This window comes from Schistocerca nitens, chromosome 8 (assembly GCF_023898315.1).
Source record: "Schistocerca nitens isolate TAMUIC-IGC-003100 chromosome 8, iqSchNite1.1, whole genome shotgun sequence".
NCBI lineage: Eukaryota > Metazoa > Arthropoda > Insecta > Orthoptera > Acrididae > Schistocerca > Schistocerca nitens.
In genome coordinates, this window is record NC_064621.1 from 501,860,161 (window position 1) to 501,982,056 (window position 121,896).

At 43.7% G+C, this 121,896-nt stretch overlaps 1 protein-coding gene across 1 annotated transcript; it reads left to right on the plus strand.

The window, feature by feature from the left end:
• The first annotated feature begins 495 nt into the window (after window positions 1–495).
• LOC126198871 (cholinesterase 1-like) lies at window positions 496–121,625 on the plus strand. The gene is made up of 10 exons (XM_049935472.1): window positions 496–599; window positions 9,292–9,426; window positions 23,407–23,689; window positions 34,693–34,878; window positions 63,562–63,782; window positions 78,433–78,598; window positions 82,686–82,864; window positions 106,291–106,414; window positions 115,765–115,897; window positions 121,417–121,625. The coding sequence occupies exons 1-10, from the start codon at window positions 516–518 to the stop codon at window positions 121,562–121,564; spliced, it is 1,659 nt and encodes a 552-aa protein (XP_049791429.1). The 5' UTR covers window positions 496–515; the 3' UTR covers window positions 121,565–121,625.
• Window positions 121,626–121,896: the final 271 nt, after the last annotated feature.

Below are 121,896 nucleotides of genomic sequence, written 5' to 3' on the forward strand. Positions count from 1 at the left end.
CTTCGATGTGGTTAAAAGATCATAGCTGAAAGAGTAAGTGCTGTCCCAAAGATCTAGTTACAGATGTTTTTTGGGGATTGGAACAATCATGGGCATAACTGTATAATATCTAATGGGGACTACTTTGAAGGCGCTAAAATTAATGTAAACGAATAAATAAAATTATTTCCAAAAAATGAAAATTCGCAATACTTTTTGCACACACTCCGTACTTAACTGTCCCCCTAATGTTACATCCGATGAACTACTGCGGATAATGGTATCTGTGTTGTTTTACGCGCAGTGGCGAAGGCCTGAACATCTTGCCGAGTTGTCCGGTGTTGGAGACAACGAATACACATTACTTTTATGTCGTCAGGGAGGAGATAATCGGTTTCTATGACCCACGTGTAATGCGTATGAAGTGCAGATACTTATCGAGTTTGTGCTATCGGAAAGCAGGTGAAAGATAATTCGGCCGTCGTTTGAGTGTATAAGCTCACTGCCTGTCCAACCGTTACCATTCAGAGACAAACATGCATTCTGTCGCGCTACTGCTGATTGCCGTAACATTCTCCACAAGAGTGGCAGCCGGCCCACGCCGTCCCACTGTTCAAGAGGTACGATAATCAACGTGTCCCTTAGATATCTAGTTTATGATAGCTCAGATGGCAAGGCGACTGCGTATAATCATCTTTGAACCGTCTTGGCATTTGCTTCATATACTATTCCACACAAGCCTGCGCCTTCAATATGACAATACCGCACTGCTGTCAGATAGATGGCCCAACTCCCCGAATGGACGCCTCCTTTCACACAAAAACAAAGCTGTTTCACTCTCTAATACATGTACTCGTTTATCATGTGGACACAAGAATGAATTTACCGTATTTTCCGATTTAAATATCCACAAATATAATATTAACAAGTGTCGAAAATTTCGAAACACGAAAATGGAACATTGTGAAATTGCTGAAATTGAGCCGTGCTCTGGCTCGCGTTGGTGCTGTTATAGGTTTCCGTCCTCTGTCGGAGGTCAGACTGTATCGTTTAGTTGACATGGTTGCGGTTGTTTGTGTTCTTCTTGTATTGACTGGCGCCACTTGGTTTCGCAAGTGTTGCCTGTCCGCTAGTGGCAGCAGTGGCGTTATCGATATGTAGTAACTGTGGCCCTATCTTTGGGGTGACGTCGTTGTTCTTCCGTCTCGTATGAATGGGCAGTTCGGTTGGGAACGCAGGAGGAGCCAGGTCCACGCAGAACATACACACGCCGGGACTGCTGGCGGCGCGCATCGACTGCCGGATCGAAGGGCTGTGGTCTCGAGGGTGCACGACCTTGTCGAAACTGGATCCTGCAAGTTTTAAGTTGAGTGCATTTCAGTTCGAGTAGACAAACCTCCACCATTGTGAAATCTCTCCATTCTCCAGTGACTTGAGTTCGTGTTGCTGCTCGTAGTGTCGCCGAGGCAAAGAGCAGCGAGTGGAGTGCTTGGGGAAGGCGGATCTGATTAGCTTTCCTGGGCTTCTAATTACTATTTACTACCTCCTGCTTGTTACGATTGTTAAGTTCAACCGGCGGTATTTTCCTGTCTAGTGGCCGCTAACGCCCCAAGTACCTGCCCTGGGGGGTTAGTGTATATAACGGCAGTGTATATTTCCTCGCCTTGCGGCCACTGTCCGGTGAGGCGTGTAAGTTTGACAGTTTTCTTGATTGTAGGTTGCCTGGCGATTCTCCTACCTTGGTGGTAGTGATTCCTTTTTTGTTCTGGGCGCTATAAGCACAGTATTCTGTGGGCGGTCCCCAGACCGCCGGTTCCGGCTTTGGCGTATTTTTACATCTTTGCATTTGGTTTATTGGACGTCAGGTAGCCCAACAAAGATTATCATTAGTCACTCGCCAGACTGCCACTAGTCTGAGTTACCATCTTGTGGTGTGAGCAACTCTAGGCTGCCTTTCTCATCGTTCGCGAAAGTGTTTTTGGCCTGACATACTCAGAGGCCGATTCCTGGAGCACCGTCTGTCTGTGTCTGACCCCTGTGTCTTTTTATTGTGTTATTATTTTATTATTGTAGTACCAAGTTACCATCATTTGTCTCACCTGTTTGGTGATCAGTTGCTTGTCCTTTGAATTAACCTTTGTTATTATATTTGCTGTTTTATTGTACATTGTTAAATATTTTTAATAATTGCCATTCTTGGCGTTTAAGGCCTTCAGCAGTGAAATTTTTCTTAATTTATTGCCATTAAGGCCTTCAGCCGAGAGCATGGTTACTTGTTTGAAAATCCTAATTTGGTAATTCTACTTTAGCAGTGAGCTTTAAGATCTTTTGTGATTTGTCTTTTATATTTTAATAACTGTAATTGTAAGTTACAAAAAGTTTAAATAATTCTTAATTTATTCCCATTAAGGCCTTCAGCCTTGAAACAATTTGTAATTATTGCGCCGGCCGCGGTGGCCGAGCGGTTCTAGGCGCTTCAGTCCGGAACCGCGCGACTGCTCCGGTCGCAGGTTCGAATCCTGCCTCGGACATGGATGTGTGTGATGGCCTTAAGTTAGTTAGGTTTAAGTAGTTCTAAGTCCTAGGGGACTGATGACCACAGATGTTAAGTCTCATAGTGCTCAGAGCCATTTGAACCATTTTTAAATTATTGCCATTATTTTAATTGGTTGTTGATTTTAAATAAATTGGGTGTGATTAAAAGAAAATCCAACCAATAGTAACTGATTACGGCCCCGTCCACAATCGTAACCGAATCCTGCCTTCCTTGACTACGAGGTTTCAGAAATCATGTATCTTAAATGACAGGACGTGCCATATGCTCATACATAAAAGCAATGCTACGATTAATACATGTGTACAGGAACTATTCCCATTTAAATGGGCAATAATGGAATTTTAACAAACGACGAAAATTATGAGACACGAAAGCTAAACATTGTGCATCTGTCAAGTCCTAAAAGGACAAATTATCTCGGCGGGACAGTGACGCCGCCATCGCGACCTTGGGACCCGGGGGGCCCCTTTTTTTTTATCAGTTGCTGACCCTCATGAATCGAAACATGACTGCGTCGTTACAAACAAATTTTCCGCAGCAACAGATCTAAAAAATGTTGAAATAACTGTTGTCATGTTAAATCACCTCCCATTAGGAATGTGGAACGCACTCAAAGACTGTGACATGACTTTCAAAATGATGGCGTGCAGCAGTCAGTCGCCCTTTCCTTTCAGGCTTTATTAAGGCAAATCCACATTTCGGCTAGTAACTAGCCATTATAAATGCTGTATTTCAGAATTGTAATACGTGCCCTAGTGCGTCAACTCCTGATGTTTGGGCTCCTTTCAGAGTTCATTCAAGACTACTGAGTAGGACTACTGAGTAGGACTACTGACAGCTGCACTCCATCATTTTGCTGCCATGAACTATACACAAAGACGTCTGTAGCCCAGTAAGAAGTGATGATATGTCTGAAATGTTTTGTAATTAACGCTCTTCTGATGATCTGTTTCGGTAGATTCGTTCCAGGTGTTGCATATCCAGAAGCATAAAGAGTACGGAAAGCCGAAAAACATGCACAGTATGAGCACAACTTCCAACTGTTTTAAACATTTTGTGGTAGGACAAGGTTTCGTGTGGTTTGTTTGAAATTGTTTCGCTCTTGGTTTAATGCTGTTTTATCGTCATAACTTACTAATAACAAAACCAACAGGTAAAAATTAGCGTCATGTACTGGGTATATGAGAACAAGCGTATGAGAGTACTTGAATACTGATTTCACTTGTTATAAGATGTGCAATGTGTGGTGAAATGTTTCCTCTAGACGTCCAAAGATCGCTGATCTGTCTATAAAGTCGAGTTTCCTTACTGTTGTGTAACTTTAGGAACAGTATTAAAAATATAGTGTGAGAGTGCACAGATACAGGACAAATTGCATAGATTTAACTGTTAGTAAGAAGTTGTGTATTACGAACAGTAAATGTGTATTATTATTATTTAAATAACATTTTCAGGGATGCCACACAGATAAGTAGTGCCAGGATGTGCGAACAGTTTCCATTACTCTTTTGACTTATCTGCAGTTGAACTGTAATAATTTTGCAACTATTAATCTTTACATTAGTTTCAGTTTTTGGAATTCCTTCTACTGATAATCTGTAGAAAAATAAACGCATCGTTTATTGCAGAAGCGTAAAATCTGTCGCTTCCTACATGTAATGTAGAGTCCTGTGGGATAAATGGCTGGGAGATCCCGAAGTGCAGTTTCAACCACCTAAGTGGTTCCTTCCCGAAGTAAGGGAGTTGTCTGTGTAAATGTAGCTGATTACGTAGGTATATTTTCATACACGTACGTGAGCCTTTTAATCACATTTTCTATGAGCCAGTCGTCATTTCTCTTGCTAAAATCTTGCTCTCGCTTCAGTTTTTTTCCATTACGGCTTATCCAGACGCAGAATAGTTTAATTAAATAGTATGACAGATTGGAGAAAATTGTTGGAATTGCGCCTTCACGTAATTTTTGTCGAGTTCTTGGGTACTTTTGCTCGTTTACTTGCAAATCTTGAGAGAAGTATAAGCTGCTGTTAATATCCTCTCCTCAAAATGCTTTACACGGACCGAGGATCCCTTGAATATTATCCAGCTTTTCCTCGGAATTACTCCGCGTGTCTTCATACCTGTTGAGAACCGGATTACCGCGGTTTAACTCTTATCGCCTCGCTAACGGCAACTGTTCGCACATATTCTACAGTGTATTTGTATGGGATGTATAAAATGTTATTTAATTAATAGTAATACAGCATTTGCTATATGTAACACAAATTTTTACTAACAGTTACATTTATGCCGTTTACTCTGTCTCTTCACACACTGGCGCTATATTTTGACATCGTTTCTATAGTAATACTTTAGTAAGAAAACTTGCATTTACAGACAGATCAGAAATATATGGACGTCTAGGGAAAACATTTTGCGAGACATTACACGTCTTAAAACTGAAATCAAAATAATCACAACTCGTATTTTGCTGAATATAGGACTGCGTCGGTGGTAGGCCGTCTTCACAGCGTTGCCAGTTGTCATGACTTCGGCTTGTGTACAATCGGCTGTGATTTGCCTGAACTGCTTGGGGTAACCAAAATAAATCTTAAATCACCTCAGGCAAACAAAGATCTGTCGAAGTCGAGTTAGTTTCATAAGCACTACTCCGCAATTTTCAACTGCTGGATCTGACCTGTATAGATATTTGAGATTTCTTTCCTCTAAACACTGCTGCATTAAATCAAACGTGGTTTCGCTGCTATTTGTCTAGAGAGCTCTGTTGAACTGATTTAGTGTTCTACTGCTCAGTGACAATTTTGTTTTTTGCGGATTGCCTTCTTCCGTGCGCAAGGAATTCCGCCTATGCAGCTCAGACCATTAACACATTTGGAAATGCGGTTTATGACAAGGAGGAAGAAGCTCCTAACAGTGGGATTGACAGATATTAGCATTGCCAGAAAGTGGCTGATAAGGAGATACGAGAGGGTGGCGAATAGTTTCTATTCGAAGGCCGTGTAGTCCAGAATCGGTATTCCAGTCAAGCAGAATTGCCTTGAACATTGACGCAATCGTCCTACCGGCGCACCGGGTTGAAGGCACCCGTTTGCTAAAACACCGTGACATGCTGCGCGAAGAAATCTGTAACTGCCCGCTGCACATCTTCCTCGGACAGAGGTAGGCTGTCCTGCAAAGCCTTTTTTAAGGGACCAAAGGCGTGGTAATCGCATGGAGAGAGATCGGGATATAGGACGGGTGTTCGATTGTCTCCCACCAAATTGGATACATTTGGTAATAACGTCGTCATAGTTCACGTTTGCACATTTACCGCACGCACATGGAAAACACACGAATGGTCCCTGCTTATTCAGCAACATCGGAGTCGAGCTACGTTATGCATGTGCTGTAACAACGACCTCAAACGGGATGTTTATTACAATTTAGGCCATGTGACCATCATCAAAGGGTACAACTGTGTTTTAGCACATATCGTAACCTACAAATCTTAAGGCTTGTATACATTCGTTGTCGAATCCGTACAGCAGGCCTTTTAACGTTGTTAACATCTTTAATGTGAATCATGCCAAACCACTACTTCTGTACACTGTCTGTATGACAGCGCAGATACGACGACGATGTATATACAGGGTGTTTCAAAAATGACCGGTATATTTGAAACGGCAATAAAAACTAAACGAGCAGCGATAGAAATACACCGTTTGTTGCAATATGCTTGGGACAACAGTACATTTTCAGGCGGACAAACTTTCGAAATTACAGTAGTTACAATTTTCAACAACAGATGGCGCTGCAGGTGATGTGAAAGATATAGAAGACAACGCAGCCTGTGGGTGCGCCATTCTGTACGTCGTCTTTCTGCTGTAAGCGTGTGCTGTTCACAACGTGCAAGTGTGCTGTAGACAACATGGTTTATTCCTTAGAACAGAGGATTTTTCTGGTGTTGGAATTCCACCGCCTAGAACACAGTGTTGTTACAACAAGACGAAGTTTTCAACGGAGGTTTAATGTAACCAAAGGACCGAAAAGCGATACAATAAAGGATCTGTTTGAAAAATTTCAACGGACTGGGAACGTGACGGATGAACGTGCTGGAAAGGTAGGGCGACCGCGTACGGCGACCACAGAGGGCAATGCGCAGCTAGTGCAGCAGGTGATCCAACAGCGGCCTCGGGTTTCCGTTCGCCGTGTTGCAGCTGCGGTCCAAATGACGCCAACGTCCACGTATCATCTCATGCGCCAGAGTTTACACCTCTATCCATACAAAATTCAAACGCGGCAACCCCTCAGCGCCGCTACCATTGCTGCACGAGAGACATTCGCTAACGATATAGTGCACAGGATTGATGACGGCGATATGCATGTGGGCAGCATTTGGTTTACTGACGAAGCTTATTATTACCTGGACGGCTTCGTCAATAAACAGAACTGGCGCATATGGGGAACCGAAGCCCCATGTTGCAGTACCATTGTCCCTGCATCCTCAAAAAGTACTGGTCTGGGCCGCCATTTCTTCCAAAGGAATCATTGGCCCATTTTTCAGATCCGAAACGATTACTGCATCACGCTATCTGGACATTCTTCGTGAATTTGTGGCGGTACAAACTGCCTTAGACGACACTGCGAACACCTCGTGGTTTATGCAAGATGGTGCCCGGCCACATCGCACGGCCGACGTCTTTAATTTCCTGAATGAATATTTCGATGATCGTGTGATTGCTTTGGGCTATCCGAAACATACAGGAGGCGGCGTGGATTGGCCTCCCTATTCGCCAGACATGAACCCCTGTGACTTCTTTCTGTGGGGACACTTGAAAGACCAGGTGTTCCGCCAGAATCCAGAAACAATTGAACAGCTGAAGCAGTACATCTCATCTGCATGTGAAGCCATTCCGCCAGACACGTTGTGAAAGGTTTCGGGTAATTTCATTCAGAGACTACGCCATATTATTGCTACGCATGGTGGATATGTGGAAAATATCGTTCTATAGAGTTTCCCAGACCGCAGCGCCATCTGTTGTTGAAAATTGTAACTACTGTAATTTCGAAAGTTTGTCTGCCTGAAAATGTACTGTTGTCCCAAGCATATTGCAACAAACGGTGTATTTCTATCGCTACTCGTTTAGTTTTTATTGCCGTTTCAAATATACCGGTCTTTTTGAAACACCCTGTACATATCAGAAAAAAAAATGGCTCTGAGCGCTATGGGACTTAACATCTGAGGTCATCAGTCCCCTAGAACTTAGAACTACTTTAACCTAACTAACCTAAGGACATCACACACATCTATGCCCGAGGCAGGATACGAGCCTGCGACCGTAGCGATATCAGAATACCTTTAGATTCTGGTGTGTGCTCGATCACTGTTATACCACTCGATAATGGCCTAATGGCCATGCGGCCGAAATTGCGATAGTGCTAATAAATAACTTTAACATAAAAGGTGACTGTGATGTTATTTACGAAAGTTATTGTTCACTGTTTTGAGACTGTAGAAGATACGCTATCATAATCTTTGGAAGTATTCACTGTTTACTATCATGGGAATTATTTGAAACATAATACTGCCAAGACTCGGACCTGCGCTTTCCACCTGAAGAATAAACAGGCAAATAAATCCTTAAATCGTACTCGTACATAATCCTACTTCCAAATATTTTGGAGTAATTCTGAATCGCGTGCTAACATATTGTCTAAACACCAAACAGAAAATGGCAGCCAGAAATAACACAGTGCGAAAATTGACAGGTACATCATGGGGTGCTAATCCATGCACTGGGCGCTCCAGCGCGCTTGCTCTATGTTATTCCACTGCTGAATATGCATGTTCGGTATGGTACAAGTCCAGTCACGCCAAGAACGTAGATGCGGCTCTAAATGAGTCTTGCCGGATTATCGCGGATTGGTTAAGACCTATTCCTGTGGACAAACTCCATTGCCTCGCTGGCATAGCTCCTCCTGAAATCAGACGTGAGGTAGCTGCGAGATATGAGAAAAGTAAGGCCACAAGGAAGGAAGCCCATCCACTATATGGTCGTCAGTCCGCACATCCTAGGCTGAAATCAGGAAATAGTTTCCTGACAACTACTGAGGCTCTCATCGAGAATCCACATGCGGCAAGGATCTCGCGATGTCGGTATTTGGGAGAATGGATGGCGCCAAAGGAAGAACTTCCCCCAGGCCATTCGGAGAAGTGGTCAATATGGAGGTCTCTCAATAGATTACGATCAAACTCAAGGAGATGAAAGACGTAACTGCGGACTTGGGGTTTCTCTGTGGTCTCAGTTCTTTGCCAGTGTGGCGCTGAGCAGCCATTGCCTTCACTGTTCCTCATCACCAACCACCTGCACCATGCAGGACCTCACGAGAGCTGCACCAAACGCACTTGAAGTGTCCAATTTTTGGTCTTCTTTTGTGTAATATTAAGTCAACACTTATTTTTTATATTTCTGTTCTTCTGATACGATAAAGAAATAAAATGGTTCACTTCACTAGAATTTTGACGAAAGGCCTGGATTAAATCTCAAATTTGCTCGTGTTTATCACGTAATTGCACGCTTGATGATAATCAGACTTCCCGCAATGTAATGACCCAGAATTATAGCCACAAATGACTATCGTTGACAGTGTTCCATTATGCACGCATGCTGCTCTTGTGTGTGTGTGTGTGTGTGTGAAAAAAAGGAGTGGGTGAGAGACAGTACTGTGGGTGCAATAATCTCAGTTCATTACAGTGGTGACCGGAGAACATGTTACAGGGAGAAGACGTGTTCGTGACTACTGACAACGGAGTTCTGAGGGGCGTGGTTGCCACGTCATTGAATGGCGCTCTCTACAACCAGTTCCGGGGCATACCGTTCGCCACGCCACCTGTTGGTGATCTCCGATTCCGAGTGAGTGCTACACATCAGGAAGCTATAAACACTATGGTCACCCATTGTATTTTTGTACTTGGACTCCGTTCTGGAGCAAGTAGTTCTAAAACAAAGAAATACATATTTGTATGATACATTTAGATAGTAATTTTAAACATCCTTTCTATGATCAACTTCAGTTCCATATGAACAATATTACTTTATTATCCTATCATACGGACGAAACAGAACAAAAAAGAACTGTAGAGTAGACTGTAGGTTTGCTGTTACATAAAATAATAATTCTAAAAACAGTTTTAGAGCTATTGTAATGCAACCCACTTTGTAATATAATACCGTTATTTCACATTCAGTACATTTACCCCACTCCCCCCCCCTCCCCTCCCCTCCTCTCCGCCCACGGTTCCCACGTTCCACGTCTTTCAAGTTATCGGGAACTTCACCAACTCGAGGTTCTTTCCACTTCCATAGATAGTAAGACATTACTTCACAACTGGATATTTTGTCACGTTTGGTTTGGTCAATTGTTACCCAAAGTGTAGCCTGCTAAGCAAGGGTAACAGAGTTTATACTTTTCTATTAGCTATTAAGTTCCGTTTCGCCTAAATGTAATAGCTTATGAATGTTATAGAAAAGTCTGATTTTTTTCTAAAAATAACCTCTCATTTCAGAAACGAATTTTCTACTGAATTATCTCCAGTGTCATTATCGCTGCTGCAGTTTTTGTTCTCAGAGGCCATTCAGAACACCTAGGGCACGGAAGACATTTTGTTGGTAGCCTGTACTTCCAATAGAGTCTAACAAACTCAGCACGGAACCATGCATCGTTTCCATCGGATGTCATCTCTCTACACGTCTTTTTCCGATGTGTCCTTGTTTCTGTGCACTTTCTCTCTCCCTTTCTCTCTCTCTCTCTCTCTCTCTCTGTCCCACCCTCCCTCATTCTCCCCTTTCTGTCTCTCTCTTTGTGTTTCGCTGAGTGACAGCATCTAATCACAAATCTTTTTCGGTTTAAGCATCTACAACACCCTTCCCGACGTACAAGTCAAAGCAGAATATACAATATGCTTATTCTTGTCGTCTTCATGAAATAGTCCAACATCTTGTGTCATCATGACATGAATTACTATTGCCTTTTTAAACAAATTATGTGGAGTGTGCTATCGTAAGGCAGCGTGTATTTAATAAAACAAAAATACAACTATTCTTCAATTGTCGGGGCTAAATAGGCCACAAATTCTTCATTAGCAAATTTGCGTGGCACGCCAATTATAATACAAATTTGAGTGCCTGGTATAAGTATCGTTGGAACAAAATGAAACAGAACGCGATCCTCTGGAATGAACTGTGCATGAGGTAGCATGGTAAGTGAAGTTCACGAGATTAACCCGAAGCGTAACTACAGAGACAGAGACAGGACAAAGACAAGAGCTGTTGGTGCCACTAGAGCGAACACAAAAAAGGTCGTGTTTAGGTTACTCCTGTCCGTCTGAAAGCTTCTTCTGCCCACGAGGACGACGGCATTAGGTAAGGGCTGCCGAAGGTGGCACTGTAGCCTGAAGTTCCACGAAGGTGCTGTTAGGTGGGCAAGCCTCCCGGACTTCAATGGTAGTAACGATGCCATTACCACAAGGGGAACCTGTTTCTGAAGAAGAAGCAATGCGTATCGTTAATCAGTTTCCTTTTTTAATCAGATTACTTACATATTCAGTTGGTTTTGTATGATAGGTCACAGCCTACAACCAGTAATCTTCGTCACCAAATACATTTGTGCTGAATCATCAGATGCCAATCGTCATGAAGCCTGCCAGAATATTATTAGACTTGATGGTCTTTAGCAGTGCCTACCACTTTACAGGAGCAGTATCACAAATGGTCACTTTCTTGTCAGGGTTATTCTACATCCACGGATTACAAGCTCTACTGACAAACTACCTAAAATGAAAAAAAAATGCAGATCCCTCCAGAGGCTGTAATTTATAAGATGAGCGTGGTGGAGAAGATGAGAGACCATCACTATTATCTCTGGCCATAGGATAGGTGATGTCCAGAAGAAAACAGGATCGGCATGTCGTTGAATCCTTTTATATGAAACGAAGAACTATAAATCCGGTGCAATAATCCAAAGAATTTTCATGCAGAACCGCCACGTTCTAGTTGTATATTTGAACGCAAATACTGTCTAAATTACTTCTTTGGAAAAAATGGAAACGTAGCCTTCTACAACAATTAAAACAGCAAAATCCCAAATTGCAAAGTAGTCTCTCTCAGAAGACGTGACGGTTCGAACCTGTTTAGTGCCTGTTCTTGGTAGACCAACCGACACGACAGATGACAAAAATAACTAGCGATACGAGTTTCCGTTACCTGCTAAAGAATGTCTCTTTTCCAGGATTACAGGATGTATCGACAGGGTGACAATTATTGAACTATACGAAGAAAAATGTGAATTGGTTACAAACTAAGGCGTGCACACACTTTATTCAACATGTAAACGTCACTACAGATAAACGGATTTAGATTATGACATGTCAGATATGCCTGCCATCATTGGTGATGATGTGGCACAGACGAATAGCGAAATTCTGCATGACCCACTGAAGTGTCGGAACATCAATACTGTCGATGACCTCCTGAATGGCTGTTTTCAGCTCAGCAGTGGTTTTGGGGTTATTGCTCTTTAATATAGTTCCACAAAAGGGAGTCGCATTCCTTTACGTCATCTACCTCGTGACCATCAGTCCTGATGTTATGTTTCTCGCTGTTCTCATTTCTGCTACTTCTCATTACTTTCGTCTTTCTTCGATTTGCTCTCAATACATCTTCTGTACTCATTAGAATGTTCAGCTATTCAGCAGATCATGCAGTTCTTCTTCACTTTCACTCAGGGTAGTAATGTCATCAGCGAATCGTATCATTGATTTACTTTCACCTTGAATTTTAATCCCACTCCTGAACCTTTCTTTTATTTCCATCATTCCTTCTTCGATGTACAGATTCAGCAGTAGAGGCAACAGACTACATCCCCGTCTTAAAACCTTTTTAATCCAAGCATTTAGTTCCTGGTCGCCCACTCTTATTATTCCCTCTTGGCTCTTGTACATGGTGTATACTATTACCTCTCCTATAGCTTACCCCTATTTTTCTCAGAGTTTCGAACATATCGCACCATTTTACATTGTCGAACGCTTTTCCGGGTTGTATTTTCACCGAATGTTGTTTTGACTTTCCTACGGGTTGAGTCTGTCCTTCATTACATTTTGGATTTCATGCAGTCGTTTCGTCTTAGCTTCCCTGCACTTTCTATTTATTTCATTCCACAGCGACTTGTATGTCTATATTCGTAAATTTCCCTGAACATTTTCATACTTCCATCTCTCATCGATCAACTGAAGAGACAAAATACAATGATTTATGTCACCCTTCCTAAAGCATCCAGGCCAGATGTGGTGCAACGTCATACTGATAAGTGGGCTGACAATGTCGAATTCTTTGTAAATTTGACACGATTTAGTAATCATTGCAAACCCACGATAATTCATTTCGTTATATATATTATCCACAAAAAAAAACACAAAAAGCTTTAGGGACAGGTTGCATACACAAAAGCAAGAGAAAAGTGTCTAGTAAACAAGGGCTCTAAAATGTATACCTTAAGAAGTATGGTACTTGTTCATCTTCGGTACTATGAAACAGATCTCTTCTACTGCAAGAACTCTTCTTTTCCTATTTTGGGAGGAAGTAGTATGGACCAACCCAAGGAAAAAATGTCCAGTAAACATGGAATCTAAAATACATACCTTAAAAGCTATGAGCACCTGCCTGTCTTCGCTCGTGTGAAAGACATTTCTTCTACTGAAAGAGACTTTTAAACGCTTTTTTCTTGAATAACTCGGAAACCATGGCCTCCAGCGAAAACATATTCCAGTACAAAATTTAACTACATTAAATTTTCTACAAAAAAGTGTTGTTCATTTCTTCTGTGGGAATAGTTTGCACATAGCAAGCAAGACAAAATGAAAACCCCACGCGAGGTTCTTTAAGGCGTTGCGGATTCCATAAAACCCATAGATAAGGGCTGCTGAGTCTCCCCACATATGTAAGAATGAGGTCTTTCGTGACGGCACAGTCGTATAGAGCATTCTCGGACTTCTTCCCGCATGAATTCAAAGTAAAATCTCGAGCTTTCAACGATTACCTCCATCGTCTTCGTCAGGAGCAACTGACTGTCAAAACTGCTGGTATGGTGGCCTTATGTAGCACAAAGACGGCTTCTTATTGTTCGGTAATTACGTCATGCTGTCGCAGATTGTCTCAACTTAGGCATTGGTGGCACCTCCGCTCCTAATGGAGCGTAACAATGCGACAAATATCTCTGCCTCAGAGACGCGCCTTTTTTTTTGGGTCACCAGACTTCTGACTGGTTTGATACGGGCCGCCACGAATTCCTCTCCTGTGCTAACATCTTCATCTCAGAGTAGCAATTGCAACCTAAGTCCTCTATTATTTGCTGGATGTATTGCAGTCTCTGTCTTCCTCTACGGGTTTTGCATTCTACAGCTCTCTTTACATACTGTATTACCCTTTCAATATCCTCATACACTTTCTCTATCGCTTCATCTTCAGCTTGCGACGTCGGCATGTATACTTGAACTATCGTTGTCGATGTTGGTTTTCTGTTGATTCTAATAAGAACAACCCTATCACTGAACTGTTCACAGTAGATATAGCCAAACTGAAAGCGGGCCTCACATAACATAGCACGAATCATAATATGTTTCTGAAATCTGTATTTCAAATCAGTAACTTCCAAGGCTGTAAGAAGAGGATCTTCCGTGCTGCTCGTGATCGCCCAGTTAATTTGTTCTTACATTCGCTGTAGGGTATAGTGCAGAAAACAAAGCAATCTCTTCCTGATTTGATTTCCACCACTTAAAATATAAAATATTTTACCAGTGAATTCTGCAACTATTGAGCAGCCGAAATAATCTAATATGCCTACTGGTTTCTCAGCTGATTTTTCCTCTCACTATTGGTGTCCCTCTGAGACTTCGGCCCCGAATACAATACGGTTCGCAGGTTTAACATGTTCCGTGTGTTTCCGTGACAGTATAGGTTGTGCTTCAGATGATGGGCATGTTTGGCGTAAGCTTGTTCTTACGTCTTCCAAACATTAATACTAGGTCTTCCATATTTTCACTTTGCATCTAAAATCTGTTTGCAGACAATCTTCTGTTATATGAGAGTGCCAGACCAGAAAATCTGACTCAAGCTATAAGCTCCATTAACAAAGCTGTCCAAGCTGTTTGTGACTGGTTAAAGTGGGACTCTAGCTGTACTTTACTAAATCTCAAACAAGTGTCACAACGCATCAACGTGTCATCAGCTCAGATCTTACCTGCGTGTTGTTCTAAACAACATCAAAATCCTTCTCATTTCATTAAAGAACATAGCGAAACTATGTATGTCACTTATTTTTCAAAATTATAAAAGGCTTTCTTCAAAAACGAAATGTTCCAAGTGCTAATTTTGCCCAATTATGTCTTTGATTACTAGGACGTGTATAATGAGGTCCAAATAGTGAGTACTCTTGAAGTCTTGAGCTCGCCGTAAAACCGTGTGTAAGATAATTTCCGTAACACTACTGCATGACCATAGAGAACTCTTCTGATTGTATACACTCTGAAGGTGTGCAAACTTTATTAGCTTTATCGTCTTCTCTATAGTAGCTTCCCCAAATATGTATCCTCAAATATATTCTTCCTACTTCAAATCATTGGTAGAACACCAGATCCTCACACTGGAAATTAGTTTCAATCATATTTCATGCCAGAAGGGTTTCTGTCAAGTTCTGAACAGTAGAGTAACAGTCGCCATAACGCAAAGGAGGCTCCACATTTCTGTCTCAAAAATGAGATAATGCCTTACCTCTAGATATAGCGGCAGCTCCTCCGTCCGACAGGGTCCCTAAACTTCATGATACACTGTTTCAGTTTCTTTACTCAGTGTGTGTTTCAGCTCCTCGCCTTTCTCGTCTCTTTGTCATTTGTTTCTGTTCTCTTATTATTCCTGTCTTGTACAGTTTTGGTTGTATCATAATTCAAGATAGGAGCTAGGAAAGCATCGGTCGTAAGTTTTTAATCTGTTTATTGGAGATCGATTTCAGATAGTGTGTAGCTACGAGGGCAGTTCAATAAGTAATGCAACACATTTTTTTCTGAAACAGGGGTTGTTTTATTCAGCATTGAAATACACCAGGTTATTCCCCAATCTTTTAGCTACACAACACTATTTTTCAACGTAATCTCCATTCAATGCTACGGCCTTACGCCACCTTGAAATGAGGGCCTGTATGCCTGCACGGTACCATTCCACTGGTCGATGTCGGAGCCAACGTCGTACTGCATCAATAACTTCTTCATCATCCGCGTAGTGCGTCCCACGGATTGCGTCCTTCATTGGGCCAAACATATGGAAATCCGACGGTGCGAGATCGGGGCTGTAGGGTGCGTGAGGAAGAACAGTCCACTGAAGTTTTGTGAGCTCCTCTCGGGTGCGAAGACTTTTGTGAGGTCTTGCGTTGTCATGAAGAAGGAGAAGTTCGTTCTGATTTTTGTGCCTACGAACACGCTGAAGTCGTTTCTTCAATTTCTGAAGAGTAGCACAATACACTTCAGAGTTGATCGTTTGACCATGGGGAAGGACATCAAACAGAATAACCCCTTCAGCGTCCCAGAAGACTGTAACCATGACTTTACCGGCTGAGGGTATGGCTTTAAACTTTTTCCTGGTAGGGGAGTGGGTGTGGCGCCACTCCATTGATTGCCGTTTTGTTTCAGGTTCGAAGTGATGAACCCATGTTTCATCGCCTGTAACAATCTTTGACAAGAAATTGTCACCCTCAGCCACATGACGAGCAAGCAATTCCGCACAGATGGTTCTCCTTTGCTCTTTATGGTGTTCGGTTAGACAACGAGGGACCCAGCGGGAACAAACCTTTGAATATCCCAACTGGTGAACAATTGTGGCAGCACTACCAACAGAGATGTCAAGTTGAGCACTGAGTTGTTTGATGGTGATCCGTCGATCATTTCGAACGAGTGTGTTCGCACGCTCCGCCATTGCAGGACAGCTGTGCACGGCCGGCCCGCACGCGGGAGATCAGACAGTCTTGCTTGACCTTGCGGCGATGATGACACACGCTTTGCCCAACGACTCACCGTGCTTTTGTCCACTGCCAGATCACCGTAGACATTCTGCAAGCGCCTATGAATATCTGAGATGCCCTGGTTTTCCGCCAAAAGAAACTCGATCACTGCCCGTTGTTTGCAATGCACATCCGTTACAGACGCCATTTTAACAGCTCCGTGCAGGGCTGCCACCTGTCGGAAGTCAATGAAACTATACGAGACGAAGCGGGAATGTTTGAAAATATTCCACAAGAAATTTCCGGTTTTTTCAACCAAAATTGGCCGAGAAAAAAAATGTGTTGCATTACTTATTGAACTGCCCTCGTATCTTCAGTGCATTATATCCAAGTCATAATGACTCATCGAAATTCAACAGCACATAGTACCACTTCACATTACAGATAACAAATGTCATCTATCTCAGATCTCATTAATACGGTCGTCGAACATGCATTTTCTGGTGGAAACAAACATGAAGATATATTACAATTATTGTGCTATAGAGAATATAATTATAGAATAAGTCACTTATAAAGGGCGACCTTTAGATGTCTGCACAAAATGAAACAATGAACAGCTAATGCTGAAAGGAATCAAAAAATTACCTTTCATTTCTCAAGCGAACCAATAATTTGGAGCTATTCATACTCTATTGTAGTTTACGAAGAATCAACCGGACGACATGAAACTAAATAATTCCAATGGAAAATGATCATGCTTTAAGTTCAGTGTGATTATAATTAAGGTTATACGTTCAAACCGCTGTAGAAATAACACCACTGGTCAGAATGACGTCAAATTGCAACGGAAAATTAGACAGACCGACGATTGAAAAACTTTTTTCCTGAAAATACCTTATACTTATGATTTTTATGGTGGGAAATCCAAATATGATACTTAAAAAACTGTATCACTCACCATTTCTTCACATTTTACAGTTCAATTTATTAAATTAAGGGATTTTTTTAAAAAAATTTAACAGCTTTTATATAGTTAAAATAATTAAAAAAGGAGTTGTAATAAATATAAATGACGTTGGTAGCAATGCTGATAAACATTTGCAGGCAAAGAAGGTCGATTCTATTTTTGTGTTAACAGATTCCTGTTTCCTGTACATGTGCTGAGTACAATGTCTAATCGTGGTTGTAAAATGTCTGCTGGCATTTTTTTATATTTGTGGTGAATTTGTGACTAAAAACACTAAAGAAACGCCAAAGACTTTGTGAAAAAGTTTTATCTATCATACTTTGGATCTAAACTTGGTGATCAATATAAATCTTGGGCGCCACACAAGGTATGTTATGTGTGTGTTGAAGATCTGAGAAAATGGTCCAAAAATGAGAAAAAAAGCCTTCAGATTTCCTGTTCCTATGATATGAAGAGAGCCAATAAATCATTCTGATGATTTCTACTTTTACAGTGTTGATATTTCTGGTCATAATTCGAAAAACAAGAAGGTAATAAGCGCCATAACCTTCCGTCCGCCATCCGACCAGTAGGGCATGGTGTAGATCTTCCGGCTCCTGAACCACCAGACAATTTAAATTCTACTCAAAAGGAAGTATTTTCTGATGTACAGTCTGATTTACATGAACCAGATGAAGATGAATTCCTTTGTAAACCGGAAAGTCTAGAGCCCAAATTGTTTACTCAGACCGAGCTTAACGATTTGGTTAGAAACCTGGGATTAACGAAAGAAAAATCTGAATTGCATGGCTCTAGATTAAAAGAAAAGAACTTAGTGGCAGTTGGAACCAGTATATACATGTAGAGAAAGAGAGAGCAGCAATTATCCAAGTTTTTTCAACAAGAAGGTGATTTAGTGTACTGCTCAGACATTCCTCGTCTGATGAATGAGTTTGGTATTGAATACAAAAAGGAAGACTGGAGGCTGTTTATTGATTCATCCAAAGCTAGTTCAAAAGCTGTTTTATTACACAATGGTAACATCTATGCCTGTTGGAAACTCTGTACATATGAAAGAAAGATATGAAAACCTAGAAATAGGGCTAAATAAAATAGGCTATTCTGTTCATAATTGGATGATATGTGGCGATCTAAAAGTAACATCCATGCTCCTTGGCCAGCAAGGTGGCTTTACCAAATTTTCACGTTTCTTGTGTGAATAGGGCAGTAGGGCCAGGGATCAGCACTGGTGCAGAAAGAATGGGCCTGGGGGGAGTCTTTAAAACCTAGTGAGAAAATTCTACGCAAAAACCTCGTAGATCGAAAAAACGTACTCCTACCATCTCTACGTATAAAGTTAGGCCCAATGAAACAATTTGCAAAGACTTTTCCTAGAGATAAACCATGTTTCCACACTTTTCAGAGGCTAAAGTAAAAGAAGGCGTCTTTGTCGGACCTGACATTAGAAAATTGATGTTTGATGTTAACTTTGAATCCACAATGACCTTAAATGAGAAAGAAGCATGGGTATCATTCGAGCAAGTCGTTACAACGTTCTTAGGAGATGAAAAAGACCCAGAATATGTTTCTATGAAGTTTAAAACTTTAGGATGTTTAATGAGCCTGAAAGTTCACTTTTTGAACGGTCACCTTGATTACTTCTGGGACAATATGGGAGATGCTATTGAGGAGCAAGGAGAGCGTTTTCACCAGGACATTAAAGTGATGGATAAACGCTACCAAGGCCGCTGGAACACCAACATGACGGGGGACTATTGTTGGTCACTTCACAGAGAAGTTCAGCAAGCGGCTCATCGTAGAACAAGCTACACAAGAAGCTTCAAAGAAAACAGAGAAAGAAAATACAAACCAATTCCAGCTGAAAAGTGAAACCTCTATTAACAAATATCATTGTTTTAGGTAGCTTACTGTAAATACAAGCCATGCTTATGTTGTAACAAAGCGTTTCATCAATTTCCCCATTCACTGTACAGTATAGGATTTTTGTACTATATATAGTAAAAAGCATATTGCTCGGAAACTATGGGTGATACAAAAAAACTAAAGCTACATTTGGATTTAGCTCATAAAAATCTATAAAGATCAGCTACCAAAGTAGAAAAAGTTTTTCAATAAATTTTTCGTTGGCCTGTGTTATCGGAGAAGGGGGAAAATTGGAAATTTGTGGTAAGTTCTATGGGACGAAACTGTTGAGCTCATTGGTCCCTAAGCTCACATACCACTTAATCTAACTTAATCTAACTTAAGCTAAGGACAACAAACACACCCATGCCCGAGGGAGGACTCGAACCACCGACGGGGTGGAGCCACTAAACCATGACAAGGCGCCCTAGACCGCACGACTGGAGAAAAAGAAAAACGTTTGGCAGAAGAAAAATAAATAGTTACAAAATGTGGCAATAGATGGAGATGTAAGCATCATAATTTAATAGTGGTCGACTACAAATGAGAAATGAATCATTCAACAATGCCTAAAGTGTACTTTTGACGTTAAACAAACTGTACTACCCAGTGTGCATGGGTGTACAGGTGTGATACTGTTAATTGCGTAAGTCCATCCACCACGGGAAGGTCATATCACATTGGGTGGGAGAAATCGGTTTTTAACTGTCTCGAGGCCAAAAACCGCACAAAAAGCGTCGCCACTCAGATCGATTTTTAATTGTCCTAAGGCCAAAAACTGCATAAAATCATCAATGATATCGGTTTTTAATTGCCCTGATGCATCAATCAAAATTAAATCCGATTATTAATTTTCGTGTGACTGGCGCGAAACATGTTCAGTATGCTATCTGCTTTTTTCTGTAACAAGTTGAAATTGAGAAACAGCATGTTCCACAACTGATCAAAGTGTTTCCGGGATCACGTTCAGAATGTGTTGCGCAATGCGTACCTTCAATGCAGCTAGGTTTGCAATCGGAACACTGAACACATCTTTCAGTTAGAAGTCACACGGATTAAGATCAGGTGACTGGGACGGCAAGGCTGCAGAGAAATGGCAGCTGATAATTCTAGCATTTCCGAAATGGCTCTTCAGCAGATGCTTAACTGGGTTTGCGAAGGTGCGCCATATTGCATAAAAATGATCCCATCCACACATCCACGCTATTGGAGAGCTGGAATGACGTGGTTGCGCAAAAGACACTCATAGTGCTTATCAGTGGCGGTACTGGTAACAGGACTGGAAGCACCTGTCTGTTCGAAAAAAATAGATGGAAGTGGGCTTCGTATGTCCACAAACTCTTCCACGGCCAATCATTGTCCACTTCCATGTTAGTAGGAAAGTCTAAATCATACGTGTCTCTTGCTGACAGGTCAACAGGAAGCAACTCGTGCACACAGGTAATTTTGAATGGATAGCAAAGAAGGATGTTTCGTAGGATTTTACGCACCGTGCCCACGGGTATGTCCAATGTTCAGGCAATTCTCCATGCACTAAAACGTTTTCACACCACCACCCATCTCCTCCAGCATTGCTGTGGCCACTGCTTCCACTGACGTCGAATCAATTCGCTTCCTCCCTCTACCAGATTGCACACCAAAAGAACCCCTCTTTTCGAATTTCCGATCCATTTTCTCCAGACCCATGGCAGTCATCGGACCAACGCCTTTTTTCAAACTTTTCATTGTCCGGAACTTCTGCAGAGCGACGTGTGCACAGTCGTCATTCTAGTAATACAGCTTTACAAGCAGAGTGCCATCCTGAATTGAGACACCCATGGAGAACACCGCAGACGCGAAAGGAGGAAAAGCCGTGTACCCAGCGTGTTTATACCAACTTCAAGGGTCGTGCGCATGACAGGTGTTTTCACTTACGTATTCTGACATACAGCGCCATCTATTGACCAATTTTCACACTATTTCTTCCTTCTGTCATACGTTTCCCCCTTCTCCGATAATATTCCGTTGCAATTTGACGTCATTCTGACCAGTGGTGGTATTTCTACAGCGTTTTGAAAGTTTAATTATTAAAAAAAAGTTCAAATGTGTGTGAATTCCTAAGGGAGCAAACTGCTGAGGTCATAGGTCCCTAGACTTACACACTACTTAAACTAACTTAACCTAACTTATACTAAGAAAAAAACACACATCCGGGCCCAGTCCCTCTCGTCCAGCGTGAACGGCTCCATGTTTTTTCGATTTTTAGTGTCTACATTTTTTGCCCACCGTTTTTACTGTCTACTCTGTGCCACCTTTATGTACTATTTGTTGTCAAACTCAAGGCTGAAGAGCGGCATATTGTGCTGCTGACAGCCCGCCTTTGTATAAGGTGTTTAAAATCACAATAAAGGAAAAAAAAAGGCCCAGTCCTCTCCTCTCCCATCCCCGCCCACTGCCACGTCTTCACTGTTGTATCCCCCCTTACCGCCATCTCTACACCCTACATCTCCTTTCCCAAGGTGGCTTCCATCAACTCCCCCTCCCGGATGATGACCTCTCTCCCTCCATTTATCCCTCCAATCAACTCTGATCCTCACCCCCCTCCTTTCCTCCGTCCTTTCCTTGGGCTCCCTCTTCCTCCCCCCTTCCATCCTGTGTTTTCTCCCTGCCTAACCTCTCCCGACTTCTCCTTTCTCCCCGCTCACCCCCGAGTCCTTTTGTATTCCCCTCCTCTGCCTTCCCCACTCCCTGGCACATCTGCTCAGCACCCCCCACCCCTCTTATGGATCCTCATCTTCCATTGGCTCCTTTCCCCCCTCCCCCCTTCACTTTTCCTCTTCTTCCCCCTCCCCCCTTTTTTTCCCATCATCTGTCCAGTTTCCCCCCCACCCCCACCTGCTCTCGGCTGTGGTATGTCATATTTGTGCCAACTTTTTAGTGCAGTGTTTAAGTGAGTGTTCAGTGTTGTGCGTCTTTCCACAGTGTTGCGAACAAGAATCATGCTGTCGCTGGTTGTGCATTTTATATCTCTTGCAAACAGAAGCCAGACTGTCGCTGTGTTTTTTAATTGTCTGTCTATTATTTTTCTGCTTCCTGTGTATTTTATTAGCATCATCAACCCTGTGTTTTATGTTTTAAGTTCCAGAATTTTCTGCCATTTTACCTTTAAGTCACCGATTTTATCACCAACTGTTATTTTTTATTATCTTCATCTTTTTAAAACAAATTCTGTAGGCTGAAGAGCGGCGTAATAAGCTGCTGCCAGCCCGCCCCCTTCAGGGGGAATCGAAACTCAATAAAACAAAAAAAAAACATCCGGGGCCCGAGGTAGAACTCGAACCTCCGACGGGAGGGGCTGTGCAGTCCGTGACATGGCGCCTCAAACCCCGTAGCCACTCTGCGTGGCTAACTTTAAATGTAATCATCCTGTTTTTTATGAGGCTTATCGTTTGCAGCGCTACTAGTTGAAGGTCGCCCAGGAATGTGTTGTACATTTTCTTGCCTGCATCAGCTGTGTAGTGTCAGCATGAACCAGGCAGTCTTCCACGTAGTTGCTGGCCCAGACATCGAGAGGCGATTTACAAAAATCTTTCCACATAATCTGAAAACTTGGACAGTAATTATTGGTTAAACAATCGACCAAACGAATAAAATGAAAGTGAAAATCCTGCAGATTACGTGTAATTTCTGCAGGCGACTTCTCAATGTGTACTGAAAAATCACTTCTACTACCACGCGGTGTCTCTCACTTAAAGAAGTAAAGAAGAAAGACATTACGAACGCTGTGAATTGTGAGGCAGCAGGTGTTAACCCGCCAAGGTAAATAAGCAAATAAATGAATTCATAATAACACTGAACATTCTGAGGTCCCGACAATTTGTAGAAACAATAGTGTTATTTAAGAATATTGATTTTTAAATGTTCCTGAAAGTAAATTATGCGTGCCAGTGGTGGCTGATCTTGCGGACTCACCTGTTGATCCGTGTGCTCACGTGCGCAGGCTCCGCAGCCGGCACCTTCCTGGTCCGGGGTTCGAGACGCGCTGGCCTTCGCGGATGTGTGTGTCCAGCCCTCTTCTGACGGCCTACAGACAACTGTCGGCTCCGAAGACTGTCTGTACCTGAACGTGTTCGTGCCCGCTAATGGTAGTGGTCCTTTCCCCGTCATGGTCTACATCCACGGCGGCGCCTTCAGGGTAGGAAATCCCGCCGGCGGCACTCCGGACTACTTCGTTGAGAGGGGCGTTGTGCTGGTCTCAGTCGCCTACCGCCTCGGCGCCCTCGGTAAGTAAATTGATATCTTTTCGCTTTTAGTAGACGCAGTCTCGAATCTAATGTTGACTAAAGACATCTCAGACAAACTCAGAAGGTTCTGCTCTCTGCGATAATCAGACAGCTGATTTTAAGCTTTCGTGAAATCGTTTGCTGCCAAAATAGAGCATAACAGAGGGATTGTGTAATTATTCACTTCTCTACTTCGAAAAAGAGGTATGAGTCAGAATAGCCGACCACCACAAAACCCTACAATACAATAATAAGTGCACTACTGGCCATTAAAATTGCTACACCACGAAGAGGTGCTACAGACGCGAAATTTAACCGACAGGAAGCTGCTGTGATATGCAAATGATTAGCTTCTCAGAGCATTCACACAAGGTTGCCGCCATTGGCGACACCTACAACTTGCTGTCAAGAGGAAAGTTTCCAACCGATTTCTCATACACAAACAGCAGTTGACCGGCGTTGCCTGGTGAAATGTTGTTGTGATGCCTCGTGTAAGGAGGAGAAATGCGTACCATCACGTTTCCGACTTTGATAAAGGTCGGATTGTAGCCTATAGCGATTGCGGTTTATCGTATCGCGACATTGCTGCTCGCGTTGGTCGAGATCCAATGACTGTTAGCAGAATATGGAATCGGTGGGTTCAGGGAGGTAATACGGAACGCCGTGCTGGATCCCAACGGCCTCCTATCACTAGCAGTCGAGATGACAGGCATCTTATCCGCATGGCTTTAAGGGATCGCGCAGCCACGTCTCGATCCCTGAGTTAACAGATGCGGACGTTTGCAAGACAACAACCATCTGCACCAACAGTTCAAAAAAAAATGGTTCAAATGGCTCTGAGCACTATGGGACTCAACATCTTAGGTCATAAGTCCCCTAGAACCTAGAACTACTTAAACCTAACTAACCTAAGGACATCACACACACCCATGCCCGAGGCAGGATTCGAACCTGCGACCGTAGCAGTCCCGCGGTTCAGGACCAACAGTTCGACGACGTTTGCAGCAACATGGACTATCAGCTCGGAGACCATGGCTGCGGTTACCCTTGACGCTGCATCACAGACAGGAGCGCCTGCGATGGTGTACTCAACGACGAACCTGGGTGCACGAATGGCAAAACGTCATTGTTTCGGATCAATCGTGGTTCATCATGATGGTGGCATCCGTGTTTGGCGACATCGCGGTGAACGCACATTGGAAGCGTGTATTCGTCATCGCCATACTGGCGTATCACCCGGCGTGATGGTGTGGGGTGCCATTGGCTATACGTCTCGGTCACCTCTTGTTCGCATTGACGGCACTTTGAACACTGGACGTTACATTTCAGATGTATTACGACCCGTGGCTATACCCTTCATTCGATCCCTGCGAAACCCTACGTTTCAGCAGGATAATGCACGACCACATGTTGCAGGTCCTGTACGGGCCTTTCTCGATACAGAAAATGTTCGACTGCTGCCCTGGCCAGCACATTTTGTAGATCTCTCACCAACTGAAAACGTCTGGTCAATGGCGGCCGAGCAACTGGTTCGTCACAATACTCCAGTCACTATTCTTGAGGAACTGTGGTATCGTGTTGAAGCTGCATAGGCAGCTGTACCCGTACACGCCATCCAAGCCCTGTTTGACTCAATGCGTATCAAGGCCGTTATTACGGCCAGAGGTGGTTGTTCTGGGTACTGATTTCTCAGGATCTATGCACCCAAATTGCGTGAAAATGTAATCACATGTCAGTTCTAGTATAATATATTTGTCCAATGAATACCCGTTTATCATTTGCGTTTCTTCTTGTTGTAGCAATTTTAAAGGCCAGTAGTGTAAATACTGATGGGGACAGTCTGACCTGCCTCGTCATGCTACCTAACACTTATGGTTAACACCCAATGACATATGCACGCCCTTAACGTACCTCCTACCAATATCTGTGTTATGGGTGTAACGTATAAATTGTTAGCAGTTGTCATCTTGAATTGAAAGCGTAGCTTGGCGGGTAGCCGGGAGGAGAGTTGATTTTGGTTCTCTCGCTGGCACAGCTGACGCTGGCAACTGGGCAGAGCGAGCGATGTACCTGCTTTACCCTGCTTTCAATACGTTAGATGTACTTTCTATGAATCTGAAGAAGTACTATTGAATATTAATCGATCTTTTTCATACTTAGTACACCAAATTCTATGGATAGTATAACCATACTGTTAAAATTTCAAATCAATAACTTCAGTACTTTCGGAGATATAATTTTTTACCTAAAACACATAATAACTTTGCTGGCATTGTGAACTGAGTTAGGGACGGTAATGTATTCATTTGTAGTATCAATTGAAATTACAACCAAGAGGATAATTTCATATCTAATTTGGTGGAATTTTCTTTAGTTACGTTACCACAGATTTCTGACGTAATTGAAAATGCTTTGTAAAATCATTATTTCTCGGTGTTTCGGTTGTGTGAGTGTTTTGGAGAGATTGAGAGAGTGAATGGAGTGCACATGTAAAGTGAGAATGTAATATTTTATTAAAACTATGTAAATGTTTGGTTAGAAAGTTGTTGCACAGTAGGGGGAATTTGTGACGTATGTCCGAGTGAGCTTGATTCTGTAAAAGGCAGCCAGAAGTGGTGTGGAGTATTAAATTTACTAGTAATTTATTTTGTGAACAGTAATCTTACTTTGTTTTCATTAAATTTTATTTAGTTTTGCAATTGCGTAATTTCTAGTGTAAATTACTTGTGGTAATCTGATTCTCTGACATCAGAAATACAGCGAGAAAATAAGTGCTCGAGATGATCTGATTGACCGCTTAACACTAGTCAGTCGGAATTCAGTCATTTCCCGAACGTTTGAGGAGGGCTTTGTGCCTCAGATCTAGGAGTCGAGAGAATCGTTAGGGAGCCGTCTTCAAGTAAACACCTATGTTAAACCGCACTGATCAAATTTGTGCGAAAATGAAAATGTTCGAACGTTTGATCAGTTATCGTACACTGACGAAAAGCGATTATAGTGTTGAGTATTTTGTGGAAGTTTGAGCTTTGGGAGTGATTTATTTTAGGAGATATTCGCGTGTGAACACTTCATGTCGTCAATAAACTCCACGTGGCGTGTTTCGTGCAGATAACGAAACACTATGACGAACACTTTTTTACAAGAAACCTACAGAACGACTGAATGTGTTAATTCGCGAGTGGTCGCGGGTCAGTGACTGTTTCGGACGTTCAGAATATTGGGTCGGGCTAAATATCTTCTGGCTGCTTTCGGGTGTGAACTTGTGACAGAGACAGTCAGTAACATCGCGTAATTGATTGTGGGATATTCAATACGGACTTGGTCGCATGTTTCAAAGACAATAAACCTACTTAAGCGAAACTTTAGTCTTTTTTTCAAACGAGTCATGCAAGAATCCCGAACACTCGATAGTTTAACTAGCATTCAGCTACTGCCCATGGGCTGAAGGTATGTAGCCTTTGCGTGGTAGGTATTTAATCGAATTTTCGTCAACGCTGCTTTTGTCGCTTAAATCAGTATCTACCATCGCAGAGTGAAGGGGCAGACAACCTGAAACCTATCCGGGTAGGTGGACTGATAGTTTAAATGATAGACCAATGCGCCCCGCCGCATGGGGAGTAGACGAGCAGTTCTGATCAGGAAGGCTGCACAACACTTTCGGTGTGTCGTTATGTCTATGACACACTCTGACGTCATAAAAATTCAATGGGGTGCTTCTAGGCAAGTGTTTCTAATCCGCGTGAAAATGGTTTACTTTTTTGGTTACCAGGAGGCTCCACTGGTTTCCAGCACCGAATGTACACTACTGGCCATTAAAATTGCTACAACAAGAAGAAATGCAGATGATAGACGGGTATTCAATGGACAAATATATTATACTAGAACTGACATGTGATTACATTTTCCCGCAATTTGGGTGCGTAGATCCTAAGAAATCAGTACCCAGAACAACCACCTCTGGCCGTAATAACGGCCCTGTTAGCCTGGGCATTGAGTCAAACAGAGCTTGGATGGCGTGTACAGGTACAGCTGCCCATGCAGCTTCAACAAGATACCACAGTTCAACAACAGTAGTGACTGGCGTATTGTGACGAGCCAGTTGCTCGGCCAACAACGACCAGACGTTTTCAGTTGGTGAGAGATCTGCAAAATGTGCTGGCCAGGGCAGCAGTCGAACATTTTCTGTAATGAGGAAGGCCCGTACAGAACCTGCAACATGCGGTCGTGCATTATCCTGCTGAAATGTAGGGTTTCGTAGGGATCGAATGAAGGGTAGAGCCAAGGGTCGTAACACATCTGAAATGTAACGTCCACTGTTCAAAGTGCCGTCAATGCGAACAAGAGGTGACCGAGACGTGTAACCAATGGCACCCCATACCATCACGCCGGGTGATACGCCAGTATGGCGATGACGAATACACGCTTCCAATGTGCGTTCACCGCGATGTCGCCAAACACGGATACGACCATCATGATGCTGTAAACAGAACCTGGATTCATCGGAAAAAATGACGTTTTGGCATTCGTGTTCCCAGGTTCTTCGTTGAGTACACCATCGCAGGTGCTCCTGTCTGTGATGCAGCGTCAAGGGTAACCGCAGCCATGGTCTCCGTGCTGATGGTCCATGCTCCTGCAAACGTCACGATCCCTTACAGCCATGCGGATAAGATGCCTGTCTTCTCGACTGTTAGTTGCACGAGGCCGTTGGGATCCAGCACGGCGTTCCGTATTACTCTCCTGAACCCACCGATTCCATATTCTGCTAACAGTCATTGGATCTCGACCAACGCGAGCAGCTATGTCGCGATACGATAAACCGCAATCGCGATACGCTACAATCCGACCTTTATCAAAGTCGGAAACGCGATGGTACGCATTTCTCCTCCTTACACGAGGCATCACAACAACGTTTCATCAGGCAACGCCGGTCAACTGCTGCTTGTGTATGAGAAATCGGTTGGAAACTTTCCTCATGTCAGCACGTTGTAGGTGTCGCCACCGGCGGCAACCTTGTGTGAATGCTCTGAAAAGCTAATCATTTGCATATCACAGCATCTTCTTCCTGTCAGTTAAATTTCGCGTCTGTAGCACGTCATCTTCGTGGTGTAGCAATTTTAATGGCCAGTAGTTTATGAAATATTTCTCATATAATGCTGAATAATGCTGTGGTTTCGGATGCATACGATCTAAGGCCTCCTGCGTCGTTTGCTAGTGAGGGACGATGACAGGCGTTTCAGGGACCTATTCACACTATGTGCACTATCCGTTCAAAAGTATCTGGACACATGTTACTGGACATTAATAAGGAGGGTGTCCACCCCTCACCTTTGCGATGGGTTGACTACTGGTGACACTTTGAATGAGGTGTTCAAATGGTTCAAATGGCTCTAAGGACTATGCGACTTAACATCTACATCTACATCTACATTCATACTCCGCAAGCCACCCAACGGTGTGTGGCGGAGGGCACTTTACGTGCCACTGTCATTACCTCCCTTTCCTGTTCCAGTCGCGTATGGTTCGCGGGAAGAACGACTGTCTGAAAGCCTCCGTGCGCGCTCTAATCTCTCTAATTTTACATTCGTGATCTCCTCGGGAGGTATAAGTAGGGGGAAGCAATATACTCGCTACCTCATCCAGAAACGCACCCTCTCGAAACCTGGCGAGCAAGCTACACCGCGATGCAGAGCGCCTCTCTTGCAGAGTCTGCCACTTCAGTTTATTAAACATCTCCGTAACGCTATCACGGTTACCAAATAACCCTGTGACGAAACGCGCCGCTCTTCTTTGGATCTTCTCTATCTCCTCCGTCAACCCGATCTGGTGCGGATCCCACACTGATGAGCAATACTCAAGTATAGGTCGAACGAGTGTTTTGTAAGCCACCTCCTTTGTTGCTGGACTACATTTTCTAAGCACTCTACCAATGAATCTCAACCTGGTACCCGCCTTACCAACAATTAATTTTATATGATCATTCCACTTCAAATCGTTCCGCACGCATACTCCCAGATATTTTACAGAAGTAACTGCTACCAGTGTTTGTTCCGCTATCATATAATCATACAATAAAGGATCCTTCTTTCTATGTATTCGCAATACATTACATTTGTCTATGTTAAGGGACAGTTCCTGCACCAAGTGCCTATCCGCTGCAGATCTTCCTGCATTTCGCTACAATTTTCTAATGCTGCAACTTCTCTGTATACTACAGCATCATCCGCGAAAAGCCGCATGGAACTTCCGACACTATCTACTAGTATATATTGTGAAAAGCAATGGTCCCATAACACTCCCCTGTGGCACGCCAGAGGTTACCTTAGCGTCTGTAGACGTCTCTCCATTGATAACAACATGCTGTGTTCTGTTTGCTAAAAAATCTTCAATCCAGCCACACAGCTGGTCTGATATTCCGTAGGCTCTTACTTTGTTTATCAGGCGACAGTGCGGAACTGTATCGAACGCCTTCCGGAAGTCAAGAAAAATAGCATCTACCTGGGAGCCTGTAACTAATATTTTCTGGGTCTCATGAACAAATAACGCGAGTTGGGTCTCACACGATCGCTGTTTCCGGAATCCATGTTGATTCCTACATAGTAGATTCTGGGTTTCCAAAAACGACATGATACTCGAGCAAAAAACATGTACTAAAATTCTACAACAGATCGACGTCAGAGATATAGGTCTGTAGTTTTGCGCATCTGCTCGACGACCCTTCTTGAAGACTGGGACTACCTGTGCTCTTTTCCAATCATTTGGAACCCTCCGTTCCTCTAGAGACTTGCGGTACACGGCTGTTAGAAGGGGGGCAAGTTCTTTCGCGTACTCTGTGTAGAATCGAATTGGTATCCCGTCAGGTCCAGTGGACTTTCCTCTGTTGAGTGATTCCAGTTGCTTTTCTATTCCTTGGACACTTATTTCGATGTCAACCATTTTTTCGTTTGTGCGAGGATTTAGAGAAGGAACTGCAGTGCGGTCTTCCTCTGTGAAACAGCTTTGGAAAATGGTGTTTAGTATTTCAGCTTTACGCGTGTCATCCTCTGTTTCAATGCCATCATCATCCCGGAGTGTCTGGATACGCTGTTTCGAGCCAGTTACTGATTTAACGTAAGACCAGAACTTCCTAGGATTTTCTGTCAAGTCTGTACATAGAATTTTACTTTCGAATTCACTGAACGCTTCTCGCATAGCCATCCTTACGCTAACTTTGACATCGCTTAGCTTCTGTTTGTCTGAGAGGTTTTGGCTGCGTTTAAACTTAGAGTGAATCTCTCTTTGCTTTCGCAGTAGTTTCCTAACTTTGTTGTTGTACCACGGTGAGTTTTTCCCGTCCCTCACAGTTTTACTCGGCACGTACCTGTCTAAAACGCATTTTACGATTGCCTTGAACTTTTTCCATAAACACTCAACATTGTCAGTGTCGGAACAGAAATTTTAGTTTTGATCTGTTAGGTGGTCTGAAATCTGCCTTCTATTACTCTTGCTAAACAGATAAACCTTCCTCCCTTTTTTTATATTCCTATTAACTTCCATATTCAGGGATGCTACAACGGCCTTATGATCACTGATTCCCTGTTCTGCACTTACAGAGTCGAAAAGTTCGGGTCTGTTTGTTATCAGTAGGTCCAAGATGTTATCTCCACGAGTCGGTTCTCTGTTTAATTGCTCGAGGTAATTTTCGGATAGTGCACTCAGTATAATGTCACTCGATGCTCTGTCCCTACCACCCGTCCTAAACATCTGAGTGTCCCAGTCTATATCTGGTAAATTGAAATCTCCACCTAAGACTATAACATGCTGAGGAAATTTATGCGAAATGTATTCCAAATTTTCTCTCAGTTGTTCTGCCACTAACGCTGCTGAGTCGGGAGGTCGGTAAAAGGAGCCAATTATTAACCCAGCTCGGTTGTTGAGTGTAACCTCCACCCATAATAATTCTACTTCACTACAGGATAAACTACTACTAACAGCGACAAACACTCCACCACCGGTTGCATGCAATCTATCCTTCCTAAACACCGTCTGTACCTCTGTAAAAATTTCGGCAGAATTTATCTCTGGCTGAAGCCAGCTCTCTGTACCTATAACGATTTCAGCTTCGGTGCTTTCTATCAGCGCTTGAAGTTTCGGTACTTTACCAACGCAGCTTCGACAGTTTACAATTACAATACCGATTGCTGCTTGGTCCCCGCATGTCCTGACTTTGCTCCGCACCCTTTGAGGCTGTTGCCCTTTCTGTACTTGCCCGAGGCCATCTAACCTAAAAAACCGCCCAGTCCACGCCACACAACCCCTGCTACCCGTGTAGCCGCTTGCTGCGTGTAGTGGACTCCTGACCTATCCAGCGGAACCCGAAACCCCACCACCCTATGGCGCAAGTCGAGGAATCTGCAGCCCACATGGTCGCAGAACCGTCTCAGCCTCTGATTCAGACCCTCCACTCTGTACCAAAGGTCCGCAGTCAGTCCTGTCGACGATGCTGCAGATGGTGAGCTCTGCTTTCATCCCGCTAGCGAGACTGGCAGTCTTCACCAAATCAGATAGCCGTCGGAAGCCAGAGAGGATTTCCTCCGATCCATAGCGACACACATCATTGGTGCCGACATGAGCGACCACCTGCAGATGGGTGCACCCTGTACCCTTCATGGCATCCGGAAGGACCCTTTCCACATCTGGAATGACTCCCCCCGGTATGCACACGGAGTGCACATTTGTTTTCTTCCCCTCTCTTGCTGCCATTTCTCTAAGGGGCCCCATTACGCGCCTGACGTTGGAGCTCCCAACTACCAGTAAGCCCACCCTCTGCGACCGCCCGGATCTTGCAGACTGAGGGGCAACCTCTGGAACAGGACAAGCAGCCATGTCAGGCCGAAGATCAGTATCAGCCTGAGACAGAACCTGAAACCGGTTCGTCAGACAAACTGGAGAGGCCTTCCGTTCAGCCCTCCGGAATGTCTTTCGCCCCCTGCCACACCTTGAGACTACCTCCCACTCTACCACAGGTGAGGGATCAGCCTCAATGCGGGCAGTATCCCGGGCAACCACAGTCTTAGTCCGATCGGGGGATGCGTGGGACGAGCTGGCCGTCCCCGACAAACCCCCATCCGGACCCCCACAGTGATGCCCATTGGCAACAGCCTCAAGCTGTGTGACCGAAGCCAACACTGCCTGAAGCTGGGAGCGAAGGGATGCCAACTCAGCCTGCATCCGAACACAGCAGTTGCAGTCCCTATCCATGCTAAAAGCTGTTTTGCAAAGAACGTCTGAACTAATCTACAGAGAGCGCAAACTCGTATTGAAGCATCTGAGGTCATCAGTCCCCTAGACTTAAAACTACTAACTAACCTAAGGACATCACACACATCCATTTCCGAGGCAGGATTTGAAACTGCGACCGCAGTAGCAGCGCCTAGAACCGCTCGACCAAAGCGGCCGGCTGAATGAGGTCTCTGAATGTCTGTCGAGAAATGGCTGACCATTTGTCATCAAGAGTCGAAGCCAGAGAAGGTAATAATATTGGGTGCTGGAGTCTGGAGCGAAGTCGACGCTCTAACTCACTCGGTAGTGTTCCGCTGCGTTCACATCAAGACTGTAGGCAGGCGTATTATTATCCACAAAGCATTACCTCACAGATTCTGATTTGTGACAGGGCGGACTGTAATGCATTTCCAAATAATCAACGTCTCCACATTGTTCCTCTACTGGACGTAGTGCACAATGCTGTTAAATATCTTCATATTCTTCCACATTTAACGTTTTGTCAAGCGCAGTAAGGATGCCACACACTGTAACCACGAAAAAAACTCACATAACAAACTCCACGTTCTTCATACTTCACTATTGGCAAGTAACGTTCTCCAGCCATTCGCCGAACTCAAACACTTCCATGGATTGCCACAGGGTATAACGTGCTTCACAGCAGCAACAGTCGACTTGGTCAGCTTTAGGATGGTTGAAATGCCACTGATGGATTTGTTACTGAGTTGACATCCTATGACTAGTGCACGTTCGAAGTCACTGAGGTCTCTTGAGCGACCCATTCTTCTCCTACTGCGCCTCCACTGACAACACGGTACTCCAATCATCCTTTTACTAGTTTACAAGTGCGTCCACCGCTTGTGACACCTGGTGGTGAATTTCGCATGACATATTGGTGTATGGATACGTTTGATCAGATAGTGTAAATATCTCTAATATTAAAACACCTTATCCACTTGTCTGAAATAGTGTATTGCATCTTATTGCGTAGTTTCCGTCTCACTCATAGCCAGACGTCGGCAATGTACTCGTATTGAAGCATCCAAGCGGAACAATATGTACCGCGTCTTGCTATTGTAGGTGATCTTCCCCATGCTTCAAACGTCCGATGATGGTAGCCCACTAGTGTCTGTGCCATATGACCTGCGGTGAGCAGAGATACGCCTGTGGAGTGGTGCTTTTTGTAGCTCAGTCAGGAAGAGGTTCTAGATAGAATGGCTGCCCAGCCACTGTCGATTACTAACACTGAATTGTCAAGTGGATTTCTGCAGCGTGCCCTTATACTCGCTGTTGCAGTCGGTGATAGTCGATTTCAGCGGTGCCAGTTTACTGATAGTTCACCTTGAGCACGGTGGTGCGTGAAAAGCACAGTGCCTGCACTACCTCGGACGAGGGCCGCATGTGGATATGTAGCCAACATGAAATGCGTTGATATCACGTATCTTTCCTACCCTGTACTCAGCTCTCTCGCCGATGGCCAGTACACATCCTGACGGTATCCGAGTGACATGCTACCGTCAGTAGTTCATGAGTTTTCGATGAGTTAATTAGTTCCCTCTTATGTTTCGTTTATGACACTTAGAACAATATTAATTCACTTTAAATCCATAGGCTTGTCTAACTTATGAGATAAGAAAAAGTATTAAAATTATGCAAAAATAACCTCTGACGAATTCTTAAGTCTCTACAACATGAATCGCCTTTTATGGATACTTCAACAGTAAAATACTGCTAATGTGTGGCAGGTTTCCTGAGCCTGCTGAACGACGACATCCCTGGCAACGCAGGCCTCAAGGACCAAGTATTGGGGTTGCAGTGGGTGCAGAGAAACATCGCCGCCTTTGGTGGAGATCCCAGCAGGGTCGCCATCATGGGAGGGAGCGCAGGAGCTGGCTCTACGTCACACCTCTTCCTCTCGCCGGCGACCAAGGGTGAGTTTCTGATAAACTATCAAAAATTTAACCCTGGTGAGTTGACTGAATAACTGGACGAGTAGAAAACAAGATACGAAAAGCAAAAAAATATGTGCAGAGTGGCAGGAAAACATACACCGCCTCAGAAAAAAAGTGAAGCATCCAGAAGAACGGGAAGAAAGGGAATGAAATTTTACAGGTTTGTAAGATATATTATGTTATTGTAGTGATTACAAAATCAAGTCAAATTTAGAAGCTGGCGTTATGACCTCATTTATCAGTATGACCTTGCACCTCCTCTGGCTTGGGTGCATCCACGTGTCATAAAACCATTATACCCTCTTCTGAGGCGAGCTGGTTTACATCTGTTGTAACTGGTCCTTTATATCCTGGATATTGGGACTGGGACAGAGTGTACTTCTGAGCTGTATACGTACATGTTCTGTCTGTGACAGATCTAGGGATCTTGCTGGCCACAGGCGTATCTCAACATCATGCAGGCCATACAGGAACGAGCCATGTGTGGAGGAGCATTGTCTTGTTGAAAAATGGAACCATGATATTCTCGCATGAGGGGTGAAACGTAAGGACGCCGAATGTCCGTGACGTACTGTTGTGCCGGCAGAGTTCCCTCAGTCACTACATTTCATGATGTGGAGTCATATCAGAAGTCTCCCCACACTATTACAGCAGGAATAACACCACTGTGTCTGTCCAAAGCATTGGAAGAAAGGGACCTCTCCCAAGGTCGTCGGAAAAGTAGCCGACGATGGTCATGCGGTGTACTGCAGAACCACGATTCATCGTTCACGCCAACATTCCAGGTGCAGAGGTTTCGGTTTTGGTGTTAATGGTAGCCTACACTTGGGACAGTAATTTCCTATTTCGACTGCTCCTAGCCCCCAACCAATGGCATGGGATGACACCTGCCCAGAGTGATCGGGCGTGGACGACCAGAACCTTGACAAGGATGCTTTACTCTGAGCTCCCATGCAGTCCAACTTCGGGCCACAGTCACAACAGAACGCTCCACTGATCTGGATATTGCAGGATTCCATCAGCCGGACAAAGAGGCTCCTTCAAACTTCATCAGACGCTGATAAGACTGTCTCCCACAAACACACGGCGTCTTTGTGTTGTCTTTGTGGTGATCACTCAACATCTGACGCTTTTGCCGCCACTTATATACCCTACAAGGCTGAGAAGAACGCGGAATAAGAACAACACTAATCCACTGTGGCGGCCGGTCAACGACAGGAAATTGTAACTCTAGGCACTTATACATCCACCAGCGGTATGTATATTACGAAGTTACATTGACATGTGACGATGTCCTCTGCATGCTTCACTCTTATTTGTCAGGTAGGGTGCGTTCAGTCCATTTCGTTTCTGTTCGTTTTCTTTCTCCTGTGGTTGTGTAGATGCCGTGTTTCTTGACTTCCGCAAGGCGTTTGATACAGTTATCCACAGTCGTTTAATGAACAAAGTAAGAGCACATGGACTATCATACCAATTGTGTGATTGGAATGAAGAGTTCCTAGATAACAGAACGCAGCATGTCATTCTCAATGGAGAGAAGTCTTAGAGTAATTTCAGGTGTGCCGCAGGGGAGTGTCGTAGTACCGTTGCTATTTACAATATATATAAATGACCTTGTGGATAACATCGAAAGTTCACTGAAGCTTTTTGCGGATGATGCAGTAGTATATCGAGATGTCGTAACAATGGAAAATTGTATTGAAATGCAGGAGGATCTGCAACGAATTGACGCATGGTGCAGGGAATGGCAATTGAATCTCAATGTAGACAAGTGTAACGTGCTGCGAATACATAGAATGATAGATCCCTTATCATTTAGCTACAATATAGCAGGACAGCAACTGGAAGCAGTTAATTCCATAAATTATCTGGGAGTACGCATTAGGAGTGATTTAAAATGGAATGACCATATAAAATTAATCGTCGGTAAAGCAGATGCCAGACTGAGATTAATTGGAAGAATCCTAAGGAAATGCAATCCGAAAACAAAGGAAGTAGGTTACGGTACACTTGTTCACCCACTGCTTGAATACTGCTCACCGGTGTAGGATCCGTACCAGATAGGGTTGATAGAAGAGATAGAGAAAATCCAACGGAGAGCAGCGCGCTTCGTTACAGGATCATTTAGTAATCTCGAAAGGGTTACGGAGATGATAGATAAACTCTAGTGGAAGACTCTGCAAGAGAGACGCTTAGTAGCTCGGTACGGGCTTTTGTTGAAATTTCGAGAACATACCGTCACCGAGGAGTCAAGCAGTATATTGCTCCCTCCTACGTATATCTCTCGAAGAAACCATGAGGATAAAATCAAAGAAATTAGAACCCACACAGAGGCGTACCGACAATCTTTCTTCCCACGAACAATGCGAGACTGGAATAAAGGGAGAACCGATAGAGGTACCCAAGGTACCCTCCGCCACCACCGTAAGGTGGCTTGGGGAGTATGGATGTTGATGTAGATGGTTCCTTTCTCCTTTCCTCTATTTTCCTTTCCTTTGCTTTCTAGTTCTTCATTATGTCTCATTACATCGCGTTTGTTTCGGTTTTAAAAAATGTTTTCGTTTCCTTTTCCACATTACTATTTTGTCTTGGTAAGCAAGTTTCTTCACTCTTCCATCGACGGTTTATACTCAACAGGCTTGACTGTATCACCTGATATGCTTCAGTCTTTCGTTCTCTGTTGGAGATGTCGCTCTCCAGGGCATCTCAGAGTGTTGCCAGCTCAGCTTTAGATCTGTTTGCCATCTATGTTGTTCTTTGAATTCCAAAATTATTGTTATGTTCATTTTTGATACTTTTCTCTTGCGGAATACTTCATAGAAAGTGTTCAGTCTTCCTTTCCTGGCGGCGTATCTTATCTGTAGGATCTTAGTATGACTTAATTATTGTATCGGAGTTCCTTTTATTTTTATGAATATTTAGATCAATCTTTCAGTTTATTTCTCTAGTTTTTTACATTTTCTCTTCGAAATATTGTATATGAAACTCAGCGTCACAGGTGGTGCAAAGCTCAATCAGATCTGGTAATGTCATGTACTGGGTCCTAATTATGAGGCTCTGTCGTGATTGGTAGGAAGGGTTTTTGTGTTGTATGACATCTTTCAGTTACTTTTTTTTGTCGTCAGTCTCCTGACTGGTTTCATACGGCTTTCCACGAATTCCTCTCCTGTCCCAAACTTTTCACCTCAGAATAGTATTTGCAATCTCCGTCCTCCATTATTTGCTGGATGTATATCAATTTCTGTTTTCCTCTACAGTTTTTGCCCTCCACAACTTCCTATAGTACCGTGGGAATTATTCCTTGGTGTCTTAACAGATGTCCTATCATCCTGTCATTTCTTTTTGTCGCTGTTTTCCTTGTATTCTTTTCGTCTCCGATTCTCCGGATAACCTCCTCATTCCTCACTTTCAACGTAGCACCACCTCTCAAATGCTTCGATTCCCTTCTTTCCTGGTTTCACCCACTGTCCATGTTTCACTACCACACAATACTGTGCTCCAAATGTACATTCTCAGAAATTTCTTCCTCAAATTAGGGCCTATTTTTGGTACTAGTTGTAGACTTCTCTTGCAGTGGAGGGTGAAGCTTTGACAATGCCAACCACATTTGCTGGCGAAACGTCAGTAAAATAATCAGACGAACGTCGGCCGAGGAACCTGAGACAGAAGCCAATAGGCAGTTTTTCAACAAGAGGCCACGAAAGCCTTAACAATTTTGTATTCGTATAACGGTCGCAACAGACAGACGCTTCTCAGTCGGTTGTCCCGCATTGATGAAACCACTCGAACCCTGTAAGTGAGTGAAAACATTCATAGAACAGCCGCAACACACGAAGAGTGGTTTCAGTCAGTTGTCTTGCATTGGGTGAAACCACTTAAGCCCGGTGAGTGAGAGAAAGCATTCATACAGCTGATAAGGCCGTAAAGACTAGTATCATTCGGTTGTTTCATTCGACTGAAAAACCGTCTGAACGAAAAAGCAATCAACTGACAAATCTGTTGTTAAAAACAGTCAGTTGTCTCATCACTAATGCAGGGCGCCGGTTCACATCCCGGTCCGTCCAGTGGCGGCAGGATCCTTTGGCAGGCGGTCCTCGCAGGAAGGCGCAAGAACGTTGGTGGTCGCGCTGGAAGCCAAAACACAGTGGATACCAATTTGAAACCTGCTGCATATCTATGTTAATTATATGAAGCTGTAATTTAGTGGATTACTCCTACTGCCTTTCTTGGATACTAATGTGACGTGTCTTTGGGTACGGATCTTTCCTCGAGCGAGCGGTTGAACGTAATTGTTAAGAATGGAGCTATTGCTTCTGCTTGCTATGAAAGGAACTTAATTGGTATACAACCTGGACCGGAAGACTTTCTTCTATTAAGTGTTTTAAGTTGCTTCACTACTCCGACGATATCTGCTTCTTAGTTACTCATCTTAGCAGCTGTTCTTGATTCCAATTCTGGGATACCTATATGCGTCTCCTTTGGTGAAGGAATTTCGTAAGGCCGTCTTTAATAACTCTGCTCTACCAGCGCTGTCATCGATAGTATTTTTATTGCTATCACGTAGAGAGGGCATAGTGCCTTGCCGTTAGCTTATTTTACATACGAACACAATGTCTTTGGATTCGTTCCTTTTACCACGCCGCCCTCCGCTCCCCCCCCCCCCCCCTCCCCTCTCCACCCGACTCGGATGCTACATTTGTTAAACAGTTCAAGGAAACCTAGCGTCTAATTTCAAACAGGTACCCCACTCACACAATTATAGTTGGTAACAACTTCACCCTACACTCGATATGTCAGCGAAAATACGCGTATAAAGTCGGTGGTACATAAAAAACGTCGTCTGCGCGCCAATTAAAAGTGTGAATTATTGCGAAAACATTCTTGACCTCTGAGCAACACATTATTGTAAGCAAGAAGGCAGATAATGACGGATACAGGGTTGCAGAAGCAACGGAGGAAGCATGTTCAGTTTAAAAGAGCATGAAATACCCAAGGTTGGTGTAGTTATACAGACGCTCGAAATTTAACACGATCTTCAAAGCGAGATGCTTTTAATAGTTTCCACAACGAAATCTGGGTGAAAACCCAAAGAGACTCTCATCGTGGATATGCAAGACGTAATCAATACCTTCACTGTGCTACAGCAATGGTAACATTACTCATGTCAGTGGCACTAAATCAGAGATACTGAACACGGTTCCTTTTCCTAAATTCCTTCACCAAAGAACATGAAGTAAATATTAGAGAATTCGAACCAAGGACAACTGTCAACATGAGTAACTTTAGACGTTCTCGATATAGCGAAGCAGCCTAAACCACTTAATAAAGACAGGGTCTCCGGTCCACACTGTATACCAGTTAGGTTCCTTTCATAGTGTGCTATGTATACTTAGGAATAACAGACAACTGCTCGCTTGTCGAAAGATCCGTACCTAATGATTGGAAAGCTGCAGAGGTCATACCAGTTCTCAAGAAAGGAAATAACAGTACTCCTTTGAATTACAGACCCATATCACTAACGTCGATTAGCAGTAGGATTTTGGAACATATACTGTGTTCAGACATTATGGATGATCCCGAAGAAAACGATTTGTTGACAAATAGCTTACACGGATTTAGAAAATATCATTCTTATGAAAGATAAATAGTTCTTTGTTCTCACGAAGTAATGACTGATATCGACAGGGGATGTCAGATTGACTCCCTCTCTTTCGAGAAGGTTATTGTCACCGTCCTTCACAAGTGTTTTCCCATCAAATACCGTGTCTACGAAGTATCGTGCTATTTGTCCAACTGGATTCGTGATTTCGTTTCAGAAAACTCTCATTTCATGAGTCATCGAGTAAAGTAATCGAGTAAAACAGAAGTAATAGGCCCTCTGCTGTTCCTCATCTACATTAGCGATTTAGGAGAAAATCTGATCAGCCCTCTTAGACTGTTCGCAGATGATACTGTTGTTTACCGTCTTGTAAACTCATCAGATGATCAAAACGGATTCCAGAATAATTTAGAGAAGATGTATGTGTGGTGCGAAAGTGGCAATTGACACGAAATAATGAAAAATGTGAAATCCGCCACGTGAGGACTAAAGATATCCGCTAAGTGTCGGTTACCCGGGATCGCCACAAATCTACAGGCTGTCAATGCAGCTATATACTTTGCGATTACGAATAACTTAAATTGGAACGATCATGTAGATAATGTTGTGCGGAAAGCTAACCAAAGATTGCGATTTATTGGCAAACATTTAGAAAATGTTATAGTGGACGCCTAAAGTATGCTTGTCTGTCCTCTTCTGGGGTATTCCTGCAAGGTACGGCACATGCATGATGTAGGACTGATGGATGATATCGAAAAAGTTCGAAGAAGGGCATCTCGTTTTGTATTGTCGCGAAATGGGGAAGACGTTTTACGTTGTGGCAGGATCTTTTCAAGAAATTCAAAACGCCAACTTCCTCCTCTGAGTGTGAAAACAGTTTGTTGGTGCCCACCTACATAGCGAGGAATGATCGTTGTAAGAAAATAAGAGAATTAAGAGGGCGTGAGGCAAGATTTAAGTGTTCATTTTCCCCGCGCGTTGTTCGAGAGAGGAAGGAGCTCCGATGAGCCAGCTGCCAGGCATTTAATTGTGAATTGCAGAGTAATCACGCATATTTTTACTATTTACGCCATGCCACGTTCGAGGGCCTAAGTCACTGATACTTTGAAGCTTGACATCTGGATAACCTTACCCCTACATCGATTTCTTGGTCCGCTCGCTGCTTCCTGCTACACTCATCATGTTGTCTCACTGAGGAGTCCGTAACACTCTCTTAGACTATAGCAGTGAACCTTCGATTTTGGCAGCAGTGTGAAACCATCTCATTGTAATAAGGATGTAGGAATCCGGGAGAACTCTACAGGGCAACCTCGCTAGTCTCTCTCATCTAGTAATACACATACACTAGCTAGTACACTTCCCCACCTAAATAAAGTTCTCACATACATCGTTGGCCGTTCCCTCCTTTATCCTATATAAACCAAAAAATCACAATCAGACACTTCTCGGTCTATACGAACTTACCCATATACAGGGTGGTCCATCGATAATGACCGGGCCAAATCTCTCACGAAATAAACGTCAAACGAAAAAACTACAAAAAACGAAACTTGTGTAGCTTGAAGGGGGAAACCAGATGGCGCTATGGTTGGCCCGCTAGATGGCGCTGCCATAGGTCAAACGGATATCAACTGCGTTTTTTTAAAATAGGAACCACCATTATATTACATATTCGTATAGTACGTAAAGAAACATGAATGTTTCAGTTGGACCACTTTTTTCGCTTTGTGACAGATGGCGCTGTAATAGTCACAAACGTATAAGTATGTGGTATCTCGTAACATTCCGTCAGTACGGACGGTATTTGCTTAGTGATACATTACCCGTGTTAAAATGGACCCTTTACCAATTGCGAAAAAGGTCGATATCGTGTTGATGTATGGCTATTGTGATCAAATTGCCCAACGGGCGTGTGCCATGTATGCTGCTCGTTATCGTGGACGACATCACGAAAGTGTCCGGACCGCTCGCCGGATAGTTACGTTATTTAAGGAAACAGGGAGCGTTCAGCCACATGTGAAACGTCAACCACGTCCTGCAACAAATGATGATGCCCAAGTAGGTGTTTTAGCTGCTGTCGAGGTTAATCCGCACATCAGTAGCAGACAAATTGCGCGAGAATCAGGAATCTCAAAAAGGTCTGTGTTGAGAATGCTACTTCAGCATCGATTGCACCCCTACCATATTTCTATGCACCAGGATTTGCATGGCGACGACTTTGAACGTCGTGTACAGTTCTGCCACTGGGCACAAGAGAAATTACGGGACGATGACAGATTTTTTGCACGCGCTCTATTTAGCGATGAAGCGTCTTTCACCAACAGCGGTAATGTAAACCGACATAATATGCACTATTGGGCAACGGAAAATCCACGATGTCTGCGGCAAGTGAAACATCAGCAACCTTGGCGGGTTAATGTATGGTGCGACATTATGGGAGGAAGGATAATTGGCCCCGATTTTATAGTTGGCAATCTAAATGGTGCAATGTATGCTGATTTCCTACGTAATGTTCACTGCATGAAAGAATGGCGATGTACTTCCAACATGACAGACGTCCGGCACATAGCTCGCGTGCTGTTGAAGCGGTATTGAATAGCATATTTCATGACAGGTGGATTGGTTGTCGAAGCACCATACCATGGCCCGCACGGTCACCGGATCTGAAATCCCCGGATTTCATTCTGTGGGGAAAGTTGAAGGATATTTGCTATCGCGATCCACCGACAACGCCTGACAACGTGCGTCAGCGCATTGTCAATGCATGTGTGAACATTACAGAAGGCGAACTACTCGTTGTTGAGAGGAATGTCGTTACACGTATTGCCAAATGCTTTGAGGTTGACGGAGATCATTTTGAGCATTTATTGCATTACTGTGGTATTTAAAGGTAATGACGTTGTAACAGCCTGCGTTCTCAGAAATAAGTTCACAAAAGTACATGTATCACATTGGAACAATCGAAATAAAATGTTCAAACGTACCTACCATCTGTATTTTAATTTAAAATACCTACCTGTTACCAAATTTTCGTCTAAAATTGTGAGCCATATGTTTGTGACTATTACAGCGCCATCTACCAGGAAGCGAAAAAAGTGGTCCAACTAAAACATTCACATTTCTTTACGTACTACACGAATATGTAATAAAAATGGGGGTTCCTATTACAAAAAAAAAAAACAGTTGATATCCGTTTGACCTATGGCAGCGCCATCTAGCGGGCCATCCATAGCGCTATCTGGTTTCCCCCTTCAAGCTAGACAAGTTTCGTTCTTTGTAGTTTTTTCGTTTGGCGCTTATTTCGTGAATATATTTGGTCCGGTCATGATCAATGGACCATCCTGTATATGAAGACTATCCTGTTGCCTTATTCTACGAGCTAAGAAAAACTGCTTACAAAAGAAGGAAGTCAGTGATAACATCGCTGTGAATGCATTTTCAGACTTGGGAACTATCACAATTCCATTTACTAACATTATTATCATACGATAGTTCAGTAATATCCACGACACCTGACAACCTTTCGTTACACAACACAATCATAACTTCAACACATCATCTTTACAATAAATCCTTTTTACTTCATAATAAACTTCAATATCTTAACTCACAATTAGCTCGCATACTGAGCCACAATTTTATCCGACAAATCCTATAACCTGTTGCTTAAACAAAATGATTCTTTTACGCTCACTTCCAATGCTATCGGATAAACTTAGCACAAACATAAACATAACTTTAATGCGAGTATGTATGCGCACGTATCCCAAGTAAATAATAAGATGAAACATAGGCAAAAACTGAAACATGTGCTGAACTCCATCATGTACAGGGCGTAACAAAATGGTATGGCCAAGCTAGGTATGGACAAACTCTTAACATTCCTCACATACACACACAGGAATCAAATGTTTAATATGGACATGGCTCCGAAAAAGTTTTATTTCCATTTTAGAATTTAGTTTCTACAGCTCCTCAACACATTAATCATCTACTCTGAAACGAAAGCTCATCCTTGAACAACCTATTTGTACTAAATCGACAGTAGACACACTGAAACTTCCTAGCAGATTAAAACTGTGGGCTGGACCGAGACTCGAACTCGAGACCTTTGCCTTTCGCGGGCAGGTGCTCTTCCAAGAGCACCTGGAAGAGCCCTTGCCCGCGAAAGGCAAAGGTCCCGAGTTCGAGTCTCGGTCCGGCCCACAGTTTTAATCTACAAGGAAGTTTCATATCAGCGCACACTTCGCTGTAGAGCGAAAATCGCATTCCAGTAAACACACTGTTAAATGAACCATTCATATAAGTGTTCCCGCGTAGGAAAATCAGCTGCTGATAGTACCTGTACACGCTGCACATGGTACGCATACAGCAGGTTCTCATGTAGCACTCTCTATTCATGTCATCAACGTTTCTTGTTGCTGTTAATTGCCTTACGCTGACACTAGGGTTGTTGTCAATTGCACGAAGAAGTTTCTCCCACAGGTGAGGTGTCGTCGTCCTTCAAGACCTCCGGCAGTCGTGAGTAGTAGCCTTAAATGGCCCATGCTCCCTAAGACGATGATGAATTGCTTCAGACGATATCTTATTGGGGCACTGTGATTCTGGAAATCTCTCTCGATACAACATTAAAAGTCATGACCATTAGCATGTGCTACTCCTTACAGAAAATGGGTATCTGTCAGCTCCGCTCTTGAGCGCACTTCCACTGCACTGTGCCGGAAACAAAGTCCGTGATGAACACTGAACAGTTGATACTAGATGACTAACGCTAGTACAGCAACGAAGTGAGTCACATGTCAACATTATCCTCGCTAAATTGGAACAACAAACACTGTCGGTGCACCTAAGAATTTCAACTTACTGTACATTCTAAACAAACGTCTTAATTACGTGTGTTTTGAATATTTCATCTAAGAAAACGTTTCGTGTAACGCTGATGCGTTCTGTTTCCACGTGCTTCCCAAGAATAAAGTAGAAGTGAGCTCTAATACGGAAATAAAACGTTTCTGGACACATGTCCATATAGCACATTTTATTCCTTTATGTCTGAGAAATGTTTCTTGGAAGTTTCGTCCTACCGTTTTGTTACACCCATTATAGATTAACACTGTCCAGTCGCATTAACGTGACCACCTTCTATGTTAGATATCTACTGGCAATAAGCACTCGTCGGACGGAGTGGCTGAGTGGTTCTAGGCGCTACAGTCTGGAACTGCGCGACCGCTACGGTCGTAGGTTCGAATCCTGCCTCGGGCATGGATGTGTGTGATGTCCTTAGGTTAGTTAGGTTTAAGTAGTTCTAAGTTCTAGGGGACTGATGACCTGAGCAGTTAAGTCCCATAATGCTCAAAGCCATTTGAACCAATAAGCACTCAAAGTCGCCAGGTGGCAGGACTAGCAGTGGTTGGTGTATAAAGCGTGTCTGGGAGTCGCGGTAAACTTTGGAGTCGTTGTCGTAGTGCTGAAACGGAGCGATTATCTGATGTCCAAATGGGCGTAATCACTGGTGTACAGGCCAAAGGTGGAAGCATTTCCGAAAATGTTGACGTGCTGCTGTGGTTGAAGTATACCTTGCACGGCAAAATGGCGCTGTCCGAAACAGGTGCCGAGGTGACTGTGATGCACCTCGGGCCATAGATGACAGGAGTGAATGACAGCTGCGGAGATGCGTACAGGCGCATAAACATGCAACTGTTGAGCAGCTGACCGCCCAGATGTTACCAACAGTTACCAACAATGTCTTCTCAGTGACCGTTCAGCGAACGTTGGTTTGTATAGGCCTCTGCAGCAGACGCCTGGTTCATGCACCCATGCTGACTGCTGTTCATCGGTTACGGAGGCTATAATATGCAGAGTAGTAATGCAACTGGACAAACACTGAGATGAATCAAGTTTCATATGTCGTCGGACAGATGGTCGCTGACATGTACGAAATGAAACGTCTGAAAGAAAACGCAGGAGTGAGCGTTATGGTCTGGGTAATTTTTTAGAGTATTCCCTGGGTGATCTCGTCATTCTGAAAGGTACAGTTGATCAACACAAGTATGCCTCTATCCTTGGGGATCATGTCCACCCCTAAATGCAGTTTCCTGGGCACAGCTTGCAGTGTACGTACGTGGTTGGATAAATAACGAGTTTACTGCACTCTCCTTGCCGCCAAACTCACCAAATTTAAACCAACTGAGAATCTGTACGCGGCCGGCCGGTGTGACAGAGCGGTTCTAGGCGCTACAGTCTGGAATCGCGCGACCTCTACGGTCGCAGGTTCGAATCCTGCCTCGGGCATAGATCTGTGTGATGTCCTTAGGTTTAAGTAGTTCTAAGTTCTAGGGGACTGAAGACCTCAGATGTTAAGTCCCATAGTGCTCAGAGCCACTTGAACCATTTTTTGAATCTGGACGCGACATCGAGTGGGCTATTCATGTCTTCTTTCCTTAACCGAGACACCTAGCACAGCTGGCCATGGAACTGTAGTCAGCATGGCTTCAGATCCCTGTCAGTACCTTCCAGACACTTCCGTTGACACTGCACGCCTCGCAGTGGTCCGCGCTGCAAATTGCGATTATTGAGGCTTTTCCTAATTCTCTATTTAGAACAAATACCGCCTGCATTGCATACTGACTTATACTTTTGTGGCACCCACGGCCTTCCTTGTTACAAGCACACTCTTCCCCTGTTTGTCTGGAGAAATGCCGTTTCCTTCGGCGTACCCAAAACTCCACACGTTGCGGTTCAGTGCATGGTTCCGTATAAGCCAGTAGGTTACAATGGGTTCACATAAATGGTGTCATTAGCTTAACCCTCAGGCTTTCCACTAACCGTTACCGAGTTTACAAGAGCCTTAATGTTTCAAAATGGTTCAAATGGCTCTAAGCACTATGGGACTTAACATCTGAGGTCATCAGTCCCCTAGACTTAGACCTACTTAAACCTAACTAACCTAAGGACATCACACACATCCATGCCCGAGGCAGGATTCGAACCTGCGACCGTAGCAGCAGCACGGTTGCAGACTGAAGGGCCTAGAACGGCTCGGCCACAGCGGCTGGCAGCCTTAATGGATAAAAGGGCACAGGGAGGACGAAAAGTCCAGGAACAACAGATACAAGGATTCAGGAGTGGTTATGAAGTGTACATGCTGCTACTCACTCACGTTGCTGACGACCAAAGCATCTCTGAGAAAATGCAGCCGATTGGGTGTGTAATGGGCGCTATGGGAAGGACGGAGGATCCTTTCTTTTAGCTGTGGAGACGGCGGAAGCTCTCCGACCCTGGACGTCGTGACTTCCAGGGGATGGCTAGGGCTGCGGGATGCCTGTATGAGGAGAAGACAGCTGTAACATGGAAGACCTGAATGTAAATCCTTCATCACTCGAGCAATCTACGATGGTGAGCCAAAACATTATGACCACCTGCTGAATAGCTTGTTTCTCCGTCTTTGGAACTAAATGTATCACTGATTCTGCGTATCAGGGATCCTATATGTTGTTGGTAGGTTTATGGAGGTATGTGCCATTAGATGTCTACGCACAGTTCATGTAATTAGCGTAAATAACGGGTCACTGATATGCGTACGCAGTTAAGGAGCCCGATAGCGACACAGATGGGTTCCATAGGAATTACGTCAGGGGAATCTGGTAGCCGAGACATTGTCTTGAGCTCACTTAATACTTCTCAAACTACTGTAACATGGCTTCGGCTCCAAGACACGAACAATTATACTTCTGGAAGATGTCATCGCTGTCGGGGAAGGCATCAGGCATAAATGGATGCAGATCGTTCGCAGCTGTCAGCGTGTCTTCTTTTATTACAACAGGTCCCATGCAAGAGCAGGAGAATGTCTCCTATAGCATAATACTGCTCCCACCTGCCAGGGTCAGTGGCTTGATGCACTTTTCGAGACGCCGTTCACCTCGATGAAGGCGTTTGTGGAGATGACCACCGACCTAGGGAAGCAAAAATGTGATTCACCCGAAGAGCCGACACGTTTCTATTGATCGATGGTCCAATCGCGATGGTCCAGTTTCCTCTGTAGTCGTGATTGATGATGTCATCGGATCAACATGTGAACACATAGGGGTGGTCTGCTGCGATGCTTCATATACAGCAACGTACGATGAATGTGTGCTCCGCATCATTGTGTATTGCGTTCTTTCGGTGGAGGCGCCACAGATCCTTCTTTACAGAGTAGACAAGCCTCCGAATCCCACGTTCTGTAAAGGGTCGTGGATGTCCATTCGTTTAGCCCCTAGTGGTAGTTTCACTGTCCCATCTCTTTCAGTAGATGCTCACGACAGTAGCGCATGAACATCTGGCCAGCTCCGCCGTTTTCGAGATACTCTTTCACAGGCTCTGCGTAATAATAATCTGCCCTTTGTCAAAGTCGCGTATCTCAATGGATTTCTTCATTTGCTGCTCATATCTACGCTAGGGTGATCCCCCGTCCGTGTCTGCTCCACTTACACACTTTTTTTACCGAGTCACGTGCCCGCAACGCCACCAGGTGGCATTCATCGTCGCAGTGGGCAGTGGTCATAATGTTTTGACTGATCAGTGTATAGCAGTTACAGATGCGCGCTCTTGTCTGGAGGCACTCCTCGGCGTCGATCTACGCCAGCCTACAGGTCAGGCGTCGAACTCGCTGCCCACGGTGGCGGCAAGCGGTGTGACAGGGATGAGAGTAACTGATGCCCTAGCAGAGCCAAGGCCTGGCCTGGTCGGCATACATCGGCAGCGCTGCGTCAGACGTGGTAGCCTGGTGTTACTCTGCTGGTGGCACGACTGGGCCCCGCCAGCAGCCAGCAGCTCGGTGACTGCAAGAGCGGCGGTTCGCCCCTCTGATCGTCCGTCGGTGGCAGGAGCCCGGACAGCGGTCTTTGCTAGATGGCAGAAGACAGTTGAAGGCCGTGCAGAAGCCAGCACTGCTATATCTCCCACGGGGAGATACTTGATACGAAATAATAAGGCACAAGCAAACAAGAACAACGGTTTATTACGATCACAGTAGAGACATTTAATTACAAAGGGAAACTCTTCTCAATAAAAAATTATATAACTTCTCAGACACTAACAGGCATAAATCTGGAACTCACAGCCATGTAGTAGGACGTGAATACTATGCCACTGATAATCCCTACAATGGAGGTTGAGCGTTCAGCGTAGTTGGCCGACAGGTACGTCTCGGAATATCGCTGTTGTAGGTCTTGTTGCACAAATTTGGCCAGAGCTCCGGTGGAGCGAACTGTCGACCTGTTCTTTCCTTTATTGTGATTTCATTCCCCTGCTCCACATGGGCAGGGGTGGACAGACAGCGGCAAAATCCACCGCTATTCAGCCGAGTGACATTAAAAAAAAATAAAAAATAAAAACAGGAAACCATACATAAAAAGGGGCGGGAAAAAGGGGTTTACAAAACATAGCAAATGGAGACAATGGAAGTTAAATATACACTGACACAGGGATGTCCATTGGGTGACAGTTAAAAAAGTCGACTTAAAGTTAAAAGAACACAGTCGGCGATTTGTGGGGCACTTAAAATTCAGTGGTGTCACACACACCAGTTAAATGTCGGCCAGAGCATAAAAACACACAGCACGAGAGATACTTACAAAACTACTGTAAGTCATGGAGCACACACGAAGAATAAAAACTGCCGGGAGGGACCTGCCAAGGGACGGGAGGCCTGAGAGGAGGGAAAAAGTGGGCAGTGGAAGGTGCAGTGCGTGAGGGGCTGGAGGGGGTGGGAGGAAAAGGAAAGAGGGGGTCAGAGGGGGGGGGGGGAGGGGCGCACCAAGAGGCAGGAGTCAGGTAAGGTGGGAGATAGAAGGCAAGTCAGGAGTTGCTTTGGGAAAGGAGGTGGAGGGCATGGAGATGGAGAGAGGGCGGGAAACAAAGGCGCTGCAACGGACTGGGATAGAAGGATAGAAGACTCCAGGGGGTGGGGGAGATAGAGTTGGCAGGGTGCAGAGGTGAAGAAGATGTGGGAAGGGGATGAGGTCATAGAAGAACTACGTGGGGTATGGAAGGTGGGTACTGAAGGCGAGGTGGAGGGCATGGCGTTCTAGGATTTGGAGGGCTTTATAAAACCTGGAAGAAGCGGAAATCTAAGTGACACTGGCATAACAAAGGATGGGGCGGATCAAGGATTTGTAGGTGTGAACGATGGTGGGAGGATGCAGTTCCCATGTGCAGCCAGTCAGGAGTTTCAGGATGGGGAGTCTGTTGTGGCCTTTGTGTTGGATCGTAAGAAGACGGGGAGTCCAGGTGAGGTGACGGTCGAGGGTGAGGCCAAAGTATTTCAGGGCAGGAGTGCGGTGGATAGGACGACCATAAATGGTGAGGTAAAAATCATGAAGCCGGAAGCAGCGAGTGGTACGACTGTGATTATAGCCTGGGTCTTGGAAGGGTTGATCGACCTGTTGGTTTGTCTCGTCCTATATAGCGAAGGCGTCAAGGAATACGTGGCAATCCACTTCCGCATACGATACACGGCGAAGGAAATAGGTGCCTGCCATAGAGGACCCCTGGTGGCGCTCGTCCTACCGTCTGTCGTCCTTGTCATCGACACAGTCCAGGGCGAGGCAACGCCTTGTACGTTTGCAAACCCGTGATGCTTCAATGTGTGAGGGGTTGCCGATCCTCTTAGACGAGCGGTAAGTACCTGGGAAACACAAAGTGGACGCCGATTCGAAGCCGAGGTGCTACAAATTGCCCAGACTGGACGCACGGCCAGGTTTTATACAAACAAGACAAGTCTTCTTGCAGCTGAGGTCACGTACGCAGCCCGCCAACGCGTAGTTACAGAGCCACCGGCGTCGTGAAAGAGATGATTCTGCTCTTGGATTTTGACATCAGGCCCTGCCTCGATACCGCACCCTTACAACAGCAACATGTGTTACTTTCTCCTCCAGACAGAATTTTCCATTGTCGAAGAGCCACAAAAGTCGGAATATAGCTAGGCAACAACCTCAATACCACAATTTGTACTTGCGTAATTCGCGGATGACATGGCCGTTTTAAGAAGCAGCATACGGAAAAATATATAACCCGGATGCAGGGGCAATTAGATACACTGATCAGCCAGAACATTATGATCACGTGCCTAATAGCCCGTTTGTCCACATTTGGTACGGATAACAGCGGCATCACGTCGTGGCATAATAGCAATGAGGCCTTGGTAGGTCGCTGGAGGGAGTTGGCACCGCATCTGCACTCACAACTCACCTAATTCTCGCTAATTCATGAGCTCTGACGCTACGTTCTGTCACACTCCTGGTCTTGTGACATGGCACAAGCCGATGTTGTATACGTTACAGGAAAAGAATACTCGTCTGTAGTGAAGGAATGTTACAAGCACTGACGGCAGTGCTTAAATTTTATATGAAGAAGGTCGTTTCTGGTATTCATCTTTCTTATTTCTTGGGAGTATGTTTCCTTAATATCAGAAGTCTGAACAAGTTTAGCAGGAGATATATTAGATGGAAGCTATTTTGCGGGTGCCGATGAAGCCGACATAATTAACGTCTTTCTTTGTTTCGCGATTTTCTTGGTGAAATGCGCACTCTGAATATCTGATTGGTTAGGCTTCAGAATGTTCTCGTCGTAGTATGTCAACAACTAATATATAGTTGTCAGTTTCTGTTCCAATTCTTCAAAGTTCCTGTCTTGCGGAGCTATAGAAGTAATGTTGAATGAATGATAATTCTTCATTTATTTGACAGCGTGGTCATTTGTATACCTGCTATAGCAGATTATACAAAAATGCGACCTTCGGGAATCTGTTTTCTGTAATCGTCCTTTGCTGCACCTTGCGAGAATGGTGTCGTAGAATTTCAGGTTCTGAAGACGGACTCTCAGCAAAGATGTAAGGAAGAAATCTGTCAAATAAGAGTTTCCATAGTATGATTTCGGATTCGTTGCATTGATAACATAACAAACGAAGCGCTAGTGATCTTCCTTTCATCAAATCCATTCCCAATTCGTCGAATTAGGTTGAAAGTTAGTGCACAGCATAACGTCTCACTTGCGTCGGTGAAATGGGTGCAGATGTTCAACATGCATGGGGTAGGGGGTGAGGAATAAGCCACTGTAATCACGTAGGGCTAAATAGTTTTTAGTTTTCACACACTTTTCACCGACGAAACTGCATTAGATAATGGCCACGGGACAAAATAGTCATTAATATTATATGCAACAAATGTAATGAAGCTCATCTTACACATAGGGTGAGTCACATAAAATGCAACACCCCTTTCATTTCGTAAACGGTTCCGGGTATCAAAACGAGAGTTTCGGCAAATGATAGTAATCTAAGGCGCATTAATTTTGGCATGTAACAAAGCGTCCTAATTGTTGCATCAATGGAGATACTGAAGGAAGTATGATTTTCTGAAAATAGAATGACATTTTTTTTATTGTATCCGAAAGCATTTGAAAAAGCGAGTACATGCTTGTTAATGTTCTATTGCAAAATAAGCTGAGAAATATTGTAAAATTGCAAAGTAACCCTGCCGGACTCGGCTGTTGCGTTGTAAACACGCTCTTGCCAGGGACGTCGTTGTGTCAAGCCTATCTGCACTGCAGAACTAACAGTAACTATGTCGTATATCGGTAGGTCATTTTGCTTCATTATTCCTTGCATACAGACGTGTACACCTATGAGAAGTTAGACAAGCTACTTTTATACGGCGGATGGTGGAACGAGACATATTGCCGAAGAATGTGGTATCAGCCAGAGGAGTGACATTCGCATCTTGCATATACATAGATCCCATCGTCATCATCAGTCACTACATCAGGCTCCGGAGGACGTGATTTAGGAAGTCATAAAGAATTTTGTTGGCTTGCTCTGCATCGCTTGTGAGACAAGACACGATGCTTTTGCAACGTGTACTCTTTACCGACGAACCAACGTTTACGTTGTTATGATTTCCACAAAAACCATGAAACGTACCCATTTGAAATAGTTTTCCTAAGCCCCACCTGATGCGCCAGAAGCTAGCTTATCCCGTAGTTCCATATAAGAAAATCGTAACTTCTCCTGTTTCTATGTAGGACAGAAAATGAGGTTTTGTTTCGAAACATGCGCTACAGGACAGCTGAAAATCCACGCTGACTTCTTCAGATACAACAACGACCGTGACACGTAAACCTATGGTGCGGCATCATAATGATTTCCATTGTGCGACCACACTACATTTCAGGGATGTTAAATGCAAATACGTACTTACACTTTCTTACGATCCTCCTGTCTGTCCTAGGAAAAGTACCACCGGATAAGCGACTGTGTATGTGGTTTCAATACGACAGCTGGCCAATTCAGTCTTTCCGTATTGCGAAGCAAGAACTTCATGAGAAGTTTCCTGACAATTGTATAGGACGGAATGCTGCAGTACAAGGGCTGACCAGGTCTCTTGATTTGACTCCCCTCGATCTCTTTCTATGTGGAGCACTGAAACAATCAGTCTAGGCATGAAGCCCCAGCTACGCCAGTCGATATGCGCCGTAGAATCACCACAGAAAGCAAAGGTACATCATCCAATGTACTTTCATCTGTTCTTCTATCTCTCGAAAGGGGTTGCAAATGTAATTTGTAATGGATGGCGAACAGTTTGAGCACATACTTCAATAACGTCTAAAACTCCGTATCGTTAAGAAAAGTATTTATTTTGTAAGTGAATGTCGCTAGTTATTTTGAATACACTCTTTAGTTAATTTGACGTGTATTTCGTGGAATTAAAATTTATTTATAGACATATTCATCCGACAGCAGGAGGCTTACTTTACGAAGCATTCAGGCGCCTCCAGGGAAATGCAGGTCAGGTGTTATTATGTTTTCAAATCCAAGAAACGTATTGAGTAATTTCCTTTTTCCTTTGACTAGGGATGTTTATCATTATGAAGTACGGATGAGCGACGCTTCTGTTTCGGCTCTGACAAGTAAACAGCGATGGGGACGGTTTAAATGGAAATCTCTCTGACGAAATTGTTGTGGTTTCCGCAAAAACCTTGAAACGTACACACATTTGAAATAGTTTTCCTAACCCCCATCTGATGCGCCAGAAGCTAACATATGCTGTAGTTCCATGCACGAAAATCGTAACTGACCCTGTATCTATGTAGGATGGAAAATAAGGTTTCGTCTTGGTAGCGTAGGCCTGTTTTGCTGCACGAGAGCTCTGCTTGGCGGTGTTTACACCCCAGTATCTACCTCTGGCCACACCGTTTTTCAATTTTAGTACATTTCACGGATTCTTTTGCTACTAGTTTCAACCTCAACGTTAACAAGCGTTATATCACTGTCTTTTCAAGCGTTTCCGGATGTCGTTAAAAATATATCACTCTGTTTAAAAAAATCATGCTTCCTGAAATATCTCGATCGATTATCACATTCCAAAGTACATGCCCCTTAACGTACTGTCATTTGCCGAAAACTTCATTTCGATATCTGGAACCGTTCACGAAATAAAAGTTGAGTTTCGTCTTAGGCGACTCACCCTGTATGGAATTTGTGATTGGGGTATATTTAAAATAGATTTAGCATTCAGAAAAGACTGTTGATGGTGATCTGTTCACCAAATGGGGACATTAAGCCCGCAGATACACCTGGTGTTTTCCGAAAAGAGTAGGCTATGTACCGGCACCAGGTTTCAAGCATGTCACTTCTCTTATTACCATACAACACAAACATTACTCCACACTATATACACATTCATTACAGTCTACTACACTCAACAGGTACAAGTAAAAGAAAACTCTGGTACATCTTGTGGAAGGAGGCAATCGTGTACGGTGAAAGGAAAAGCTTTCCGGTCAGACCGCTGAAGATTCTCTTCGACCGCCATAGCCAAAAATGTCAGACGAAGTTTTCTACTACTGCTAATGTATGCAGAACGAATTTTCCTTGCGTAGCGGACTGTTCGCTGATACGGAACTTCCTGGCAGCTCAAGTCTGTGTGCCAGACTGGGACTCAAACCCTAGGACCTTTGCCTTTAAAGGGCAAGTGCTCCACTGCCTGAGCTGCGCGAGCACGACTCTCAACCCATTCTTACATGTAGGAGAGGAGGTACTGGCGGAAGTAAAGTTGTGAGGACGGGTCGTGAATCGTGCTCGGGTAGCTCAGGCGGTATCGATGCTGAGGATGGACATTCTGGAGGTATACAGAACGATGGACGCCCCTTGGTGCAATCGGCTCCCTCCCGGTCACAGTAATGTGCCCTTCCACTGGGGCCTAACAGGGATTTCCCCGTGTTTCTCCCGTGTTTGAATCGTCGGCTTCCTGGCGGTGGCAGCTTCCCAGACTTATCGCATAGCCAAGGTCAATGTCAATACCATTCGCATACGCCACAAACTGGCTTTACTCTATGACATGCTGTAACTGCGGTCGTTGACGTTGCTCTTCTTCAGGAGGTGCACGTAGCAATTTTCTGTGCTCCTCATGGTTTTAGAGCATTGTCTCTCATGCTTCCCCTATTGCTAATGGGGTGGTGACGGTATCCTCACTGATGCACTTGCATATTTCCCTGATGTATGGCTCTAACGATTAGTGGCGTCAAGATTGTCAATGTCTATGCGCCATCGGGTCACCGCGATGAACGTTTCACCTTCTTCTAAGAGACAATCACGTCTGTTTTCCTGTGTCGACAGGACGCATTGATCACGGGAGGCGATTTCAACTGCACCCATGCACCCAAAGACCAACTACCACGTCACTCTTCGTGCGCGGCGCTAGCGACAATTCTCCAGCACCTCATCCTAGTGGATTGGTAGCATGTTCATGGCGATCGTCCGGGGTTTACACATTTCACTAGCCATTCTTCCAGCTGCCTCGATCGTCGTACATCTCCCGCCATATTTTCAGTGGGGCGCAGGATGCTGAAGTCTGACCCGTGGCGTTCTTGAGCATGACGCATATATCTGCGCCCTCAATCTCTGCCGCCAAGAGTGTAGCGAGCCGTGGGCCATGGAAACCGAACACGATCCACCTTCCTTCACCCGACTGCTGGCAGTTCATCGATACCACGGGAGCAGCTTGTCGTCGACGCCGTGAAGCCTATCTGTCTGTCCTGTCCTGGTGGGTGCTCTGTGCAAAACCTGCCCTTGACAAGGTCTTGATTGGTTACGGAAGGGAGGTTGCGGCGTCGCGGTGACGAGCTCAAGAATTCTATTTCACCGTTTTCCGGGAATGTACCGTGATGCCGTATTCGCCAGAGCGCCAACCGATGGTGTATCGTGCCAAGGCACAGCTCACATCCCTCTCTCGCCGCCACCTTGAAGGAGCTGTGGTCGGGGTGCTGACACACGACAGTTTAGTGCACGACCGTCCATCTACGTATCTTGTCATAGCGGAACGACGCCACGGTCTTACGACCAACGATTGGCGGCGTTTTGATACCCAACGGGATATAGGGTCTGTCCTCCATACACATTATGTTATGCTGTATTCTGAACAACGCCACCACCCTGACAATACTACGATGGTCCCCAACCTCTCCTTTGACTTGGTTCCCGTGGATGCGACGATGAACCTGCTTGTTAACGTCACAGAGGACAAAGTCCATAATGGTATCGAGATGGTTTCTATGAACAGGTCGCTTGGCCCTGACGGCCTCCCACTGGAGTTTTAACGGACATTTCGTCCCTTTCTGGCGCCAGTGTTTACGGAAATTTGTCAGGGCCTTATGTCACCTTTCCTGCCGATTCCAGACGGTTTCCTCGACGGTTCCCTTTTTTCCATCCACAGCGCTCGGGGTACCTCATGGATATGCGATTACCGTTCCTTGAGGTTACTCAACAGCGACACAAAGATCTTTACCCGGCTGTTGGCAGTGCTGTTTAAGCAGACAGCTCGGTTCGTGGTTTCCCCCGATAAAATTTCATTGGGAGATGCCAATAACATCCGCATTGTCCTCTGTCACTACCGGCACATAGTTGTTCTTGCTCACACTCGTCGTATGCCTGGACTTTGGCAGCTCTTTACTTCAGCCAGCCGGAGTGGCCGAGCGGTTCTAGGCGCTACAGTGTGGAACCGCGAGACCACTACGGTCGCAGGTTCGAATCCTGCCTCGGCCATGGATGTGTGTGATGTCCTTAGGTTAGTTAGGTTTAAGTAGTTGTAAGTTCTAGGGGAGTGATGACCTCAGAAGTTAAGTCTCATAGTGCTCAGAGCCATTTTTTTCTTAACTTCAGCTAGGCGTTCGATCGGCTCGATCACAACTACCTGGAAGCGGTGTTCCGCAATATGGGATACCCAGATACTACCGTCGACGTCGTAAAGGGTCGTCACACTCTTCTCATCTCGATCCGTCGATCAGTAATTCAAGGTTGCCCACCCTCTGCACTGTTGCGTGCTTTTGCCATGGAACCGTTGCTCTGAGGCCTCCGACAACGGCTCTCTGGGATGTCTCTCCGGTGGCCACGTATTCAGCTGCACTGCTTATGCAGACGGTCTCGTCATCGTTCTTCGTAACGGTGCTGAGGTCAGGGAGTCACTGGTAGGCGTTACCACCTACGGCGAGGCTTCTAGTAGCTGCCTTAACGTTCACAAATCGAGCGTCATGGTTATAAATACAGGGCTTCCTACGGACAGCGATGCTCCTTTGCGTGTAGCTGATATTATCCGATGCTTTGGACTCGATTTCGCAAGTGATCGACGACGCACGATTGCCCTAAACCGCCGGCGGCTACTTTCCCAACTACTAGCTGGGCTCTTAGCTCATCGTTTACGAGCACTCAATGGACACAGTGTGTAAATGTATATTTGGCGTCACGTATCCCCCACGGTACAGACATTTCCTACTCCGCCGTCCATGGCCCACTGCATGCTAGCGGTTTTGCGTTCATTTGCTTGCCACGGCCTTCTGTTCAAGATAAGGTACCACCACCCCTCCTCCCTGCGGCGTAGAGGTGGTTTAGGGGTATATCATGTGCCTGACGGAGCGATAGCCCTTTTCACTGCCTCTCACATGGCATTGTGGCGCCATTGTCCTACGTACCTTGCCATCCTGTTGCTGGAGGCCCTTGCACAACTCCCTCTCTCAGCACCTGTACCGCTTTCGGACGTCCCATGCCCTTCTTTTACTTCCGCCACTTTTTCCTCGACGTGAGCTAAGTCCGTACTGCGAAAATGCCAGCGAACTTGACATCCACGAAGGCGATCTATGACTTTCTTCAGCAGCACAGGCGCCCCGACGTCATTGAGGGGAAGTATCCCCATGTCGACTTCTGTGCCGTTTGGCGATCGGTGTGCGTTCCTTATCTTGACACTGACGTCCAGCCTGCATGGTATCATACTGTCAATGGAAACAAGTGCACCGGTCATGCCTTCACGGGATTCACATCACAGACACCCCAATGTGTATCGCCTGTGATGTTTTGGGCACAGACGAGCATCGCCTGGTGTGCGGATCGGCAAGAGGTGTCTGGTTATTGGTGCGACAGAGGCTGGCCGTAATTACCTATACAACTCCTCATCGGATACCTGCTGAACTGCTCGTCTTGGCCGAAGTGGCCGTGCGGTTAAAGGCGCTGCAGTCTGGAACCGCAAGACCGCTACGGTCGCAGGTTCGAATCCTGCCTCGGGCATGGATGTTTGTGATGTCCTTAGGTTAGTTAGGTTTAACTAGTTCTAAGTTCTAGGGGACTAATGCCCTCAGCAGTTGAGTCCCATAGTGCTCAGAGCCATTTGAACCATTTGAGCCAACTGCTCGTCTTTCGAGACGCGGGATACCTCCTTCAGCCAAAGACGAACTCTGTGAAGTGGATCTGTGGACACGTAGCGCACTACTTGTTTGCTGAGGGCGAGAAAAGTAGCCTTGATTCTTGACAGTTCCTGAATAAACGCCATTGTTCAGTTGTCCGCAATCCAAAATACATACGGTTTTTCTCGTTTCCCTTGTAGTGTCTTGCTTAACCCACCCAGAGCTGGGTTGTTCCTCTTCCACGCTTAGAACCGATATATTCTCAGGTCATCGGAATGTTCTCGGAAAAACTATACGTCTCAATGAGTCTGACGTATTGATGCGCCCTCCTCCTCGCGACGTAGGTTTCCTCCTATTCTCGGTGGTATTAATTTTAATTGAAAAAAAAGAAAAGGGAAATAAATAAGTTAACTATTGACGTTCACTATACCTCTACTCCACGTTTCCTACGGTTTCCTTGGTTCCTGAAGGGTGGGAACAGAACATGGTGGCTAGACCTCGGGTTGCGACTCCCAACCCTCCCTTATGGCGCTAGGAAGGTTCCTACCAATTAAGAAAAAGACAAAAAAGGTGATGTAGTACTTGCCCGCGAGAGACAAACGCCCTGGGTTGGAATCCCGGTCCGGAAGACAGTTTTAATCTATTAGGAAGTTTCATTACTAATGTAAATTACTGAATGTCACGTTACCTCTCGCCACGAGGCTGATTGTTAGCATCAGAACACATTATTGGCACTAAAGTGTGCACTTCACTCATAAAGTAAATATTGTATTATTCATTAACAGCAATTACACCCATAGATTTTACCAGTTACATAAATTCAAATTAAGAAGTTTTTAGCGTCACTTCGTTACACCCGCGTTCTGCACATACAGCATCAGAACTACAGTTCTCTCTAAACAGACACGGCGTCTGCGAATTCTAGCTGGAGTAATAATACGACGCGTGTATCAGCGATGCTACACTATGTGATCAAAAGTATCCGGACACCGGGCTGAAAATGACTTACAAGTTCGTGTCACCTCCCAGCAGTAATGCTGGAATTCAATATGGTGTTGGCCCACCCTTAGCCTTGATGACAGCTTCCACTCTCGCAAGCATACGTTCAGTCAGGTGCTGGAAGGTTTCTTGGGGAATGGCAGCCCATACTTCACGGAGTGCTGCACTCAGGAGAGGTATCGATGTCGGTCGCTGAGGCCTGGCACGAACTCGGCATTCCAAAACATCCCAAAGGTGTTCTATAGGATTCAGGTCAGGACTCTGTGCAGGCCAGTCCATTACAGGGATGTTATTGTCGTGTAACCACTCCGCCACAGGCCGTGCATTATGAACAGGTGTTCGATCATGTAGAAAGATGCAATCTCCATCCCCGAATTGCTCTTCAATAGTGGTGTAGTGTCGGCAGACTTGCCAACACTACGCACACTAATTGAAAGAGGCGGCCAAGATGCACGCGCTAACTCACGAAGGATGGAGTGAGGTCTGAAACCGGATACGTAATGAACGCTATGAAGAAAAGTACGTAGCTGCGGATATACTTAACTTTATTCCATCCTTTGTATACATTGTTCTTGATGAGACATCTGGAGATTGTGGCGATACAAGTGAGACTCTTTAGATACAAGCTATCTAAGGCTAATAGCGCCTTGCTAGGTCGTAGACATGGACTTAGCTGAAGGCTATTCTAACTGTCTCTCGGCAAATGAGAGAAAGGCTTCGTCAGTGTAGTCGCTAGCAACGTCGTCGTACAACTGGGGCGAGTGCTAGTCAGTCTCTCGAGACCTGCCTTGTGGTGGCGCTCGGTCTGCGATCCTGACAGTGGCGACACGCGGGTCCGACATGTACTAATGGACCGCGGCCGATTTAAGCTACCACCTAGCAAGTGTGGTGTCTGGCGGTGACACCACAAGTGGGAAGCAGGAAGGTGCCCAAAACATCAATGTAGGCTTGTGCTGTGATAGTGCCACGCAGAACAACAAGGGTGCAAGCCCCCTCCATGAAAAACACGACCACACCATAACACCAGCGTCTCCGAATTTTACTGTTGGCGCTACAAACGCTGGCAGATGACGTTTACCGGGCATTCGCCATACCCACGTCCTGCCATTTGATCGCCACATTGTGTACAGTGATTTGTGACTCCACAAAACATTTTTCCACTGTTCAATCGTCCAATGTTTACGCTCCTTACAACAAGCGAGGCGTCGTTTGGCATTTACCGGTGTGATGTTTGGCTTATGAGCAGCCGCTCGACCGTGAAATCCAAGTTTTCTCACCTGCCGCCTAACCGTCACAGCACTTGCAGTGGATCCTGATGCAGTTTGGAATTCCTGTGTGATGTTCTGGATAGATATCTGCCTATTACACATTACGATCCTCTTCAACTGTCGGCGGTCTCTGTCAGTCAACAGACGAGGTCGTCCAATACGCTTTTGTGCTGTACGTGTCCCTTCACGTTTCCACTTCACTATCACATTGGAAACAGTGGACCTGGGGATGTTTAGGAGTGTGTAAATCTCGCGTACAAACGTATGACACAAGTGACACCAATCACCTGACCACGTTCGAAGTCCGTGAGTTCCGCGGAGCGCCCCACTATGCTCTCTCACGACGTCTAATGACTACTGAGGTCGCTGATATGGAGTACCTGGCAGTAGGTGGCAACACAATGCGCCTAATATGAAAAACGTATGTTTTTCGGGTGTCCGGATACTTTTGCTCATATAGTGTACGTTATGCTTACAACACTACATCTCTAATCAGCATCCTTATTTTTCGACGGCAGTGTTCTTTCAATAGAGCTGTCCACGCACATACACGACATATCTCCTCATATCTTCAAGATGCTACTAGCTTCCCAAAGGAATAAAAGTTAGGGTGGTTTGTAGGTACGATCAGTTGCCACATGCATAGATTTCTGTAGGTGTAGTCTGCGTGAGGCAACGAAAATATGGGCAACGGCTTTTCCACGCTGGTAACACCGGTTCGCGCCCTATCAACGAAATCAAGCAACGTTCTGCATGGCTAGTATTTCGACGAATTACCTTTCGTTTTAAGGAGGCGCGAGCTGTGGCTTCCAATCGATGGACTTGCATCAGACCATGGTGTCATACGAAATTTTTGTAAAGGATAAATATCGAGCGTATTGTACCATACAATGCAGTGTCTTTACAATCTTTGTGAAAACAATTTTATTAATTATGAAGACACTTCATTGGATAATTCTGGCATATAGGACCCTAGATAGTGTTAGCAAGCCCTTCGAAAGTTGTTATAACTGTAGTTGTGACTTAGGCGACTCATAAACAGAGTGTACTATCTCTGATTATTGTAGTTTGGTAATTTAAATTGTGCAACCAGCCCCCAACATTTCAGTCAAGGTATCTGGTTTCTTAATTTCTGCGACACTGCGCATGCGCGGCTTTCCGCGTAGGTCTCGCTTCAGATAGGGGATATGAATTATTTGAATGGCTACTACGTTCTTACTTCGACTTTTTTTTAAGTTGCAAACGTCGTCGCACTGTTCGTGCAGATGGTTGTTGTCTTGCAAACGTCCCCATCTGTGGACTCAGGGATCGAGACGTGGCTGCACGATTCGTTACAGCCATGCGGTTAAGATGCCTGTCATCTCGACTGCTAGTGTTACGAGACCGTTGGGATCCAGCATGTCGTTCCGTATTACCCCCCTGAACCCACCGATTTCATATTCGGCTAACAGTCATTGGATCTCGACCAACGCGAGCAGCAATGTCGCGATACGATAAACCGCAATCGCGATAGGCTACAATCACACCTTTATCAAAGTCGCAAACGAGATGGTACACATTTCTCCTCCTTACACGAGGCATCACATCAACGTTTCACCAGGCAACGCCGGTCAACTGCCGCCTGCGTATGAGAAATCGGTTGGAAACGTTCCTCATGTCAGCACATTGTAGGTGTCGCTTCCGGCGCCAACCTTGTGTGAATGCTCTGAAAAACTAATCATTTGCATATTACAGCATCTTCTTCCTGTCGGTTAAATTTCGCGTCTGTAGCACGTCATCTTCCTGGTGTAGCAATTCATGGTGTAGCTATTTTAATGCCCAGTAGTGAACTAAGAAAACGTTCACTAACATTACAAGCTGACTTCAGAGACCATACGTTCCTTATCAGAACGTATTTGTTTTCATGTTCTCTACCTCCTGTATTACTTTGAACGAATATTTTCGGAACGCCCTATATGTATAGAAATCATCCGTTGACACAGAGGCACTTTTCTTACGAATGCTCTTCGCAGTACAAACGCTAAAGTATGGTATAATTTCATCCATGTTTCTGTCACTGGGCTCTTTAATAATAAGGGTGAAATTTCACTGCAGGTCTCTTCAGCGGAGTGATGATGGAGAGTGGGGTGGCAACGGCCCCCTGGGCAGTGACGGACAAACCCCGCGAGAGGGCGTACCGGATGGGGGAGGCGCTCGGCTTCCAGGCGCAGGGCGGCAACCACACTGACGACGACGACGCGCGGCTGGCCGCTCTCCTTCGTGCCGCAAATTACTCCATCCTCAACGGCCCCGACCTAATTGCACTCTCAGATTTCGTAAGCGAACCTGTTAATATTGTGTGATGTGTGTACTACTTTTGCGAGCTAACATCCCATGTATGTTCGGGCTTACATGCGGTTCCTCTTCGTCAAAATGCCTTGGCTCAAACTCAATTTCCTTCTTTACTTTGAATGTCACGGCCAGTAGCCTTGCACCAATGTGCTTTCAGATAAATAAATAAAGAACCAAATTAACTATTATGCACTAAACTTTACAACAAAATATTCTATTACCTAATGATTCAATAAGATGTCATGCTGTCATCGTTTAATGTGTTTTGTGCGGAGGAAATGGTGATCTGATGCTTAACTGAAAATACTGATAATGTAAATTTACTATATCTTTTAAACAAATGAAGTTACAGAATTCATACTTACAACGTTTGTCATTTTAATGATGCGCTTCTATATGAAATGTTGATCATCAAGATCGACTAAAGCGTTCAGATTTTAGCATTCAGGTCTTTGTTACAAAACTTGTGAATTTCACTTTAACAGTAAATCCTGAACTATTATAGATATGATCAATATTCAAGTTTTATTGGGATCACCATGAAACTTTATGAAGGATGGCAGATTAAAATTACTGTGGCTTGATTCCCTGCATTACCACAGTATTAAATAGTTTTCGTAAATGTTTCCCTTTATGATCGATCTTAGATCCGCCATATTTAACACTGCTACGTCTCCCTAGCCCCAAACAGCTTCTACTGGGTTTCCCTATGACGTAGGTCCTCGTCTGTCTCACTCGCACACTACAGCACTTTGGCCGCAATAGACAATAGAGGTCTGTGAATCCCCATCTCGTGGCGATTCTGCGCCCTTTGTGGCACGCGGTCCTGGACGACAGGGTTCGATTCACAATTCTTGATGGCTGACTTTTTCGGCCATATATTTAATTGAGAGCGCAATGCTAGTTAACTCACAACAGGAAATAGTTTTGTTTTCCAATACGACTGAAATTTAATAGGAGAACTCCATTTATGTTGTTGACTGTCATTTCGTCCGCTACCAACGTCTACCTTGTTTTTCGTAGTTACTATTTTTGTGAAAATTTCTCTCGAACAGTTGGTACTCAGTGATGAAACTCATGTAGTGTTCAGCGATGTATGGTTAAGGTTTTGTGCGGTGATATCGTCAGTCCAGCTGATATTTGGGACTTCTTGAACAAACATTCTCACTTGCCAGTTTGTTCTATCAGTGCCAGTCATTTTATAGAGGAAGATGGACAATTTTCATTTCATGGCCGAAATTTCAGCTACGTCCGTTTGTGAAAGGACTGCTGTGGCTACTAAAGTTAACTACGGCATGCGATTCATCAACGAACATTGTCATAAATATATTCACAGATGTGTCCTATAGCCTAAGAGCTGTATGAGACATAAGTGGCGAAGAGAAAAAGTATTTTCTGAATTCCAGTAAGTTGGTTTGATGAACCTAGCACTAACTTAAATACTACAGTAGAGTCTCGATTATCCGATCTTCGGTTATCCGACATTCTGTGTTATCCCACCCTTTCGCCGGCCGAAGTGGCCGTGCGGTTAAAGGCGCTGCAGTCTGGAACCGCAAGACCGCTACGGTCGCAGGTTCGAATCCTGCCTCGGGCATGGATGTTTGTGATGTCCTTAGGTTAGTTAGGTTTAACTAGTTCTAAGTTCTAGGGGACTAATGACCTCAGCAGTTGAGTCCCATAGTGCTCAGAGCCATTTGAACCATTTGAACCCACCCTTTCACCGCGCTGGCCGTGCGCCAGCCGACGACAGGTCAATGACTAACGTGTTGTTAGTTTTTGAAAGCCAACAACTTGCCCCGCAAAGCACTGTTGCTTCTAGACAATGCCACTTGTCATCCTAATGAAGATGAACTTCAAGATCAAGATATAAAGGCCATGTTTTTGCCCCCAAATGTCACATCCTTATGTCAGCCTATGGACCAAGGGACCTTAGAGACACTGAAGAGAAACTACCGCAGAAACTTGCTTTCCTCTTTAATTAATGCTATGGAAAATGGAGAAGACATGCTAGAGCAGTTGCGCCGTATTAATTTGAAAGACGTAGCTTATGACGTGGCCCAATCTTGGGAGAGTGTTCGAGCAAATACAATTGCAAAATCCTGGTAAATTTTGCTACAGGAAAATCAAGAAAATTCTCCAGATGAATAAAATCTACAGCATCAGACGGAACCAGAAAATACTACCCTGCTTTCATTGTTACGAAAAGTTCCGGGATGTGCTGACGCCACAGAAGATGACGTAAATGAATGGATTGTCCAAGATGAAGAATTTGAAGTGACAGATGAAGAAATAGTCAACACGGTAAACGAAAAAGAAGACGAAGAAGCGGATGTAGTGGAGGAAAGTGCGCCCAAGATTTCTCACAACGAAGGAGACAAGGCCTTAGAAACTGCTTTAAAATATGTAGAGCAACTGGAGGAAACATCGTCTACCGAGGTTTTACTTCTTAAGAAACTAAGTGATTCAGCAGCAAAGAAAAACGGCAATCAGCAGGCAAACAAAAGACAATTACTAACTTCTTCACACAGTAAATATCTATTCAGTCTAATTTGATTTGTATTGTATTAAATGTTTAACTCATTTGGCCTACTTTAGTTTAATTTTTGTGTTTTTTTTTTTATTATTTTCCGTGTTATCCGACCTTCCCGCTTATCCGTCCTTGCCGCGGCCGGTTTAGGTCGGATAATCGTACTCTACTGTACTTAATTTGGCAGCGGAATGTGACAGCGTGTAGGAGACCTCAAATACTGGAATATAAATTCGCAGTGCAGGCAGCAGCTTTTTAGTACTTTATAGCAGAAAAAAAATAATCGATCATGCAGTGATATCATTGTGGTTCGCTTCTGAATAAACAGTTCATTTTTGAACTTGGAAGCTATGGAAGTACTAAGGTTTTGCGTTATAACCCTGTTACAATTGACAACAATAAAAGGTGTGATTGATGCGAAGTTCTCTGTTGTAGGAGAAACCAGCGTTCAAACTCTGCTCTGAAAACGCCTTCATTTGTTAGTGGTCTTCTACACAGTGTGTTACAAAACGATACTGACAGTCTTTGAGGGCTTTCAGAGGGCGTCATGAGGAAGAAATTGAGGATAGGAGCCCGCTTCCGGAAACGTCATTCAGAGACACTACAAAGCGTCGAAGTTACAGGCGCCGGCTCCTGCTAAGAGGCCGCCCTTTCAGCAGAAAATGTGACTTTATACACTGACGGACGGTAGACGGGAGGATTTTTTTTTTTTCATAAAGGATGGGGCCCCTCCACGCCCAGACCAACGTGGTGACAAAACCTGAAGTTCTACTGTCACCTCTGTAAAACATGTTAGTTTTCAAATCGTGAGTCACAGGATGCGGGTTGCGATGTTGTCCATGGGTCTGGGTAGGATTACTCATTGACATGGCCCATCAGGAGACAGAAAGTGAACGAAAGCGATCGAAGGGTAGCGGTTTGTAATGGCAGAGGGAGAAAAGTGCCAAGGCAAGCGCCAAGGGAGAAAACCTCTGCGACAGTAGGACGGGTAGTAAGGGCAGTAGCGGCTTGCTAGCTGCGACAGTGCATGCAAGGTGTGGTTATGTTAGTACGAGGTATCGTGCATCGTTACCTTTGTCGTTGCGTGTGCTCGTTGTAGGGCTTGCTGCAGCTGCTGCGTCCCTGTACCAATTCAAGGTCGTCGTATATTAGTGGGCATTCGGTCATAGATCAGACGTTTCCGGCTGGTTTGCGTGCTGTGTATAGTACCGTTTCCCTGCGATTGCCTGTTTTTCCCGGGGTCGAGCAACTGGGGTTGTCAGTAGTAGCTGTGTTTCAGGGGCTCGCCAGTACTGTCGTGTTAGCGTGCTATGGGCCATAGATGTTTAGTTTCTTGCTAATAGTGTCTTTCAAATATTTCAAATGGCTCTGAGCACTATGGGACTTAATTTCTGAAGTCATCAGTCCCCTAGAACTTACAACTACTTAAACCTAACTAACCTAAGGACATCACACACATCCACACCCGCGGCAGGATTCTAACCTGCAACCGTAGCGGTCTCGCGGTTCCAGACTGTAGCGCCTAGAACCACTCGGCCACTCCAGCCGGCAATAGTGTCTTTGGTCTATTATGTTTCCATCTATGGTTGTGGTCGTAGTTACCCAGAGAAAGGATAAAGGGGTTTCGAGAGTGTCTCGTGTTTTTGTACAGTCGTGTGGTGAGTTTTTGGAATACTTGCAAGATGGTATCTAGCCGATATTCCCGGTGAAGATCTGCGGTGCGTGTGTAGCGCGGAGCGTTGCTTATGATTCTGAGTACGTTGATCTGCATGAGCTGAAGACGGCGCAGGCGTGTGGGCGCAGTGTATCCCCAGACGGGAGCAGCATACGTCATCAGAGGTCTGATAAGTGTGGTGTACATGGACGTGCACACCCTGCTATTCAGTGTGCTACGCCTGTTAAGCATAGGGTAGAGTTATTTCAGTCTCGCGTTTACTTTGTTGGTCACGTGTTGAATGTGTTCCCCGCAGAGTAGTTTCCGGTCCAGCCAGACACCGAGGTATTTGACCTTCTCGCGGAAACGTATTGGGCGTGCTTCTAGTGTTATTGGGTTGCAATGTTGATGTTTGCGCAGTAGTTTCGGTCTTCTAGTGAACAGAAAGGCTTCGCACTTGCGACGTTTACTCTAACACGCCATTTCACCAGCCAAGGCTCTGCCGTTCTGAGTGCAGTCTGTAGTCGTGAGTTAATGTTAGACGGCTTCCAATCTTGCGCAAGGATGGTAGTGTCATCTGCGTAGATTGCCTCCGTCGTGTTGTGTGTAGCTGGGAGGTCGTTAATGTAGAGGTTAAACAGTAAGGGCTCTAGGATGCTTCCTTGGGGTACTCCTGCCTGGATACCATGTCGTGTCGATTGTTTGCCCTGCACATCGGTGTTGAAACTCCTGTCCATGAGATATGAATGTATGAGACGTACGAGCCCGTCGGGGAACCCTGTGTCGCTGAGTGCGTATGAGGCCGTTGTGCCACACACGATCGAAGGCCTTTTCGATGTCAAGGAACACCGCCCCAGTTGCTTTGTTTGTGTCGTATCCGTGTGTTATGTATTCAGCGACGCGGAGGAGTTGTTGTGTTGTCTAGTGGTGTTCCCTGAAGCCGAATTGCTCCGGCCTCAGGGTGTCGTTTGTAGTGCAGTGCCTAATGAGTCGTTTTAGTGTTACCTTCTCAACGATCTTGCTGAGCGCGCTCAGCAGACTGATGGGTCGGTAATTTTGTGGGAGGGAGTGGTCTTACCCAGTCTTCCTGAACATCAGCACCTTGGCCGTCTTCCAAGAGGCGGGGAAATGTTGGTGTTTGCCGGAAAGTCTCATGTTGTTTTTTATACAGCGATTACTACCGTAGCCAGTAGAGAAGATAAGAGCTGGCTGCTGCACAGATAGACCTCGTCCCCTATGAAGGCGATGCTCTACTGCCTTCGTGGATGACGGTTTCGAACTCGGGTTTCCATCCACAGTTTACTTTTCCCTTCCAAATCCTCCAAAATCTCCAATGTTCTTGAGTATACAGGAGAAAAATAAACTGTGAATGGAAACCCGCGCCCGAAACTTCATCCACCGAGACAGTAGAGCATCGCATTCATAGAAGACAAGGCCTATCTACGCAGTAGCCAGCTCCATCTGATCCATTGGCGGTGGTGGTAGTCAGTCGCAATCACTGTATGACAAACAACATTGCGACAAGTTCCGCTTACGGTCCGTCAGCGTACAGAGTCACGTTTGCTGTCGGGTAGGCGGCCTAGCAGCAGGCGCCAGCTCCTATAACTCCGACACTCTATAGCGTCGTTAAATGACGTTTCGGACGCGGGTTCCTATTCTCAACTTGTTCCTCTAGGCATCCTTTACAACCGCTCGAAGTTTCTCGGTAGCGTTTTGTTACGCCCTGTCTAGTGCTCTGGTTTGATTCCAGTAATGTGAACTAGAAAAGTGCGTAGCAGTGTAGAGAAGTGAACGAAAAGAGAGGCTTTAGAAGATCTTTAGCATGAATACATCCAAACTTAATTACAGTGTGGTGCAAGAACCTTCCAAGACGCTCAGAGATATTTTATTTTCCTTTCAAAGAGGATTTTTGCTATTTACGTAATTGTAAAAAAAGTCCTCCGTTAACATTTAGACTGACAATTGTGGGCTACAATTAGCTAACACGTCGATTTTTGGTGTACTTTGATAGCGCTCGGGCACAAAGAGCAGCATATCGTTGTTCCAGCACTGCAAGTATAAAGTTAGTATGCAGGATAGCCGACACGGTGGACATTCCAGCGCTCGCGCACTCTCCCGAAATTTTTTGGGAAGCTCAGCACCCACACAATATGTGAAGGAAATAATACAAGCTTAAAGGTGCAGGAAGATGTGCTAAAGTACAAGTTACTGGAGATGTAATACATTATTATAGAAATTAAAATAAATGTTATATTATCGTATATTATCTTTTTATTAAATTTACCTTTCCTAATTAAAAAAAAAACCTACATTGATCTTGTCAAAAGCCGAGAAGCGATTCTTCTTAGTGTTGTAGCCCTCTGGGGCACAGGAAATTCGAAGCTCTCAATTATTCAAATTCTGCTGTCACGCTCTCGCGTTGGCCTACGTAAGCACAGCCTGGTGCTTCTCAGCAGTCCTCAAGAAACAACTGACGAGTGCTCAGCGCTACTCTCTCTTGGAAACGTCACGAAAGTTTTTGAATGATCCGCCCAACGGGCAACGGGCGAGAGAGATTCACACCGCGTACTTTGCGTCAATAAATACTCACTCAGTACTGTTCTTTGTTGGACAGTAGGTTTTAGCTTACAATTATTATTGCGTAACGTAGTATCATTTACAGTTATTTATAATTAAATTTTATTTTGTTTATTTTTTGTCGTGGTTGATTTTTGTAATGGGTAAATTCATTGTTCGCTCGTCAATGAAGAAAAGTAATTCGTCTGTGACATAGCCAGTTATTGCTTCAGATGTTTACAACTCGACTACTGTATCGAATGAAACAAAGAAGACTGGTCGTGTTGGTGGTGGTTGTTCATTCCAAACCCCGTGAAATGTGACCGTTGTAAGACGTGAAATATGGTACAGTGTTTCTTGTGTATGTAAGGAAATGAATTCCTGTAGTGGGCCTTTCACGAAGAAAGCTAAACAAGACGAAGTTGTGATAAAAGCATTCGTTGAAGTCTGATTGTCTTCTTGGAACGTAGCATTAGAAAGATTGGCTCGTCATGAGAAGTTTAATTCTCATACGTCATGTTGCATTAGGAAAAGTGCGTTTGATAGATGTGTGAACGGTTAGCGTTTAATGTCTAAGGTAACGAGGGAGAAATGAACTCTGCAAGAGTAGTTCTGTTGAGAATCAAATGAAAAAATATGTTTTAAGAGACGTTTTCAAGTCTCAACATCTGTGATGTACATATGCAGATTGAAGCGACGAATGAAAATTTATACCAAGGCTAGGATTCGAACCAAGGTGTCATGCTCAAGGCGGATGCGATAACATCTACACCAGACTGGCACAGTGGATTTGCACAGCTGAGCAGACTTGCCTGGCACGCGTCCCGCCTTATCCCAAATTCCATTCACGCCTCAGCGCAGTTGGTATTCCATCTTGAACAGCACTGCAAAGGCTGGAGTAGCACTTCAGCATCGAACGAAACGGGGTCTGCTGGGAATCTGAAGTGGGCTGAGGCATGAATGAGAATTGGGATTGAAGATGGAGTTGTCTATGGTAGTGCGTGCAGCTGTGCAAAGCCACTCTATCTGAGTGGCGTTGTGGCTAGCACAGTTGCCTATTGAGCAGGAGACCCACGTTCGAGTCCCAGCCTTGTTACAAATTTTCATTCATCTCTTCGGTCTATATATGGTATACATCTGTTGGGAATATTACCTTCACTGCGTTATCTGTTACAGCATAGGTTAGCAATTCCTGGCCACACAGATGAAAATTCTAATTATAATGGATTGTTACTATTAGTTATCCTCTTAGCCCCGGCTTACAAAGTGTAGATGGCTTTCGCACGCCATAAAAAGTGAAATAGGTTCTATTATGGCTAAAGAAGTCTTACAAAATTTGATACAGTTTGCAGTTAGTAAAATATTCCCACTACTATTCGATAATTGTGGATGTGTCAGTGGTGGTAATTTTCAAATTTAAGAATTCTTTTTTTGGTTTCTCTTATACGGAATCTTCTACAGCTGACGCACTGTTGACGACTTTAATGGACGTTCTCACTCATTTTTCTCTAGATATCAAGTCATGCTGAAGTATTGCTACTGACAGATCGGCAAATATGAGTGGCGCTTTTTCTGGGTTGCTAGGAAAAATCAGAGAAACTGAGCCCTGAGTTCTAGAGGTCCACTGTATTTGAACCGTGTGACACAAGAGGCAATGCAAAATGAGACTATGGTGAGAGCCTTTCAAGTGTGAAAGAAACAATCAATTTTACACTCGCGTCCCCCGAGCGACTAGCAATATTTGAAGCCTTGCGAGCTGCCAAAGGTGTTAAGTTTATTCATCCCGTAGCTCCTCGAACTGTTTTCCCTGTCAGGAGGTGTTGTAGAACAAATTTTTTGAAAATTGTATTCCAGAACTACGAACAGTTAATTTTGTTCTTCGGGGAACCTGAGCTCGAAAAATATGATGTCGGTGCTAAAGCTAAAAGTATCTTAAATTTTCTGTGTTCCTTTGTATCAATCTTTGTCATGACACTTCCTATCAACATTTTAGAGCGAGGTGAAACTGCGCATGATTTTCTGCAAAATTTCTCCCTACAGCTTCATAAATCGACGGACAACATTAATAGTGTCCGAGATGTTGTGAAGTTATCTCGAACCGATGACAGTTCCGATGACGAATGGAGCTCTTGCTTGGAACTGGCCAAAAAATTTTATGTGAAACATTTGAAACATCCAAAAGTTTGAATCGCTTCTCGAAAACTTGCTTACGGCACTTCAACATACGCTTCTGCCGGGCCCCGGTGGTTATAACCGTAGAGTTTGTTATGAGGGTTTAGATATTGTGATTCAGTCTTTCGAGGATCGATTTTCTAAAGACGCTGTGACAAACTTCAAAGAAATAAGACATTTATACACTCCTGGAAATTGAAATAAGAACACCGTGAATTCATTGTCCCAGGAAGGGGAAACTTTATTGACACATTCCTGGGGTCAGATACATCACATGATCACACTGACAGAACCACAGGCACATAGACACAGGCAACAGAGCATGCACAATGTCGGCACTACTACAGTGTATATCCACCTTTCGCAGCAATGCAGGCTGCTATTCTCCCATGGAGACGATCGTAGAGATGCTGGATGTAGTCCTGTGGAACGGCTTGCCATGCCATTTCCACCTGGCGCCTCAGTTGGACCAGCGTTCGTGCTGGACGTGCAGACCGCGTGAGACGACGCTTCATCCAGTGCCAAACATGCTCAATGGGGGACAGATCCGGAGATCTTGCTGGCCAGGGTAGTTGACTTACACCTTCTAGAGCACGTTGGGTGGCACGGGATACATGCGGACGTGCATTGTCCTGTTGGAACAGCAAGTTCCCTTGCCGGTCTAGGAATGGTAGAACGATGGGTTCGATGACGGTTTGGATGTACCGTGCACTATTCAGTGTCCCCTCGACGATCACCAGTGGTGTACGGCCAGTGTAGGAGATCGCTCCCCACATCATGATGCCGGGTGTTGGCCCTGTGTGCCTCGGTCGTATGCAGTCCTGATTGTGGCGCTCACCTGCACGGCGCCAAACACGCATACGACCATCATTGGCATCAAGGCAGAAGCGACTCTCATCGCTGAAGACGACGCGTCTCCATTCGTCCCTCCATTCACGCCTGTCGCGACACCACTGGAGGCGGGCTGCACGATGTTCGGGCGTGAGCGGAAGACGGCCTAACGGTGTGCGGGACCGTAGCCCAGCTTCATGGAGACGGTTGCGAATGGTCCTCGCCGATACCCCAGGAGCAACAGTGTCCCTAATTTGCTGGGAAGTGGCGGTGCGGTCCCCTACGGCACTGCGTAGGATCCTACGGTCTTGGCGTGCATCCGTGCGTCGCTGCGGTCCGGTCCCAGGTCGACGGGCACGTGCACTTTCCGCTGACCACTGGCGACAACATCTATGTACTGTGGAGACCTCACGCCCCACGTGTTGAGCAATTCGGCGGTACGTCCACCCGGCCTCCCGCATGCCCACTATACGCCCTCGCTCAAAGTCCGTCAACTGCACATACGGTTCACGTCCACGCTGTCGCGGCATGCTACCAGTGTTAAAGACTGCGATGGAGCTCCGTATGCCACGGCAAACTGGCTGACACTGACGGCGGCGGTGCACAAATGCTGCGCAGCTAGCGCCATTCGACGGCCAACACCGCGGGTCCTGGTGTGTCCGCTGTGCCGTGCGTGTGATCATTGCTTGTACAGCCCTCTCGCAGTGTCCGGAGCAAGTATGGTGGGTCTGACACACCGGTGTCAATGTGTTCTTTTTTCCATTTCCAGGAGTGTATTTCCCAAAACTAAAGATTGTAGTTATGTAACAGAATTTTATAAGGCTAGCCTTGACCCAGAAAGACCAACGTTGCATACGAATATGATGTTCAATGTGTGTAAATCTAAAAATTATTTCGTTGTAAGTACAGAAGACTTAGTGCGCTTCGAATCCAGACATGATGAAATTGATAACGATCGCTTTAACGATACCAATTTCTATAGGTAGAGCAGACCTTTCTTTGTCCGCCCTTAGAAGATTAAAATCTTATCTGCGCTAACAACGACGCAAGAGAAATTGAACAACAATGGTATTTTGGATGTCAATAACAAGAAGGAAAAAATTTGAACCTTGTCATTGTGGCGTACTTTTTCATGAAACTATTCACCGTTCGTAGGAACACATTCTTTATGAGTGAGAATTAGAAATTACACAAAGATTTTAAAAATAAAACAGTTGCATATAGATTGTGGATTACTTTTTGTATTAATTGATTAGTGTGGCAAAAGAACGTAATAAACAGTAGTCTGTTTACCTTTGTCAGGTGTTGCTCATTCAAAGATATTGAAACTGGATTTTCAGGAGGTTTAGTTTCAACATTTGTGAACTGTGATTTAGAGCACCCACACTGATTTTCGACCTGTGGTCATGTTAGTATGTTAAATAGGAACAATACACAGAAAGTATGTTTCAGACTATACAGCTGCTTTCCTCATTTGCACTGCTATAGGCACAAAACTGTAGGCAGAATTCTTTCTATGTTTACATGATACGAAGAGCTTTGCTAACAAACTATAAGGAAAGAACATAAATGAGTTATTAGTGTGCGTAACTAAATTAAAAAAGGGACACTTCTATAAAATGCAGATAAACGTTACTTGACACAGTTATAAAAATACGAGTACCATGAAGTCTGATTACAGCATCGTGCAAGTGCTAGCGAACAAATATTGACCACTGGAAAGATATTTCTTTATTAGAGTTGTAAGTCAGTTCATTTTCAGTAACGTGATTCCCTGTATAAGCTATTTTCTTCTAATTTCATATTAGAAAATTTGTTATTCGGATTCTACATACTTAGGCGAATTGTTCTTATGTAGGGCAACGATAAACTGTCTTTTTCACTAACAGGGACCACTCCACCAGTAGGTTCTGTTGGATTTGATGACAGGTCCGACGCATCGCACTGAATACCGTGATCTGTGTAGGCTAGGCTTCAGCCTAGGTAGTTGGCTCCTAACACTGGGCGATGGGGATGGTAGGACCAAGCGCATCGGCTCAGTTGCTCACCAGTTACCTTTCTTGACTGCTGCATGCGCGATGTCGGTAACTCAAAACAATGCATATCTGTGGTGAAACGGTCAGCAGGGGAGACAGCCTTGCCAAACTTTCGCCTTCAGCGGCCTGTGCTTTCACAGTGATTCTCCAAAAGAAATGAATGCGTTAATCAGTTTACAACATCTTTTTGCATGACAGAACGTAAACATGAAAATATTATAAGGGACAGTCAGATGAAGACGAGACAGATTATATAACGAGTGTAGGGCAGCCGTTGGAAAGGCAGGTAGGTATCTGTACAGAAGTGCCCTCTGTTCGGAATCAGGAACGAACAGCGTGTGCATTCATCGCTCACTATTTGTCTGTTATACGTGCTCGACGTGAAGTCAGCCAGTCGCGTGTGCGTCGGATTTCATTATGAAGCTCCGAAAGAGCAACAGCGAGTTGTAGTTCGATTTCTGACTGCTGAAGGAGTATCAGGAAGTGAAATTCTTGTCTAAAAGTCTGTTGCGTATGGCGATCACAGTATGTCATGTGAGCGTATATTTGCCTGGAATAAACGATTTCGAAAATGTGTGGTACCACTGAAAGTTAGCAGTCGGCCAGGACAGGCACATCGTGTCATTTCCCCGTCCTGTCGCTGCTGCGGTGGTTACTGCCATCAGAAAAGACCGACTGCGGACATGTTGGACATTAGTTACGGTACCGCACACGCAGTCACCACAGTCGATTTCCTACAGCCTGACGGAGGAACAGAAGTTGAACAGAGTGTCGACATCGCTGCAGCACATGGAACGATATCTCGATGAGGAATATCGTTTCCTGTCACGTACTGTCAGGGAAGATGAAACATTGTGTCGTCATTTCTCTGACTACAAGGGCCTGCTGCTCTTCGATTGTCTCGAACTCGGCGCCACAGTTAACGTCGGTACTTGGATGCCTGGCAAACCTTGAAACTCAACATCACGTCCAAACTCCTAGAAATGTTGACGATCGGCGCCATACTGTTGCAGAGTTATGCCCGCCCACATGTTGGCCAGATTGTTTCGATTACGCTGCACAAGTTTCGCTGGGAAGCCCTTACACATCCTCCATACAGTCCTGATCTTTCCCTACGTGATTTCCATATTTTGGGGAGCTAAAGAACAACATTAGCGCCCGTTTTAGTCCGCGAGCGGAAGATGAATAAACTGCGAGCGTACAAGCCTATTACATAATGGCGCTCTTGATATATTGTTGTCAGGACGACTAGATCATCCGATCACGCCGATTGGTTCGACGCCCGCTTGATAATAGGCCAGATAAATCGTAATAATGAACACTGAAAGACCTAAGTCGATACAAGGCCCCGGGAGTAGACAACATTCCATTAGAACTACTGACAGACTTGGGAGGGCCAGGCCTAACAAAACTCTACCATCTAGTGAGCAAGTTGTATGAGACAGGCGAAATAGCCTCAGACTTCAAGAAGAATACAACAATTCCAATCCCAAAGAAAGCAGGTGTTGACAGATGTGAAAATTACCGAACTATCAGTTTAATACTCCACTGCTGAAAAATACTAACACGAATTCTTTACAGACGAATGGAAAAACTGCTAGAAGCCGACCTCGGGGAAGATTAGTTTGGATTCCGTTGAAATGTTGGAGGCAATACCAACCCTACGACTTATCTTAGAAAATAGATTAAAGAAGGCAAACCTACGTTTCTAGCATTTGTAGACTTAGAGAAAGCTTTTCACAATGTTGACTGGAACACTCTCTTTCAAATTCTGAAGGTGGCAGGGGTAAAATACAGGGAGCGAAAGGCTATTTACAATTTGTACAGAAACCAGCTGGCAGTTATAAGAGTCGAGGGGCATGAAAGGGAAGCAGTGGTTGGGAAGGGAGTGAGACAGGGTTGTAGGCTTTCCCCGATGTTATTCAACCTGTGTATTTAGCAAGCAGTACAGGAAACAAAAGAAAAATTCGGAGCAAGAATTAAAATCCATGGAGAAGAAATAAAAACTTTGAGGTTCGGCGATGACATTGTAATTCTGTCAGAGACAGCAAAGGACCTGGAAGAGCAGCTGAACGGAATGGACAGTGTCTTGAAAGGAGGATATAAGATGAACATCAACAAAAGCAAAACGAGGATAATGGAATGTAGTCGAATGAAATCTGTTGATGCTGAGGGAATTAGATTAGGAAATGAGACGCTTAAAGTAGTAAATGAGTTTTGCTATTTGGGGAGCAAAATAACTGATGATGGTCGAAGTAGAGAGGATATAAAATGTGGACTAACAATGGCAAGGAAAGCGTTTCTGAAGAAGAGAAATTTGTTAACATCGAGTATAGAATTAAGTGTCAGGAAGTCGTTTCTGAAAGTATTTGTATGGAGTGTAGCCATGTATGGAAGTGAAACGTGGACGATAAATAGTTTAGACAAGAAGAGAATAGAAGCTTTCGAAATGTGGTGACACAGAAAAATGCTGAAGATTAGATGGGTAGATCACATAACTAATGAGGAGGTACTGAATAGATTTGGAGAGAAGAGAAATTTGTGGCACAGCTTGACTAGGGATCGGTTGGTAGGGCATATTCTGAGGCATCAAGGGATCACTAATTTAGTATTGGAGGGCAGCGTGGAGGGTAAAAATCATAGTGGGACACCAAGAGGTGAATACACTAAGCAGATTCAGAAGGATATAGGTTGCAGTAGGTACTGGGAGATGAAGAAGCTTGCACAGGATAGAGTAGCATGGAGATCTGCATCAAACCAGCCTCTGGACTGGAGACCACAACAACAACAAAATGTAATATGTGTACAGTCGTTTCCGCTATACTGGGTCCAACCTTAACGCTGTGCACCTTGTACAGGAGAAACGGTGCCCACTGCCGCTGGATTTCGTTCCCGTTGTGGAGCCGCCCTCGGATTCTGCGCTGGTCATCGAGCATCCAGTGGACGTCCTCAGAACTGGCACGTACAATCAGGTGCCCATCATACTAGGCATCAGTTCTGGAGAAGGAGTCCTTATATCCGTCAGTAAGTAACAAAACCTCTTAAAATCTGGGCTTCACTAATTTTGTTTGGATTCATATATAATTTACTTGTAATTTTTGTGATGTACACTATGTATGTGGCTGTAAATTCAGCATCTTTTACCATTTATGGTTCACACACGAGGTTCCATCGAAAAGTAACGGGAATTCTTGTTTTTCGTATAGAATGTTCATATGTCCATTCATCAACATTCAACACGTGACCAACAAAGCAAACGCGAGGCTCAAACAACTCTACCCTATGCTTAACAGGCGTAGCACACTGAATAGGAGGGTGTCCACGTCCATTTACACCACACTTATCAGACCTCTGATGACGTATGCTGCTCCCGTCTGGAGATACGCTGCGCCCACACGCCTGCGCCGTCTGCAGCTCATACAGAACAAAGTACTCAGAATCATAAGCAACGCTCCGCGATACACACGCACCGCGGATCTTTACCGGGAATATCTGCTAGACACAATCTTGCAGGTATTCCCCTTCAGAAATATACGCTTGCGCCAGCATTCTTTCCAATCTTGGAAGCACTTCTGGAACTCCGTTTTCGTTATGGGGTTCGGCTCCTTCAGCGATTCCGTTTTTATCTCTTCAATGGCGGAAAAACGACATCCTTTCACGGTTTTCTTCAGACTCGAAAATAGAAAGACGATCATGTCCGGTGAATATTGTGACTGAGACAACACAACGCTTTTCTTTTGCCAACAAAATCACCAACAAATACTGAGGTGTGAGCAGGAGCATTATCGTGATTGAGTTTCCACCAGTGGTTTTGCCCCCATTCTGGTTGTTTTCTTCGGATTGCTCACGCAAACGGTGCATAACTTACAGGTAGTATTCCTTATTTACTGTAAGACCATAGGGCAGGAACTCACCCTATTCCACTGAAATCGAAGAAAACATTGAGAAGAACTTTCACACGTGCTCGAACTTGTCGAATTCTTTCGACCTTGGCTCTTCAGGCAGCTTCGATTGGGACGACTGGACATTGGTTTCGACGATATACGCGTGTACCGATGTTCCGTCACCTGTTATAAGCTGCTGTAGAAGTTCTGTATCATTGTCGACTTCATCCAGCAATTCATGAGTGATGTCTACGCGACGTTGTTTCTGGCCAAAATTCAACAGTTTGGGAACAAACTTTGTTGCTACAGGTTTCATGCCGAAAACAATCGTAAAAATTGCTTTGCATGAGCCAAAGTATATGCCGACACCATCAGCAACTTCTCTGATGATGATTAGTCTATTTTTCAGAGTATTTCCTTTGCTTCTTCCACATTGCCGTCAGTGACTGGCCTGCTAGTGCGTCCAGGGTGGTCGTCGTCTTCAACGTCTTCTCGACCCTCTTCGAAACGTTGATACCATCCGTAAACTCCTGTCTTACTCTTAGTAGATTTGCCAAAAGCCAAAGATAACACTTAGAATGCGGTGCTGTGTTTTATTCCATTTTTAAACAAAAATTTAATACGAATTCTTTGGTGCATCTTTTACGATAGTAAAACTTCGCCGAGCACTGGAAAACACGTACAACCTTTTCGATTGTCAACAATGAAATAACAGCTGAAACTGCATCATACATCAGGAAAATTTGTACCAACAACATAAAAATGTTTTGAAAAAGCCGGCGAAATTAAAAAGAATTACCGATTATTTTTTGATCACACCTCGTACTATATTCACAGCAACATATGAATATTGCATGCTCGTAAGCAAACATTCCCTCGCTGACATCGAGATTATTTCTTATGCTATTTCCAAGTTGAGCTAGCTGCAAATATCTACAACAGAGAATGGAGAGATCAAATGTTGCTGATGATCTTTATAAGGATTCCTCACACGAATTTCTTTTATGCATTTAGTTGGGTTTATTATCTTGGATTTATGAAGCCAGAGGATGAGTAACATGTTACGATGTCCCGTGGTTGACTGCCGTGGAACTTCGTCTGGTTACTACACTGGTGACCAAAATTAAAGCAACAAACCTGTATTTCCCCGTGTTGTGTCTAATTCACAGTATAATCATACAAAATGTCAACAGATGTCCGTACAGTCGTGTTCTGCACGGAAGATGACATTCCGGTTAACGGACAACCACGTCAACGATAACGTCAGGGCACATGTCAAACTGGGTAGTGTTTGCCGGTAGTCCCACAGCCACATTCGCTGTGTACACAGTCACAGACGATAGAGTATGGCACAAAGGAAGACGCCTACCAGACTCTCTGTGATGGAGGGCCCCAAGAAGAATGGAAGCAGGACAGTAGCAAACTGATATGGCGGAAGACTTAATGTGAACCGTTCTGTTGTTTCTCGGCTGTGGCGATAATTTACAGAGACCGAAACAGTATCCCAAAAACCAGGGCAGGGCTGACCACGAGTGATATCGAAAAGAGAGGACCGTTATTTGGCCGACGACGTGGCCTTATTACTGCACGGCAACTGGCATCTCACCTCGCACCATCCACGGGACTTGTTGTATCGAGACAAACGGTCGACAGAAGTTTTCTGTATGTGCAGCTCTGATGCGTCTTCACAGAAGGGAACTTCTAGAGTGGAGTCATCAAAATGCCACCTGGACGGTCTAAGAGTGGGCCAGTGTTCTTTTCGCAGATGAGTTCCCTTTCGTCTGGAAAGTAACACCAACATTGGACTGTTGATGACTGGAAACACGTTGCCTGGTCGGACAAGTCTCGTTTCAAATTGTATCGAGCGGATTGACGTGTAAAGGTATAGAGACATCCTCATGAATCCATGGACCCTACATGCCAGCAAGGGACTGTTCAAGCTAGTGGAGGCTCTGTAATGGTGTGGGGCATGTGCAGTTGGAGTGATATGGGATCTATGATCATTCTAGATATGACTGTGACAAGTGATACGTACGTCAGTGTCCTATCTGATCACCTGCATCCATTGATGTCCACTGTGCATTCCGACGGACTTGGGTAATTTTGGCCGGTGTGGCCGAGCGGTTCTAGGCGCTTCAGTCTGGAACCGCGCGACCGCTCCGGTCCTTAGATTACTTAGGTTTAAGTAGTTCTAAGTTCTAGGGGACTGATGACCTCAGATGTTAAGTCCCATAGTGCTCAGAGCCATTTGAACCCACTTGGGCAATTTCAGCAGGACAATGCGACAACCCACAAGTCCAGAATTGCTACAGAGTGGCTCCAGGAACACTCTTCTGAGTTTAAACACTTCTGCGGGCCACTAAACTCCCCAGATATAAACATTATTGAGCGTATCTGCGATGCCTTGCAACGTGCTGTTCAGAAGAGGCCACCACCCTCTCGTACTGTTATCGATTTATGGACAACCCTGCAGGATTCATGGTGTCAGTTCCCTTCATCTCTACTTCAGACATTAGTCGAATCCATGATACATCGTGTTGCGGCACTTCTGCTTGCGGGGGCCGAAAACGATATTAGGCGGGCTTACCAGTCTCTATGGCTCTATAGTGTAGTTCTGTAATATTTAAACCTACTCGCACCTGCCTGTCTTGGAATTGGAATTATTGCACTCTTCTTGTAGTCGGAGGATAATTCCCTTCTCTCGCATATCTTGCACAATAGGTAGAATACTTTGTCGTAGCTTGCTATCCGAAGAATCTCAGCAATTTGTGATAAAATGTCATCTATTCCGTGTAGTTTGTTTCGACTTAGGTCTTTAGCTGCCCTGTCGGATTTTTGTCTTAGGATCATATTTTCCAACTTATCTTCATCTACTTTCCCTCACCTTTCCCTGTGCAGCCCTTCTGCATATCCCTTCCACATTTGGACTTTCCCGTCTTTAGTTAATACTGGCTTGCCATCCAGCTCTTCATATTCATATAGCTGCTTCTATTTCCTCAAAAGGTCTCTTAAATTTTACTGTAGTCAGTATCCATCTTTACTCTTGTTATGCATGGCTCTAATTCCTCAAACTTCTCGCCTGGTCATTCGTTCTTTGTCATGATTCATTTCCTGCCAATAACAGATGTCAAGCGATGACTCCTTGATGCCAGGCCGTAATCCTGTAGAACTTTGCTCGAATTCACTTGAAATTTGGCAGTTAATGGAGAGTTTCATTTAATTTGCAGACACCACCATTATGACGGAAGCAGGGATCGCCGACTTGAAGGAGAACTTCACGGCGCTGGTCGGCTCCCAGCTGCCGCTCCCCACCGAAGAACAGCGGACCCGCGCAGCGGAACAGCTGGAGCAATTCTACTTTGGGGACGAGGGCTTCTCCACAGACGACATGCAAGCCGTCACTGATGTAAATAACCTGATTCAATATTCTGATAGACTGAACATATTAAGTAGTACTGAGCAGGATGCAGTCTGGCTGCCTTATAATTAGGCCTCTGAAGCGGTAACTTACCAATTGATGTGGCACGTACGCTCGGAGCGACCAGCTGGATACAGTTTTTGTCCATACAGCTTTGACAAAATGTTGGCGGCCTAAATTTTTAGGTTTTTGGAACAAGGAAAAAGTCCTGTACATTCTCTAAATTTGTTTCCTCCGATGTACGAGAGACAGGGTGCCTCCCCTGCTAGTCTTATGCTCTACCTATGTTGTTTTGAGAGGCAGCCTAGAAATCAGAATACAATGAAATATGCTTCTCTCATTCCTCAGTCTTAGATGTAAAACGTAATAAATGATGGTGCGAGCTTATAATCGGCGACCCATCTAGTGAAACGTGACCACCTTCAGACAACAGGATGCAGGCTGTTGATATGCTCATCCATGATCTAATGTTTTTTATGAGTTTTTCGGCCTGAAACTGTCTGCTGACAGCGGGGTATTGGACTGACGTGCCTTCATCGTGTGCGAGATCTGGCTTTCGCAAATGCAAGAAGGGATCCCCCACACGTATTTAACGTTCCTGTACACATTAAGAGAGACGTGAAACAACGCTGTCTGCAAAATCAAATATAAAAGTAGTGTCCGTTTTGAATAAACGACGAAAAACTGTGTAACTCAACTGATTTTACATTGAAGCGCCGAAGAAACAGGTATACGCATGCGTATTCAAATACAGAGATATGTAAAAAGGCAGAATATGACACTGCGGTCGGCAACGCCTACATAAGACAACAAATGTCTGTCGCAGTTGTTAGGTCGGTTACTGCCGCTACAATGACAGGTTTTCAAGATTTAAGTGAGTTTGAAAGTTCTGTTATAGTCGGCGCACGAGAGATGGGACACAACATCTTCGAGGTAGCCATGAAAGGATTTTCCCGTACGACCATTTCACGAGTGTACCGTGAATATCAGGAATCCGGTAAAAATCAAATCTCCGACCGCTGTTGCCGGAAAAATATCCTGCAAGAACGGGGCCAACGAAAACCGAAGAGAATCGTTCAACGCGGCAGAAGTGCAACCATTCCGCAAATTGCTGCGTATTACAGTGCTGGGCCACCAACAAGAGTGAGCACGCACAGCATTCAACGGAACATCATCGATATGGGCTTTCGAAGCTGGAGGCCCGATCGTGTACCCTTGATGACTGCACGACACGAAGCTTGACGCCTCGCCCGGGCCGTCAACACTGACAGTGGACTGTTGATGACTGGAAACGTGTTGCCTGGTCGGACGAGTCTCGTTTCAAATTGTATCGAGCGGATGGACGTGTACAGGTATAGAGACAACCTCGTGAACCCATGGACCGTGAATGTCAGCAGGGGACTGTTCAAACTGGTGGAGGCTCTTAATGGTGTGGGGCGTGTGCAGTTGATATGGGACTCCTGATTCGTCTAGATACGACTATGATAGGTTACACGTAGGTAAGCATCCTGTCTGATCACCTGCATCCATTGATTCCATTGTGCATTCCGACGGACTTGGGAAATTTTAGCAGGACAATGCGACACCCCACTCGTCCAGAACCGCTACAGAGTGGCTCCAGCAATACTCTTCTGAGTTTAAACATTCCCGCTGGACTTTAAACTCCCCAGACATGAACATTATTAGGCATGTCTGCAATGCCTTGCAACGTGCTGTTCAGAAGAGGTCTCCACCCCTTCGAACTCTTACGGATTTATGGACAGCCGTGAAGATTCATGGTGTCAGTTCCAACCAGCACTACTTCAGACATACACGATATTAGGCAGGTGGCTCTTCAGTGTATTTCAGCAATTTCGCATAGGGAAAAGTTGCCTTAAAAATTATAATTTAAGCTGTGGGATGGATCTTTGGATCTTTTTACACACCAGTCTCGCAGACAAACTTAAACTTCACGCGAATCTTAAATGTATCCTTCATTCACGTTACAAGATAACTGAACAGAGCATTAATTACGATACGATGCGGATTAGCACAGACGATAAAGTCCCATAAGCCTTAGGGGATTTAAATACATTCGATAAACATGTATATAATAAATATACATATATGTAACAAAGGTCTGTCCAAACTGGACGTAACGACGTCCTCAAGGCATATGAGTGGTGGATTTCACACAAACCGTCAACGTAACCTGTCGGAACGCAATGAAACTGGGCGTCGATGTCAAGGATACTCGTGAAGAAAATTTTGACTTTGAGGGACGGTAGTCAACTCACCCGATTGTGTGTCTTCTTAACCTTCATTTTTTTCGTTTGTTTCATCTTTGTGATGGATGCAGGAAGTATATTTTCTCTTTGAGTATTCCTCCAAATATTTGAAACCATAAAATGATTTAGGTTTTACAATTCCTGGAGAGAGAATAAGCGTACACCACGCATAAATAAGAACGTGAATGGATAAAACAGGTTTCATTAATAAAGTTTTTTGATAATGAAAAATCCGGGAGTATAGAAGGAGGAAAATAGTGTCTTTGCCTTAATTGGTGCTTAGAAAGGAACGCACAGGGGATAAAGTACAAAAGTTATATTTACTGCCTTTTAAACACCCTATTGCTTGATGTGTTTGTCTGTATATATATATATATTTTGAAATGTTTGAACGTCAGTTTCCCTATATTTCGAGTCTCAACAGTGTGGCAAATTTACCATCCAGTTGTTGTCAGGAACATCCATTATTATGTTTCTTTTGGCCGTTTATAATTTCTTCATCCACTGCTAGCTCCATAATCCCAGTACTATATTACTAGTTACAGTATCGCATAGCCGCACTTGGACCTTACGATACTGCGACAATGGAAGTGACTTTGTGTTAGCGTTAAGTTCCTTTCGGTGTGAAAACACAACTATTTGCGGACCTGATGAAATGTACGAACCCTGTAGCGTGCGTCACAGGACGTAACACCACATGTGTTACCAGTAACAGCGACCAACTCCGGCGGGGAGCGAGTTACTTTTTAGAGCAGTTTAACACTTCATAACTGCGCATTTAAATACACTCACGCTGTCGATAACACAACACAACTTTAAAGACTTTAGTGAGTATCTTTACTTTGAGATAATGATTTCCCATCTGGCCCCAGACTTAGCCGAGTGTTCGCGTTGTATGTCAGGCAAGGCAACTAGTGTGACGTCACCAGTTCGTTGCGGGGTCCGTATTTCTATTGGGCCTCGACCATTTGACGTTGATGTTTCCTTCCATTGCGTTCCATTTCGGAGACGTACAGTATGAGTTGACGTTAAATCCGAAAGTGTCCCAACATCCTTCAGCCGCATAATTGCGAACTGCTTCAGTAGAAATTAAAATTTTCTGCTAAAATAAATGCCACTTTTGAGATCTCTCTCGAAATATTTTAAGTTCAGCGATTGCTCATCGTGATCATACCGTTTATAGACAGTCATTGCACCAATTTACCTTTTCGCCAAAAACACACACTTACACGAAGCGTAACGACCGAATAGCAAGACCCGAGTACTTCTGCGCTATTTCTTGAATAATTTCCAAGCGTCTTACTAACATTATAAAAATAGCGAGTCATTTAAAATCAGCACATTCTTAAAATAAGTTATACTTGTCAAAAGACGCACATTTAAATGTCTAAGAGCTCATATATGCTTCTGGGTCTGTTATAGCTCTCATTAACAGCAAAAAAGTGAAGGTGAATTACACACGAGATAGCTTACATAAAGAAAACATACACAAAAATGTACGTACCAATGTAAACAACACGTGCAACTATACCATTTTCTGTCACTCTTTATGAGGGTGCGTTAACTACACAGCCACACCCATTTTTAATGGCAGTTAATTTTTATTCACCAAATATTTATTAAATATACTGTAACGGTAACTATTCACGATGTATGGGATAAGAAAATCAGTCAGTTCCTCGCATGCTTTCTTTTTATCTCGTGTACATACGAGGCCTATTCGGAAAGTAAGATCCGATCTGTCGCGAAATGGAATCCACAGTTAAAATCAAAAATGTTTTATTTGCAACAGTTAGAAATACCTTCCAGCTACTTCTCTACATAGAAGCCTCTCCGACTGAGGTATTTGTCGTAGCATCGTACCAGTTTTGCAACACCCTCATCGTAGAAGACAGCCACAGTGCTTTCTGTCAGTTCTCTACGCGTAACTATAGCTTGTTGTCTGAGCCAAAATGTTGTCTTCATAGCCAGCGATCCATTTGAGCGGGGATGAAAATCTGAGGTGCCAAGTCCGTACTGTACGCTGGATGATCAATGACTTCCCACCGAAAACGCTGTAGGAGCCATCCACGGGCGTACTAGGGATACTGAGCAACACATTTCTGCAAAGCTTCTTCGGATTTTCACAGTGGTTCCCATTTGGGCGATCGTTCACCCTTACTTTCCGAATAGCCCTCAGCATTCCGGACACATTTTCATGCTTCATATACGCAACAGTAAATTTAGGGCTGTAACAACCAACAATATTAACATGAGATTATGTGCTGAACATAATTGAGATTACTATTTTCATACGAGACATCATATTTGTCTGCCCCTTTTAAGATTGCAGAGTAATCGAGGTTTTTATAGCCTGTGAAAAACTGACAATCTTAAATTTTCATTGAATCTCATTTAACAACTATGTTGAAGACTCTCGTCGGGTCATTAAATTTTTCTCAGTGAGACCAGCAGAAAGATTAGGCTGTCCGTTGACGGTTTCGTTGTCTATGGGAAGACCCGTGATGTAGGGGTTGCGTCTTTGGTTAGTAATCTAAACGTCCTGCGTCCCGGGCTCGAATCCCGTTGCTGCTTAAATTTTGATTAATAATCAGCACTGGCGGCCGAAGACTTCCGGCATAAGAAGTCATTCTCATTCTGCCAACAGCCTTGTCAAAGAGGGCGGAGGAGCTGACTAGTGTTCAGGGCACTCTCTTGTCCTTGGGGCAGGAAACTGCTCCTAAAGGCAGAAGGATCAGCAATGATCAACGGCGTGAGGATGCAGACTGCAATGGAAATCACTGCGTTAAAGACAAATAGCGTGTATCCACAGAACTTGTGGCCTGTAAATGAAAAAGTGTCATGATGATCTCTCCATTGGCAAAAGATTTCGGAATCGCCCCCCATTTGGATCTGCAGCAGATACTGCCAAGGGGAGATGACCACGAGAAAAAAATTGAATAATCAACAAAAGGATAACGTTCTACAAGTTGGTGCGTCGAATATCAGAATCTTGAATGTGGTAGGGAAGCTAAAATATCTGAAAAGGGAAATGCAAAGGATCAATAAAGATATAGTAGGGGTTAGTGAAGAGAAATGGAAAGAAGATAAGGACTTCTGGTCAGATGAGTATAGAGTAATATCAAAAGCAGCAGAAAATGGTATAACGGGAGTAGGATTAGTTATGAATGGGAAAGTTGGGCAGAGAGCCACCAACACCAACAACGATGGTTCAGACATAGATGCCAACGTTGCAAGCTGAAGATGAGACAGAGAGAGTATACAAGAACATTGAAAGGGTAATGTAGTACGTAAAGAGAGGTGAAAATCTAGTAATCATGAGCCATTGGAATGCAGTTGTAGGGGAAGAAACAGAAGAAAATGTTACATTAGAATATCGGCTTGGGACAAGGAATGAGAAAGAAGAAAGCCTAATTGATTTCTGTAATAAATTTTTGCTAGTAATAGCGTATACTCTGTTCAAGAATCACAAGAGGAGGAGGTATTCTTGGAAACGGCCGGGTGCTACGGGAAGATTTCAATTAGATTACATAAAGGTCAGACAGAGATTCTGTAATCAGATACAGGATTGCAAGGCGTACCCGGAGGAGGTATAGACTCATATCACAATATAGTAGTGATGAAGAGTAGGCTGAAGTTTAAGAGGTTTGTCAGGAAGAATCAATACACAAAGATGTGGGATACGGAAGTTCTCTAAGGCTGCAGACGTGGTAAAGAGGAATAGCTCAGTGGGGAGAACAGTTGAAGAGGAACGCACATCTCCAAAAAGGGCAATCATAGAAGTTGGTGAGGAAAACATAGGTACAAAAGAAGGTAACTGCGAAGAAACCATGGGTAACAGAGGAATTACTTCAGTTGAGCGATGAAAAAAGGAAGTACAAAAATGTTCAGGCAAAGTCAAGAATACTGAAATACAGTTCTCTGAGGAAATAAATAAATAGGAAGTGCAGGGCAACTAAGGCGAAATGGTTGCGTGAAAAATGTTAAGAAATCGAAAAAGAAATGATTGTCGGAAGGACAGACTCAGCATACAGGGCCAAAACAACCTTCGGCGATATTAAATGCAGGGGTGGTAACATTAAGAGTGCTACGGCAATTTTACTGTAAAATTTAGAGGAGAGAGTGGATAGGTAGAAAGACTACATTGAAAGCCTTTATGAGGGGAAAGATTTGTCTGACGTGATAGAAGAAGAAACAGGAGTCAATTTAAAAGAGATAGGGGATCCAGTATTAGAATCAGAATTTAAAAGAGCTTTGAAGTACTAAAGCAGAAGGGATCGATATTATTCCATTAGAATTTCTAAAATCGTTGGGGGAAGTAGCAACACAACGACTATTCACGTTGGTGTGTATAACGTGAGTCTGGCGACATACCATCTGATTTTCGGAAAAATATTATCCACATAATTCCAAAGACTGCAAGAGCTGACAAATGCGAGAATTATCGCACAATCAGCTTAACAGTTCATTCATCAAAGTTGATGACAAGAATAACGTACATAAAAATGGAAAAGAAAATTGAGGGTGTGCTATATGCCGATCAGATTGGCTTGAGAAAAGGTAAAGGCACCCGAGATGCAATTCTGACATTGCGGTTGATAATGTAAGTAAGACTAACGAAAAACCAAATAAAATCATAGGATTTGTCGACCTGGAAAAAGCGTTCGACAATGCGAAACGGTGCAAGATGTTCGAAATTCTGAGAAAAATAGGGTTAAGCTGTAGGGAGAGACGGGTAATAAACAATATGTATAAGAGCCAAGAGGGAACAATAAGAGTGGACGACAAGAATAAAGTACTCGGATTCAAAAGGGTGTAGGACAAGAATGTAGTCTTTCGCCTCTGTAGTTCAATCTGTACACAGAAAAAGCAATAATGGAAATAAAAGAAAGTTTCAGGAGTGGAATTAAAATTCAAGGTGAAAGAATATCAATGAGACGTTTCGCTGATGACATTGCTATCTTGAGTGAATGTGAATAAGATTTACATGATCTACTGAATGGAATGAACAATCTAATGAGTACAGAATTTGGATTTGGAGTTAATCGAGGGAAGACGAAAATAATGAGAAGTATCAGAAATGAGAACAGCGAGAAACTTAACATCGGGATCGGTGATGAGGAAGTAGATGACGTTCAGGAATTATACTACCTAGGCAGCAAAATAACCAATGACAGAGTGAGCAAGGAGGATATAAAAAGCAGACTAGCACTGGCAAAAAGGGCGTTACAGGCCAAGAAAAGTTACTAATATCTAACATAGGCCTTGATTTGAGGAAAAAATTTCTGAGAATGTACGTTTGGAGCATGTGAAACATGGACTGTTGGAAAACCGGAACGGAAGAATGGTTCAAATGGTTCAAATGGCTCTGAGCACTATGGGACTCAACTGCTGAGGTCATTAGTCCCCTAGAACTTAGAACTAGTTAAACCTAACTAACCTAAGGACATCACAAACATCCATGCCCGAGGCAGGATTCGAACCTGCGACCGTAGCGGTCTTGCGGTTCCAGACTGCAGCGCCTTTAACCGCACGGCCACTTCGGCCGGCCGGAACGGAAGAAAATCAAAGAATTTGAGAAGTGGTGCTGCAGACGAATGTTGCAAATTAGATGGACTGATAAAGTAAGGAATGAGGAGGTTTACGCGAAAAATCTGAGAGGACAGGTATATGCGGAAAACACTGTCAAGGAGAAGAGACAGGATGATGGGACATCTTTGAGAACATCAGGGAGTACCTTCCATGTTAGTAGAGGAAGACAGAGATTGGAATACATCCAGCAAGTAATTGATGACGTAGGTTGCAAGGGCTACACTGAGATTAAGATGTTGATGCAGGAGAGGAAATCGTGGTTGGCCACATGAAACCAGTCAGAAGACTGATGATTCAAAAAAGAAAAAAGGGAAGGCTGTAGCGAAATGCGGGAAGATCTAAGGAGAATTGATAATTGGTACAGGATTGACCTTGCGTGTAAATAAAACAGCGAATACATAGGGAAAGAAATCCATTACTGTTTGAGTACGCTATTGGCGATTAATCACCGGGAACAGTAAAAGCCAACAGACAGCACTGAGGAACCTAAAGAAGAAAGACCATGTAAAACTAATTGTATGAACTGCAGATGCCAGGTAGGGAGTCATGGAACAAAATTAAGAAAATATAATTCTTCCACGATATGACACTGCAAAACACTTGTAAGGTCGATTCCTGAGCATTAATCGTTAGTCTGGGGTCCTCCTTAGTAGAGAAGATACAGAAAATACAACTTAAAGCAACCCGTTTCATCACTGGATCGGCTAGCGTGTGCGAGAGGTGTACGGAGTTGCTCAGTAAACAGTTCCCAGAGGAGTCGATCAACATGTTACTTGATGGTGCCGCCGGCCAGGGTGGCCGAGCGGTTCTAGGCGCTGCAGTCTGGAACAGCGCGACCGCTACGGTCGCAGGTTCGAATCCTGCCTCGGGCATGGATGTGTGTGATGTCCTTAGGTAGTAGTTGCTAGGAATGATGTTCCTCAGATGCCAGTAGTTCTAAGTTCTAGGGGACTGATGACCTCAGAAGTTAAGTCCCATAGTGCTCAGAGCCATTTGAACCATTTGACTGATGACCTCAGAAGTTAAGTCCCATAGCGCTCAGAGCCATTTGAACGATTTTTTTTATGGTGCCACCAAAAATACTCTGCTCTTCACATCGTGAGGTGGCTTGCGGAGTGCAGATGTAGTTGTAAATGCAGGTGTATCTGGATTTTCTGTAGCTCTGGTATATCACGCTGAACACATTATATTATCGAGCCTTCTCAAATGTTCCATTCCAAGCTGTTTGTTTAAATCCGCAGTTGGGCTTTATGTGCTTCCGCTCTATCCAGCAATTTCTCTACTCTGCTTGATGTTGTCCACCAGTTTTACACCTCTAAGCTCTGCTTCTTAATCCGGTGGACACTAAGCGCCACACCTATCGTAGGTTCTAGAGAAAGGTCCTATCTATTGGAGCACGACATTTTCATTAAACCATACTTTGATAAACAACTATTTGTTATGTCAGAAGGGGATCCTCACCATTCAAGTCCCTGTAGGGAAATACCGTGACTTCCTACACAGATGACTCTTCTACAACTATCAACAAGAATTTTTCGTACCAAAGGGTTAAATTATTTGGTACAGTTAGCTGAAAAACGAAATATTTTGAGACGTATAAGTGTTTACGTGTTTGTAAATGTTAATAAAACCAAACCTTGCAGAATATTTCAACTGAAGTATCAAATCGTATGTGGTCCTATAGTGGTCAGTCGAAGGCGATCGTAGTTAGTCACTTTTTAGTGGTATGGAATGGCCATAATAAACAATGGTATATTTAACACAGGTGGTTGTGAACAAGAATTATATTCCTCGTATAACGGAGACGTAATGCTTTGAAAGTGATATGGTATTTTGCTAACAAAAGAGTTTGCTAGAATCTAAAGAACCATTCATACAAACATGCTATAAAGAATTTAGTTGAAATATCTTCCACTTTGTCTCTTACACAAATGCCATATTCTTAAGGGGTTATGCTTACTATACGCCTTCTCTTTTTTTTCATTATCTGTTTAACCATAGCTCAGTATATTACCGTACCAAATTAGCTGTTCACTAGGACGCTCCAGACCTAAATCATCGAGTCTGCTGCAGTGTACAAACGTTCACTGACTTTCCTCTGTTAAGAGCACATTTCGAGTCAAAAGGTCTAGTGCGACATTGGAGGTATGCGCAGTTTTCTCCAGAACAGAATGGAAACGTGCTATGGTACGTCAAAAGCACAGATCGTCTATTGCTCATTTTCTCGAATAAAATTCTCATTAACTGGAACATTTTTAAATGATGATTACGAAATTATTCATTCATAATACTAAAACTGGCATCTGAGGAACATCATTCCTAGCAATTTCAGGTGGTGATGAGTCGACATCTACTAATGTTCGACTTTTAGGTGCTAATGAAGAATGTGGAAGATGGAAATACGCTTAGGTGACAAAAGTCAAGAGGTGGCGATATGCATACATACAGATGTCGGTAATGCATTTATACAGATGGCGGTAGTATTGCCTAAACAAGGTATAAAAGAGCAGTGCGTTGACGGAGCTGTAATTTGTGATCCATGTGGAAAGGTGTGCTTCGGGATTGTGACCGCACGACGGGTATTAACAGGTTTTGAACGTGGATTCCTGTACTTGTGACCGTATCGATTGGACACTGGACGACTAGAAAATCGTGGTCTGGTCGGATGAATCCCGAATCAGTTGGTTCGAACTGATAGTAGGGTTCGAGTTTGGTGCAGATCTCAGAGGAGGCCATGGAACCTAGATGTCACAAGCCACTGTGGAAGTGATGGTGACTCCATAATGGTACCGGCTGTATTCACACGGAATGGACTGAATCCTCTAATCCTCTAGTCCAACTGAACCGACCATTACCTGGGAATGGTTATCTACATCTACAACATACTCCGCAAGCCACCTAATGGAGTATGGCAGAGGGTGCTTTCGCTACCACTATCTGATCCGTCCAACCCTGTTCCACTCGCGAAGAGTGCGTGGGAAGAATGATTGTCGGTAAGCCTCTCCATTGGCTCTAATTTCTCGAATTTTATTATTATTACGCAGAGCTTGTGAATGAGTATCTCGAAAACGGTGAAGCTGGTCGAATGTTCACGTGCTACTGTTGTGAGCATCTACGGAAAGTTGTGCGTCAGTGAAACCCCCGCGACCCTTCGCGGAACGCAGAATGTGGGGTTCGGAGGTTTGTCTGCTCTGTAAAGTAGGATAGATAGTGATCTGTGGTATCTCCTGCCGAAAGAGCACAATGCACGTAAAAATGTTTCAGAGCACACCGTTCATAGTCCATTGTTGTACATGGAGCTCTGCAGCAGACCACCACAACATGTTCAGCTGTTGACCCAACGATATCGTCAGTTACGATTTCAGCGGGCACGGGACCATCGGGATTCGATCTTAGATCAATGGATACAGGTCGGTTCTTCGGTGGAATCACATTATTGCTACATGAGGTCGATGGTTGCCTCCACAAACGCCGTCATCCAGATGAACGGCAGCTCGAAACATGCAGCGCAGGTTGGCGGCAGCAGTATTATGCTGTGGGAAACATTCTCCTGTGCTTGCATGGGACCTGTGATAGTAATCGAAGACACGCTGACATCTGCAAACCTCCTGCATACTTTCATGCTGATGTCTTCCCGACGGGGATGTCATCTTTCAACAGTATAATAGCTCGTGTCTCGGACTCAGACCCGTGCTATGATGATTTGAAGAGCATTATAGTGAACTTATGTTCGTATCTCGGCCACCAGATTCGACTGATGCAAATCCTATGGATCCCATCTGGGTCGCTACCCTGCGCCATTACCACGCACGAAAGCCAGCTTCCCGTTATTTACGCGAATTACGTGACCTGTGCTTACAAGGGGAGGCCGCCAATTGTGAAATTCAGATTCGATTCATACTGCGCATAATAACAGCTCATGGCCAGAGGTGTAATGTGGCAAAGCACCAAGATGCACTTCTCAGCCGTTGTCGAGAAAATAGACAGTTAAAAGATAAAAGAAACCGTTGCGGTGAAATACACTCTACGATTAATAATTTCCTACAGCATCGTGGCGCAGCGGTAAGCGCTCGGGTTTGTAATCCGAAGGTCGCCGGATCGAATCTCGCGGCATGCAAATTTTTATATAATTCCCGGCAATCAGTTGCAACAATTATGCATATAATAAGTTGTTGAAAGTCGTTTGTCGTGGAAAAAAAATACCTGAAATAAAACAATATCACAAATAATATTCAAGTGGATACAATTTATTGAAAAGTTCGGTATACACTCGCACATAATTAACAATTAGTGACCAGAAGTAGCTGGAGTATCGCACGAACCAGAGTGATAGTTATCATAGAAACATGGAAAGCAGAAAACAGCACGACATCGAGCACATCTGATAAACGATGCGTTTTTACAAGAACAATTGTTTTTTAAATTATCTGTTGGGAAACACACCTGATTGACATTCTCAAAAATTGTTCCATCGTTCGTCAGGTTTGATGCATACCACGCGTATCGTATCATATCGGCAAAAATCGGAGAAGACAATTGGTGGTGGACGATGGATTGGATTGTTATACAATCGTCTCTGGAGTTGATGTCACGGTTTCGCTCGATTAAAAAAGCACAATTTTGAAGGCGATTGATCAAATTTTTTACCTGCCGGTAAAAATACACGTCACACGGTTGGACGAGAGGAGTGCACTTTGGAGGAATGACTTTTATAGTGCACGTTGGTAACTTCTTATCGTCCTGGAACATCTCATCGTATAATGCCGGGTTCGTTTGCCCACCCCAAGATTCGATCATAAGGAGAAATTCTTTCTTTTGTACGTATGGTTGCAAAGCATTACGCAAGAAGTCCATGAACAAACCCGTTGTTAGTGTACCGGATTTGGAGGATGTAATAACAACGTTAGTATACTTCTTGGCGTACTCTTCGACTGTCTTCTGTACTCTGGGTCCAAACGTACCTGTGGACTCTTGGAGGCATACGAAAACAAGTGGCAAGACTCGTCCAGACATCGCGATTGAATATTGTGCCGTATACGAATGCGTCACCTTGTTCATGTCGTGTCGGGTTACCAGGATAGCCTTTGTGTGTGTGTATGTGTATACATTTGTATTACAAAAAACAAATAATAAAAAGAAGTTGGATGGCGCGAGATTCGATCCGGCGACCTTCGGATTACGAACCCGACCGCTTACCGCTGCGCCACAACGTTGTAGGAAATTGTTAATCGTAGAGAGTATTTCACCGCAACGGTTTCTTTTGACTGTCTATTTTCTCGACAACGGCTGAGAAGTGCATCTTGGTGCTTTGCCACGTTACCCCACTGGCCATGAGCTGTTATTATGCGCAGTATGAATCGAATCTGAATTTCACAATTGGCGGCCTCCCCTTGTTAGACATCTAACGCCATATACCTGCACAAACCTACCGAAAGACTGTCGAATACATGATATACTTCGTTCCAAAGACTGAAAATAAAGCTTTTAAGCAGGTGGTCACAAAGTTTTCCCTAATCAATGTATATTGGCCCCGGATTACACGTTACCTAACCTAAAACAACCTAGCATTCATCAGTATATATTCTGTTTTCCTAGTTGTCACTCTGTTCGTGGGAAATTAAGGCAATTCCTTGGTGCTTTTTCGGCGATGATCTGCACTCAAGATGGATAGAAAACTTTACATAACCTAACCGAAATTATGTCTTCAGTATTACCTGTCGCTTCATCTTCTAGTCCTTATCGAATTGTATGAAGGAGCAGGTCTAACACCCCGCAGCACGGATTTCGTCGCCGGTTCTCGTCGCTATAAAAATGGCATCAGAATACGTGTCTGTCATCCCCTATCAGTTCCCGTAAGAACTCCCTCGCCCTTGACGTAGAACGGAATCACAGCTGTATTTTACCAGTTTCTGTGGAGAAACCAAATCCTGATGGCCTGCTGACTCTGCATTCAGTTTTACATGACAGAGCCATTGCTGTACACGTGGAAGATCACAGCCATTCTGTATTTTAGGTGTACACATCTATATTTAATCCTAAACACATGAGTCGAAAATGGAAAATATCATTTTATACTCTAGAAGAAATGGGGAAAAAGTGTGAAATTTCGAAATCAAAAAATTTGCTCACCAATTCTGGGACCTTCTCAAAGTCTGTGGAAGCAACACAGCGCCACATGCAATCACAGAGCTACGAATTCTGCTTGGCGAAGATACACTTAGTGCAATCCCAGGCGGCTTAAAGTTGATTCTACTACATCGTTTGAGAATGGTTTTCGGAGGTTTCCCACACTCATCTAGTCGTATATTGGCCCTGGGCTACTCTTTATCTAACCAGCCTAAAGCAACGTATCTTTTAGAATACATTTTGTTCAGCTTCTGTTATGCCAGTCGACACTAAAAAATGTAAAGCTTTAAACTAACGCGACAAATACATTAAAGTCAACAGATGAGAAGTTTTATAATCAAAGTTTTGTGGATGGCATCAGGGTTAAATGAGCCTTTTGAAAGTTTATTTCCTGTTTCTCTAGCTCGTCGGACGTCCTGGATTTAATCATATGAGGATGAAATTTTATATTGTCGAATCGAACAGATGACATCCATACTTTTTTTTTTGCTATCGTTTCGGCCTGCTATGGACCACGATTATCTCTTCCCTGATTGTGTTTTTCTCTTTTGCCAGTAGATTTTCATTTTGGCTGACTGTGCTTCTTTTCTCTGTTTTGACCATTTGGCGGCAGGACGTGGAACTAGCGTAGTAAGCGAAATAAGATTTTTAGTAATTTTGACTTTTCTCTGAAAACTTCTCGATCCTGAATGTCATCAAATGAAATTTCAGCTTCCTGTAAATCCTTTTCAATTTCGCAAGCCCATTTTGAATACGATTTTGTTTTTGAACTTGATGAATGTATGCGATGAGTAAGTCTTTGCGGGCTCATTCTTTTCAGATGACCAGAAAACAGCATTCTCCGATTCCTCATGCTGGTAAAAATGTCTTCTGTATGTTCGTATAATTCACAGTTGTGTCTTCGGCGGAATTCTCCGTTTTCTTTGATAGGGCCAAGAATTTTCCTCAAAATTGTCGGTCTTTTATTTCAAGTTTTCGTAGTGGTCCTTTCTTCGTCATGTTTAAACATTCTGATGCATACAAAGCTGACGGACTAATCATGGTGTTATAATGACAAACTTTTAGGTTTAAAGACAGGCTTTTGCTTTTGCATAAGTCTTTGCACAGATGAAAAGCACCTTCTAGTTTAGAGGACCTACTTTCTACAGCTGTATTTTCTGAACCGTCAGGTGTAATTATTTCTCCAAGATATTTAAATTTCTTCGACTGCTTGATTTTCTCTTGTTCTATTCAATATGTGGAAGAGCGTGTTTAATGTTTGTGATGAATTCAGTTTTGTTAAACGCTATTTTTAGGCCAGTCTTAGCAGCAATTGATTGTAGGCAGGACACTTGAACCTTAGCTTCGTCAATATTATTTGCAATGAGTGCCAAATCATCAGCAAAAGCCAAACAGTTTCCACTGAGGCCATTTCTTTTGTGTCCAATTTGAATCCCATAACCTGGCGGTACGGTTCTTTACCACTCTCTGACTATCTTTTCCAGGACACAGTTGAAAAGCAATGGAGAGAGCAGGTCACCTTGTCTCACCCCTGTACGGATTTCAAATGATTCTCATGGTTCGCCTCTGAACTTGACCTTTGACACTGTGTTATTTAAAGTGGCGCTTACCAGATTGATTGTTTTCCTATCTAGACCAAATTCGGCAAGGGTGTTCTTTATTGTTTCTCGATCAATTGAGTCATAAGCTTTTTGAAAGTCGACAAAGGTCACAACAAACGTTTTTGATCTTGATTTGGCGTATGATATAACAGATTTCAGGTTATGGATCTGCTCTGCACAGGATCTTGATGTCCTGAAACCAGTTTGATATTCGCCCAATTATTGATCTAAGATTCAGCTCTGTTTAACAACAGTTTGGAAAAGATCTTGTACGTGGTTGATAGCGAAGAGATTCCTCGGTAATTAGTCAGATTACTCTTATCGCCTTTTGTATGAAGTGGGTGAATAATTGCAACGGTCCAATCTGGAGGTAGAGTTTCAGTTTCCCAAATCTTCACTATGATATCATGGAGATGTTTTATTGTATCATGATCTGCGTATTTCTACATTTGAGCGAAGATGCGATCCTCACCTCCAGATTAGTTATTTTTCAAGCCTTGTATAGTTTTCATGATTTCATCTGATGTGGGAGGGGGGACTATCTGCAGGAGGAACAGTAGGATAGAAATCAAGCCTTTCATTTGGATTTTAAACATTCAGTGGGGATGAAAAGTAATTTCCAAAAGCTGCAGCACATGATTTGTCATTCAAATTTAGTTTTCCATCGAGTCCTCTTATGTGTGACGTAGGAGGTTTAAACTTCGATAGTTGTGATTTAAAGGCTTTATAAAATTCCCGAGTGTGACGTCTTCTAAAATTCGCTTCTATTTCATCAATTTGGTTTTTGTTGAAGAGTCTCTTAGTTGTTTTCAATAGTTTTGATGTATCTTTCCTAACCTTCAAGAAGTTTTCGTGATTTTTGGAGGTTTTCTTGCTATTCCATTTTATCCAAGCCTGTCTTCGCTTTTCAGTTGCTTCATTACAATCTTCGTTCCACCACGCGTGTTTATATTGTTTATTGCTCAGTATAGTTTCAGTGGCTGATTGTAACATGGCTTCTTAATTCTGTTCCAATCTGTTTTATTTGGTTTGCGGTGTAGAGTTTCTGTAAATTTGTTGTTGACATCGTTCAGTTTACTTATATCAAATTTTGGAGGTCTGTTTTTCTTAAAATATTGGAAAGGTTCTTTCGGCTATCTGGGATGATATTAATTTTTACCAGAGGCAAGTAATTATTAGAATTAATGTTGCCATCCTCAAAACTTTAACATTGATAATTTCCCTGCTGGATTTTTTTAGAAATAGCTATATGGTCCAGCTGGAATTCTCCAGACATTGCGTTAGGGTGTTTCCAAGTTTTGGCTTTTCGAGGTAGACGCTTGAAGGCTGTGGATTTTAAAAGAAGATCACAGTTCTTACAAATATCAATTAGTCGTTCACCATTTTTATTTGTTCTTTTATGTTCAGGGTAGTCACCAACAATTTGTTTATACTTTCTTTCTCCGCCAATTTGTGCATTAAAATCGCCCATCAAAATTATGGAATGGTGTTTTGGAACTTTGTCAGTTGTTTCTTCAAGTTTTTCCCAAATTTTGTCGACTAATACTGATTATTTTTTGTTTGAATTATTTGTGGGAGCATGGAAATTTACTATCGCAAAAGCTTTATTCATAGATTTGAAAGACAGTGGTGACATTCTTCCACAACCTGAAGAGAATCCAAGACTGAATCGATCATTTTCTTGTTGACAATAAAGCAAGTGCCCAGATGTGGTATATTTTTTGTGACTCTTTCGCCAGGTTTTACTTTGAATATTCTAAAGCCTTCTGATTCAAAACAACATTCATCTGTGAATCTGGTCTCCTCTACAGCTTATATCATTACATTTTTTTCTCTTAGTATGTCTAGCCTTTGTTTCAATTTTCCAACTTGAAGAAGAGAGTTTATATTTATGGTTGCCAGGAAAGTCTTAGGTTTCTTATGACATGATGTTGTAGACTCCTCAGAATCCGCAGGTCTACTTGTCCCACGAAAGGCAGTGGATTGGTTACCAGCTGGGGTATGTAATCCAAGAGGTTGTGTTTCCATCATGAAAAGAGTATGAAAATAAAATAAGGAAATTTTGGGTTACCGCAAAGGATAACGGTGTTTTGACTAATGAGGTAGTTAGCCCCACAGTGTATGAAATTCAGCCGCCCATTCTGGGTCAGACGCTGTTTGCAGCCGCTCATTCTGAGACAGACGCCACAGTTTAGTAGTTTTGGTCCACCCTGGCTATTTCATTTCACCATTATCACCCATATCTGTGAAACATTCCCCTATCCGCCACCTGGGGAGGCGCCCGATGGGGAACTAGTAAACCTCACACTTCATGTATTTGTGTTTGTTGATAATATAAAAAGTGTACTTCGCATAAAATATTGAAATATACTTACCATTAGGAACCAAAGTAATCTACTTTAAAAATAGTGGGTAGATCACTGTCAGTCATTTGACGAACAACTGGTTTTGTTTGCCTCTTCTCAAATTAAGTTCTTGAGGCACGACACGTTTCCAAACTCTCTGAATCAGTTATACCAAAAATGGCAAGTATTGAATCTTGCCCCCTCCGAGAAAAAGCCGATTTCCTGAATCAAGGTACGTGCAATGCCTGTACGATCCTGCACAAATAAGAAAACAAACTGTCTGTCCTCTAAGGTGCTAGTCATGTGGACTTTTGAGATCCTGCATAGAGAAGGGCTTGCGTGAACCAAGATGCGCATGGAAACCCAAACAACGCTAGGAGCGATATTGTGGACTGATGAATTACAGTTTCAATAGGCAATCATGCTGCTGTCGAATTCCGATGGTAGACGTTTCCCCCTTTTGCACGAGGCTTAACGATCCTCTTGCAAACAACCTACATTGAAATGTGATTTCTGAATGAGAAATTCTCTAATAATTTTTACCTACATACAGTATCTACAAGACGCTATTCACACCTTTTACTGCTGTTGCACTGAAATACCAATAATTTGCATTAGCATCGACTACACGCTGCTTCCCTAATAGTGTTGTTGCAGAAAGGCTCAGTGAAAAGAAAATGTGGCATGTGCGGCGCGACGTATTGTTCCGCCGCTTTACTCGGACATGTTTCCTAGCGGAGTGGGGTTAATTCTCTACACTACTGCATTATTAAATCACTCTAAATTAGAATCGCAATCTTGCTTTGAACCACAAGACAGGACTTAAACTGTTACTCCTCCTATACCACTAGAAAATGTCCTGTTGTACCCCTACCACTATCAGAGAGCCTCCCAGATTCGAATACTGGATTCGAAAACGTGCTCCGTAAATAATCAATACACTGGTTCAAGTTTGTTTCTAGTAACTCCCACAAAGGAGACCCTCCAAGAGCAAAGCAGGGTAACAATTCAATTTCAGAAATGAAGAAAGACAAACGAAACCCATTCTTCAAGTTTCCATAGGAACAAATGGAATATATTTGATCAGTTGAGTCTCGCTGAGTTGCCCTCGTCCAGTCAACACAAACTTCAGGCAGTTGATGGCTCCACGCCCTACTACGCAGCCCTTTCTACCTAGAACAGGCATGCTCGCTTAGCTGCGACACTCGCCTAGAAAACCGCCATCTTACGCAGAATTCTACACCCGCGTGCAGTAACCTTCCTGTGAACTTTCTGAAAGCTTTGTGTACTGGCAAGACAACGTTGTCCATTTCTCAGAATCACTCACGTCCGGCGAAACACACTCAGCACTTCTCAAACATCACCTCCACCCTACAAGGCCAACGAATCGTCTTCAGTATCGACTGAGCAGTGCTCGGGCTCACGTTTGTGCCACTGACAGTTTGACGTTGTATATTCGGACTGTGACCTCTCGTTTTCTTAGTGCGTTCACTGGCGCCACTACGTTTGCTCGCTTTGTCTGTCCGTGAGTGGCAGCAGTAGCGTTTATCGATAGCGAGTACTGTGGTACTATCTTTGGAGCCACCTCTAGTATTTACGGGTCGTCGCGTGTCGGAGTTGAGTTGGGACGGGGCAGCGGTGAGGCCCGACAGCGCCAGTACTCGCCCAGGGAGCTGGCGATAGATGCACTGCCAGATGGAAGGATGTGGTCGCGAGAGTGCACGACCACTTCGTGTTCCGGATTCAGCGAGTTTAAGTTGAATGGAGCGTTATGTTCGAGTAGTGCAACTTTCACTTGTGTATGTGTCCGTCCCTCGAAGTGACCTCATGCCATCAAGCTGTCAGTTGGCGGTTTTACACTCCGACGTTTCCCTTGCCTGACTTGATTGGCGACGATGGTTGGTCGTTCGATCGGTCGTCTCAGTGGACGACGTGTATCTGGTCTTTCGACCGTTTCTGTGTTCTTAGCGTTCATGTTTACGTGCGGTTCGTCTTGTTGCTGTATATCGACTGTTTTAGCATTGTTTGAGTTGGTTGTGGAATTGTCTTTTGTGGTTCCATGTGCATCTAGTCAGATTTTGAAGAGGCAGTTTGGTCTTAACCCTATCTGCGTACTAGGATTTGGTGGAGCCAACTTGTTCAATTAAATGCTTGTCATTTGACTATGCTAACTGTTATTCTATCGTTATATTGGTTATTGCATATTAGGTGGATTTTGCGAGTGTGCTGGTCGGCGTAAGCTATCCCTAGTTTGAGTTGCCATCCTGTTAAGTGAGCATAACCCTTGGCTCCATGTCTCACCGCTTACGCAGCTGTAGGGACTTTTTCTCAGGTCCATCCTTGCAGCACTGTCTGTGGATCGCTCCCTTCTTTATTTGGTCTGATAGTGTCAATTGTTTAAAAATAATATTTTGTTTAAATTATTCCTATTGCTTTAAATTATTACTATTGCTTGTGGCATTCAGCTGCCAAATAATTTGAACTCTTTCTTAATAAGGCCTTCATCCGTCAGTGTAGCTTGTGTTACAGTCAATTTTTTTTTAAATGAATGTTTTAAAAAAATTATTTTCTTAAATAAAGTTTATGTGCTTACTATGCAAGCAACGGTAACTGATTAGGCCCCCTTCACACCTTTTCCTGCTTTCCCTAGTTCCCAGATTTCATCCAGGAAGAGTGTCGCCTGATTTCTCCTTAGGCAAGCTTCCTGGTGATCCACGAAATTGCTTTATCGTCCACTACTTTCAGCCATTCGACCTCAGGACCAGAATGTATATATTTTCATAGGCCACTTCTTACTCCCATTAATACCATTCGTTGGCGAACGGCGACGTTCTACCAGGACTTTCGAAGACTAGTTCCAATAACACAAAACATAAACTATTGCGGGAAAATCATCATGCTTGTAGCCAACATACTAAACCCGAGGAGCTAGATCCCTTGCCCCCGCTACTGGAAATCGGCTCTTTCGCATACAACAGCTAAAGAACTAGTCAGTGGGTGTGAGATGGGTAATGTGTTACGTACTTGGTGACATGACAGCGGCAGCCCTCTGAAATGCTGATCTGTATGTGCTGATGCACATGACTGGTGTCTCCACTTATTTGTACAATAATTATTTTCGATCATCAGTCTTGTGACTGTTTTCATGGACACACCGCGAATTCCTCTTCTGCGCCAATCTATTCGTCCCCGAGCTGCTCTTGCACTCAACGGCCTCAGTTGTTTGCTGAATGTATTCTAATATCAGCCTTCCTCTGCTATTTTTGCTTTCTATTGCTCCATCAGGTACCACGGAGGTTATTCCTTGATATCTTAACCATGTCCTTTCATCCTGACCGTCCTCCTTATCAGTAATTTTAATATGTTCCTTTCTTCTCAGTTTCTATGGTGAACGTCCTCTTCCCTTTTCTTATAAGACCACCAAAGTTCAACATTATACTGTAGCACCACATCTCAAACGCTTCGAGTCTCTACTGGTCCGATTTACCATAGTCTATCAATCACTGCCATACAATGCTGTGCTCAAAATGAACATTCTTATAAATTTCTTCCTCAAATTAAGGCCTATGCTTGATAATAGCTGGATTTTGTTGTTCGTTCTTTGCCCGTGCTTGTCTGATTTTTATGTCCTCCTTGCTTCGTCCGTCGTGGGTTATTTTGGTTCCAAGGTAGCAGAATCCCTTAACATCGTCTACTTCTGATCCACAGTATTGATGTTAAGTTTCCCGCTATTCTCATTTCTGTCATTTCTCATTACTTTAGTTTTTTGCGTTTTTCCCTCACTCCATATCCTACACTTATTGGACTGTTCATTTCATTCAGTAGGTCCTGTAATTCTCCACTGACGATGGCAATGTCATCAGCGAATATTATCATTGACATCCTATTACCCTGAACTTTAATCCCACTCTTGATTCTTTCTTTTATTTCCATCGTTGCTCCCTCTATGTACAGATTGAACAGTAGGGACAAAAAGCTGCATCCCTGCACTACTCCCTTTTTAATCCCAGCACTTGGTTCTTGTTCATCCAATCTTATTTTCCCAGCTTGGTTCCCTACATCTTACCCCTGTTTTTATCATAATACCCAACATCTGGGACCATTTTACATCGTCGGAAGCTTTTTCCAAGTCTACGAATCCTATGAACGTGTCTTGATTTTTTTCACCTTTGCTTTCATAATCAACCGCAACGTCAGGACTACCTCTCTAGTGCCTTTAGCTTTTTTTAAGGCCAAAATCATCATCATCTAACATATACTCGATTTTCTTTTTCAGTCTTCTTTATATTATTCTCGTCAGCAGCTTGGATGCTGCTGTTGAACTGATTGCGCGATAGTTCTCGCTTTTATAAGCTCTTGCTATGTTCACAATTGTGAGGATAATTTTTTTTCTGTAAGTATGATGGTACGTCGCCAGTCTCTTGGACCACCGTGAATAGTGGTTTCGTTACCACTTACCCATATCATTTTAGAATTTGCGTGGTATATTATCCTTCTCTTCTGCCTTGTCTGATCTCAAGCCTTCCGTAGCTCTTATATCTTCATGGATACTGTGCAAATCACATTTAAGTGCCTGGAAGAGGGTTCATCGAACCACCTTCACAATTCTCAATTATTACAATCTCGTAATAGCGCGCGGAAAGAATGATCACCTGTAACTTTGCGTAAGAGCTCCGATTTCCCTAATTTTATCGTGGTGATCGTTCCTCCCTATGTAGGTCGGTGTCAAAAAAATATTTTCGCATTCGGAGGAGAAAGTTGGTGATTGGAATTTCGTGAGAAGATTCCGTCGCAACGAAAAACGCCTTTCTTTTAATGATGTCCAGCCCAAATACTGCATAATTTCTGTGACACTATCTCCCATATTTCGCGATAATGCAAAACGTACTGCTCTTCTTTGAACTTTCTCGATGTACTCCGTTTATCCTATCTGGTAAGGATCCCACAGCGCGCAGCAGTATTCTAAAAGAGGACGGACAAGCGTAGTGTAGGCAATCCCCTTAGTAGGTCTGTTACATTTTCTAAGTGTCCTGCCAGTAAAACGGAGTCTTTGGTTAGTCTTACCCACAACATTTTATATGTGTTCCTTCCAATTTAAGTTGTTCGTAATTTTAATACCCAGGTATTTAGTTGAATTTACGGCTTTTAGTTAGACTGATTTATCGTGTAACCGAAGTTTAACGAGTTCCTTTGAGCACTCATCTGACTCTAATACTGGATCCCCTATCTCTTACTTAACGACTCCAATTTCTTCTATAACGTCATCAGGTACTTCCTTCCCCTCACATAAGCCTTCATTCTACTCTTTCCACCTATCCGATCTCTCTTAATGTTGCAACGTTTCTTTTTCATTTCACCGAAGGACGTTTTGAGATTTCTGTATGATGAATCATTCCTTTCGACGAGCATTACTTTTTCAATTCTGTCCAGCTCTTCCTGCAGCCATTTCGCTGGAATTTTACAAAGTAACTGTTTATTTGCAGCTGTTTTCCGACTTGTACTTCATGTATCCAGGGGACACCTTCGCTAGGGCCGTAGTGAACACCAGCACTCTACCCGTTCACTACTACTACTTTGACTACAACGGAACCGGCTACACGGAATACGGTAAGCGTTCACCGCCAGGAATGGCTTTTGCACACACATACGTTTTCTAGACTAGCTGTAGGGCAACATTGAATATACTATTAATAACTCCAATTATTTAAAATATCACAATGCTCAACCTCCATTTAATAATACATATTGGTGTAAGCACTCTTAGTTTCACCAAATTTGACATTAATCCAATTTCTGAGTAATATTGTTTTCTATGTTCGTTTATCGGTTAATACTGCTATATCGAAAATTCCTTGTACAGTTTTTGTAATTCGATATATTTCACAGCAGTTATTTTTCCGTTCAGTTCCTTGGAATCATCAGTAGTGGAAGACAGCAGATACTGAATCTACATTAACGACAACCAATAAGTTTAAGACACATAATCAGGCTCTATTTATTGTTAAAAGTTACGTGCGTCTGCCTGACTTGTGTACGTAGCGAAATGAAAGAACAGTGCTTCAAAGGGAAGTGCTTATTCTGTCTTCTCTCACTGATAACAACAGAAAAAGGAACGACATGGCGCAGAAAGACATGTACGAAGGACAGTAAGAACAATCAGTACATCTACTACAGTAAGCCAAATATGCACTGTATTGTTCACTGAAGATTAACAGGCGAGGTCTGGATTTCACGTGACAGAGAGGCTTATCTCTATCACGTGAAATCCAAACTACGCCCACTTTCCACGGTATTTAGGCCGTTCTTCGACGTCCGACTCGTCAGTCGGCAAGACTCAGCACAACCAGGAGCACCTCCGAAGATGACCAACGTAGCCTTGGACGAAATTCCGAGGATAGAAGAGTTCCATGGACCACGGCCATACAACCCGGAAGAATTCTCGGCAGCTGAAAACAGAATATTGTTTCCAAAGTGAAATGTACGACTTGTCTTTTCAGATAACGCATTAAAAATTTTTATCATTTCAAATGCTATCATCTTTACACCCAGTGAGACGGACGATTGGTTCAAATGGCTCTGAGCACTATGGGACTTAACATCTGAGGTCATCAGTCCCCTAGAACCTAGAACTACTTAAACCTAACTCACCTAAGGACATCACACACATCCATGCCCAAGGCAGGATTCGAACCTGCGACCGTAGCAGTCTCGCGGTTCCGCACTGAAGCGCCTAGAACCGCACGGCCACCGCGGCCGGCGAGACGGACGAATTCTCTCAAAATAATTAAAAGCCAAAAACGAAAAGTTGCCAAAAAATAAAAGTCGACTTCTACCTGGGATCCGGACGTGGATCTTTGCCTTTTACGTATAATGCTGCAGGCCGTCTCTCGCTTCAATCATAAGTATATGTCTGAGTGAAGCTACTCATGTATCACCACAATAAAATTAAAAACAATGAATAGTAAAAGGAGTATGAATGAGAACAGTGGCGTATTTAAGCTTACAAAATAACGACAAATTTATTAAATCTTCAGTAACTACAACTAGCTGATAAATCTTACTCCAAAACGACAAACACAAATCAGATAAGAAATGGTGTTTGATAGGCAAAGCACACATTGGGGTGGAAGCTACACAAATTCTCCTCTGAATTAATCTCTTTTACAACGAAATCTGACTTTGTTTACTTACATCCATTGTGAGGCCCAACTCCATTCAAACGGAATCAACTACGATCAGCTATACCACTAACGATGTTTCACCTGAGAATATCAGAGCTGTGAATACCATTTAAACACCCTACGCCGTTGCAGCAGTATTTTACCCTGTTACCTTGATTCAGGCGGCAGCAGAAAACGGTGCGCTGTGAGCAAGGAACGGTGCGCTCCGGGAGCTGTAATTTTCTGACACCGCCACGAAAATTCGCAAACTGCGCGGCCTGGCGTTCTGATTATCAGAACGCGGGTAGCTTCCCTATCAGAGTCGTGAAATCCCGGCAGATTTCAATGCTAGGTGCATCAGTTCGCTGGTCTGACCAAACCGATTTGACTCACAGGAACGACGGTGGAATGTTATCCACCCCTTCTGCGTTATTTGTTCTAAAGTTTCCAAAGCTCTTTTGAATTCTGATTCTAATACTGGACCCCTGTCTTTTCCATATCGACTTTAATTTCTTCTTCTATCACATCATCAGACACGTCCTCAATCCCCGTAGAGGCCTTAAGTGTACTTTTTCCACCTATCTGCTCTCTCCTCTGCGTTTAAGAGTGGATTTCGTACTTTTAATCCCAGCGATGGTTGTTTTGACGTTTCTACACACTGGGTCAGTCGTTCCGACGATAATTTCTTTTTCGATTTCTTCACAGCTGTCCTGTAGCGAGCCGCGCGACCGCTGCAGTCGCAGGTTCGAATCCTGCCTCGGGCATGGATGTGTGTGATGTCCTTAGGTTAGTTAGGTTGAAATAGTTCTAAGTTCTAGGGGACTGATGACCTCAGAAGTTGTCCCATAGTGCTCAGAGCCATTTGAACCATTTGTCCTGTAGCCACTTAGCCTTGGTTTCCTTGGACTTCCTGTTTACTTCATTCGTTATTTGTATTGCTGTATTCCTGTCTTTCCCTGAACATTTTATACTTTCTTCTTTCATCGATCGATTGAGGTGTTTCTTGTGTTACCAAAGGTATCTTCGCAGTAACCTTTTTAGTACCTCTGTTTGTCTTTCCAACCTTTGTGACTGCTCTTTTTAGGGATGTGTATTCCTCTTCAACTGTATTGCCTACTCTGCTATTGCTTAGCGCAGTATCCACATCATTAGCTAACTTCAAACACATCTCATCCTGCCGGCCGGAGTGGCCGAGCGGTTAAAGGCGCTACAGTCTGGAACCGCACGACCACTACGGTCGCAGGTACGAATCCTGCCTCGGGCATGGATGTGTGTGTGATGTCCTTAGGTTAGTTAGGTTTAAGTAGTTCTAAGTTCTAGGGGACTTATGACCACAGCAGTTGAGTCCCATAGTGCTCAGAGCCATTTGAACCCTTTTGAACCATCTCATCCTTCCTCAGCACCACAGTATCCCACCTCCTTCCATACTGATCCTTCTTTACAATTCTCTTAAACTTCAGTCTGCTCTTCATCATTACGATCTTGAAATCTGAGTCTATATCTGATCCTTGGTATGGCTTACCATTCTACAGTATATCTGATTTCGGAATCTCTGTCAGACCATGAGGTAATCCATTTCGAATGCTCCCGTGTCTCCTCCTCCTGTGATTCTTAAACGGAGTGCCACTATTGTCTCAAATTTATTGCAGTACATCAATTACTATTCCTCCTCTCTCATTCTTACTACCTATGCCATACTCCTCCGTAACCGTTTCTTTTATTCCTTCCCCTACACCCACGTTCAGATGTTTGATATTCCACGTCCCGTTTCGTAGAATGTTACCGTTATTCTATCTTTTTCTCATAGTCACCACCCACATTGCACTCCTCTTCCGGAAATCCGAAGGCAGTTGTGCTTTAAGCGCAGTTTAAGATGAATCTTCAGTGTTTAGAGTATGCCCAGCTTATGTAAACAGGTGTGCTATTAGAATGAGATTTTCACTCTGCAGCGGAGTGTGCACTGATATGAAACTTCCTGGCAGATTAAAACTGTGTGCCCGACCGAGACTCGAACTCGGGACCTTTGCCTTTCGCGGGCAAGTGCTCTAACATCTGAGCTACCGAAGCACGACTCACGCCCGGTCCTCACAGCTTTACTTCTGCCAGTATCTCGTCTCCTACCTTCCAAACTTTACAGAAGCTCTCCTGCGAACCTTGCAGAACTAGCACTCCTGAAAGAAAGGATATTGCGGAGACATGGCTTAGCCACAGCCTGGGGGATGTTTCCAGAATGAGATTTTCACTCTGCAGCGGAGTGTGCGCTGATATGAAACTTCCTGGCAGATTAAAACTGTGTGCCCGACCGAGTGCTAGTTCTGCAAGGTTCGCAGGAGAGCTTCTGTAAAGTTTGGAAGGTAGGAGACGAGATACTGGCAGAAGTAAAGCTGTGAGGACCGGGCGTGAGTCGTGCTTCGGTAGCTCGCGAAAGGCAAAGGTCCCGAGTTCGAGTCTCGGTCGGGCACACAGTTTTAATCTGCCAGGAAGTTTCATATCAGCGCACACTCCGCTGCAGAGTGAAAATCTCATTCTGGAAACATCCCCCAGGCTGTGGCTAAACCATGTCTCCGCAATATCCTTTCTTTCAGGAGTGCTAGTTCTGCAAGGTTCGCAGGAGGGCTTCTGTAAAGTTTGGAAGGTAGGAGACGAGATACTGGCAGAAGTAAAGCTGTGAGGACCGGGCGTGAGTCGTGCTTCGGTAGCTCAGATGTTAGAGCACTTGCCCGCGAAAGGCAAAGGTCCCGAGTTCGAGTCTCGGTCGGGCACACAGTTTTAATCTGCCAGGAAGTTTCAGGTGTGCTATTACGTACAGTGTTTTTGTGACGTAACATCTGTCAGCAGTATATACAGTATATGGACATGGCCATTTGCGCAAGGTGCATTATGTTTTTAAATATGTTAGTTATGACACACCTTCTATAACGTACTGTTTTTTATTCGCATTACAACATGCCGTGAGGTCCAACTTGAAATGAACACGTTTCACGACAAAAAGATTTTTTAAGACCTGAAGATGACAACGAAATCTGTCGAATCCGATTGCTTAAAATAAAGAATTATTTATGCGATCTTGACATTACAACGTTTTTAGCACCTGAAACAGATCGCTCCTTCTGTCTTCTCAAAATGAGAAAATGCTATCGACGTACAGTTTTTCGGAAAAGAACATTGCTATGACCAGAGAATAACCAGCACTAAGAGTGGAAAAGGCGTGGATCAACTGTTTACTGCGGTAGCACCCCAATTACGGGGTAGTTTATGAAAGACACTGCAATGAAAATTAGAGAAAAATTTCTCCATTTGGGACAGCTGCACAGTGTCGTTCATCAAGGAAGCCCCAAAATTGAAGAATTTTTTGTAGTAATTAGAGTTGAAATTCTCTGTGATCTGTGACAGAACGGTCACAGGAATGCACCGGAGTCACGAACAATGGCGGTCGAGTTTAGGCTCGTTCTCCGTACCTACATCACGTCACGTCCGACAGCCAATGTGCGTCCAGGAGTGTTCTGAGCGTTCTCCTGAGAATGCCGTACCAAATGTGACCATTAAACGAGATCGTAGGGAGCTGTTTATTGAATTTCGATTCCATTTGTTACGAATTGTCATCACTGATTGTGGTTGTAAGTGATAAATTCTGCATAAGCGGCGAGACATATTTTGCAGCACATACGCATTCTTCAAATGGAAAGCACGCGCATCCGCGTACCGCAACTGTCGCTTGGAATGGCCAACAACGCAATCCGCGTCCGTGCTTCGACATGCGCGATCCGCCATCGTTCGTAGATCAGACTGTAGTGTCGCTCGTGTTTACTGTTGATATGTCCGCCGCTGGTAGCCGCGTGCTCAGCGCGACGGAATGTCACACCTCACGGCCCGGGTTCGATTCCCGGCTGGGTGGGAGATTTTGTCCGTTCAGGGACTATGTGTTGTGTTGTCCTTATCATCATCATTTCATCCCCATCGACACGCAAGTCGCCGAAGTGGCCTCACCTCGAAAGACTTGCACCAGGCGAAAGCTCTACCCGACGGGAGGCCCTAGCCATACGGCTTTTACCTTTTTACTGTTGTTATCAGGTCTGGTAGGGAATGTAAGAGACGTGAAAAGCGACAGATTTTAAGTGATCAAGGTGAAGAGCGCGAAGATGCCGCGTACTCCTACGAGACAGCGTTATCAGCACCTGTCAGTCTCAAAAGAGCCTCATTATGAATTACCATTTTCCCGGCTGTGGATAGTCGATTTGCGCTTATCCAGACTTGTGGAGCATTCGGATGTGCCAGTGGCCCGATGTTGAACTTCCCGGGAACATGAGGGCTGCATATGCTCCGTGAGGTTTCTGGTCAACCAAATCTGACCGCCACAAGGGAGGAACGCAGTATTCAGGATCAAACTCAAGAACACGTAATGGGCCCCCTGTTACACTGTGTATCATCCCACTCCATTGCATGGAGACTAGCAGCAGCCGGACTATCGAATTATCGTGTACGTTGCATTAACACAACACAAACGGCTGTATTAGATGTTATGCCATAAATGGGAAGTACGGACTACTGATGAATTGCGTCGCATTGTGTTCAGCCTACATTAGCCCAGACGATCATCATCGTCGAGTACGGCAGTGATATGAAGAGATGTTGATTCTTCCACTGTTTTGGAGAAGCACAGCGGTGTCACTCCTGGGGACAAGGCGTGGGAAGCCACCGCGTCTGACTTCAAGCCGCGGCTGGTACACTGAGGGGACTGTGATAGAAAAACGGTATGTGACGGATACCCTGCGTCCTCATGTGTTATCTCTCATGCAACAGTATTGTGGTGATACTTTTCAACAGAAGAATGCTCATCCACACATAACACGTGTCTGCAAAAACTGTCTTTGAGATACTGAGGTACTCCTGTGGCCGGCAAATTCCCCAGATCTATCCCCGATAGAACATGTGTAAAACCATCTCGAAAGTAACTCTCAGTGTCGATATATACGATATCAAAGGCCGGATACCTCGGGAAAGGACACAAAGGCTTTATCTTACCTTTCCCAACCGAATAAGTGCATACATCCAGGCCAGAGAGTGTGCAACATCAGACTGCTAAGTGGGCTCATACTGCCAAGTTCTATGTAAATTTGACTCAGTTTTGTAATTACTGAAGTAACATCATATGCTCTCTCACCCCTAGAAGTGTCAGTACATCTCCTCGTCCTCTTTTGGGTGCTTCACTCTTTTGGCAGCCAGTGTACATTGAGCACAACTCGTATAGCTGTTCTGAGACTTCACTGAACATTGTTAGCAAGCATTTTAACCTGCTACATACCTGTCTTTGCTTTAGTGATAATTCTCTAAAATTGTTCTTGAACCGCGATATTTTCTCTCTCTCAAACATCACAATTGTGTATAGAATATACACTGAAGCACCAAAGAAACTGGTATAGGGATGCGTATTCAAATACAGAGATATGTAAAAAGGTAGAATATGGAGCTGCGGTCGGCAACGACTATATGAGACAACAGGTGTCTGGAGCAGTAGTGAGATCGGTTACTGCTGCTACTATGGCAGGCTATCAAGACTTAGGTGAGTTTCAAAGTGCTGTTGTAGTCGGCGCACGAGCAATGGGACACGGCATCTCCGAGTTTGCGATGAAGTGGGGATTCTCCCGTACGACAGTTTCAAAGAGTGTACCGTGAATATCAGGAATCCGGTAAAACATCAAATCTCCGACATCGCCGAGGCTGTAAAAAGATCCTTCAAGAACGGGACCAACGACGACTGAAGAGAATCGTTCAACGTGACAGAGGTGCAACCCTTACGCAAATTTCAACGCTGGGCCGTCAACAAGTGTTAGCGAGCGAACCATTCAACGAAACATCATCTATATGGGCTTTCGGAGCCAAAGACCCACTCGTGTACCCTTGATGGCTGCACGACGCAAAGCTTTACGCCTCACCTCGGCCCGTCAACACCGACATTGGACTGTTGATGACTGGAAACATGCTGCCTGATCGGACGAGTCTCGTTTCAAACTGTATGGAGCGGATGGACGTGTACGGGTATGGAGACAATGGACCCTGCATATCAGCAAGGGACTGCTCAAGCTGGTGGAGGCTCTGTAATGGTTTGGGGCGTCTGCAGTTGGAGTGTTATGAGACCCCTCATACACCTAGATACGACTCTGACAAGTGACACGTACGTAAGCATCCTGTATGATCACCTGCATCCATTGATGTTCCACGTGCATTCCGACAGACTTGGGCAATTCCAGCAGGACAATGCGGCATCCCAGACGTCCAGAATTCCTACGGACTGGGTACAGGAACACTCTTCTGAGCTTAAACACTTCCGCTTTCCACGAAACTCCCCAGACTGAACATTATTGAGCGTGTCTGGGATGCCTTGCAAGGTGCTTTTCAGAAGAGATCTCCATCCTCCCACCCCCCGTACTCTTACGGATTTATGGACAGCCCTGAAGGGTTCGTGGTGTCAGTGTTCCCTGCAGCGCTACTCCAGACATTAGTTGAGTCCTTGCCACATTGTGTTGCGGCATGTCTGCTCGCTGGCGGGGGCCTTACACGCTATTTGCGGGTGTACCAGTTTCTCTGGTTCTTCAGTGTAGGTCACAATATTTTACAGTTGTGACACACATTCCTCACATTTTCCTCCCTAGACCTAAATGTTTGCTGTTGGTGGCTCAGGTGCTTGACTTTTTGACGAATAAATATCTTCCTACCTTCCTCAACTTTTCATTAATTCGTATTACTAAATTTTTTGAATCGTCATATTCGGATATCTTGCCAACATGTGTCCCGTGGCAGTGGCTGGCTGACCGACTGTCGACGGTAATTTTCGAAAAAGATGGCCAGCTGGAGTGGCCGAGCGGTTCTAGGCGCTACAGTCTGAAACCGCGCGACCGCTACGGTCGCAGGTTCGAATCCTGCCTCGGGAATGGATGTGTGTGATGTTCTTAGGTTGGTTAGGTTTAAGTAGTTCTAAGTTCTAGGGGACTGATGACCTCAGAAGTTAAGTCCCATAGTGCTCAGAGCCATTTGAACCATTTTCGAAAAAGATGTTTAGTTCCGAGAGTCTTTACTCCTACAAGCACTTCAAAATAAGTCTGTCTTCCAGGCAACAACTCTCAAATTTAGATTTCCTCATATCCACTATGGCCTTACTGGAGACTTTATATACTACGTATATTACCTAAGTTTTCACTGAACCATTCCACACTTCGGTACTTCATGTGGATGATGACAGAAATGATTACTATTTTTTATACACCTTCCTCGCTTCTCTTCGCCCAGATTATTTCGCATTCTAAGTCTTTATAAATCTCATTAAACAATACTGAGTTTTACCAAAGATAAGCCTCCACCATTGATATCAGGTTACGATAACGGTACGTTATCCATTAGATATTTAATGTTTCTTGATATTTATTTCCAGTTTTAGTCAGCTCTATGTATCAGCTATTGCGAGCAAATTAATACCACAACCTGTTGTTATTCCAGTCATAGAAATTGAAAGGTTTTCTTGATTCAAATTAAAAACATTTATTTCACTATTGGTTTTAATACCATACCATAATATATGCAGCTGTTGGAAACACACCATAGAAAACAAATACGGTGCACTTTTTGTCACAACTTTAATCATTAGTGTTTAACACTTGTTTTCACGCTGGGCTTAATTGAGTTGTTTTGATCATTAGGGTACTAAAGATGTGCAGCTATGTGGTACTGGTGACGAGACGTCTGCTTGACTGTCAGCTACTTTAAGGCATTGCCAACAATATTTGTTGTACAAACATTTTTCAGGTATGGCGCATGCAGGGGAAGGCATCTATCTGTTTCCGGGAAACTCGCCTCAGCCAGATACGGATCCTAATTCGGATGATGGGAGAGTGGCCAATCTCTTGACGACACTATGGACCAATTTCGGCAAATACGGGTACGTCGTGTCATTAATAGTTCTTCATACTGTGGCTGTAAACAGGTTCCAGAATCAATTATTACTTGAAAGGAGTACTAATTAGTCGTAACTGTGATGTTAGCAAACACAAATAGTAATTTTTTTGAAAAAAAAAAGAAAACACAAATGCTCAGTCACTGAAGACTAAATGTCAGATATTATTGTAGCAGTAAGATAATCAGGTAAAATAATAGCTGATATGCTGTCCAAGCTGTGGACACATGATTTCTTTAATAGCTTCTATGTAATTTAAATTTTGAGTTGTCTTTGTTTACCTTATTTATTCGTATGATACACTCTACAGGGAGTGGCTGAAATAAGTACAGGCAGTTTTATTAACTCATATGGCTAACTGACACACTTTGGCGACTTGCGTGTCAACGTCTCAAGTGCAGCTTTCACGTGCTGGTGCCTCTTGTAATGAGTCCATGTAGATTCCAGAGTAGTGTTAGCGTCATTGGCCATGATAAAAGAGCAGGAAGAGTAAACGACTATCCTGTTGGAATCGCACCAAAGGGGGCCGCTGACAGCAACGTCACCATTCAAATGACGGCTGTCCCTGTCCCAAGGAAGCTTTATCCACAGAAAATTATCATCGTTGGTCGATCATAACGAAGTGCAGAAAGACGTGAATAAAATTTCCAATTGGTGTAATGAATGGCATCTCTCTTGTCATGGGGATAAACGGAAGATAAAGCCCAAACAAACAGAAAGAAAAGTAGGCAGCATGCGATTACATCAGTGCTGAATATCTGGAGCACTTCGTATAAATGGTTGGGAATAATACTGAAAATCGATGTGAAATGCGACGAACACGTATCATCAATTAGAAGGGAAGGCGAATGAAAGACGCCGTTTTGTCGGCATGGTTTGGGGAAAGTGCAGTACATCTGTAAAAGAAATCTCATACAAGATGTTAGAGACAGCAATTCTAGAGTACGGCTTCAGCGACTTGAGTATTTATCAAGTAGTCATGATAAAAGAAATCGACAAAACGTAGAGACGCCCTGGTAGGGTCGAAATAGTTCGCCATATAGTATACTAGAGTGTAGCAGAGATGTTTGGAAAACTCAATTGGGAGTATGTGAAGGAAAGACTACTTTACTGTCGCTAAACCCTGTTGGGTAAATTTAGAGAACCGGCATCCTAAAAAGACTGTATGGTAAATCTGCTGCTACCATCTGACATCTCGCCATGAGAAAATGATGTGTGGCCAGAGGGCCTGCAGAAGCATGTAAAAAGTCATTTTTCCTCCATGAGTTTTTATCAGTGAATACTACAGAAACTGGACAAAGTACCCTCTTTCATACAGTGTACATTTTCTTGCGGAGTATATATTTACATGTAGAGTCACTATCAACAGTATCAGACGCCCCACCCCAAGAGATACTTTACGCGATGAGAAGTATCCAGATACCTGTTAGTGGACATTAATATGGATGTGTGCCCATCATTCGCCTTTGTGACGCGTGAAACTCTGATGACGACACTTTCAGGGAGGTGTGTGAATATGTGTGAACGAATGGCAGCCCATTGTTCATCAAGAGCCGAAACAGGAACAGGTACTGATGTTAAACGTTGGGATTGCCACGAAGTAACTTTCTAACACTTCACAGAGGTGTTCCATTGGCTTAAGTTGGGAAGTCTGGGCAAGCAAGCCCATTTGGAGAATGTTTCTGTCCACAAATCATCTCAGATGCTGCTTTAACTATGTATCTTTTATTAATGACGTGCTGTGTGGCAAGTGTGCTAGCTACGAGTGATGAAAAACATCATTTCTGTAATCGTTAATGTGACTAGTAGACCTATGTTGAATGACACCCTTCATGTCACTGAAGATGTGTAGCTATTTAGGCTGTAATGAATTGGTTTTTGATGTGAACCATTAGTTTGTTTGTATTCAAACTCTATACAGAATTATTCCTTTATTTGTAAGCCTTATATATGCAATTGATGATGATTCTATGATTGAGTATTTCTTATGCTTTAATTTGATGCGTTTTTCTTTGATACTCTTCATATTGAGAAATACCTTTGCGTTTACTGTTGTGAATCTTGTACATGTGAGTCTTAGAGATTTAAATGTTTTCCTCTTTCAGTATTCAATTTCTTCTTGTATGCGCCGTTAGTGACAGCCATTCATGTTCGCAATATACCCATGATAAAATCCTTTACTTGTCTGCCAGTTTTATTTGTAACACTGATTGCACTTATATAGTTGAATATTTCTTTCATGTTTACGCTTTGACATATAGTTTCGACTACTTTTCATATATCATATTAAGTTCAATCAGTGGTTTTCTTATTGTTATAAATTTTCTAACCTATTTCTTTCATTTTTTAAATTCTAGCATACATTCCGTATCTCAATTTATTGTACTATACTCTTGTAAATCACATTTCGATCATACTGATCCATTTTGTGGACAAACATCATCGATGGCTTCAAGGTGCTGTTTTATAAACTGTAAATTCATTGTGTTACACCTAGTAAAAGCATTACATTTTCTATAAGCTGTCTTGTTTAGATTTGAATGTGATGGTGTGTACATTCACTTCATGTAACGTTTTTGTTGATTACTTCCAATGTATGAAATATTCTTTTTTCTTTACGCTTTATTTTTGTATGTTTTTGTAGTTTATGTATAATCGTTGTAACAGAGTTCACACTTATTCCCTACATTTACAGCCATAATTGATATATTGGATGAATATTAATAATACCGAGAAACTATAGGCACGGATTTGTGAGTGAAAATGGAGGAAAAAATATCCTATAAAAATGTGTCTGGAAACGCATCGTTGCCAGGGTAGATGACGGTGACGAATGAAAGTTCTTCTGACCGCATGGTGTGTGTTCCTTGTGTGTCGCAGGTGGTGTGATCGACGCAGCGTACTGTGAACAGCAGTATTCATACAGGGAACAAGCCGAGATGGTGTTTATGTATGGCCAAGCAGATGGAAAGAGTCGAGAGGCAGAACCGGGTCTTCCAAATCTGGCTTAAGACCAGTCCATCGCCTCCCTGCAAGTTCGTCTGTCTGAAAGGACCCATGGTCACACAAATGCCCAAGAATTGGAAATGGTGTGTGATGTGGCTAGTGTCTGTGAGGGTACTTGGTTTGGTGTAGCCGTGCTGCCTCTTGACCATTTCCATCTGCTTGACCGCACACAAACACCATCTTGGCTTGTTCCGAAAAAAGTGAAATTGCTTACAATGTCCAAAGTAAATATTCGAAGCAAAACTGTGTGAAGTGAAGAATTGAATTCTACATTTTTCTTAGATTTTCCAGACTCAGAAGTTGGGCTTTGTTCTGACGGTGTCCCATGAGATCGGTGGCTGCAGTCACAATATCTCTTTCACTAGTTATCAGTAAATGCTTGCCGTTTCAGTGCTTCTACATTATATGTGAGGTTTTTAGAATTTTTCTCGTAAAACAAATGTGATTTCTTTGTATACATAACGCTGTGTCCAACTATGTGGCACTCAGACCAGACAGATAGTCATTTCTTTGCTTATCATTGGATAGAACTAAAATTCCGGAATAGAATGACTACTAACACGGGTGGATTATTTTTTTTCATTTCTGAATTGTGGGAGTTAATGAATTTTTTGGCATTTAGCAGGTGCTCAGGTTTGAGCAAAGACATCAGAAGAATTACTTACATTACATACATGAGTGATCAAGTGTGATTATGAAATTCCTGTTCTAAACTGCTTATTTTTTGTGAACATATCCCAGACTCCCTGTATCACAATTCATTGTAGATATGCAGATAAATTAAATTCTGTGTAAAGCAGGGGCCATGCCTATCCATTACGTTAAAAACATTAATTCTTTTGGAATATTCGGTTCAAAGCAAACGTGTTTGATACATAAATCCCTCATACAGAATTTTTAAAATAATGCATTTGAGAGAAGAAAATAGCTTTGGCGTGATTGAAGTCAGGTGTAGTCGTCTGAACGTATTGTCGAATGATTAAAAGGCAATACAGTTATCTATTGATTTTTTTAATAAAAAGGCCATTATTAGGTACCGATTATGAAATGTTGGTCACTCAATTTTATTAGACAATAACTAAAGTAATGGTATTAAAGTAATAGTTTGTTTTATAGAGAAGAATCTGTTACATACAGCCTTCCCCCAGTACCATTATCAATAAAACAGTAACATTTTAGTTGCAAAATGATACAGAATTTGTGAATTTTTTTCATTGTCGTTCTAAAGTTATAAGATTCTTTTCTTGAGTCGAGGGAACAATTAGAATATTAACAATAAATGTATGAGTCATCGGTCGATTGCGATGAAGCTTAGACGCTATGTGAATACATATTAGGCTACGTTTTAGACAAATAACGTAATCTCTGATATGCGATGATTAAAATCTACAAAAATTGTATGACATGTCATTGCTGAAAAAGTGCACCTCGCGGCTAATGATATGATGATGACCTGCTGGGCAAACAGAAACCGGTAATCATTAATAAAAGAAATAGTGATCCAAACGGTGTCTGTACATTCGACATGAGGTGTAGAATGGTGTTATTTCGTACTGAAAAAGCATACAGTGAAACATAAGAGCGAGTGATGTTCGCATACATCTCCCCATTCCAAAGACCACATAAAGCTACGCGCTTCATCTAAAAAAATAATCTTACATACATACACAACCTCGTCCAGATACATGTTACTCATAGATTTTTGATGGATGACAACGAGTTCAGGTCCTCGTCAGATCAGAACGCTGCTGGTTTGTGTCTTAGAAGTATGAATCAATGAAGTAGAACATTCGTCCACTACACTGGCGAAATTTAGTGCATTTCGTATACGCTTGCCCTCGGGACAAAAGGTATGCGATACACACATACCTGGTTCTATATAAACTACATTCCACTGTAATGAACCTTCTGTTCCATAACGTCAGTACTCCGGTAAATGAAGAAAGAGCAGACGGTAGTTTGTTGGATTACATTCCAGTATCTTTGAACGTCTAATACTAAACATAGATAAACGGCCATTGGCCAAACTTGGAAGTATTTAGGAACAACACAACAACAAGCATTTTCCATCACCGACCTGACTGTGTCTCAACTGCCAGCATAGCTTATTTTTTTCGGTGGCTGTCACAGCACGGTGCCATGTGACTTCGTTGTCTGTTCCACTTGTCTCCGCTCGTTGACACAGCGCCCATACCGCCCCCACTCACTGACACAGAGTTAGCTCCTTTGCGCAGGTAACGTTTGCCGTTGCCTGGTGCGTTGCGATTTTGTATAGTTCTATCATGATAACCACGTATCGGTTTTGGTGTCAATGACTTCTCTGGTTATGAATGTTGTAATCATTAGTCACGTCACTGTGGAAAGTAGAGCATCGTTCCAGTTCCCATACATATAAATACTGAGTGCTTACGTCAGTGTTCATGGAGGTCACCATTAATAAAGGAATTACTTGAGATTGATATGCACATTGTGTGACTGGGCTTTCATTTTGTTTTCAGGGATCCTGCACCGTCTGGAAATCCAGTGGTATGGGACACGTTCACTGCTAATGCTTCCAACTATCTGGATATGAAACTGGAATTTGTGACACGTCAAGATTTGCTCAAGGAGCGGATGGATTTTTGGAGAGAAATACTACCTTCATAAAGAGTTTCATAATGTGATATACTGTCGTGTGCTGCTCAACATAAAGTAAATTTTGCTTCTATTTGATTTTAAAAAAGTATCATCACAACATCAATCCTAATTCTGTTCCATGCACCATCCCGCAGTTCCTCTAATGAAATTTTAAGGCCGCGTTCGTCCCATAAACGATTATTCATTCGTGATTCTGCAGTATAGGATAAGGAGAGCGATATTCAAAAGCAAATACAAAGGACTACCTGATTTTTTTATCCATTTGTGCCACATGTCGCCTTAACGCCCAATAAAGATCGCTCTATAAAGACAACAATATCAACATATTTTGATCGTGATAA

Excerpts from the sequence above, each read along its gene's own strand:
- LOC126198871 (XM_049935472.1), top strand. The coding sequence starts at position 516 with ATGCATTCTGTCGCGCTACTGCTGATTGCCGTAACATTCTCCACAAGA. Across the intron at positions 9,427-23,406 it reads TTGGTGATCTCCGATTCCGA|GCTCCGCAGCCGGCACCTTC; the intron begins GTGAGTGCTACA and ends TCACGTGCGCAG. Across the intron at positions 82,865-106,290 it reads ACATGCAAGCCGTCACTGAT|CTGTTTTCCGACTTGTACTT; the intron begins GTAAATAACCTG and ends GTTTATTTGCAG.